Source organism: Myotis nattereri (genome assembly GCF_964212035.1).
Source record: "Myotis nattereri genome assembly, chromosome: 4".
In the NCBI taxonomy this organism is placed as follows: Eukaryota; Metazoa; Chordata; class Mammalia; order Chiroptera; family Vespertilionidae; genus Myotis; species Myotis nattereri.
This window is the reverse complement of record NC_138079.1, coordinates 101,058,755-101,191,738: the sequence shown is the minus strand read 5'-3', so window position 1 is coordinate 101,191,738 and position 132,984 is coordinate 101,058,755. Positions and strand designations below refer to the sequence as shown.

At 46.6% G+C, this 132,984-nt stretch overlaps 1 protein-coding gene across 3 annotated transcripts; it reads right to left on the bottom strand.

Moving 5' to 3' along the window:
* Positions 1 to 38,586: 38,586 nt before the first annotated feature.
* Positions 38,587 to 128,691, bottom strand: PDPK1 (3-phosphoinositide dependent protein kinase 1). Of its 3 annotated transcripts, none has more exons than XM_081089259.1 (14): positions 128,526 to 128,691; positions 91,138 to 91,404; positions 86,844 to 86,886; positions 86,437 to 86,574; positions 81,461 to 81,605; positions 80,507 to 80,604; positions 70,642 to 70,717; positions 65,947 to 66,015; positions 65,598 to 65,694; positions 52,844 to 53,017; positions 49,029 to 49,246; positions 44,059 to 44,116; positions 42,341 to 42,493; positions 38,587 to 41,680 (listed from the first exon to the last, which is right to left on the bottom strand). In XM_081089259.1, the coding sequence occupies exons 1-14, from the start codon at positions 128,547 to 128,549 to the stop codon at positions 41,564 to 41,566; spliced, it is 1,677 nt and encodes a 558-aa protein (XP_080945385.1). In that variant the 5' UTR covers positions 128,550 to 128,691; the 3' UTR covers positions 38,587 to 41,563. The 3 variants fall into 3 exon arrangements, with proteins under 3 accessions (XP_080945385.1, XP_080945386.1, XP_080945387.1); XM_081089260.1 differs by having other exon boundaries at positions 91,138 to 91,383; positions 128,526 to 128,681; XM_081089261.1 differs by lacking the exon at positions 91,138 to 91,404 and having other exon boundaries at positions 128,526 to 128,687.
* Between the last annotated feature and the right edge of the window lie 4,293 nt (positions 128,692 to 132,984).

The window sequence follows — 132,984 nt, the reverse complement described above, 5'->3', positions numbered from 1 at the left end:
AATCACCATTTTTAAAAATATATATATTTTAATTGATTTCAGAGAGGAAGGGAGGTGGGGGGAGAGAGAGAAAGAGAGAGACATCAGTGATGAGAGAATCATTGATCGGCTGCCTTCTGCATGCCCCCTACTGGGGACTGAGCCTGCAACCGAGATATGTGCCCTTGACTGGAATCGCACCCGGGACCCTTCAGTCCACAGGCCAACGCTCTATCCACTGAGACAAATCAGCTAGGGCATTTTTTTTTTTTTTTTTTACCATTTTTAAGTATACAGGTTGTTGGCATTAAATACATTCACATTGTTGTGCAATCATCACCACCATCTCCAGAACATTTTCATCACCCCAAACGGAAATTGCACCCATTAAACACTAACCCAAATTCCCCCTCCCCCAGCCCTGGCATCTGCCTGTCCACTTCGTTTCTAAGTCTGAGGCTGCCATTTAAGTTTGCCTTTGAGTTGCTGGGGGGTTTGGTGCTGGGGGTGGTACGGAGACCCTGAGGGGCTGGCTGTGGGTGGCAGTGGGATGAGATGAGACAGGCTTGCCCTACTCTGGGTGTGGAGTGGGAGGCAGGGGAGGCGATGCTAGGTGTGTGCCTGACTCACTGGAGTGGGGGTGACTCACTGAGATGCAGAGGCTGAGGTAGGATCCCTGGGGAGGGACCTGGTGTACTTTCAGGATCTCCCTGGCCTGTTGAGTGTGTGTGAATGGGAAGCTCGGCCCAGTGTGGGTCAGAGCCTGGCCCAGGGACTGGTTTGGCCCAGGCTGCCACCACGTCTTTTTTTTTTAATCATATGTGAGTGTTTATTCCAATACTGCTGGCAGTATGGGAGAGCAGCAGGTCATCCACAAAAATCTGCTCTGCAGCCTCCCATAAGCCAGCTGCTTGTACAGGATTGGACAAGGATTACATGGGGAAGCAGGGACTGCAGGCATGAGGAAGTAGGAGGCTGGGGTGGGACTCCACTGTTTGGGCAACAAGGCTGTTAATCTTTCCATGCTAATAGGCAGTTCAGTTCCCGAATGAGAATGGTTCCAAGGTTGACTCCCAGGTCCCGGGGGCGTAGAACTCCCAGCCAGGTCAGAATGTCCTTTCTTTAACCAACACAAGACAATCATGGTGAACAGAGCATGATTAATATTTCCCATAACCATAGCTAGTCCCAATATTCTATTCTTGCCCCTACCATCTCCCCACTGCTATTCTATCATCTCGTATCTATGAGGTTAGTTTTAGATGAAAAGTCTCATCCTGCTGGACTGCATCTGCTTCTGCCCTGAAAGCCGTTCCCAGGGATGGAACACACCACATGCAGGGTCTGGAGTATATGTTTTATCAACTGAGAATTGTCAGAAAGATTAAAACAGCACATTCCTTTAAATTCCTCACAACCATGGTTATGCTGCCACGGCAAGTAACCTGTCGCTGCCCGATTCTCTAGAACTGCCTCCCTGACCTGGCTCAGCTCTTGCTTTATCCCAGGGATAGCCCTGGAGGTGGCGTTCAGGGCTTGTACCCTGCTACAAGCCAGCCGGTCACTTCTGCATTAAGGGAGCCTGCCATTAGCCGCCTAACAAAAATGGAGCCAGCAGCTCAGTATGGCCACTACTATAAAGGAAGGTGAAATTATCAGAACACTCATATTGTAGTTATTAGCTACTGAAAGGCAATAACTAGAACAGACATTGCCAGAGGGAACTACGCTAATCTTTAGAGGAAACATCCGTACATCCTTTTCCCAGACAGTGGGTCCCAACATATGAAAGTCCTTGTATATGACTTCCCGAAGTGAATGGCCTAATTCTATATATCAATAGGTGTCCCAACTCCTACTCAGCAAAATGTAAAGGTCAGTTCTCCGTGGGTTCCTCCACTGCCAGCTTCAGAGCAGCTGGAGTGGTGGGTTCCAGCCATTTCTCTGGTTGGCCGCCGTCACATCTGAATACTCCCAGTTGGGAAGAGGGCCTCCCGACTGCCAACTGGGAGACTGCGCCAACCACACACGGGCCTCAGCACGGATGCGGCTCCTTCTGAAGCCTCAGGCTTCACGTCAGGATGACAAGGACACTGCGGGGAAGACGCACTCGGCAGGACTCCGATATGCAGGAAGGTTTTGAGTGGTCCAGGTCCGAGAAGGCGGTTTGGGAGTGGGGGCTGGACTGTACCAACCACCGGGAGAGTTTGACGGTGGCCATGCCCCCAAATAGGGGCTGAGCCTGAGCAGCAGGAATTTCACAGTGAATCTGTAGTGGGCAGTTAGGTGTGAGCGGAATAGGAAGACAAGCCACATGCAGAGGGTCGCCATCACAAAGGGCACCAGGTGCCTAGCAATGGGCAAAGCTACAAGCCCCTGCACAACCACTGCTTCAAGCATTAACCCTTGTAGATGACTTCCAGCCTCAGCGGGGTTTCAGCTCCTAAGAAGCAGCCAGGCCAGGCAGGGCAATGACATGGCTGACATCAGAACCAGCTGCCATGACTAATGCCCCTCTGGGCTGGTGCTGACCAATTAGCGGAGATCTTGACCTTGAGGAGACACACTTGGGAACCAGGTGAATATTCTATTGAGATTTTCCCCCGAGACTTCCATATAAAAGCCCTCAGGACTGAAGCCCCAGAGCAGCTGCCGGAACTTTTCCTCACCCCCTTCTCCCAGACGTGTTTTCCTTGCCTCTTTTTTCTCCCTCACCCACGGATACTTTTCCATTGATTTTTAGTGGAAGAGAGAGGGAAAGACAGAGCAAAATATCAATGTGAGAGAAACACATGAATTGGTTGCCTCCTGCATGTGCCCCTGCCAGGGCCCAGGCCAGGGAGGTTTGTGCCCTTGATCAGAATCGAACCTGGGACCTTTTGATCCACAGGCTGATGCTCTAGCCCAGGGGTCCTCAAACTACGGCCCGCGGGCCACATGCAAATACAAATATTGTATTTGTTCCCGTTTTGTTTTTTTACTTCAAAATAAGATATGTGCAGTGTGCACAGGAATTTGTTCATAGTTTTTCTTAAAACTGTAGTCCGGCCCTCCAACGGTCTGAGGGACAGTGAACTGGCCCCCTGTTTAAAAAGTTTGAGGACCCCTGCTGTAGCCCCCGAGCCAAATTGGCTAGGGCTGCCTCTTTCTCCTAAGCTCCAAGGGCTTTTCTTTTGCCCTTGTAACTGGTTTCCTGAACCCATTTCTTCATTGGCTCACTTCTACCTCTGAGACTTTCTAAATAAACTTTATCTTACGGTTTTCGTCTTGGCTCTGAATTCTTTCTTAGGCAGAACTCAAGGTTCCTGAACCCAAGTCCAGTCTGACTCACCAGGTCTAATGGCTGGTGCCCTTTCTCCACCAAACTCCAGTCCAGCCTGCTCCACTGCACCCTGGGCTGAGAGTACCTTCTTAATACTCCCAGGTATCTACAGGGACCACAGGCCCAAGATGGGGTGCAGCGCATCGGAACTCACCGTAGGAGGGGCTTCTTCGTGAGGGTGAGTTCTAGAGAGTGAAAATGGAGTGGGCCTCTGTAGAGCCAATCAGGAATCCCAAAGGGCGGCCTGCGCCATGGCAAAGCTGTAGGGGCAAAGTAGTCCTCTGAACCAGCAAAGGGGCGGGCGGACCGGAAGCCAGGAGCCAGCAAGGCAGAGTAGCCCAATGCCCCTCGTGGCGCCTGTAGGCCAGGCCAACCTGCTGGGCTCTGCCTCTGCACATCTTCCTGCCCCACAGTGCCCCCCCCCCCCCCCCGCAGCTCTTATGACCCCTGCAGACCTCCCTGCCTCCTCATCCCACTGCATCTCTGTAGACATCAATTGTACCCCTAACCCCCCTAGTACCTCAACCCTCCCCCCTCTGCCTGCCTTGGAACTTCCCTGTCACAGCCTGGTGCTGTTCCTTCCAGTGTGGCCCTGCACTGTTCTCCACGTTGGTGTCTGGGTTTGTTTTATAAACGGACATTGCATTCTTGGTAGAGCTCTGCCATTCACCATTTTTTTAGTTGAACATGAAGTAGAGGCCTTCCCTGTTGGGGACACATGAATCTGTTTCACTACTTTAACGAGGCGTCCAGTGTTCCCTAAGATGGATATTCCCTAACTTAATAAACATATCCTGCTCTGCACAATTTCATTCCTGCTTACCCTGACCCCAGCTGCTCCAGATTCCTACCCCTCAGAAACTCTCTCTATATAAACGCCTAAGCAACCGAACGACCAGTCAGCTGGTCACTATGACGCACACTGACGCTCAACGCACAGGCTCAGGCTCCCTCCTGTCTGCATTGGGCCTGCAGGAGTCAGGCTTCCTCCTGTCAGTATCGGGTCGAAACCGGCTATCCGACATCCCCAAGGGGTCCCAGATTGCGAGAGGGCGCAGGCCAGGCCGAGGGACCCCACCAGTACACAAATCTGTGCGCCGGGCCTCTAGTGAAATAATAAAGTTTGTTGTTTTATGCCTTTAAGTTTTAGGGAAGGGTTACACGATGCTAGATAACTAATGCACTAGCTGTGTGAAGTTAGGCAAGTTCCATTGCCAGGGAACCCCATTTCCTCCCTTGTGCCAAGTGAGAAATACCTGAACTAGCGCAGGCCAGGTGCAAGCACAAAGCCTGGTTTGCCATCAGTACTTCACACGAATGGTCCATGTACATACGGCAGCCTTTCAGCCACCTCCCAGGTGGGTATGGTCATCCTCCTGCCCCTTCCTTGGCGGAACTTGACCTCACAATGTCAGACCAAGTCATTGCATTCTGTCCTGAGGTCACCCTTCTGCCAGGGGCAGAGGCTCTGGGCACAGAAGGGACAGAAAAGCTGGGAGCTGTCCTCATTCCTCCAGCCAGGATGCCCTTGAATGCTGCTGGGACAGGTGAGTGCACCTCCCCTCAAGCTCACTGTCCAGGGAGGGGCAGCCAGAGCTAACACATGGAGGGGGTACCCTGCCTCTCGCCAGGATTGAGGAGCAGCCTGGCCTGGCCTGGGCTTTACACACTGGCTGCCACGGAGGCCCCGCAAGAGCTGAGAACTGTCCTACCACCCTCTCTCAGCTGCCACTCCCTGCCCTGCTGCTGCTGCCTGCTCAGCTGCCTCCTTCAGGGCCACCACCACCCCGCTCTCCTCACCCCTTCCCTGAGGCTGGCTGCAATAGGGTTGGCTCCACCTGCTGCTCCACTGGGCTCTAGGGCTCAACCTGTTCTTCCTCCCTGTTCTCTGAGTTACTCAAGAACTACATGGCCATGTTTTGGTGTGAGAGGCTCTACGTTTTTAAAAAAGTTAAAGACCCCGGTTCAGAGTCTGCAATGTGCTGCTTTGCCTTCACTCTCCTTCTGTGCAGAGCTTTGCCTGGTTCTTTTCAGTAGCTGCATAGAATTCTCCGGCAATAACTTACCGTTCTCTTGTTGACAAATATTTTGGTTCTTTTTATTATTTATTTATTTATTGTGTGTGTGTGTGTGTGTGTGTGTGTGTGTGTGTCACATTCAGGCCACGCTGTCACAAAGATCCTTGCACAGCTTTACATTCCCACAGGAGAGCGTCTTAGCATTTCCACAAAGAAGATATACCCGTTTCGTTAATGTTTTTTTGCATCAGTGTTGAAGAGGCCAAAGAATTCTAAAACGGCTTGTAAAGAGAAAGCAGCCCCTGCCTCATGTCTCCCTCCGCGTCTTCCACTCACTGCTGGCTGCGGGGTTCTTCCTGTGATTTATGTCCGTCTTTCCAAACACTTTCTCTGTACTTGGTCTTCATTATCTCCTGCCTTTCTGTTAAAAGGGGCGAGAAGTCAGCTCACTCATTCCTTCTCCGACTCCGGTTTCTACCAGGGTGGAGTGTGCTAATTACCAGTTGAATCCGTGCATCTGTATTATGACTGTAGACATCACCCACAGCTGAGATGAGTGAGATGCCTAGAAAACTGTGTTTGCCTTTCTTTTCTGGTCTGGCTGTTTATTTCTGGAGTTTTCCTCCTCTCTGCCAGCTTCTTCTTCTTTTTTAAATGTATTTTATTGATTTTTTTTTTACAGAGAGGAGGGGAGAGGGATAGAGAGTTAGAAATATCGATGAGAAACATCAATCAGCTGCCTCTTGCACGCCCCCTACTGGGGATGTGCCCGCAACCAAGATATATGCCCTTGACCGGAATCGAACCTGGGACTCTTGAGTCCGCAAGCCGACGCTTTGGTCCGCTGAGCCAAACCGGTTAGGGCTCTGCCAGCTTCTTAATTCAGTTTTTTATGTGGTGAATCCCACTAAAGAACCTATCATTTTAAGTATTTTTCTGGAGCTGTTGAGTCTGTGTGTTCCCCATTCTTATAGTGGGATTTCTCATTATTCATTCAAAATTGCACCTTATCAAAAACAAAAAATAAGATAAAATTGCACCTTCTCTCTGAGCACTCCTGAGTCCTCCATACCTAATTTTCTCTCTCCCACAGCATTTATTATCTTCTAACACCACATAAGACGTGTTTATTATGTTTGCTGTCTCCACCCCCAGCCCCAACCACAAGCCAGTGGTATCAGAGTTCCACAAGGGCAGAGATTTTTGTTGTCTCAGCAATGAACTGACACTGTGCTTGGTGTGGTGGGAACACTCACTACATATTTGTGGAATGGACGAATCCTGGGACTCCCCTTCATCCCCTCCCTGCGTGCTCTCTTTCTTCCTACTTCCTGGGAATTGTGCCTTTTTTCTTGGTTTAGTGGAGCACATCCCTCAGTAACTTTCTGTGAAAAGGTGCTTATGAGATTTTATATATATATATATATATATATATATATATATATATTTATATATATATGTATTTTTTTTAAGACTCCATAGCTATGTATATATTTACACTCACATTTAGTGTACACTCCGGTAGATTTCTTCACATGCAAGATGGTAATGAATATTGAGCATCCCATAAGGTTGTGATGAGAATTAAGGTAAATTATAAAATGGTTAACATTCTCAAATGGTTAACATTAGTGGAGGACTAAAATAAATATAAAATAAGGTTTGTTGGGCCCTAGCTGGTTTCATTCAGTGGATAGAGCATCAGCCTGCGAACTGAAGGGTCCCAGGTTCGATTCCGGCCAAGGGCACATGCCAGGGGTTGTGGCCTACATCCCTAGTAGGGGGCGTGCAGGAGGCAGCCGATCAATGATTCTGTCTCATCATTGATGTTTCTATCTCTCTGTCCCTCTCCCTTCCTCTCTGAAATCAATAAAGATATATTTTTTTAAAAAAAGGTTTCTTTGGCAGGCAGTTGAGTACAGTGGCTGTGGTCAGGGTGTCATGGTTGATCAGGGCAAGTTTTGAGCCCTGTGATCTAGTTACTCTATAACAGAGAGTAGGCAAGTCACTGAAACCTCAGTTTCTTCATGTAAAAAATGAAAATGGCCTGAGAACCTACGTTTTGTTGTTAATCTTCACCTGAGGATATTTTTTTCATTGATTTTTAGAGAGTGGAAGGGAGCGAGAGACACATCGATTGGTTGCCTCCCGAATGCGCTGGGACTGGGGGCCTGGTATCAAACCTGCAACCCAGGCATGTGCCCCCTTGACCAGGAATCAAAACCAAGACCTTTCGGTGCACAAGCCAACACTCTAATAACCACTGAATGACACCGGCGAGGACCAGAGTACCTACTCTTTTTTTTTTTAAATATATTTTATTGATTTTTTTATTGATTTTTTTACAGAGAGGAAGGGAGAGAGATAGAGAGTTAGAAACATCAATGAGAGAGAAACATCGATCAGCTGCCTCCTGCACGCCCCCCATGGGGGATGTGCCCGCAACCCAGGTACATGCCCTTGACCGGAATAGGACCTGGGACCCTTCAGTCCGCAGGCCGACGCTCTATCCACTGAGCCAAACCGGTTTCGGCCAGAGTACCTACTCTTAATACACAGTAGGAGTTATTGATGTAGGTTAATGTGCCCAATGTTCCCAAATGTTGGGTGTGGTTTGGTTCGGTGGCAAGAGCTGCCATCTACCTTGAGCTTGTCTTTGCATCCACTGAGGGTGAGAATGTCTGGAGGAGGGTCGGCAATGGGCAATTGGCAGCATGATGCATCAAGTCCTGAGAGGAACACCTGCAATTTGACCCAGCAGTTCTATCTGCTGACAATTTATGTTAAGGAACAAATATGGGTGTGCCTGGATTTAAGTGTGGGGTCTTGTTCATGGGGGAGGAGCCAGGGATCCACTTCAGTGTAAGTTAGGAGGGAACTTTATCAATACATGGATCTATAAGCCATACACTTCCTCCAGTAGAGTCCTCCTGGGCAGTGCATTGTTAAGTGGAAAAGGTGAGTATCAAAGCAGCAGGAGCCCTTCTGGGGACAGAGGTTCCACTTGCCTTTTTATTGTTTCTAAAGATCAGTACATGTGCCGAGGACTGGAAGTCTGGGCAGTCGAACACAGGCTCTATAGCTTAATGGTCCAAGGACAGCCTCTGGCATGTGGGTATCAAGACCCTGTCTGGCACTACAAGACCTAGGTTAGGGCAGGGTACAGAGCTGTGTGCTACGCCTCTGCCCCTCACCTGAAAAGTTGGGCAACAATAGCTGGATGTTTGTTTAGAGTAAATGCGATTAGACATGAAAATTCCTTACTAAGAATAAGTGTTAGCAGGGCGATTATTGCTACGCAACAATTAAGTCTGGCCGGTGTGAATTAAGGGTTCGGTGCTGTTATTGTTACTTCTGTATTGTCTAAAGTGTTATTTAAAAATATAAACGACTATGTCTTTTGGAAATAGGGGGAAAAAAGGTTATTTTAAAACATGCAGACCTTCAGGTATCAAGATGACCCTAGTTTTGTTTAAAACATCATCATCGTGCCCTGGTCAGTGGTTGAGCGTCGACCTATGAACCAGGAGGTCATGGTTCCTGGCCTGGATGTTTCTGTTTCTCGCTACCTCTCCCTTCCTCTCAGAAGTCGATAAAAAAATAAATTAAAAAAGAACTATTATTTAGAAAGACATCACCATCACACAACAATGTGAATGTACTTTATGACAGAGTGTACACTAAAATGGCTAATGTGGTAAATTTTATATCTATTTTACCACAATTTAAAAAAACAATAACATCATTATCAACAACAGCTTCCAAAAAATTAACATCAGCAGCAGCAGCAGCAACTACAAAGAAAATTATAAGCAAAGAAGTTCTGAAAGCGTTCCTGGGACCATTAGCGGAGATGAGATGGGATTGCTCTTTGCCGTATAAACATGACAAATGTCCCCCGTGAGCAATTCCTAGTTTTGTCACTAGTCAAGTTTCCTCTCTCCGCGTTTACACAGAGCGGCGGGTGGGAGCAGCCTCGCCTCTTGTTGGGTGTGACCTTGGCGGGCCCTGCCCTGCGAGCGCATTTTCCCAGCCGGGGAGCCCGAGATGACAGTTCGCGCCCCGCCCCGCCCCGCCCCGCCGCCCCTGGATTGGCTCCCATTGGCTCGTGCCTCCATCCCTCAAGACAGGGTCGCGCCAACCCGGAAATGCGGCTCCAGGGGCGCCGCGTTACGACGGCGAGCACAGCCAATGAGTGCGGGCGGCGGCCGCGGTTTGGAGGAAGTCCCGCCCAGCGTCGCGCGGGGGCGGGGCGGCGAGCGGCGGGACGGGACGAAGGGTGGCTGCGGTCGTGGCTGGAGCTCGGCTGCGGAGAGGTGCCCGCGCCGCCGCGGGGTCCATGGCAGGACCACCAGCCAGCTGGTGAGTGCGCTCGCGGCAGCCAGGGCACCGCGGCCAGTCACCTCCCCGAGCGCGGCGGCGGCCCCGGACTCCGAGGGCCGGCCGGCTGGACGGAGGGCCGTGGGCGCCGTGGGGACGCCGCTCTGCCGCCGACGGGAGCGCAGTGCCGAGGTCGTAGCCCGCAGCAGGTGCACGGGCTAGAATCCCGGACCGGGGAGGGTGCAGACTGGCGCGCAGAGGGCGGGGAAGCCGGGGAAGCCGGGGGGGTGTCACCAGCCGGTCGGGGTGGAAGTGATTGGAAAGTTCGTTTTCGGCGCGGCCGGGAGCCCAGCCTCCGGGGTTACTTTTCCTTCCGTCGGCGGAGGAGCCGCGCGCCACTTCTCCTGAACGGGGTCCCGGTGCCTCTGCCCGCAGCAGACCCAGAGAGTGCGAGCTGGTGCCCAGGGAAAGGGAGAAGGGATTTTAGGAGGAAAGAAAAAGAAAAGCAGTTGTTAGGTTAAATGTTTTGCTAAAAACATCGCTAGTGTTTCTATATTTTTCTGTCTTTTGCTAAAAGTATCCCTAGTGTTCTTATGTTTATTTCTCTGCTACATTCTGGACTCTGGGGAAGATGGTTGAAGGTTTTTTTTTTTTTTTTAATATATTTTATTGATTTTTTACAGAGAGGAAGGGAGAGAGATAGTTAGAAACATCGATGAGAGAGAAACATCGACCAGCTGCCTCCTGCACACCCCCCACTGGGGATGTGCCCGCAACCCAGGTACATGCCCTTGACCGGAATCGAACCTGGGACCTTTCAGTCCGCAGGCCGACGCTCTATCCACTGAGCCAAACCGGTTTCGGCGTGAAGGTTTTATACCTTGTGTGCGAATGTGAAGTGAGTGATGGAAGAAGGTCTAAACAGCTTTCAAAGTTTCGTTGAAAGGGCAAATCCCTTAAATGAAGGAAGATCCATGAAATGTACTTGACCCTTATGGTTTGGGGGGCAGGTCGTGGGTCCCTTTGAGAATCTGGTGGAAAGCCTGCGTCCTCCTGAGAAAAACGCACGGCTCCGTTGAATTTTGTAATTACTTCCGGAAGCTCTTGAACCTTCTGCAGCTCACCCATGGACTCGGGGTTAAGAACACTGAGCTTTGTAGAGATGGGCGACAACCCGAGGTCTCTGAGCAGAACCTGTTCTGTTGAGGAAAATGGTGAAGGGCAAAGGGGTGTCTTTGGTTGTTGCCACATGTGGTGCCTGGTGAACACACAGAAACACAGCTTAGGAGGTTTGGTGAAGCTCAGTCGAGGCTGAGGCTGACGGTAATCCTGGATGTTTGTAAAATAAACTCTCACCCCGGGGTGCTGTTGCAGTGCGAGGTGTGTACGTCGATGGTGTCCATTGGAGGAGAAAAAGTGCATTTTCTCGTAGTCTGGGTAGTTCCAGTGATGGTATTTGACACCTGGCGTTTTCTTGGCATGAGGCAGCTTTTTAGTGCAAAACGCTGGAATCCAATGAGAAGGAATGAATGACAGAATAGAGACTAGACCTCCCAGCAGAAAGTGAGGGACAAGGATTTTGTGTCTGGAGCTAGGTTCCTTCACATGTATGTGAGACTGTGCCACGTTTCCCATCAGTAATGGCAGAGAAGCCCCCAAAATAGGATTTTCTTTCTTTCTTTCTTTTTTACAGGAGGACCAGTTGATTTCCATGTTTCAAATGAGTGTGCTGTCAAGTTTGTAATTTTAAGGTGGCACTGTACTAGTATGAGAATCCCCTGTCCAATGATTAATTTTCCTATTTCTTGAAGTGTGTGCAGCCAACGGGGGGAGCAGTAGGAGTTGTGAAGTCTGAAAATGGCCTAGCCCAGTGGTGGGCAAACTGCGGCTCGCGAGCCATATGTGGCTCTTTGGCCCCTTGAGTGTGGCTCTTCCACAAAATACCACACGCGGGCGCGCATGTACAGTGCGATTGAAACTTTGTGGCCCATGGGCAGAAGTCGGTATTTTGTGGAAGAGCCACACTCAAGGAGCTTCATGTGGCTCGCGAGCCGCAGGTGGCCGACCACTGGCTAGCCCAGCTTGATAGTCAGGTGGGCCCTGTGCAGTAGTACCACTGATGGAGCAATCCCTTTAAGGCAGGCACTTGGCTAGATAGTTCACAGTGTTGCTTGGCTTCTGTCAACAGTTTCCAGGTAGGTGTCATTCCCATTTGACAGGAGTGGGAATGGGTGCAGAAAACGTTAGTACCTGTCTGGTAAAGAGCGTCTGTCTGAATGGTAGCAGAGACCAGGTGCTATCCTCCCTTCACGTGAGGGTCTGCTGGGCAGCTCAGTGCAGCACTCAGTCTAAGGAAGTCCTCCGTGCCACTGTCCAGGAGGTCTTTCCCCGGGGGTTGTGCCTGAACGTCTTAACTGTGCTGGAGGCTGGAGGTACATTGTTCCATGGAAGGACAGCACACTGACTTCTTGGGGCAGGTAGCTGAACTCTGTGACCCCCGGAGCCTGTTGCAGCCTCACACTGTGAGAAAGCAGCTGTTTGGAAAGAGGCTCTGATATTCTGAATGGGCGAGGCTGGCATCCTCCCTTTAGAAAAAAGAACTGTGCAACGATTTTGTTAAATGAAAAATTGGTGATTAGCCAGAGTGGCTCCCTGCATCTGTAGGGTGGCGGTGTGTTTGCAACAGTGGCTGTATCTGTGTGGGCCGGTGGTGGGGAAAGCAGAGAACATGGCAAGAAGTGGGTTCTGACTTCCACTCTCCCTTCTGGCAGGGAGCTCCTCCTGTAGTGTGATGTGTTTCTCTTCCATGACATCCCTTCAGCAGTCACTGAGCTGAGTCCAGCACTGGCGAGGTGAAGCCCCATGCTAATGAGGTGGACGTGTAGGTTTGTTCTACTCTTGGGACATGTGTTTCATAAGAGGTGTCACAGCACCTGCGTGTAGAGATGTGGGGCTTGGAAAGAGGCTTGCGCAGCTAGTTAAAGCAGGTCTGGGCCTCTAGGCTGCCTCTGGCACAGCTTGGGCAGGAGGAAAAGGTATCTCCTGGGTGTGTGTCCCTTGATTCTGTGCCCTTATCTCTGGAGACTCCCGATGGGAGGTTTGGGTGCACGTAGGGCAAGTGCATGATGACCTAGGAAGCACTGCAAAAATGGTGGGGGCAGGAAGGTGCATTCCTCCTGAGATGATGATGTGTGGAGAGCCTTCACTGGCCCTTTACTAAAGGGGTGTCTTGTGTGGAAATTGACTTTGACTAGAGCAAGGAGCTGATGCTGCGGACGCTTGATGCAGAAATGACTCCCTCAGCAGGTGCAAGGGCCGCTAGACTCACGTGTGCCAGCTCTGTATGCCTGCCCTTGTGATGACAGCTGGCTGTAGGGGTGTGGAGCACAGTTGTTTTGAAGGCAGGTTCAAAGGGCAGATCACCAGGGAGGAAGTGCTGGTGTGGAAACTGTAAGTTTGAGACAAGTATCATTTAGGACTTGTCAGTAGTGCCTTCTTCTGTAACCAGATAGCGCTCTTGTTCAGTGTGACATGAGGCCCCCAGAAAAACATTATTTGAATAATGAGAACTGATCGTGTATCCACTAGCCGAGTCAACACCACAGGCAGAGTGTTTTCTCAAGGGTCGTGGGGAATGTGTTCTGATGCTAGTGTCTGAGAGAAGAAAGGCCTGCTGGGTTCATGATGGTTCTTGGAGTCTGTTTAAGTGCTTGATGCTCTTTGCATTTATATGGTTGCACAAGGTCTGTTTCCATTCACTTAGTCTAGGAAAAATTTCAGATTTAAATTTTTACTCCAAGAAATTTCAGGTTGTTTTGACTGTTAGGAAGATAGTTCATGCCAAAGGATTTAGGTTTGAGGGCAATTAAATCCCTTATCAGAGCAACTGAGCCAGGTTTCAGTTTAAGTAGTTGGATTATAACAAACAAGAATAGTTGGGTCAGCCCTAGCATTTTGCTCAGTGGATAGAGCATTGGTCTGGGGACTGAAGGGTCCTGGGTTCGATTCCGGTCAAGGGCACATGCCTGGGTTGCGGGCTCGATCCCCAGTTGGGGGCATGCAGGAGGCAGCCAATCAGTGATTCTCTCTCATCATTGATGTTTCAATCTCTCCCTTTCCCTTCCTCTCTGAAAGCAATAAAAACATATTAAAAAAAAAAAAGAATAGTTGGATCAGACACAGCCCCACAGAAGGGAAGTGACAGCATTGCAAACTGTGTGAAAAAGATGGCCAAGTCTGACATTAGCAGCCCATGACCAGGCGCATGGTCCACAGAAGGACAAACAAGTGTGATTTCCACCTGGAGTGTTTCTGAGGGGCCTGAGGAAGGCAGGCACGTAGTTCCTGATGGCGCAGTGACCTCCTCTATCCACTGACAAGATCGCACGCCCTCTGTAGCAGCCACTGGACTTTATGTTTTTGTTTTTTAATACATTCTTTATTGATTTCAGAGAGGAAGGTAGAGGGAGAGAGAGAGAAACATCAGTGATGAGAGGGAATCATTGATGGGCTGCCTCCTGCACGCCCCCTACTGGAGATCGAACCCACAATTCGGGCATGTGTCCTGACAAGAAATCGAACCTTGACCTCCTGGTTCATAGGCTGACGTTCAACCACTGAGCCACGCCGGCCAGGCCCCAGCCACTGGGCTTCAAATCAGCTTGCAGCCTGCAGGGAATAGAAATATTGGCAGGTATGGTTTGAAGGAATGCCTGGATGCCAAGAATTTCTTTCTGGAAGTCATTTTCCTTCTGTTTGTGGAGCTGGTGGCAGGCCTGCCCACGTTGGAGAGGGCTGATGAGAGGCTGCGTGTGTGTGCCTCTGCATATTATAGTTAGAATTCATCAGGCCAAAAGCTTAGCTTTCACAATGAATTTCATTGTTTGTGCCGCGCCAGCTCAGCCGGGTTCGGTGAGCCTGAGTGAGGGCGGTGAAGGGTTGGGAAAGGACAGACAGAGGAGAAAGCTGGGTCTGGGTGGGACGCTGTTCTCTCTGATGGAGAGGGACAGCGCCAGGGCCTGTAAGCCATCTCTTTATTTCATAGCCAGATTCCGCGAGGCAAAGTAAGGGCGTGGTCAAGATGTCACAACAGTCTCGTGGGTTTCGAGCCTACTCATTGACGTGCACCTGACCTCTCTCAAGCCCAACCACTCAGGCACGTGGGGCCACGTGTTCGGACCATAGGTTCAAGCTGACAACCATAGCTGTTGGCTATAATTGTGCTGGGAGGGCTTTGCCCTCCAAGCTGGGACTTGCACGTGGCCATGAGAGGACTGTGCCCTCTCATTAGTCCGAGGCTTGAACCCGTCCAAACACTGTAGCCGCTCTCCACAGTTGTTCATATCTCATTCTCCAACCTGTTTTTCTCTTTTGGAATTAATTTTACAAAGTTGCCCCTCCAGTCTCCTTTCTGCACAGCTACAGAAAAAGCGAGGCAATTATTATGGTAGGAACGGGGGCACTGAAACAGCGGGAAAGCACTGTGAAGGAGAGGGTGGTGATGGCTGGCAGCGGGCACATAGGCCTCGGTGTTGGAGGCTCACCTGGCCAGTCTGTAGGCCTATGACAGGTGCTCGGGGTTGGCTAACACAAGGTGAGATACAGACTGGCCTGGCTGCCCGCCCTGCTTTTCCTCCTCCTCCTTTCCTTGTTTCTGGTAAGTGAACTCCAAACTGATGAGTGGTGGAGGTGTGGCTGAATGTCATGCTCGGCACAGTAGATCTTTCTCCACACGCGGATGATGTTGGGAAGTTACACTGTGGGAGCTGGCCGGTCAAGTTGCAACAGAGTCTCTCTGGATCTCATTGGCCATTATTTCTCCCTCAAACAAACTCTTTATTCAAAATTTGCAGATACGGAGCCTAGGAAGGGAGAGCATCTGTTTATGGTGCCTTTTCAGGTGTCAGGATAGGCATTCTGGGTTAGGAATAAGCTGGGGCTCTCCTGTGTTGCAAACCACAGAGTTTACAATGCTGGAGGGGTGTTCCTGCCAGATGATATTTATTTATATGGCCAGTGGCATTCTGGGGGGTGCCTTACTTGGCTGGAGCATTATCCCATATACCATAATGTCACGGGTTTGAGTCCTGGTCAGGGCACATACATAGGTGGCGGGCCTGTGTAGAAGGCAACCGATCGATGTTTCTCACATCAATGTTTCTCTCTCTCTCTCCTCTCTCTCTCTCGTTCCCTGGCCCCCTCTCTCTAAAAATCAATAAAAACGTATCCTCGGTGAGGATTTTTATTTTATAAAGGGCGGCAAGTGATTGCCAATGTTGTTTTCTGATCAACAAGTAGATTTTACTGAGTAAAGCTTTTAACACGTATGGAATCTTAAGTGCATGGATTGAGTTATCTTTGAAGTGCTGCTGTTTTTTCTGATGCAGCTCCAGGATGACAGGCCTGAAAAGCAGTAGCAGGATTTCCATGCCAGGCCCCACTGATGCTTCATGGTTTCTGCACCTCACATGGGATCTGTGTCTAAAATACTAGTGTATTCATCTGCCCACCAGCAAATACTCCTTATACATTGGAGTCCTTCCTGAATATAGGAACTGATGAACTTGGAAGTGAGTTCAGAAGGTCTGTGGGCCCCATATGGTGTCCCCAGTGAGTAGGCAGGTGGGCAAGGATACAGTCCCTCAGGGATGTTTGTCTACAGGGAGCTCCCCTGCTGTTTCTGCTGATCCTGCCCATGTCACATTTTGTCCTTTGTAGCTATCAAGGTTAATAGTTACAGGGGATCAACTGGGTGATCTGTCCCTCCTTTACCCAGAGGTCATCATTGTTTCCTTTCAGTCTTCTTTTAACCAGATTGGGACCTCTGTTGTATACCTGACTGTTTTGTCTCCTGCTGTTTTCACTTTTAAAAATATATACTGTTTTTATTGATCTCAGAGAGTAAGGGAGAGGCAGAGAGAGAGATAGAAACATCAGTGATGACAGAGAATCATTTATTGGCTGCCTCCTGCACGCCCCACACACATTGGTGATTGAGCCTGCAACCCTGACCGGGAAATGAACTGTGACCTCCTGGTTCATAGATCGCCTTTCAACCACTGAGCCACGCTGCCTGGGCTCACTTCACTTTTTTTTTCCACTTCACATTTTTGAACACTGCCTAGTACTCCTCTCTAAGTCAGCGGTTCTCAACCTGTAGGTCACGACCCCTTTAGGGGTCGAACGACCCTTTCACAGGGGTCGCCTAAGACCATCGGAAAACACCTATATCATTACATATTGTTTTTGTGATAATCACTATGCTTTAATTATGTTCAATTTGTAACAGTGAAATTGGGGGTCACCACAACCTGAGGAACTGTATTAAAAGGGTCGCGGCATTAGGAAGTTTGAGAACCACTGCTCTAAGTGAACCAGAGTAGCCATTGTTCTACTGGTGGGCATTTACATAAGCCATTTCCAGTTGTTAGGAGTCATTTTTTAATGAATGTTTCCTTAATTTAAGTCTTATTCTCAATTTCTGACTGTTTCAGCTGGATTCTGTGTAGACGAGTGTGCCAGGTCCAAAGGGCAAGAGCCCAAGGAATGATATTGGTGGTGATTCCTAAATGCTTCCCAGGAAGGCCCTGCCAGTTAAGGCCCCCCTTCCTCGGTCCCTGCTGACACAGTATCAGCATCACCCAGACTCTCTACTAACTGGAAGGGGTTGAGAGCAAGGAGTTTGAATATGGGTGAGCATGTGACTATGGACAAGGACCTGCTCTGTGCCTCAGTGTCCCCACCTGTGAAAAGAATGCCTGTGGTTTTCACACCAAGAGTTGTTTTGAAGAGTAACTGTAATAATATATATATGCAAAATGCTCAAAAGAGTCTGGGTATGGGAGAGGCAGCCATGGTCACTGTCCCTACCATTGACTGGTGTTCTGTGCTGGGCCTCGCTTTGTGAAATTCTTGGGGTGAAGGGAAGTTCTTAGCAGAAAGTTCTTTGTCAGTGAGCACAGCCGACCTGAGAGCAGAGTCCCTTGAGGGATGAGCTGGTTGGATTTGATGGCAGCCTCCCACCCCTTTTCCACAGGGTCCTAGAGGAAGGTACCTGTCCTGGTGCGGTCACACCTCCAGAGCACACTCCACCCAGGCAGCACTTAAAGGCAGCTTAACTTTCCTGAATTTGGGCACGTTCCTCTTGCTGGCTGGAGCCCTAAGCTTTGTGACAGTATCTTGACCATACAAGGCCCTGATTTTGATGTTGATTCCTCTGCTGGTGTGTTAGGGGAGCTCAGCCTTCCTATATGGTTTTCTCTGACTCACAGTTAGAATTGGGCCTCGTAATACAGTATATTACAGTAATTAACTCGGTTTTAGTTACAGATGAATAAACAACACTTGGAAAGGGCCTGCGGGGCTTATTTTATGATTTGATGGTCCCTGGTTGGAGAAAGTTTGTGTCTGTGTCTTCTGTGCTATTTAATGTTCAAAGTGCTCCTAGCACGCTCCCTTCCAGTCAGCTTGAGTACTTTTCATTCGTTCACTCGTTAAATCCTCAGAGCAAGCCTGGGAGTTCCCGTTCTCCTTATCCCTGACTATGAGGTAAAGGGTCTGAGGCACAGAGAGATGACATAACTTGTTCAAGGTGAGGCAGCTAGTGAGGATCAGTGCTCAGCTGGGCAGAGTGCATGTTCTAACAGTTCAGCAATAACCCTTCTCTACTTGTACCTGTAACTGTGATCGTCTGTCCGAGACCCATGACTGCCGGGAGCCAGTCCATGCTTGCTGTTTCAAGGGACCTGGCATATATGGCATACTATTCTTAATATGTTTGCTCACCTTCTTGGCACTATGTGTTTTAACCAAGGTCTCTGAGAAAGGTTGTTTCCCCAGGTAGGGATTTTCCCCTGAAGTTAGGGAGGGAATAAAACCTCTTAACTAAGTGCCAGGTGGGTAATTAATCACTTTAACTACGAACAATCATGCTTAAGCTACATAATCTTTACTCCCTGGAATGGAGATAAGAAACGCCCTAACCTTTGAAATAGAGATTGATAGGATTGGAATCAACTGGTATAAATACAGATGTAAGGAGACAGAAAGAAGACAGAACCTACACAGAACCTACATACAGAAGAACTTCGCTGGAGAGAACATGGCAAAAGATTCTGGACTGAACCTGACTACAGAAATTGGCAAGAGAACCTGACAAGAACCTGGTGACTGAACCTGGCTGGAGAACCTGGACAGAACCTGGCTGGAGAACCTGGAGAACCTAGCAAGAGAACATGGACACAGAACTTGGCTGGAGAACCTAGCGAGGGAACATGGCTACAGAGACTGGCTGGAGAACCTGGAGAACCTAGCAAGAGAACATGGACACAGATCCTCTCTGGAGATCCAAAGCAGAACCTCTCTGGAGGTCGAGACCAGAACTTGGCTGGAGATCCTGGCTAGGCTGCTGATCAACTGAATGCTGTCACTGTGTCCTTCCTTCTTCGCCGACTCCGTCCACACCTTTGGGGACCCCTGGACCTGCTGGGGTTGGACCCCGGCACATGACTAGTTCATATGCAGGTTTACACAGTTTAGTAACTGGTGATTAAGCTTTTGGAGCTCCACGCGTGTGATATCCTACAATTAGATTCTTCCTCAGCAGGTCTGTAGAAACTTAAAAGAACTCTTAAGAGCCAGGACACACTTAAAGAATCCAGTTGTAGCTGCCGAACTCTCTGAGGTATATAGGCCTCTAGGTTTGAATCGTTGGTCCCTGTGCAGATCTAAAGGCTTCCTCAGAATGAAAGACTGTTCACTGCACTGACCCTGAGTCTAGCTTCAACATCCCCAAGCTCAGTCTTCATATGAAGTCCTTGCTGAATTTGCATTTTATCCTTCCTAAAGAGAGAAAGGTACAGAGACAGATAAAGATGCAGGGGGATCTGAGAAACCAGTCAACCTTCTACTCCCAAATTCAAGTCCTTGGCCTCCTGGCGCTGACTCGGGGCTCACTTCCTCATCTGCCCAGTGCAACACAGCCCTCTCTCCTCTCTCTTACCCCCTTTGTGCTCTGAGGACAAGCTTCTGTAACCTCATCGCCACTGGGAATTAGGGGAGGTGTGCCATTTAAAAAACATGGTTCTGTATTGTAAAATCAGCTTCCATCTGCCTGGCAGTTAATCTTTTAAGGGTGATGGAAGCTGTTGTCTGCAGCTATGAAGGGGGCGAGGTGTCTACTGTGAGACTTGATTGCATGGGGGAAAAGAAATCCAAAAATATCCTTGGGTCATTTGTTTCCTTGCCCCAAATTCATTTGCATTTCAATCTATTTGTCAGCCAAAATGTTTGCTACCTTTACCAGATTTGAATATTGGATACTGGATATTTTGATGCTGGTATTTTCCTAAACTCTCTTAGTGGCTAAGCAAGGTATTCCATAATTAAATTGCGCCTTGAAATGTTTTCGGTGGCTATGAAAATGTAATTTGATCTCAAAGTAATTTTCCCTTGAGAGTTTCTACTTCTAAGAGGAGACTGCTGAACCCAGCCAGTACTCAAAAAGTCAAAGAAGTTAAAACTCTTAAGTTCTTATTTACAAATTGTGTGAAATAAATTGAAGTCTACAGAAAATGCCCAGTTTACATATGACTCTACTTCAAGTTCATTTGGAAGTCAGTGGTTTGAAACTTGTCTTTGTCTTCCTGTCGGAGATGCCCTTGCGAAGGGGTGGTTGTCATGGTCTCCAAACCCCCCTGTGCCTGCTCTGAAAAGGTGGAGTGAGCACAGCAGGTGGCAGTCCTACTTACAGGTTCACCATGACACACTCGGAGGGTGTAGAAGGTTTACCTTGAGTGGAGTTGTGGGACATGGTGAGGCCCACTTTTCCAGAGACTCCAAAGGTGCCGATGTCGATGGCTGATGCTTCCTAACAAGGTCATTGAAAACGGGCGTCCTTCGTTGTTCTTGATAGCACTGTGCCATTGGCCCACCTCCCCCAATTCTCAGCGGCAGTGAAGTGACAGAAGCTTGTCCTGAGAGCACATAGTAAGAGAGAGAAGCACAGCAGGGGTCCGATCTGAGGGGAAGTAGGGAGATGGATGTGGTGCTGTTAGTGGGGAGCAGGGGAGAAGAGTGGGGCTGGGGCACAGCCTGTGGGAGACTCCTGGTGGGAAAGACGTGGCATTGATGTAGGGCTGTGGCCATGGAGAGCCACGGATGGCCCAGAAGGGCTTGCATTTGGGGTGGGATGCATGCACGTCTGTGTGTAAGAAAGGCCAGTGATCATAGCTCTCATGGTAACTCGGTGCCTGCAGGACCAGGCAGAGGGCCGTGTAGTTGAGAATGTCTCTGTGACCAGCTCCATTTTATTAGGGAGGACAGGGATAAATGAATGGCACACTTAGGGTTTTGTTGCTTTAAGTTTTTCCAGAGAGCTCTGGTCAGGTGGTTCAGTTGGTGAAGCGTCGTTTTGTACACCAAAAGGTTGCAGGTTCGATCCCCCATCAGCGTGCATATGGGAAGGCACCTATCCAAGTGTGTATATGTCTGTCTGTCTGTCTGTCTGTCTCTCCCTCCCTCCCTCCCTCTCCCTCTCTCCCTCTGAACATATCCCTGGATGAGGGTTACATTTTTTTTTTCTCTCCCGAGATTGAAATTTCAGAAGCTATTGAGGAACCAGAAGTACAATAGAGGTGTGCTGGGAGGGAATGACTCACCCACAGGACCTGTGGGCTGGCAGGCTGGATGGGGATGCCTCAAGGAGCCCTCACTGCCACCCATGACCACTGGTCAGCAAGTGTATTCCAGATCCTGGAGGTGTCAGATGCTGTTTGTGCAGCTCAATTCCTTCTCAAGATGCTTTTTAAAATTAGCCTTTTAGAATAACACCTATAGTATAAATAAACATTTGGAGTTTTCATACTGGAAGAGGGCTTTTTTCTTTTTCTTTTCATTTCACAATTGATGCTTACATGCTTTACAAGGTAATATTGCAACCACCCGTTTCTTTAATTGCAGAAGTAAAACTATTAAACATACCCATGCTAGTGAGTTATGCCTGTGGGAAGAGATAGCACGAAGCACTGAGTCTACCCTGTAAACATCTCCATCTGGGAGAGTCCCTGAGACTGGTCTTGCGCTGAGGTGCTTGGCTGGCTCATGTGGCCGAGGCAGGAAGGAATCCCACGAAGGAGGAAGGCTGTTTGTGACTTGTTCCTGTGTCATCGTGCCCATAGTGTGGAGTGCAGGGGATACTGCTGCGTGCTTTGGCAACGGTGGTTGTCTGGTGACTAGCATCTCAGCCTTGGACTGATGCTGGACAGTACAGCCTTGGTTAGGCTGTCATCAGACAGGAGGTGCCTGGGTCTTCACGGGCAGCCCTGTTTCTCAGGCTCCCACTCCTGTGGGTAGAGGTGCCCAGAAGGGGTGTTTCAGGGGTGCGAGGTCCCTGCCTGGCACCCAGGGGTTTGTCTGGAGGTATAGGCCTGCTGTGAGTCTAGAGCTGCTCCAGCCTTGGGACCTTGGCACTGGCTAGTCCTCTGTGGAGGAAGCTCTCCCCAGGTGTCCTTAGGGCTTTCCCCACATCCTCAGATGTCACCTTCCCAGTGAGTGCTTCTCTGTTTACGAACATTTACACCAACCCCATCCAAATTCTCCCCTCTCCCTTCCCTGCTGTATTTTTCTCACAGTGATTATCACCATATGACACACTAACTTTTATCTGGTTTCTATTTTTGGGGGAGTCTTTCTACTCCACTGAAATGTGGGCTTCTTGAGGGCATGGGCTCAGTTTTGCTCTGTTGTTTCTCCAGTGCCCAGGAGAAATGTGTGGCACACAGTAGGTGTTCGGTTAACCTTTGTTGATGAAGCGGATAAGCAGTGTAATCTCCAGAGCACTGCATTTCCTTAAATCATCAAAGCTGCCGTGAGGTGCTGGCGGAGGCTGCCATTTCACATAAAGCATGTGACGGAGAAGCAGTGGTGTGTGTGTGTGTGTGTGTGTGTGTGTGTATGTGTATGTGTGTGTGTGTGATCATCTGTTGTTGCCATTTCCAAACTCCAAAGTTCTTTCTATCCTCCCTTGGATGTTGATTTCAAAATGACTGGTTTTTCCTTCTGGCTCATGAAGGCTGCTGCGTTGAATCTGAAACATAGAGGAAAGCAAAACTTTAAAAAATGCTTTAAAGTTTTGCGTGATTAGCTCTTACTACATTTCACTTTTGAACTTTAGTATCCCTTTCCTGGCCACTGCAGCACCATCTGAGCCCCCATCACCCTCCTCTGAACAGTACTACAGCCCTTCATCGCTCCCTCCAAGCCCCTCACCAACCCATGCTGTGGACCACAGCAGCCAGGGGGCTGCTCCGTTCCCCCAGCACTTGTCCAGCTCTGCCATAGCCACCCTCACAACTTTACCCAGCTAGTTCTGTAAATGACGTCGGGCTTGTCACCCCATTTAGATGTAGCTCATAGGGGCAGGGACCATGTTTGCCTAAGGCTGTGTTGTGGGACCATGGCTGGCACAGTGGCCATGTTTGTTGAATATTTGGGTTAATAGCATAGTTGATTTACCTCTTTTAAGGAACTCTGATGAATAAAATGAGTGCATGTATTGTTTTAATGAAATACCCAGAAAACCGTGGCTTTGAAGGGTCAGGTGTTCTTAGAGAAGTCACTCCACAGCCTGAGTTGTCTGCACTGGGCAAGTTAATGTCTCAGAGCTCCCGCTGAACTCCCCAGGGCTGAGGATATGGAATTGTGGGACATGTTGTAACTGTGGCAAAAACAAGATATGCCTGCTGAGCTGGGTGGAGCAGGCGGGGTGGCTAGAGGGGTTCCTGGGGTGACTCTTGGAGTCCTGGGAATTCGAGGTGGAGAGGAATGGTGCTTGTGGACCATGGTGCTGCCAGCATCCTCTCCTTGCCTCTTCTCCTGGCCAGAGGGCCACCTTCCTCATCTTCCTGCATCTCTGCACGCTCCCTGTTCTCTCCTCGCACTGCGGTCCCCCCAACCAATGCAGGCACGACTCCACTCAGGCCCCAGAGCATTCTGCACTCGCAGAGCATGCTGATGGTGTCAGCCAGCTGCCAACAACAAAGGTGAGGTGACTGACTAGTGTATGTTAACGTGTAGTAAGGTGGCATGTGTCCCTAAAAGGAGAGGCTTAGGAACACCTTTCAACCTCATCGGAATTGTGCTTTGGGCTGAGTGAACTTGCCAGGCATCTTGTAAAGGTAAACTTAGCATCAAGTGCATTTGTGTTTACAGGTGGGAAAAACCTTGGCTCATACCTTTATCTTGTGACAGACTCTGTAAAGTATGAAGAACACACAAGATCTCGATCCTAGAACCACCCACAGGGTACAATGCTAAGAATATAGACACAGGTTTAAATCTTAATACCCTTTACCTGCTGTCGGGGGACGGGGAGGGCGGTTCTTCCAAGAGAGGTGAGTCCCCATGGGAGCAGCTGTTCCAGGCCAGGCTGTATGTGTCCAGATGCTTTTCCTCACGTCCAGTTTCCTGGCTGGATACATTCTCATTCTGCAGTGGCTTGTTTTATTGTGGGATAATCAGGGCATTCTTCGTGGCAAACAAAAAGCTCCTAGCTGTGCTTTTCAAATCCCTGCTCTGCGTTGAGTTTGCTTCGTTAGTTTAAAAAAAAAAATCCATAGGAATGTAAATCAGAAATTATTGGGTGTAATCTTATGGGAAGTGAAATGTCATAGGCTGGCGTTTGGAAACAGCAATGTCGAGCAGAGTGGCAGCCCCGACTTGCATGTGTTGAGCCAGGAGTCCAGGCAGAACTGAAAAAGAAATCAAGTGCTTGCGCCTGGCAGTGTGTCCTTGGGCTTCAACTCTGTGGCTGCTGGAGTGACGGAGTCACTTTCCCAGGGGCAAGGGGTTGTGCTGAGACATTGAGATGAGTGCATCTTTGCCAGGTTGGTGTTTTACCCTCTTGGGAGTGGAATGTGCATGTGGCTGCTGAGGGAGTTGGGTCATCTCGCCCTCATTAGGGGTGTGCCCACTCCCACCGCAGCCTCCTCCAGGGCTCTTGGCCACTTTCTCTCCCTCCTCGAGCTTCCCGAATGCCCATTCTGCTCAGTCTGGTATTTCTCAATGTAAAGTCGCAGCCCTGCTTGGCGTTCTTACTGCGAAGCCTCATTAATACTGTTTTATTCTGTTTAGGTCATGGGTGTAAGTTTCTTATTTCCCAAACACAGCCTTATGCCACACTAAGCCCAGAGCCACTTCTGTTCTCTTTGCTCCCCTGGCCTGGGGACTCAGCCCAGCCTCCTGCCACCCCTGGTCCGACATCTTGACCCCAGGGCATTGCCCCAACTGCACAGACTTCCCAGATTCCTCATTGGATCCCACCCCTATATCTAAGGAAGCACTGGTCACACACTCCCACGGGCCTGCCCCTTCCTCCTAACCCTCTGGACCCCCATTGTTCTTTAGGTAAAGCCAAAGGACCCCACAGATCAGCTTTAGCTGCCTCCCTACTGGTGAAAATAATCACCATTTTCTTTAAAGGGGCCGTGGCCTGGAACAATGGCCGGAACTTCTGTGACATGGAATCGAGGCTTTGCCTCAACCATTGGATGAAAAGAGCTGAACCATGACGTTTGCACTCACCAGGCTCAGGAGTTATTCATCAGCTCACTGCTACCTCAGAGACAGCTGTCAGGTCAAGTAGGAAAGATCAGAGGGGGCGGGGCTCATCTCCACCTTCAGAGCCCCCTGGGTGAGGGCTGAGGCCTCAGCGCCTGCCTCAGTCAGATAGGACCCTGGGCTCAGGGGGAACCAGTCTAGCAGGGAAGGAAGTTTATTGGACGCCAACAGAGCTCAGCAGCAGGACACACACAAAGGTGACCCAGGCCTGAAAGGGTTGGAGGGACACTGGATGGGACAGAGTCGGGAGCAGGTGAGCCAGATGGGACTGCAGTGCTCGGTGCAGAGGACACCCCTGGGGAGCCCAAGGAGAGGAGCGGGAGATGGGCTTGTGCTGAGCCTCTAACTGTGAGGATGATCTGGCGAAGGGCACGTGTAGGGAAGGCCTCAAAGGACATACTACATGCCTCTTTTTGAGGCTCAGCAACTCTGAGTCATTTAAAACAGAGCTCTGTATGGCTTACCTTAAAAATCCATGTGAATTTCACACTTGAATCCTTGTTCCATTTTTTTTTTCTTAATCCTCACCTGAGGATATTTTTTCCATTGATTTTTAGAGAGAGTGGATCGGAGGGAAGAGAGGAGAAAAAGAGACAGAGAAACATTGATGTGAGAGACATTGATTGGGTGCCTCCCACACACACCTCGGGCAGGCCTGGGAATTGAACCTGCAACCCAGGTACATGCCCTTGACTGGGAATTGATCCTGAGACCCTTCCATGCGTGGGCTGACGCTCTAATCATTGAACAACACTGGCCAGGGCTCCTTGTTCTATTTCGAATACAAAAGTGTTTTCTCAAAATCCCCACAGAGGCCACCCTTACATACTGGATCAAACACACTGATTTAGAAAGTTCGGGCCGAGAGCACTCTAGAGAGAGGTGCCCAGGGGCCAGGTGTTCATACGCACAACAGAACCCTGACATCCGAGTCAGATACCCTTCCAGACTCCCGGAAGACACGCCAGCTCTCTGGGTACCCAGAACCTGCCGTTCACCCCAGATGTACCTGCTGCTGGGCTGACCTCCAGGACACGCAACGCCAGTGTGGGCTTTAGAAGGGACCCTCATCATGCTGTGTTTCTCCCCCGTGGCATGACTCTGAGCTCCAGGTCTGCCCAGGCATCACTGGGCGCTGAGGGCAGGACACTCAGCCCAGCGGCTGCCTTCACACTGCCCCACAATGGTCCTAGCACGTGGCCCCACACATCCTCCCAGGAGGGAAGTCATAGAGCCCATGACCCAGACTTGCCTCCAGGCCCACCCACCAGAGCCCAGAACTGCGGGTTCACCAGGGAAACCCTGAGACGTTGAAAAGCAAGCGGCTTTCAGGACAGGCTACACCAGTGGTCGGCAAACCGCGGCTCGCGAGCCACATGCGGCTCTTTGGCCCCTTGACTGTGGCTCTTGCACAAAATACCATGTGCGGGTGCACACGTACAGTGCGATTGAAACTTCGTGGCCCATGCACAGAAGTTGGTTTTTGGCCTGAGCGAGTCTATTTTTTTTTTTTTTTAACAAATGTAAAGTTATTTTTTTTTTAAATATATTTTATTGATTTTTTACAGAGAGGAAGGGAGAGAGATAGAGAGCTAGAAACATCGATGAGAGAGAAACATCGATCAGCTGCCTCCTGCACATCTCCTACTGGGGATGTGCCCGCAAACCGGAATCGAACCTGGGACCTTTCAGTCCGCAGGCCGACGCTCTATCCACTGAGCCAAACCGGTTTCGGCGAGCGAGTCTATTTTGAAGAAGTGGCGTTAGAAGAAGTGGGGGTACGTTCGCTGAGGTTGACCCCTCAGATTGAGGGCGTTTTTAGCAAAGGCCAGCTTAGGAGTACCCTAATTAAGTTACTAACAATGTACCTACCTATATAGTTTAAGTTTAAAAAATTTGGCTCTCAAAAGAAATTTCAATCGTTGTACTGTTCATATTTGGCTCTGTTGACTAATGAGTTTGCCGACCACTGGGCGACACCATCCACCAGTTACAAGCGAGCCTGTCCAGCTTTGCCACTGATGAGCAGCACGTAAGGAAATTCAAAAGCAGTCTCCATCGTGGAGTCACGTCAGTACTCTGGCAAATTTCTTCTTGTGGACTCCTGTCCCAGGTGCCAGGGCTAGGACAGGACAGGCAGCACCGTATGAGAGCTGTGTTCTCACAACTGCACTCCACACTAGGTGGCTCATTGATCCAGGATGGCTGAACCCCTGAATCCCACTCCCAGGGGGCCCAAGGGAGTGTTGATGGCAAATGTTTGTGCACAGAAAATCCCATGCTTTTGTATGTAGATTTCAATGGGAGAAATTTGACAGAAAGACTATGCCCGCATTTAGGTCAGGACACTGAACCCTCTTAGTTTCCAGTGGCCATCGCTTTTCCACTCCAACAAAGTAGTGGTGGGTCCAATTCCTGGTGTGTCTGTGGAAATCCAGAGGTGATCCAGCCACGCTGCTGGTCTCCAGGGGAGGTCTGAAGCCGCCATCCATGAGCCTGCGCCATGGGACCCTGGGCCTGAGCACGGGGGCTGCCAGGACACAGAGATGAGGCCCTGGCCAAAGCCTAGAGCACGGTGCCTGCTGTCATTTCTCAAGAGAATAGGGAGGGCAAAGGCAGGGCAGAGCCCAAGTCACATGCTGTCCCAGGAGACCCCTGACCTAGGGTTCCTCAACTGAGGGAGGCAGTGAAGACAACCCTGACTGGGAACCCGCGCCACCACTCCTCTCAGCCGCCCAGCAGTGTTCTCAGGACCAGGAAGGCATCCCAGCCTCTCAAACAGCCCACCCACAGACACAGCGAGGTGCTCCGGCCCATGCTGCAGGCCCAGCGGGAAATCTCAGCCCTTAACTGCAGAATTGAATGCACTGCCCAGCCACGCATCGTGGATAAATTGGATGCTGCTTGTCCCTAAGGGCTGCCACTCCCTGACACCAGGTCTTGAAAATGGCGAGGAACAAATGTAGAAAATGACAGGCTCTCACACAAGATTCTAAACAGAAAATATCTCTGTTGACATGTCACACTCCAGCTCCTTCAGTTTCCTTTATAGAGCTGTTGCACTTGGCTCCTTTCGATCACTTCCGGATTTCCACAAACACATTTCCACAAACGGACACGATCACTACTTTGTTGCAACAGAAAAGGGATGGCCACTGGAGACCTGAAAGTCAGAGGCCTGAGTGTCCTGAGTTAAATGCAAGATATATTCTCTCTGTCAAATTTCTCCCACTGAAATCTAAATGCAAAAGCATAGGATTTTCTGTGCACAAACATTTGCAACCGACCTAATTAGAAGCACAGTTTTTATCTATTTTGAATTTGCACATAAAACCTTCACCTATGCCCTCTTCTGCTTTGTTTTCTAGTTTCTCACATCCGTGACCAGGAAGAAGCGGCAGACATCACCAACGACAAATGCGGAAACGGAGGCCCAGAGACCAGACGCTTGTCCCAGGCACCAGATGCACGCAGCAGGGATGGGGCCTCACACAGCCAACAGGCCGCACACGTGCACGAGTGTCAGCTGGTTCTGGCTTCGTTTTCCCTACAGGAGACCCCACAGTGCCCTGTGTGCACCGAGATCGGAAACCCTCCGGCACACTCGGGGAATAAAGGAAAAACAGGGCTCCACGTAGAGACGAGGGTGCATATGTCAGGGCTCCAGGTCATTCCGACCTCAGTACTGCCCCTGGACACCTACCCTGGAAACAAAACCCTCAGACATCAGGACCCTGCCCCCCAGGTTGCCTCCCCAGCTGCAGGCAGACACTGTTCAGTGTAGCTTTGAATTTAGGATGGCACACACGACTCAAATGAGGCTCCCCAGAAGCAAAGACCCCTACCAGTGAGCCTCCTGAGGAGGCTCCTGGAACAACTGTGCCTCAGATTATCTGAGGGAGTGCCACCAAGCTCCAGGAATATGGAGATGGTTCACAGGGCCCCATTCAGTTCAGCAGGACCCGACCCATTTAGAGACCATCACCCGAGGGGGGAGGACAGTCGTGAGCAGAAAGCCATGGTGGACCTGCCACCTGCCCAGGTCACAGCTGCTATGAACATTTACGTCACAAGGCAAGGGGACATCCATCTGTCCGGTTTTATCAGGTACTTCCCTCCCGAGAGACATCTCAGGTACAAAGCTCCTGCATGTAAATCCCCTGCAAATATCATGTGACTGTGAGTGTGGGTGTTTAACATATAACTGCTGGCATTAGGAAATCAACTAGAGCCCTAGCTGGTTTGGCTCAGTGGATAGAGCGTCGGCCTGCGGACTGAAGGGTCCCAGGTTGATTCCAGTCAAGGGCACATGCCCAGGTTGTAGGCTGGATACCTAGTAGTGGGTATGCAGGAGGCAACCGATCAATGATTCTCTCTCATCACTGATGTTTCTCTCTCTCTCCTCCCCTCCTCCATGAAATCAATTAAAAATGTATTTTAAAAACAAAATCATGCCCTAGCTGGTTTGGCTCAGTGAACAGAGGGTCGGCCTGAGGAATAAAGGGTCCCAGGTTCAATTCTGATTAAGGGCACATGCCTGGGTTTTGGGCTTAATCTCCAGTAGGGGGCATGCAGGAGGCAGCGAATCAATGATTCTCTCTCATCATTGATGTTTCTAGCTCTCTCTCCCTCTTCCTTCCTCTCTGAAATCAATAAAAACATATTTTAAAAAATCAACTAGAGACGGAAAAGGTGGGAATCATGACCCCCGGGGGCAGGCACCAGTTATAAGAACCCAGGGGCCCTGGCTGTAAACACTCTGTGGGGGCTCTGCCAGCCTGGGAATGGGCTCCTCAGGGTTAGAGTCTCCAGTCCCCTGGGCACCAGCCACTCGGAGGTAGGAGGCAGGACACTGCAGACAGGACACCAGCCAGGGGTTCATACCTGGCCCACTGCTCTCTCGAGGCACCTGAGCCCTCACCACCAGCTGACCCCACGGCCACCGCCCTGCGGGCTCCCAGGTGGCCTCTGCTCTCTTCCTGCGCTCGGCCCTGCTGGCGGATCCAGTGCAGAGTCCACCCTTCCTTCGCTCTGGGGCTGACGGGCAGGCCTGTGGCTCCTCTGCTCCCTAACGCCCTCCTAAACTTTTGTATAGAAAATTGTGCATAAAAATTATGTGTTCTATTTAATTCTTATACTTTTGGGCTTGTGGCTTTTGGTACTCTCACAATAAAAATATTTTTTGGCCCAGACCGGTTTGGCTCAGTGGCTAGAGCAACGGCCTACAGACTGAAAGGTCCCAGGTTCGATTCCGGTCAAGGGCATGTACCTTGGTTGCGGGCACATCCCCAGTGGGAGGTGTGCAGGAGGCAGCTGATCGATGTTTCTCTCTCATCGATGTTTCTAACTCTCTATCCCTCGCCCTTCCTCTCTGTAAAAAATCAATAAAATATATTTTAAAAAAAATTTTGGGGGGAAGATTTTTTTAAACTAACTAGGACTGCCTGGGACTCAGCGCCCCTTATCTGTTTTGAGATACCTCAGCCTATCTATCGGCAATGAGTGGCTGGCCCAGCTCATCCTTCCAGAACCATCCCCGCACACCTGAACTCACTTACCAAGCAGGCCAAGATCCTGGAGGCCCAATGCTGAGGAAACCAGAGCCCACCAGAACACAACTGTGGGAGAGACAGTGGGTGCACCCCCACTTAGATGCCGCCCGGATGCCTTGAGCCTCTCCCAACACACGCCACCAGGGCAGGTGAACTCGGGAGCACGTTCTCCAGTTTCTTGCAAGAAACCTCAGTGACTGCCCAGGAACCGGTGCCCCTCCCCAGGCATAGGCTCCTGTGCCCGCAGCAGGGACTGGCCTTCCAGGACCTGTCCTAAAACCAGCCAGGGGCTCTGAGTGGACAGCACGAAGAGGAGCCAGGAAGCAGGGGAGGCCGGGTGTGTGTGGCTGAGGTGGGAGCTGGCACCACGGGGTTTGGGTAAGCCAGTGAGGCTGTGTAAGGGACATTAACAAAAGACATCATGAGGGGGAGACGAAAGCACTTTGGAACATTCTTTCTAAAAGAACAGAAGATAAAGACTATTAAGAGCCGACTCTACGGACTGCAGTAACCCAGCTCCAAGCACTGGCAGGGCAGGTGTTCCAGTCATCGTCTTCCTTAATGCTCACAAGGCCGCCATGACAGAGAGGCACATTCACCTGCCCGGAGCCACACAGCCAATTAAGTCGTGGGCGGAGTCGGTCAGGGCCAGAGGACCAGCCGGGTTGCTCCATCCCACCCAATGCCCACATCCCACCAGTTCTAGACTGGAATGTTCTGGGTGCTCTGTAGTGTGGGGACAGATGGCAATTAGGACCCGGTGAGAGCACGGGTGCTCAGAGGTCTGCTGGCACCCAGGCCACACAGACCCCCCTGGTGCCAAGCAACCAGCTCCTGTAGAGGACTTGGACGACTGCTGGCCAGTGAGTGCTGACCTGGAGAGTCCCTGGAAAGGAGCCGGGCGCACGCTCACAGGTGGAAGCAGCCACTGACAACCTGGCCACAGGGAGGCACCTCTGTTCCCCTACAAGTCTATTGGCAAAGTCAGTGTTCTGCCCGCTGCTTAAACACACACCAGTCACTGCTGCTGGAGGAGAGGAACTGAAGGGTCCGTGTTCACGGGGCAGAAAGAGGAACTGCTGTGCGGCGACACCACTTCCTCCCGCTCCCCCCAGGTGACTGCGGGTGGGACAGCTGATGGCCTGGGGGCCGGTGCCCTGAAGCAAGCTCTTCTCACTCCTTTTTAGGACTTTCCAGCACTGACTCTAGGGCTGGCTCAGGCCAGAGGAGCCTTCCGGTTGGGCACCTTGTGAAGAGGTGACCACTCGTCTGGGAGCAAGCACCTGCTGTACTAGGGGAGGAGGACCGCTCCCAGGACACGGGGGCCCATTCCCTCAGGTCCTGAGCCGACCTCGAGGCGTGGTCAGGGCTAAGAACAGGCCCAGAGCCCCATCCTCCAGCGAAGTGTGAACTGACACGCACCAGTGTCTCAGGACACCCACTCGTGGCCTCAGACAGGCCGGCGCACAGCTCTCATCAGGACGGGAGACACGCTTAAGAATTCGGCCAGTTCGCCCTTCACCTCTGATCTAGTTACACTAAACAATCTACCATTTCCACTCAGAATAATCCCCACTTCTCTTGCCAAGTGGCTTAAAATATCGTATTTCCACCCACAGCCCCATCACTTAGCCCCGTCTTTAAAATTCCTTTCACTATCTTTCCAATCCTGACTCTTGCCAACACCAAGTACACCTGGACTGAGCCCAAGCAAAGAACTGAAAAGGGCAAGTCATCAGAAGCACCGTGATGGCCCCTCCCCTCAAAGACCCATCTGCCGCCACAGAATCGCAGCCCCAAAGCCAGGACAACGGCCCTGTCAGGACCAAAGCAAATGGGCAACCCACAGCTTTCTCCCGACGGCTCAGCCGCAGAGACCAAATCCCTCAAATCTTCCTTCATCTGAGTGGTTTACCCACCAACAAGTAGTCGTATTTCCTGTTGCCCTCAAACTCCTAAAGTATCTCCACACTGAAACGGCTGATTCAGCTCCAAACAAGGCCTAACCTGTTCATTAGTACCTATGGGCCAGGTATCTGGAATACAGAGACACAGCCAAAGTGAATCACAGCAAGTATTTACGAAGCACTTCCGGGAAGGAGTCTTACACCTGGCCAGCCCCCAAGGGAACCTGGAAGAGAACAGTGACCCAGGACAGACTCAGCCCCATGGAGGAAGCCCCAGGAGGAAGAGAATTCACACTTACACTGTCCATAAAGAGAACCCATGGTGGCAATGGGCCCAGAGTCAGAACTTGAAACAAGAAGGTAGGGGATGGTGGGCACTGGGTCCCACTCAAGCTCAGTCCTGAGAGAGGGAATGTGAAGTCTTAGGGGAAGGGGGACCAGTCGTAGCCCAGCTCCCCACCTCCCCTAGCAACCCGCCTGCCCACTCCTAAAAAAGCACTCTGAAAATGTCCTGTAACTCCAACTCTCCCACATGGCTTCACTGACTGAGCTCCCCACCAGACATTCTTCCTTTAACAGCAGGCCACAGGCACTCTCCCAGGGACCTCCAAACCCTTGGAACTCCTCCCCTAGATCTCCCCACCCAGCCCCTATCCAAGCACCACCTCTGCAAGCCCGGTGCTCACTAAACACTAGTCCAGTGCCCAACTCCGTAATCCTCCCCTCCTCCCGAATCCTCAGATTCCTCTCTCAGGGTTTAGTGACTCTCTGGGACATTTTTGTTGTTGATGTAATTTAAAAAAATCCTTACCCTAGGATATGTTTTATTGACTTTAGAAAGAGAGAGAGAGAAACATCTATCAGGGTACATACCCATCACAACTAGTATGTGTCTTGACCAGGAATCAAACCCGAGACCTTTCAGTGTACAGGATGACACTCTACCCAACTGAACCACCCCTGGCCAGGGCTCTGGGACATTCTTTCTTCAAAACCAAGGAGAAAGAAACAAAGAGACCAAGGATCTTACACATTTTCTCATTTGAATTAAAAAAATTCCACTACTATGACTAATGTGAATTAGCATTACTGTTTCTGACAAATTCACATTATCTGTGACTAAAATTAACCCTTATTTACTATCAACTATTTTATTTTATGAGACAGAAACTGTAACTGCTACATTACCTTCAGGTTATAAATTTGTTTTACATTTTAGCAAACCAATATGGCTAAGTGGATGATAACTGGAAAAGCAACACAGACATATTCTGATAGATTAATTACCCTCCCTCAGAGAACTATTACAGTAAAGCATGAATTTTTAAAGTAGTCTTGAAACAGTCAAATAAAGGGACGAATGGACTTAACTGTGCAAGCTATAGTTAACTGGCTTAGTATCAGTTGTTTCAGTGTTGAATAGACATCCGTTGCCTCAAAACAACCCGAAGGACAAGAGCAATTTAAAATCTGACTCAATATTCAAAACAGGAATGCTGGAGTAGAGATGCTGAATGACCACTAAGACCCACTGTTTAAAAATAAAAACAAAACAGTAAAACATACACCCACACTATAAAAGGAAAATCATAGCTCACGAAAGCCTGTTTCTATCCTGCAGATGACTGTCATTTTCTGGGAGGTCAGTTCTCTCAGAGAACTTGCTCAAATGAGCAAAGGAAATATGAGGAGTGGGGGCGCGGGGTGGAAGGTGGGGAGGGAGAGGACCAGAGGACTGGCATCTCAAACTCTGATTTCACCCACGAGTGGTGGTTTTGCAGTAACTCAAGAGTTCTGGTTTCCTGATCACAGGTCATGCCACCCTGAGGATGGTCTCTGGCATGCCTCTCAAACTTGAAGGACGTGAAGTTTTGGGAAGCCTTATGCCTGGCAAGTGCTGGGCTGGCAAGGAAGGAAGCCACGTGCTATTGCACAGGCCCACCCGAAAGACCCAGGAAAGCAAGAGGAAGGCTTGTGAATTCCCGAGGATGAATATAGGTAATAACTATTTTCCAACAGCCTTTTCTGAGTTTCAATCCTATGCAGCTTGCACAGTTCCGAGATACTCTGCCTTAACCACAGCCTTGTAAAGGTCATCAACAAGATAACTTCCTTTCTATTCCCATCTGGAACAACAGTGTGAACACTATATTATACAAAAGACAAGCTGCAAACCAGCCTGGAAATTCCTATCCTTTTGCTAGGGCACTGGGAGAACTAGGATAGTTAGAAGGCAGTCTGAGAAAGACTTCCCACCTGACCCTTCCATGAACCCCTAACCCACCCCTTAGGATGAACAACATTCCCTCCGAAATAGCACTCTATGGACATCACCGTCTTAGAATGCTCAATGGGGTGCGTGTTGTGGCTGGACACAATAAAGCACCAACTCTCTAAATGCAAGTCACTGGGAAGGGAAGACGAGTGACCGTGTCACCTGCCCCTGGCCAGCATCAAGTCAAACGTCTGGAATGTGAAAAGCGAAGGACGCCAGGGTTCTCCGATTCCAAACCCAGGAAGTGCACTGGGACGGAGAAGAGAAGGTGCTGACACATCAGGGGCCACAGAATCTAGCGAGGAAACCTCCTCCCCTGTAGAACAGTGAGGGCTCGAAAGAGATGTGAGGGGGAGCAGCTGAGGATCCTGGAAAGCAGTAGGCGCCAGAGTGTCAACCTCTTTCCCAGGCCCAGGGCAGGGAGTCTGGGGTATTGAGTGGGGCTGGGGACAAGGGGAGTTCGGGCCATGCTCACCTCTCCGGAGTCCAGGTTGAGGTTGGCCTGGCACAAAAGGTACAGGTAAGACTTTGGATCCTGGGACAGCATATGCCAGATGCTGAGGAAGTAAATGCTGAGCAGGTTGAGTTAGACGCTGGGCCAGGCACCCCGTCCTGGGATACAGCAGGGGAAGCAGCTCGCTAACATTCTTTGCCGTGATTCCATCAAGCCTTGCTACCTTGCACCAGAAGCATTGGCCTTTACTAAGGTCGTCCGAGCTGTCCAGCACATTCAGTGCCAGCCCCCGCCTCACTTGAGGTGCAAGTCCGGAAAAGTGGAAGGCTGTGCCTCTCCCCATGCCCACCCCCAGCCATGTGCATGCAGCCTGCGATCCATCGGCTTGGGGCTCAAGATGAGCTCACCGGCCTCAGTCCAGCGTGTGCTGTGCACTGACAACTGCTCTGGCCCAAATCCAGTTCACGCCCACTCCAGATCCCCGACCAAAGGAAAAGCTATGCAGCGAGTGTCTACACTCTTCATGCTTTTTTATTACAAGACTACCTCGCATATGTGTAAAATTCATCATCCAGCAACTACATCTAAAGCACAAATATTTGGGGGGAAAAAAGGATTCATTAAATTATGATATGATTAAATCATTGACCAAATAGAAAATTTATATAATAAAGCCAGAGAAAAAGTTGTAAAATATAGTTTACAATAATTATTCACATTCAAGGCTGTACATCAATACATATAACAACCTGGCCCCAAACATGAATTCAATCCAAATAATTCATATATTAGATTTTAAATAACACAGACTGAATTAGAGGCCAACAGTAGCCAGCAAATAACCTTATATAAGAATAAAAATACGAAAGTGTATATCCTAATATCATTGCATTATTTGTTTTTCATAAGTTTGTTTTGTTTTTTAATTTTTGCTTTGCCTGTACATCACAGTTACAGCTACGGACCAGGCAGAGAATATCACACATGTTCTGAGTGACTGCCACCAACCTGAAAGACAGCTAACAGACTATTGCCTCGTCCGATTTTGTGCCAAGGAACAGGTACAGCAGCTCTAAATGCCACGGAAGTAAATTATGCCGACGTCCAATCAAACCTATGATGGTGACAGAGGCTTGTCCCCTGCAAAATGAACCCTACCCACGGTCCTTCAGCTAGACAGGTTAGACTAGGGTGGATTACACAGCTTAGAAAGGTTTGCCTTTTGTACGTAGGTCTCTGTACATAATGTTTGGCGTTTCCTCGTATTGAACAAATGACTGACGGGGAAAGTTCAGGGGTACGAAGGCTTGTTCAGTGGCACACCACAGCTGTCTGAGCCGGAGAGAAAACTGCTCTTTGCTGGAACAGCTTCCTCCCCAGACCAGTTCTCCACAGGCAGCCGGATTACAACCCTGCCAGCAGCCTGTGCCCCTGAGGCTCAGGCAGTGACTCCTGCCCTGGCTTACCGCCCTTGCCCGGTGGGCTGCCCAAGAGGCAGGGCCACACCCACTTGAGTCACCATCCATTCAGGTTAGGTTTGGATATGAAAAGAAAGAATAGGGAAAAGCATGTATGGCAACATCTCCACGAACAATACCATCTCCAAACTCCTGGCGACTGCATCCTCAGTCTAGACTGGCCAAGGGAGGGGGGTTTGAAGATTCAGAGGAGGGCGGGAGACCTAATTCTGTGCAATTCAGCCACAGTCTTTGGCGGAGTCATGTGGCACTGAGCATGGTACCTAGAAAAATTTCTCATGCCTGTTTCCCTTCAGAACCAATGGACCCCAAAGTAAAGTGGAGAAATTAAGAATGAAACCGAATTTGGGTGGTCTGGCCGTGAAGACAACTAGACAACCTGCAACACTGTGGGTGAGGAGAGGGAAGGCCTTAGCCAGGATACTCACTTTCTACCATGAAAAAGCCTGGCCATGTGCTACTGAACCAAGACCCTCTGACAGAGTCCCAGGATTTGAAGAGCTGGAGGTGGGAGATGGGAGGGGGGCACACACTTCTGTAAAACCCAACTGTGTCTGTGGTTTTTTTCCAAGTAGAGCTTTCGCTTTTTCACTGATTCCAAACGGCCCAGCATACTCCAAGTCTATAAACTTAATTACAAATGACCCACTAAGCATGTGGCAAGATCAGGTCAGCACTTTATCTCCCGACTGTGCAGATGCAAGTTCAGTACCATTGTGGACACAAAGTACAAGACTCTGAAAAGATCACCAAGCACGTGAAAGCCATGGCAGCAGGGGGGGAAGTAACTAACATGCCAGCACACCAGGTTCTTTCAATGAAGATGAGGAAACTGACTTTTGGAAAAATCTGTCACAAAAATACTGCAGTAATGACATCATTTTTAGCATTAAAAAAGAAAAAGAGCAATCTTATTCAAACACTGTTTGAATAAGAGTTTCAATACAGTTTACCAGAAATTCATTCATTTCTTCAAAATCTGCAGGAAACAACTAAGCAGGTCCTGTTCTAGAACTCTGAGCATCTAAGCAACAGATCAGACAGAGAAATAAATTAATACCACCTCTGAAACAAACTTTTACTCAAAAATACTACTTGTGGGAATGGGGGTAGAAGGGATCAGAGTAGAAAATCAAAGATTTAGAAAGACAGTCATCACAGCATTATTTAAATAGTGAAAAACTAGAAACCACCTAAATGTTTTATAACAGGGAAATAAATTATAAGATTTATAGCCATTCAACTGTACAATCATTAAAAACAATGCTTCGGAATCATTATTCATGACATGGGGAAATGCTTAAGATAAAATAAAAGTGAAAAAAGCTCGATGCACAACAGTATATATTGGCCGTGGCCAGTGTGGCTCAGTTGGTTGGAGCATCGTCCTGTGAACCAAAGGGTCGAGGGTTCAATTCTTGGTCAGGGCACATATAAAGGTTTCAGAATTCAATCCCCAGTTGGGGGGTGTACAGGAGGCAACTGATGTATGTTTCTTTCTCACCTGAAGTTTCTCTCCCTTCCTCTCACACTAAAAACCAATAATAAAGAGCATGTCTTTTATGTTCCCAGTTTAGATGAAAAAAGCAAACAAATCGGGCGGAGGGAGGACAGGTTATACACCAAAATGTTTACAGTGGTCTTTTCTGCCTTTTTTTTTTTTTTTAAGAAAACAAATGTTTTAAGAAAATTTGGAGTCACCCAGGGCCCCCTGCCCTGGGTTGGGGTTGGTATGTGTGTGCGCCATGGGGCCATCTCCTGCAATCCCTTCAGGCTGGGCCAAGAGGGCTGGAGTAGGTGTAGTTCTCGCCAGCTTTGGCATGACCACAAGAGCCATTTTGTCAAAAGCAAGTCTGTCACGAGCTGTTAGTTAGGTTCAGAATAGCAGGCAGTCAATGGTGCCAATCACTGGCGGGGCTTTGCACTCCACAGGGGGCTGCCCACTGCCCATGGCCCTGGTCAGGTCCACAGAAAGAGGGGAGGAAACCTCCTGTGCAAACCCAGTCTCCTCCAGTTCCCAGAGACCAACAAGGCACAGTGGAGAGCACAGACCTCCTAGCTGCCCTCCCCTCCGTGCGAGAGGCTGCATGGGAGGGACTGTCTGCAGTTGGTGGTACTTGGTTTGACTTGTCTTTGCTGACTCTAAGACACATGGCTCCTGGATCTATTAAACAACAGGGCATTTTCTTTCTCACTTTGGATAAATCCACATTCATATTTCCAGGTATGTCTGTGTATGTACACAGACCCTTGTCCACATCTCAGAATGTAAGGCACCTGATGCCAAGACGATCGCTGTAAGGATAAATTAGATAAAATTAAAGCTGGCGGAAGTATGGGTAAGAGAAGATTACAAATGGGCCTTAAAAAAAAAAAGAGGCCTCTGAGTGAACAGAGAAAGTTGGCTTACAGAGAAGGGCTCAGCTTACACTGGCTCGGCCGAGGGCAGTCACTGCAGCTCTGTCAACTTCGAGCTCAACCCTGAACCCCTCATTTCCTGGTTTCAGAGGTTAAGATGGAGCTTGTTGGTTAAGCCCAGGAGGTAGTGGCGCTATCCAGAAGGCAGAATGCATGGGAGGCCTTGTCTCGTGAGCAGCCGGCTGAGTGCCCTTATTAAACACAAATACCAGCCGCGCTCGGTTCCCTGTAACCAGACCCCTGAGGTGATGCTGCACAGAAACTGGTTCCTCACCCTTCTACCCGCACACACACAGGCAGGGTTTCTGAGAAGAGTAAAATGTCAATATGGGAGGAAGCCTGGAGTGAAATTCTTGGAAGGGGCAAGTCAGACTCACTTTTTGAAAAGCAGATGAACACAGGCCTTTCAAACGTGAGGAAAGAGGAGCATAGAGGGAGTCTGCGCTAAGGGCACCCCCGCCCCGCCCCTCCCCGAGACAGATGTGAGCTGTCCGTCTTTTTCTCAGATTTCACAGAGCAGAGGATAGGCCCGAACAGAAACCACCAGCAAACCTGGCTACGACCTCTGCTCAGCCCTCTCCCTGCCCAGCACAGTGAACCCCCACATCCACGCTCCTGCCCAGTTTAAGAACAGCCACTCCTATCACTCACTGTGAGAAAGGCGGCTCCTCTCCATCGGGACCACTGGTCACAGAGGGGGATGAATGGTGTGTTTGAGACAGGAGACAGGGCAGTGGTGAGGGGCTTTCCTGTGTGAGCCTTTGGCTAGTGCCGTGGTGAAAGTCTAAAGGAAAAGGAAAGGTGTCCATCCCCTGGGAGCAGCCTGCAGGGCCTGCTCCTCCCCGCCTGGAACAGAGGACTGCCCTCCAGGGACACCTGGGTAGGGAGAGGAACAGCCAAGACCCACTGTCTGGGGAGCAGCAGCAAAGAAAATCAAAGAACTAGCAGGATCTGGACCATGTGTAGGTCACAGTAGAGTAGGAGCTGCCTCTAAGCATTGAAAGGAGGGAACCTGAAATGGAAGGAGAGCAGGCTGGGCGCTTGGGTTCAAGTGCCAGGCGAGTTAACTCTTTTTTTCCCAGGCAAAGTCCACTTGATGGAGACCAGAGGACCTGGCACCACGAGAAGGCATTAGATTCTCACTGTTGGGATGTAAGAATTTTAGGCTGTGAGCATATTCAATCACAACATGAAAAGGGTGCGTGCGCTGGCCAGGAGCCCGCACTCCTCCCACCACCCAGATGACTGAGTACCGTCCAATTTGTGAGGAGTCTCCTGGCTCCTAAGTAACTGGTCTGGGGGAGTCCTGCACACTTCAACCTTTAACACTCTCAGAAAGGCTCATCAGATCTCACTCCTCCACGTGGAGACCACCAGGCCCTGTCTGCCTTGCTGCCCTGGTCTCATGAGGCCGGCAGAGCCGTCTGCTGGTGCAGCTGGGGCTAACCGGGCCCACTGCTGACTGCTCCCTGCAGCCGTGTGCATGGGTTCCAGCCCCGGAGGGCAACACCGTTCCACGAGATGATGGATTGGAACCTTGCAGGCAGTGGCTTGTATTTCACCCAACAGCCTGTTCCACTTCTCACCACTGGGAGCCTACCTGGCAGTCACAACATGTGGAGCACTTGCAGACAGAAATCCTGTAGCCAGAGCTACTCCAGGAGGAAAGCAAGGGCCCGCAGCACAGGAGATGGGCCATGATCTAGGGACATGAGGAAAAGAGCACACAGACAAAAGCCAAGAACCCTCCCACCCCATGGAGATCAGAGGCCGTCCCCTGCAGAGCACACACAACTCCCTGGTGAAGAGTTCCACAATAATCTAGGGGGCAGAAAGAGCCCAGAGATACACCCTGTCCCCTAGGCCACAGCAAGACCAGCAGGTGACCGGGGTGCACGGTGGAGAGCTGGTGACACTGGTCCACTGGTCCAGGTGGGAATCAGGTAGACGTGCACAGCACTGGGTGCTGGCAACAAGGACAGCTCGGGGAGGCCTCCATAGAGCACAGAGAGCAAGCAAAGCGACCCTGAATTCCTGTTCATTATTGGTTTTGTTCTTTGTGTTGTTGGGTATTTTTTTCTTCTTTTCTTTTAAATAAAAAAGCTGCAAGGTTCCACTGTCTACATTCCCCTTGAGATGGCTGGGAGGTGGTCTGGAAGCGTCCCGGATAGCCATGAGCTGCGCTGGGGCGCGTGTCCTGGCAGCGAGGGCAGGGCTGCGGGCTGTCACTGCACGGTGGTGTCTGGGTGACTCTGGTATCTGTGCCTCCACACCTCCTGAATCTTTCTGCACCATTTGTGAGCATTCCCGCTCGGGTCCATCAGGTAATACGTCCTGTTTGGCTGCAGAGAAAGAAACCATTTAATGTTCTCAAAGAACTGAGTCTCCCCAAGACCAGCACCTCAACTTGTTGGGGAGAAATCAAAGAAAGAAACCATCACCTGGCCAGTGTGGCTTAGTGTTTGAGCGCCCGCCTATGAACCAGGAGGTCACAGTTCAATTCCCAGTCAGGGCACATGCCCAGGTTGTGGGCTTGATCCCCCGACTGGGGGTGTGCAGGTAGGCAGCCAATTGATGATTCTCTCTCATCACTGATGTTTCTATCTCTCTCCCCCTCTCCCTTCCTCTCGGAAATAAAAATATATTAAAAGGAAGGAAGGGAGGGAGGGAGGGAGACCGTCGTCCTACTGCAGCCACTGCAGGTACCTCTGGAAGCACATGAACATGTGGATTTCTTCCTTCCACATACGTGCAGATATTAAATATGCAGGTGATGACTTACAGATCCCTCAGGTCACCCCCAAAGTAAAAAAACAAGCACAGGTGTCTCCCAGCTCAGCTCAGGACTGAGCCAGGAACGTGGGGCCCTGAGACGTGGGGAAGGGGGAGACAAGTGCCTGGACTCCAGCTCCTTCCTTGGGCTACAGTATTTGGATGCTTCAAATGGAAGTACAAAGGCCTCCAATTGCCTTGCAGAGGAGAATCTATAGAGACAAACTTACTGTGTGGACAAAGAAGGTTTTAAAATTCTTGGCCTCTGGTCGGAGTTCTTGTGACCATGGAATTTCACCTTTCAGGACTTTGTTGACAGGATCCACATAATATAAGTGTGGCCCTTCTGTAAGTAATAACTGTCGTCGTCGTGCAAATAAACCCTGACAAAAAAAAAAGGACCCCGCTTGTTAAGGCTCAGAAGTGAGTGATGACAGTGCTTCCTGCTGCCTCAGAGGCTGAACTGTCAGAGTAGCTCAGTGCACAAAAACCACTGCCAGCCACCTATCCACTCACCTGGGACAAAGGGAGCGTGCACACCTCATCCCCCATGTGGACCCACCCTTGGATTAGAGCAGTGATGGCAAACCTTTTGAGCTTGGAGTGTCAGCATTTTGAAAAACCCTAACTTAACTCTGGTGCCTGTCACATATAGAAATTTTTTGATATCTGCAACCATAGTAAAACAAAGACTTATATTTTTGATATTTATTTTATATATTTAAATGCCATTTAACAAAGAAAAATCAATCAAAAAAATGAGTTCACGTGTCACTTCTGACACGCGTGTCATAGGTTCGCCATCACTGGAAGCGCTTACTGCTTGGTTTTGGCGATCTGGATGTCTTCACCCCCATTTTAGGTGCCCTGACTTTGGCTGCCACGTGTAGGCCAGCCCACCAGCTCAGGTCCCCGTGGCTGAGCAAACTTGGACGCCCCACAATCAATGGTCAGCCCCGCTGCTTCTTGTGCCTTCTGTTCCATTCTGAGGCACAGAGCTCTGCCCGAGAACCCGCCTTCATGGAGGTTCTCATCCACTGAGGATGCCCCAGGGCGGGTCAGAAATGGGTTTCACAAGCCCAAGCTTAGAAGGGCTTGGGTCAGCAGATTTATGGAGTCTGATATGTTTTGATAAAATTAATCCATAATAAAATAAAATAAATAACAATTTTCCAAAACAATTCTAGGCCCGGCCGCTGTGGGTCAGTGGTTGAGCATTGACCTATGAACCAGGAGGTTACAGTTCGATTCCTGGTCAGGGCACATGCCTGGATTGTAGGCTCAATCCCCAGTAGGAAATGTACAGGAGGCAGCCAATCAATGATTCCCTCTCATCATTGATATTTCTCTCTTCTTTCAAATCAATAAAAAAAAATTCTTTTTAAAGTTAAAAAAAACAAAATTCTAATTAAGTATTAGACTGTGGTGATGTCAAGCAGAACCTCCTCAATGGGACAGAAACTTTATCAGTGAACCTAGCCTTGTGGAGACACCAGAACCCTGGCTTCTGAGAAGAAATGAGAGAGGCTCTACTTCTGTTTTGCTACAGCTGAATAGCTGAAATCTCCCTCAGCTATCAAATCTAAAGATGATCTCTAAGAAGGAAAGATGTTACGTGCGACAAGTTACCGCAGGGACCTGAGAGGAAGGCATGCTCCTGAGCAAGAACCAGGAGGGAGTCCTGGCTGGTGTTGCTCTGTGGTTAGCAAGTTGGCCCTCACCCTGAAGGTCACGGGTTCAATCCCCAGCCCTGGTCAGGGTGCATGCGGGAGGCAGACAATTGATGTGTCTCTCTCACATCGTTCTCTCTCCCATTGTTTTCCTTCCCTTCCACTCAGAAAAAAAAAAAATCAATGGGAAAAATATCCTTAGGTGAGAATTAACAACAACAAAAGAACCAGGAGGGAGACACAGATGCACAGGAAGGAGCAGTGGGGGTCTGACTTACCTTTCGCTTATCTACTGGACCCATTTTTAGTATTAAATTATTTTCTACAAACTGGTGCCTACAAAAGAAGAAAACAAGAATGAGCACTCACATGAGTCAGAGACAGAAATTCTCCCAACTCCTCCCTTCAAAACAAACCTCCCAATGGCATTTGTGAACTTGGCTTTAACCAAGCCTCTCCCTTCACAGATCCAAACTCAGTAACATGAGGAAACTCCAAACGCAACTGAGCACACAAGCACTGTTGCTTTATAGAACTTAGATCTGCGTTTGGACCAGAGGCCAGAAATATCACCTGCTGTCCCCTCTCACTTGGAAGCCTTCATACAACCAAGGAGAGGTAGAGGGAGACAGGGCTGCAGAGCTGAGCCCATCACACAAATCCTCGTTACTTTAAACAAAGCAGGACCAAGACACAAAACCCCTCCAAAAGGGCAGAGCCTGCTGGGAGTCAACCTGAGGATGAAGCCTGGTGTTAATATGTTACCTCCATAAGCTGGGACCCCAAGTCAGTGATCAGAATCCACTGACCCACTTAGGACCATAAATCTCTAAAGACTCAAGTTGGACTTGGTTTAAGAATATCTCATCTTAACTGGTGGCACAGTTGGCTAGAGTGCTATCCCCATACCCAAGGCTGCTGGTTCAATCCCTACTCAGGGCACATACAAGAATCAAGCAATGAATGCATAAATAAGTGAAATAACAAATCCATGTTTCTTTCTAAAACTCAATAAATAAAAATTTTAAAAAAATCTCAACTGGTGTTTCTACCATAGTAATAAAGCACTTTTATTCAAACGTGGCAGGAATTTAGAAGAGAAAGCTTCAAATACAGGTGTGTGTTTAAAAAAAAAATAAAATAAAATAAAAAAAATATATATATATATTTCAGAGGGAGGGAGAGGGAGAGAGAGATATAAACATCAATGAACAGAGAGAATCACTGATCGGCTGCCTCCTGCACACCCCCTACTGGGGATCGAGCCTGCAACCCGGGCATGTGCCCTTGACTGGAATCAAACCTGGGACCCTTTGGTCCGCAGGCCAATGCTCTATCCACTGAGCCAAACCAGCTAGTGCAAATGCAGGTTTTGATTTAATACACATAATTAGCAAAATATAGTTCTCTTTGATTTCTAAGAGTTTAACAGAGGTTGTTTTAATGTCTGCAGGCTATCTCTTCTGGTTAAAGCTAACAGTTACTGCTTGATGTTCTGATTTTACTAAAATTCCTGATCCAAGGTTCTACTGTAGAAACAAAATATTTTATATTTGAAAACATGTCAGACAACTGTTATATAAAACAGTGACAATGTTAGCACGTAAGTGAGCGCATACACATGCTTTCTCGGCTCCTTGGGACCTAGAGCACGTTCAAGCAGCGGCCAAGCTGCTGGACCCACGTTCTCCCACTGAGTGTTCCTGGCCTAGCCTGACCAACCAGACCAACGCCCACACCCCAGCGCCCACTGGGCTTGCCTTGCTGAGACCCCATCACCAAGGAATGAGCCCCAAGCAAACTGATACAGCATCATGTGGATTTTGAAAACAACTAAGATGAATATTAACAACAAAAAAGGGCTGTGTCCTCTACAAGGAAAAGAACTACTTCACTCTCAGAGGCACTTAAAAATAAACAAACAAGCCCTAGCCGGTTTGGCTCAGTGGATAGAGCGTCGGCCTATGAACTGAAAGGTCCCAGGTTCAATTCCGGTCAAGGGCACATGCCCGAGTTGTGGGCTCGATCCCCAGTGGGGGACTTGCAGGAGGCAGCCGATCCATGACTCTCTCTCATCATGGATGTTTCTCTCTCTCTCTCCCTCTCCTTTCCTCTCTGAAATCAATAAAAATATATTTTTAAAAAATGTTTAAAAAAATAAAATATTAAATCAAACGAAAGAAGAACTGGAAGGAAAAAAGAAGGGGATATTGCTTAAGCTTACATGAGAAGGGCCACTATGTATTTACTATTATTATCATTAAAAAAAATTATTTTTATTGATTTCAGAGAGGAAGAGAAAGGGAGAGAGAGCTAGAAACATCAATGATGAGAGAGAATCATTGATCGGCTGCCTCCTGCATGCCCCCTACTGGGATTCAAGTCTGAAACCCTGGCATATGCTCAGACCAGAATCCGAACCGTGACTTCCTGGTTCACAGGTCCATGCTCAACCACTGAGCCACACTGGCGGGCTGGGGAGCGGTTCCTTTTTAAAGCTGGAACCAAAACGAGCTCCTTCATACAGAGTAATAGACATGACTGCATGAGAACAAAGAGAACCTTTAACTACAAAAATAACCAAAATTAACAAGCAAACACACTGGAGAACATTCAGCAAATACAACCATCTGTACTTTACTGAGCATCTACAAAGGGACTGACATAAAAGGCTTAACACCTCAATGACTAAGGATACAAATTGGAAATTCCCAAAGGAGGAATTAAGTGACCCCCAAAATTCTCAATAAAGAAACTGCCCTGGCCAGTTTCCCTGTGGTTAGAGCATATTCCCCATCAAGGGCACGTACCTGGGTTGCAGGTTCAATCCTGGCCCTGGTCGGAGCATGTGGGAGGCAACCAATTGATGTGTCTCTCTTGCATTGATGTTTCTGTCTCTCTCTCCCCTTCCCTTTACTTCCTCTCTCTCTCTTAAAAAAAAAAAAAAAGGAAAAAATATCCTCAGGTGGGGATCAAAAAAAAAAAAAAAAAAAAAAAGAAAAACCAAAAAAATTTTTTTTAATTAAAAAAAGAAAAGGAAAAAAGAAACATGGCACTTGCCTGCACCCCAGTGCGTCTCCATAGAAACTTTCACGTGTTCTACGGAGACGCACTGGGGTGCAGGCAAGTGCCATGTGGATGCTGTGGAAGCATGGTCTCACTCAGCACTGGCACAAACAGCCTGAAGTGAGGAGGACCTGCTGAAAAGGTAATTTGGAAATAACGTCTATCCTAAGGAACAAAAGACAAGCAAAGACCAGAAGCACCCACCTTCACCACTGTCATTCACACTGTGAATCGGAAGCCACGAGATGGTTCAGCAACAGAACATTTTGGCGCCACACAGAAACATGCGAGCTCCTTCCTTGTCCCTGCAGAGTGAGGACCCCCACTGACAGGCACAAGCCCCTCCAACACACATGGATACCCATTCTCTCTCCCTCTCACACATGCCTGCCAGCACACAGCCACCCATCTTGGCTTCTCTAATGACAGGGCACAGGAGAGCCACTGGTGCTCCAGATGGTGAAGAGCTGATGCTGGGGTAGATCGCTGGTATATCCAGGAGGCAGGACTCAAGGGAGTAGACAGAGATGGTCAGAAGCTCCCTTATTAGCGTCAATACCACAGCCTATTCGTTCGGTTAATTAACCAATTAGGTTAAACAAGCTACTAGTTACCCACTTTGACAAGTTTACTTAAAAGAATCCTTTTGATTTTTTATTTCAAAAGGTCAATTCCTACTCTCCTGAAAAAAACACTCCTACCCCCACACTAGGCACCTTTTTCTCTCTGGCAGTTGGCAGGTCCAGTCTGCAGATTCAAAGATGAAAGCAGACCTAAGTTAAAGATATATCTAACTCTTGGCATATAGTTAGCATGCACAAGAGGCTTTACCATAGCCCTGAGATCATACACAGCCTGTCACCCAACCCTCTACAATAGGCCACATTTATCATCACCTCATTACAGATGTCAATGCAGGGGCTGAGGATCTCAAGTTGGTCACAGGCATTTCACAAGGGGTGACAGTGTAAAATCCCCCTTGAAGGATTTCCTGATTCCAAAGCCAGGGTCCTCTCCTCATCACCCTATCCCACCCCACCCAGTCTCCAAGAACACCTGTTTCAAGGATGCAAGCCACCAGCAAGCTAGGGCCATTTCAGGACACAGCCACCCCAGGAGAGCCCAGTAAGCCTGCTAGAGGCCCGATGTGACCACCTCAGGAGGGAATTCCATACTTGGCTTCTACGCAGGTGGAGGAGGAACAAGTGGCCAGTTTGCTCTAAAACACCAGTTCTCAAACCTTCAGAACTCAGAACCCCTTTAATACTCTTAAACCTTATGGAAGCCCAGGACTGGTATGGCTCAGGGTCAGCCCATGCACCAAAGGGTCGCCATTTCAATTCCTGGTCAAGGGCATGTACCTGGGTTGCAGGTTTGATCCCTGGCCCTGGTTGGAACACATGTGGGACATGTCTCTCCCACATCGATGTTTCTCTCCCCCTACCCTCCCATCCTTTCCACCCTCTCTAAAAATCAATGGAAAAAATATCCTCAGGTGAGGATTAACAAAAAAATAAAGTCAATTTAAAAAAAATGCAAAAAAAAAAAAAAAAAAAGTCAAAGGACTCAAAGTACCTTGACAAGTAAATACAAATGGCCAATGTATCTCGATGTTTGCTTTGATAAGAAATCAAATGCAAATTCACATGACCCTGTTTTTAGAGCATCAAAATGCTCAAGGGTCGGCATGACCGTGAGGAAGATGGGGGTTGTTCACAAGTACTGCAGATACAAAGCACTGCCTTCTTAAATGTGCACTTTCACTCCACCTGCCACCCAGGACTCCACCTTTAAAGAAATATTCAGACAAGTGAGAAAAACTACGTGCAGAGGATGAGTTACAACAGCAAAACTCCTGGAACACCCCAAACATCTCACCAAGGAGCAGCAGTTATTAAATCACGGTGAATCATGCCCAATCACAGATGCCTGGCCTGCTGAGTCCCAAACGCACTCACTCCCTGCCCAACGATTCTTAATACCCACTTCCAGTTGGACTCTTTGAGGGGCCTCACCCCAGAGTGTTATTGGCAGTTTTGGGAGGAGTGAGCTGGTGCGGAGCCTCACAGGCAGCGGTAATGAAGACTAGGATGCCTGCTTTCTCTGTTTACCGTGTCTCGCATTCCCTGTATTCTGCTCTGCATTTTTAAAGGGAGTACTACTTATGCCTATAAATTCTTACCAAGGGTTTCCACTGGCCTGCTTCTCCAATAATAACCTCTTCTCATCTTCGGAAAACTGTAAGTCCAGTTCAAAAGAATTAGTGTCCAGGTCATGGATATACTGCTCGATGTTGCTGCCCGCCCTCTGTGGCAGACCCGTGTCTGAGGCAGACAGGGAGTGGGAGGATGACGACGATGACACTTGCATGCAGCCAAACTGGCTCAGGAGATTGTCGTACTGCACAGAGAAGAGGGAAAAGTGAGAACAGCGCCTAATGTTCCCTAAGGTCCACAGACGCAGACAACGCTCTGACCTACGCTGTACCAGCGAGCTCCCGGCCTGAGGGCCTCAAAGCCCAGGTGGGAGATGAGCCGCAGAGCTGCAGCCCAGTTCTGCCTCTCCTGTTAAGTGTGGGCTGCTCTTCCTCCTCCACTGGGTGGCTGGCCACTGAATCAAGGCAGGCCTGGATCCTGCCTGTCTAGATCCCTCTTTCCGAGGTGAACATGAGAAGATGCTCACCCCAGAGAGCAGCTAACCCCCAGCCTCCATCTCCAGGAAGGGAAACTTCTATAAGCCCCCATGCTGCCCCCCCGAGGGGGTTAGGATGCCTTCTGGGAAGAGGAGGGAGGGCACCTGTGGCCCCAGAGAACCCACCCTCCGGCGTACAGAGAGAGGCTCAGTGGCAGGAGTTCAGAGCCCTCCTCCTTTAGCCCCGTGGGCCTATGTCTCTGAGTCTATGGCTGTCATTACATATTCCAATGTGACTGAGTTCAATTAAAAATAAAAATATACTCCTTTTCATCTCAGCAAAGATTAATTAAGCTTGATATAGACAGAGCTGCCTGCTATTCTGGAGAAAACTACAAACACTGGTGACACAGAAAATGGAATGACTCACAAATGTACCAAAAGGCAGGGCTGTGTACTCGCACCCTCCGAGGCTGCTGAGCGGGCCAGAGCCCCAGCAAAGACCTGGAGAGAAGGGGGCACCCAGCCTCTCCATGGCTAACAGAGGAAAAGGAAAGACGTCACCAGAAACAGGTGAGATGAGAATGCAGTGCATCCTTCCAAGTTCCTTGTCTCTAGAGCAGTGGTTCTCAACCTTCTGGCCCTTTAAATACAGTTCCTCATGTTGTGACCCAACCATAAAATTATTTTTGTTGCTACTTCATAACTGTAATGTTGCTACTGTTATGAATCATAATGTAAGTATCTGATATGCAGGAAGGTCTTAGGCGACCCCTGGGAAAGGGTCGTTCGACCACCAAAGGGGTCACAACCCACAGGTTGAGAACCGCTGCTGTAGAGGGACGACTCCCTCCTGCAGACCCAGAGCGCACCCTCCTCAAGTGCTGCCCAAGCAGCCTTCACCCATGTGCTCACACAGCTTCAACAGCAGCCTCAGCCCTGCCCACTGGCTCCCAGGTAGGAGTGACCCTAGTGACTGACACTCCTGGGGCCCCTCCTGGAGCATTCTCCACTTCCTCTCTAAAACTGCCCCAAGGCCACCTCTGGGCAGTGTCTCTCAGCTTACAGAGGCTTCCATAAGCTTCTGTGGGTGTCTCAACAAATCTGAGAAGCCAGTGAGATGACTGTTACCACCATCTCCATTTCTGCAACAGGGAAATAAGGCTCAGAATGGGCCCAAGGTCACAACCTGAGGGCCAGTGTAGAATTCAGAACCAGACCCCTGCGTGTTTCCAATGCAGGGACTGCCTCGCTCCCATGGTGGAACTGCTAGCTGACCACCATGACCACTGCTTGCTGGGTGAGTCCTATCTTGGGGGCTCCACTGTACTGTCCCAGGGAAAGCTCCAGGTGCTCTATCTCTGCACTCCATTCTTCTCCCCTCAGCAGCACCTAGTACAGACGAGCAGCACAAACCCCAAACCTAGAAAGGACAGGTGACAAGGAGTGACAGTGGCTAGAGTGGAGATGCTCACCAACGCAGAGTGAGGAAACCCCAGACTGTGCTGAACACTCAACGTTTCTCCAGGGGCCACCTGGAGTCCAGACATGAGCATCACCATCAGCCACCAGCATGGGGTTAGGAACACAGATGAGAACAGGGTGCCTGCTCTCTTCACTCCCTGAATAAAGATAGTTTCTGCTCCTCTCATTCACAGGGCAGTCCCCTTCCTGCTGAAAAGGACACTAGACTCTCCTGGAGCCTCATGGGTGGTGAGATTGTCTCCTGTGACACATGTCTACCTCTGCAGTGAGGGAGGATCTCCTTGAGCAGGTTTTCTCTGTATCTGATTACCTTTCCAGGTCAAAGTCTTTTTCAAGGTTCACTAAACTGTCCAATTGTGAAGGGTGGTATAGGGAGCTCAGGCCGAATACTTTCGAAGGCTTTCAAACCACACAGCCTTCAAAGCCGAGGATGAGCCACCTAACAATAAGTTGTTAACCTGTAGAGCCAGTTTGAGATGGAAACATTTGAGTACCAAGAAGTCAGAGCTCTTGACATGGCGAAGGCAATAAAACAGCAGAGGGCCTAAAAAAGACACTCAAGTGTGTGTACATGCATACACAAACACGCACATGTACATACACACACAGGCTACATGAAGCTGAGCTCCCCAGACACTGAGATCCGAGACAGCTGCACCCTCCATCAGAGCTCAGTCAGCCAAACATGCTGCTTCCCCGGACACCCCTGCCAAAGGCACTGGACTGGAGACACTAACATACTCCTACTGTCTGTGCCTTAGGAATAACAAGGCCGGGGGAGGAAGTCCTGGGGATGAGCCTTCTGCAGTCTGCAAACACGGAGGCCGCAGCTACTGCAAGGGGAAGCAGGTCAGGCTTCCTTCAAGTCTGGGCACAAAGGATATTTCAGGATAAGCAAAGGGGGATGTGTTGCTTACAACAATAAGCGGGAGACATAAGGAGCTCTTGATCTTGGAGAGGTGATACCAGTAATAATTTTAATTTGGCTCTGGATGACTCTCTTAAAGTCTAGAATTCCCACATCAACTAAAGTGGAACTCTACACATAACTGGTTAGAATAAGCCACAGTGACAGAACTCAAGCCAGAAAAATGGGCTACCAATGACGATAAGAAAACACTTGAAGGTGGGTGGTGGATGCACTGCAGCTCCTTGTACTCCTCTGTCCAATTCCACATGCTTCCATAAGAAAAATTTAAAGAACAAAGTGTACTTACACCTACATCTGAGTTCAAGCTGTGACTACAACTTCCCACACATGCCAGGTGCTACACCCCTTGGGCTTGTACCACAGTTCCTGCTTTTACCAGGAACTAAAAGCTGACATTGACCAATGTCCATCCTCAATGCCATGTCCCAAAAAGTTCAAAGCAAGAGCACCCTAGGCTTCTCTTGGAAAGATCAGAAGCATTCCAGAATGTTTTTAGACATATGATTATAAAAACACCAGCCAAGAGCATAAGAAAGATGCCCACCAGGAGAGACAGCACCAGGAGCCCCGGGGAAAAAGTGAAGGGTGCTGCTCCCACTAGCTCCAGACTCCCTCACCCACTATCTGCCTCTGGTTCAATCCCTGTGGGTAAAAATTATCTAGAAAAAATGAGAAAAAGGGACTCGACCACCCCAGGGCCTGATGACCTGTACTCGGGGCAGACTCACGGACAAAAGCCACTTAGGGCTCAGTCTCGGTAAGAGACTCAGATTTGGGTTGCAAAGTGTCCAGATCTATGCCGGCTTCCCCTTGAGCCCTTCATCCCATGAATCAGAGTCCTGTGGTCGATGGGCACAAACTTCCTAAGCACAGAGGAACCATTTTCACAAAATATGACAAGCAGAATCCATCTCTGCCTGGGTTGTTCTGACACACATGAGCCAGCTTACGTTTCCATAGCAGTCTTCATCATCTTCCGACATGGCTGGTAAGTAAGCGGTGAGTTTCGGAGGTGTCTGATGATGCAGATTCTCCCATGTGATGGATTCAAAAAATGAATGAGCTTTCAGAGGACCATATCCTTCCATTTCTTCACAGCCTAATCGCTTTGTGGCATCTAAAACCTTAAATAAATGTCACGACATGTCAGTGTTAGGGTTAAAAAGTAACTCTGACAAAAGTTCTTTTTGAGCCCTGGGCTGTTTGGCTCAGTGCATAGAGAGTGAGCCTGCGGACTGAATGGTCCCAGGTTCGATTCTGGTCAGGAGCACATGCCCAGGTTGCGGGCTCGAGCCCCAGTAGGGGGTGTGCAGGAGGCAGCCAATCAATGATTCTCTCTCATCATTGATGTTTCTATCTCTCTCCCTCTCCCTTCCTCTCTGAAATCAATAAAAGTATATTAAAAAAAAAAGTTCTTTTTGAGTAGTTCCTTTAACTTCCCAGTACCTCCTAGAAATAGAAAGTTCCTGCATCCCATCCCACCTGGTCCCACCATGGGCCAGGGACAGACTGTCACCTTCTGGGGTTCCTTTTACTTGTCTCAAGTTTCTGTCCCTTTCCCTCTCATAGGTGAAAAGGAATCACAACTCAAAATTAATAGCAAGCAAGCATTATTTTAAAATATACAGTTGAAAATTCTAAAATGAGGGGGGAAAAATGAACTTACTGGCTTTAATAACAAAGAGAACAAGGAATCTATCTGATGGTAAGCTATCAGATGGGGGACAAAGAGCCTGTGTCTCCCACCAGCATTGATATCACAGGGCCCCAGAGCTGTCTCTTCAGGATTTGGCTGTGTTCCTCCACCCTCAGACCCACAGAGGACCAAGCATACCCTCCCAGTGAGGGGACGGACACAGGAGGGACAGGCAAGAAGAGGCAGACTATAGCCTTCTTAAACTGACCAGGCAGGCCTGACCCTGCTTCCCCAAGATCAAGTTAAGGGACAGTCTAGAGCAGTGGTTCCCAACCTTCCTAATGCTGCGACCCTTTAATACAGTTCCTCATGTTGTGGTGACCCCCAACTATAAAATTATTTTCGTTGCTACTTCATAACTGTAATTTTGCTACTGTTATGAATCGTAATGTAAATATCTGATATGCAGGATGTATTTTCATTGTTACAAACTGAACATAATTAAAGCATAGTGATTAATCACAAAAACAATATGTAATTATATATGTGTTTTCCGATGGTCTTAGGCGAACGACCCCTGTGAAAGGGCTGTTCGACCCCCAAAGGGGTCACGACCCACAGGTTGGCGACCTACAGGTTGAGAACCGCTGGTCTAGAGCCAAAGTACTCCAGGGGCAGGGACAGTGTAATTTCTAGAAGCTAGATTATAAGATGGTTGCAGAGCAGGTAGAAGCTATACTCACCTGCTCCCAGCCCCAAACCAGATTCCTAGCTATATTACTAGTATAGAACAATCAACTTGGATAACCAACTGAAGGCTAGCTGAACTGACATATAACCATGGGTTTACAGAAGAAGCCACATAGAGACTGGTAAGGAGGGCAGAGATGTGGAAAGGGCTGGCCCCAGCACCCAGGTGCATGGCAACTGAGAAGCTAGAGGGGTATCACTATGACAAAACTTCCTCCTTCCAGTAGCGTGGGGTCTCAACCCCACTCAGGGATCCCCAACTCAGAGCAATAGAGATGGGAACATAGCATCTGGTGGTGAAAATCACTGTGGTTTCCATCTGCCTGGGAGACCCAGGTGCCACCTTCCCAGGGACAAGCACTCCTATCGTTACAGCACTAGGCCGGGAGTGCACTGCCCAGTTTCCAACTGCTGGCGAGGCCACTCTGTTGTACTCAGGTCTGGTGGCGGGCTCTGCTAGTTGCATCCATCATGACATTGGGGGCCCTATTTTTCTGGGGAGGTTTTGGCAGAGACTCAGACAGTGACTAAACTGTGTGGCTTTGGAAAGAAGGCTGGTCTCCCCCGCCTTGAGCCTACAGCCCGTGCCCCTACCCCCCACCTGTTGACTCACTTGGCAGGCCCTGTCCTGCTGAGTTCAGCTGTGCAGGGATATCAGAGTGTCTTGCAGAGCTGGGACTTTCAGACCATGTCTCCCCAAAAAACTTTTGTCCAGGAATCAGACAGGCAGATGCTGGGGTATGTGTGGCTACACTGCAGGGTGGGGGAGGGGGACACTCCCATCTCTCCAGCAAGTTCAGCCACTGCTAACCCAGGAAGAAGTACCCACCCACCTCCCACAGGCTTGAAGGAACCACCTCCAACAGGAGACTGTTTGGATCAGCCTTGACAAGTCCTGGATACTCTGCCCCGCTGGCTCAGTTCCATGGGAGGAAGGGAGAGTGGCTTAGATCTGAGACATTCAAAGTGTGAGTCCCTTGGAGACTATTATCTGGGACCAAGACAAAGTGCTTAGTCCCCTCCTTAGGGGTGGGCTGGCATCACCCCCATGGGAGGCTCTTTTGATCTGTCCCCCTGAGCCCAGGGCAGCTGAGCTTGCTCCTGCAGAGGGGATGACTGGCTACACCGAACCTGAACCTACAGCAAGCCCTTCCACGGGGAGCTAGAATTGGAGACCCTGGCAGAGACTGACTGGTTTGGCTCTGGAGGAGGGTCCACTTTCCCCTCAGTGAGTGCCTGACTGTGTGATCCCCAACTAGGGGACCCATTAGCCCTATCCTCCTGATCCCAGCTGCCCTACCCTACTGAGCTCGAAATGTATAGAAGAGGCTGTGATTCATGGCCAGCCTGGGCCCACTCTACAGTCTTTCTTTGGAAGGCTTTGGAGGAAGACCAAGCAACCTTAGGGAGCCTCAGTCCTTTTACAGATCTGCCCCCAGCTCTAAGGTGGAGGAAGCGGACCCTTATACACAGATTGGTCCCTCCCACATATACCCAGGCCCAGTAGATGCTAGCCACAAACAGTGAATAGCATGGTAGTTCCAGACAGGTAGCCAAGGCTGGTTACACAGAACGTCTGACATTGCCCAGTACCTAAACCCAGCCCAAGTAGAACTGAAATCAATACAACCAGTGGTGGGCTTCAGATCACACCAGAGCTCAACCCAACTGGCCACATAGCTGTACACCCAAAAAAGGGATGCCAGCAGGCACCAGACCCTGCTGGGAACAACTCCGCCTTGGGGGCAACCCTTGCACAGCATCTCATATGCGGTGATCAAGGTTTACCCTTATAGTCAGCCAGCCTGAAGAGTTAACTCCACTCACGAAAGAGCCAACAGCACTCAAGATTCAACTACAACAGGAGGGTGCATATAACTCACAAGAAACATTCCTGGAGCAGAGAGCTCAGGTGATCTGGAAGATTGTGCCATTGATCCCAACAAGGCCCTTCACCATAAAGCCATCATAACAAGTTTGGGAGTTATAGCAGACCTACCTAATATTCAGAGACAAAATGGGGAGGCAGAGAAAAATACTCCAAACAAAAGAACAAGAGAAATCCCCAAGGAAAGGATTAAATGAAATGGAAGCAACCAAAATACCAGATTCAGAGTTTAAAACAATGGTTATAAGGATGCTCAAGGACTTTAGGGGAAGGATGGATGATCTCAGTGAGAACTTAACAGCTATAAGGCCCTGACTTGGTAGCTCAGTTGGTTAGAGCATTGTCCCTATACACCAAGGATGTGGGGGTTCAATCCCCGGTCTGAGCATATACAAGAATCAACCAATGAATGTATAAACAAGTGGAACAATAAATTGAGGCTTTCTCTCTTTTTCTCTGTCTCTATGCTTTCTCTTTCTCTCCCATCCTTAAAAAATAAGTAAAAGAAAATATTTAAAAACAAAACCCCCAGAGATACTAAGCATTAAAAAGGACATAGAAAAAAAAAATCAGAAATGAAAACAATCAAATTTTGGTTCTCAAACATCTCCTATCTCAAAAAAAAGTCTAGGTTGTTGAACAACCCTTTCATACTGACATATCATCATGACAAAAAATTGTCTCTCAGGCCACAAACATAGGAGAGAATTCAAGTCAGTTTACTGCTAAACTTTGTGTTGTCAACATCTCAGGAAATTGTGCTGTGAAAACATTTTTTTTTTGCTTTTGTTGCTGGTGAAATGGACAATTAGCACAAATTTAAAATACAAAGAGGCCCTCAAGAGTGCTAATGTTGCCAAGAGTGTGTAAGAAACAATGATCACAGGCAACTGAAGAGGTAGAAAAACTGTCGTTGATTTGGATAATCGAAAAGCAGTTAGCCAGTGACAACATTTTGGAGACAATGACATGCAAAAAAGCAAAAATGCCTCATGCTGACTTCCTGAAAGACACCCCTCGAACTAGTGCTGAAAGTGATTCCTTTAAGGCTAGAAAAAATGGTTGATAAATTTAAGAAAAGAAATGTGTGTTTATAGATTAAATAGTACATTAGACATGTACTGTATATATAAAAGGTTAAAACAGGGAATCATTGGGGATCTGGAATGAATTAATTCAATTTATATTATTTCTACTGGGGAAAAAATTCAGTTTTCAAACAAATTGCTACTCAAAGAGCCTTCTGGAATGAATTAAGTTTGATAATCAAAGTTCTACTGTACACTAGAAGGAACCATAGCAGGTTAGATGAAGCAGAGGATCAAACCAGCGATTAGAGGAATTTAGAGGACAAGAAAACATAGTAATAAGCACCCAAGCAGAGCATCTAAAAGAAAAGACAATTCTAAAAACTGAGGAAAGTCTAAGGGACCTCTGGGACACCATCAAGCAGAACAACATCCACATCATAGGGACACTAAAAGGAGAAGAGAGTGAAAAAGGATTAGAAAATATGTTTGAAGAAATAATGGCTGAAAACTTCCCCAAGCAAGGTGAACCCAAAGAGATCCACACCAAGACACATAATTAAAATGGCAAAGAATAAAGACAAAGAGATAATTTTTTGTTGTTGTTAATTCATACCTGAGGATATTTTTCCGTCGACTTTATTATTAATTTATTTATGTTTTAAATATATTTTTATTGATTTCAGAGAGAAAGGGAAAGGGAGAGATACAAACATCAGTGATGAGAATCACTGATTGGCTGCCTGCTGAACGCCCCCTATTGGGGATCAAGCCCACAACCCAGGCACCTGCCCTCAATCAGAATCAAACCTGGGACCCTTCACTCTGCAGGCCGATGTTCTATCCATTGAGCCAAACTGGCTAGGGCTAGAGATAATCTTAAAGGCAGCAAGAGAGAGACAGTTACCTATAAGGGAGTTCCTATAGGATGTCAGCTGATTTCTTAAACACTTCAAGCCAGAATTGACTGGTACAAAGTATTCAACATGATGAAAAAGCAAGGACCTGAATCCAAGACTACTCTATCTGGCAAGGCTATCATTTAAAATTGAAGGCAAAATAAAGAGCTTCCCATACAAAAAAAAGCTAAAGGAGTTCATTACCACCAAACCAGTATTGCAAGAAATGTTTTAAGAAGAAAAAATGGCTAAAAATGAAAAGAACACAGGTATAAAGAATAAAATGGCAATAAATAAGTACCTATCAATAATAAACTTACATGTAAACTGATTGCTCCAATCAAAAGCCATAGGGTAGCTGAATGGATAAGAAAACATGATCCATATATATGGTGACTATAAGAGACCCACTTCAGAACAAGAGATACAAACAGGCCCGGGTAGTTCATTTGGGTAGAGCATCATCCTGATAATGCCAAAGTTGTGGGTTTGATCCCTAGTCAGGGCACATACAAGAGCCAACCAATGAGTGCATAAATAAGTGGAACAACAAATCAATGTTTCTCTTTCTCTTAAAAAAATTTAAAAAATTAAAAAAAAAGCCCTAGCTGGTTTGGCTCAGTGGATAGAGCGTTGGCCTGCAGACTGGAGGGTCCCAGGTTCAATTCCAGTCAAGGGCACATGCTCAGGTTGTGGGCTCGATCCCCAGTAGGGGGTGTGTAGGAGGCAACCAATCAATGATTCTCTCTCATCATTGATGTTTCTATCTCTATCTCCCTCTCCCTTCCTCTCTGAAATCAATAAAAACAAAAATTAAAAAAAAAAAGACTGAAAGTGAAGGGATGGAAAAAAATATTCCATGCAAATGGAAATGAAAAAAGCTGGGGCACCAATACTTATATCTGACAAAATAGACTTCAAAATAAAGGCCATAACAAGAGACGAAGAAGGTCACTACATAATACTAAAGGAATCAACCCAACAAAGGGATAAAACCCTTTCAAACATACATGCACCCAACATAGGAATACCTAAATATATAAAGAAAATCTCAGCCCTGACCGGTTTGGCCCAGTGGATAGAGCATCAGCCTGCGGACTGAAGGGTCCCGGGTTCAATTCCAGTCAAGGGCATGTACCTTGGTTGCGGGCACATCCCCAGTAGGGGGCATGTAGGAGGCAGCTGATTGGTGTTTTTCTCTCTCATCAATGTTTCTGACTATCCCTCTCCCTTCCTCTCTGTAAAAATCAATAAAATATATTTTTAAAAAAAGAAAAAGAAAATCTCAGTGGACATTAAAGGGGACTGACTAATATGGTCATAGTAGGAGATTTCAATACCCTACTGTCATCAATGGATCTTCCAGACAAAAAAATCAACAAGGCAACAACAAACCTAAACGACACAATGAATTAGTTGGACTTAATTGATATTTATAGACTATTTCATCCCAAAACAGCAGAATATACATTATTTTCCAGTTCACATGGAACATCCTCAAAGACAGATCACTTGTAAGACACAAAATAAGCCTTAATAAATTCAAGATTAAAATCCTATCAAGCATCGTCTCTGACCAAAATAATGAAACTAGAAATCAACTACAATAAAAAAACTGAAAAACATTCAAACACATGGAGGCTAAAATAGCATGTTAGTAAATAACGACTGGGTTAGTACTCAGATTAAGGGGAAATAAAAACACTACCTGGAAACAAATGAAAATGAACACACAACAACCCAAAATCTATGGGACAAAGCGAAAATAGTTCTATGAGGGAAGTTCATAGCATTACAGGCCTACCTCAAGAAAAATCTCAATCAATCTAACCCTTCCCCTAAAAACATTAGAAAAAGGAAAACAAAACCCAGAATAAGTAGAAGGAAATAATAAAGATCAGAACATAAATAAGTGACATAGAAATTAAAAAAAAAAACAACAACAATGAAACTGGTTCTTTGAAAATATAAACAAGGCTGATGAACCTTTAATCAGACTCATCAAGAAAAAGAGAGGACCCAAATAAGTCAAATCAGAAATAAAGAGATGAAGTAATGACTGACACCACAGAAATACAAAGGATTGTAAGAAAAGACTATGAACAACTATATGCCAACAAATTGGGCAACCTGGGCAAAACAGATGAATTCCTAGAAACATACTATCTTCCAAAACTGATTCAAGAAGAATCAGAAAACCTAGAATAGACAGATTACAACTAATGAAATTGAAGCAGTAATTTAAAAACTCCTAGCAAAGTTCTGGACCAGATGGCTTCACAGGCAAATTTTACCAGTCAGAAGAATGCACACTACACTCCTCAAACTACAAAAAAAAATTCAAGAGGAAGGAAGACTTATAAACTCTTTTTATGAGGCCAGCATTATCCTAATTCCAAAATCAGACAAAGACACTACACAAAGAAAGAGAAGTATAGGCCAATATCCCTGATGAACATAGATGCAAAGATCCTCAACAAAATATTAACAAACCGCCTGGCTGGTGGCTCAGTGGTTGAGCAATGACCTATGAACCAGGAAGTTATGGTTCAATTCTTGGTCAGGGCAGGGCATATGCCCAGGTAGTGGGCTTGATTCCCAGTTCGGGGCATGCAAGAGGCAGCTGATCTCTCTCACTGATGTTTCTATTTTTCTCTCTCCCTCTCCCTTCCTCTTTGAAATCAATAAAAAACAATATATTTTTTAAATTAGCAAACCGATCCAGGAATACATTAAAAAGATCACACATCATGGCCAAGTGGGTTTTTTTCTGGGGATGCAAGGTTGGTACAATATTCTCAAATCAATAAATGTGATACACTACATAAACAAAATGAAGGATAAAAATCACATGATCATATGAATAGATGCAGAAAAAGCATTTGATAAAATCCAGCACCCTAAAAAAAGGGCAAAAACAAAAAACCAACCTCCCACATACACACAAACATCCCACACACACAATGAAACACCAAAAAATAAAATCCAGCACACATTTATGATAGCAACCATCTGTGATGTCAGTAATATAGGAATAGAAGGATCATATCACAACATGATAAAGGTCATATATAACAAACCTACAGCCAACATCATACTCAGTGGGCAAAAACTGAAAGCATTTCCCCTAGATCAGGAACAAGACAAGGATGTCTGCTTTCACCACTCTTATTCAACACAGTACTGGAAGTCCTAGCCACAGCAATTAGATAAGAGGAAGAAATCAAAGGCATCCAAATTGGAAAGGAGTAAGTACAACTGTCATTATCCTTAGATGGCATGATACTGTACATAGAAAACCCTAATGATGCCACCAAAAATTACTAGATCTAATAAATGAATTTAGCAAAGTAGCGGGATACAAAATTAATATTCAGAATATTGGCATTTTTATATACCAATAATGAACTATCAGTAAGAGAAATTAAGACAACAATCCCATTTACTATTGCAACAAAAAAATAAGGTTACTAGGAACAAATTTAACCAAGAAGGTAAAAGACCTGTACTCAAGAAAATTATAGGACATTGACGAAAGAAACTGAGGAAGATACAAATAATTGGAAGCATTAACATCATTAAAATGTCCATACTACCAAAGCAATCTATAGATTCAACGTAGTTCCTATTAAAATAGTAATGGAATAACCCTGGCCAGTGTGGCTTATTTGTTAGAGAGTGGGACGGGCACCGAAGGGTCTTGAGTTTGATTCCCGGTCAAGAGCATGTTACTTGGATTGCAGGTTTGATTCCTGGCCCTGGCCAGGGTACATGCAGGAGACAACCAATTAATGTGTCTTCCTCACATAGATGTTTCTCTCTCTCTCCCCCTCCCTCCCACACTCTCAAAAAAAAAAAATTCAATGAAAAAATTATCAAGTGAGGATTAACAACAGCAGCAAAAAAATATCAACAGCATGTTTCACAGATCCAGAACAAATATTTCAAAAAATTTATATGGAACCAAAAAGGACTTTGAATAAACTCAACAATATTGAGAAAGAAGATCCAAAGCTGGAGTTATCACAATACCTGATATCAAACTATAACAAGGCCTGTTAATCGAAACAGCCCGGTACTAGCATAAGCACAGGCATATAGATCAATAGAACAGAACAAAGAGCACAGAAATACACCCACACCTTTATGGTCTATTAATATTTGACAAAGGTGGTAAGAACACATAATGGAGTAAAGACAGTTTCTTCAATAAATGGTGCTGGGAAAACAGAACAGGTACATGCAAAAAGAAAAGAAACTAGACCACCAACTTACACCATATATAAGAATAAACTCAAAATGGATAAAAGACTTAACTGTATATAGCAAAACCATAAAAACTCTAGAAGAAAATATAGCCAGTAAAATCTCAGACATCTTTTGTAGCAATACTTTTTCCAATATATCTCCCAGGGCAAGGGAAACAAAAGATAAATAAACAAATGGGATTATATCAAACTAAAAAGCTTTTTTGCACAGCAAAAGAAACCATCAACAAAATGAAAAGGGAATCCAATGTATGGGAGAACATATTTGCCAATGATATATCTGGTAAGGAAATAATTTCCAAAATATATAAAGAATGTACACAATCAATACCAGGAGGACAAAAAATCCAATTAAAGCACTGGCTGGTTTGGCTCAGTAGATAGAGCATTGGCCTGCAGACTGGTGGGTCCCAGGTTTGGTTCCAGTCAAGGGCACAACATGCCTGAGTTGTGGGCTCAATCCCCAACAGGAGGTGTGCGGGAGGCAGCCGATCAATGATTCTCTCCCAGCATTGATGTTTCTATCTCTCCCTCTCCCTTCCTCTCTGAAATCAATAAAAATAAAAAAAAAAATAAAAATGGGCAAAGGACTTAATAGACACTTTTCCAAAGAGGACATGCAGATAGCTAATAGACATGAGAAAAATTATCAGTGTCATTAATCATCAGAGAAATGCAAATTAAAACCACAATGAGATATCACCTCCCTCCTGCCAGAATGGCTATCATCAATAAATCAACAAACAACAAATGACGGCGAGGTTGTGGAGAAAAGGGAACCCTTGTGCACTGTTGGTGGGAACGCAGACTGGTGCAGCCATTGTGAAAAACAGTATGGAGTTCCTAAAAAAGTAAAAAAATGCTATATATATGGCCTTAACTGGTTTTTCTCAGTGGATAGAGCATCGGCCTGCGGACCAAAGGGTCCCAGGTTCGATTCTAATCAAGGGGACATGCCCCGCTACAGGCTCGATCCCCAGAAGGGGGCGTGCAGAGGCAGCCAATCAGTGAATCTCACTCATCATTGATGTTCTATCTCTCTCCCTCTCCCTTCTCTCTGAAATCAACAAAAATATATTAAAAAATAAAATAAAATGCTATATATGTGGATGAGAAATGCTAAATGGTACAGTAATTTCCTGCCTGATTAAGGTCAAGAATTAGGCATTTGGAAATTGGAAAGGGCTTATGATGAGACAAGGTAACAGATACAAACCTATCTATAATCACTATCAACCCATAAATAGCTTTTTATTAAATACTAGTGGTCCAGTACACGAATTTGTGCACACTGAAAGGAAATTAATTAGAAGAAATATTTTAATATCGCTATTCACCCTTTCTCTGTAATAAAAGTGTCAACCAAATTTACACTTTGATTGACAATGACAGATGGAAACACATGCATGTGATTGGCGGCAGCGAGAGCTTTATATGTACTGTGTATGCACAAATCAACTTAGAGATAGATAGATAGATAGATAGATAGATAATTTGATTAATTAGACCTGCTTTCTGATTTTAGCTAAACTTTTTCCAGCCCAGTGAAGCACCCCAACTTCTCGTTCAGGTCAAATTGTCAGCAACACAGCAGTAAATATCATGAACCAGATTATTACTGTAGATCACTCAAGGAGAACAAAGGGTAAAATATTTAACTGCAGCAGTGTTTGACTATATTCTGAGCAGTGAGAAAACCTGAAGTCATTTTCAAGGTCCACCATTTCTTATTTCTTTTCAGTCGGGTCAAGTTTCTAAATCTCTGTTTTCCAGCTAATGTAAAGAAAATAGGATTCATCAGGCTATCAATCCCCAGAAGGAAAGTAGGGGAGGGCGGGGGTAAGGGGAAGAGATCAACCGAAGGACTTGTATACATGTATATAAGCCAAACCAATGGACATGGACAACGGGGGGATGGGAGCATGAGTTTGTGTGTGGGGGGGGAGGTTGGGGGTTAATGGGGGGGATGAGGACACATTTGTAATACCTTAACTAATAATAATAAAAAAAAAAAAAAAAAAAGAAAATAGGATTCCACCGAGTCTCCTATTTACCTACTCCAGGACTTCTATGAGGATTAAATGAGATGAAGCACAAGAAAATGCTTCACAGACATTTGGTTAAAGCAGCCGTGGGCAAACTACGGCCCGCGGGCCGGATCCGGCCTGTTTGAAATGAAAACTAAAAAAAAAAAAAAAAAAAAAAAAAAAGACCGTACCCTTTTATGTAATGATGTTTACTTTGAATTTATATTAGTTCACACAAACACTCCATCCATGCTTTTGTTCCGGCCCTCCGGTCCAGTTTAAGAACCCATTGTGGCCCTCGAGTCAAAAAGTTTGCCCACCCCTGGGTTAAAGTGTGAAATGTTTGCACCTGGCTATAAAGCAAGTTGTGTTCCTGGGCTGAAGAAACTGCAAGGAGGCTAGCTGTCACTAGGGAGAGGAAGCCAGGCATTGCTACGTGATGTCATTACCCGGCGCCCACAGTGACCATTTCAGGGCTGGGCTGGGCTGAGCTGTGGGCCGCATTTTGCGCCATGGGGTCTTGACAGCATCGTCTGCGATCTGGTGGGCTGAAACTCGGGGGTGGTGGCGGGGCCTGTGTCCCACTTGGGGGAAGCCGAGTGTTGCTTTGCGGGCACCAGGTCCAAGGTGCCGTTTCCCTGTAAATGGCCAGTGTGCATTACGGCAGCTTTTGCACTGAGCGTCTGTCCCCTGGTGGTCAGTGTGCGTCACAGCGACCGGTCAGATAGTCGGACACTTAGCACATTAGCCTTTTATATATATAGTAGAGGCCCAGTGCACGAAATTTGTGCACGAAGAGGGGGATGTCCCTCAGCCCAGCCTGCAACCTCTCCAATCCAGGACCCCTCGGGGGATGTCCGATTGCCGGTTCAGGCCCGATCCCCGTGGGACCGTTGGCTCCTAACTGCTCACCTGCCTGCCTGCCTGACCGCCCCTAACCACTCTGTCTGCCTGCTGGCCTGATCACCCCTAACCACACTCTCTTGCTGGCCTTATCACCCCTAATTGCTTCCCTAACCGCCTCTGTCCCGGCCCCCGCCACTATGGCTTTGTACAGAAGGAGGACTGGATAACCGGAAGATGTCCAGTCCACCCAGTCTAATTAGCATATTACCCTTTTATTAGTATAGATAGATAGGTGCCTCCAGGTTCAGAGGAACTGGTTGGCTACCAGATCATCTTACAAGAAGAAAATGCAAAATATTTACCAAAAGTTTTTCCACAAGGTCTCTTGCCTTAGGAAAGAATTTTTCAGGAAAATCATATTCCAACTTAATGATCTTCTGAAATATAAGATATTCGTTTCTGTAAAAATAAGAGAAACCATCATTCTGGGTAGGGTCACACAAATCTCCCAGAAGCGAGCTGTACCTTTCCTGGGACAGTATCTCCTCTCCCCACAGAGCCACTGCATTCATTAAAGCAACATTGTAAAAGTCCTCCCACCTTGGCTCAGCTCCCTCCCACTTCTCTGACTGCTTCAATGGGCAGAGGTATGTGGGTGCGGGGTGGGTAGAAGGTGGAGGGTAGAGAGAAGGACCAGGGAATGTCTCTTACCCGGCTCGGAACGGTGGGAGTCCTGCCACAAGCTGGTATATTATACATCCAAGAGCCCAAAGGTCTGAACTTTGAGGGGAAAAACAAAGAATGACATTTGTAAAATTTCAGTGACATGCAGAGGTCTTTTCCGTTCCCTCTGTTCATACCACTCCATTTCAGCTTCCTATTTACCGCACTCCTTTAAAACCAGGTCAGTGTGAAGGTGGGAACCTACCTCCCTGGGAACTTGGGCCCAGAGTATCCTACACACACCTTTTCCAGTGCCAGCGGTGAGCGGGGTGCTGAGGAGGCTGCTAAGAGAGTCTCTCATTAACTCATGTTTACCCTGACAGAGACGCAAGCTCACAGATAATAGGAAACCAAAGCAGACAGTCTATAGGATGTGTACAAAGCAAGCTTTCTCTTCCCCTTCTTGGACTCACAGTGCAAAGCCCTGCTCCTTCTTTATAAACATTTTAATTATATGTTTTAAAAGAAACACCCTACAGTTCTAAGTTGCCCTGTCATTTCCAGAACCAGCTGGCAGGGACTCGGGGAGGAGGGGCGGGGGCAACACTGCTCTCCTTGCCCTGGATGCCACCCCCTCTCCCACCTACTCTGGTCCGCTCTCTGTTCTCTCAGTGCCACCTCAGAGCTCACAGCTGACGTCTACTTTGCATATTTAATTTCCTCTGTAAGTGTTGCGTTCTATTCCCAGCTCAGCCCTAAGAAATCATCAAGATGCTCCTCAACCTGCACTGCCAGCTGCTTCTCCATACTCCCATCTCCATCCCTGCCCTGTCTGTCTATAGGGCTCAGAGGTGACTGGATGTAGTCAGTGTCTGGAAGCGGCCACAGCCTGATATCTGGAAAATGAATTCCAAGGGCATGGGTGGAGACAACAGGCCAACTGCAGTGCCTGGGCCTTGGATGAGGGCTCTGTATCACCAGCACCAGGAGAGAGGAGGAAGCTCTTGATTTGGAATAGAAATGCAACAGGTCAGAAATCTGAGTCACAACACAAACAGGGAGTGAAGGGCATTTAAAAAATGAAATCTACATCCTAGCCGGTTTGGCTCAGTGGACAGAGCGTCGGACTGAAAGGTCCCGGGTTTGATACCTGGGTTGTAAGCTCAATCCCCAGCCCTGGTTGGGGAACATGCAGGAGGCAATAAATCAATGTGTCTTTCCCCTCCCTTCCACTTTCTCTAAAAATCAATGGAAAAATATCCGCGGGTGAGGATTAACAATAAATAAATAAATAAATAAATAAATAAATAAATACCTACATTCTACCCAGTAACTAGTTTTTATACTTGCTTTTCTCTATTGTTTAGTCTAGTTAAAATAGGAAGCTACATAAGAAAAACACCTACAGCAAAGCATGCCCTTTATATGTGGACAGAGAGAGGATGGAAAGAGAAGGGACAGGGGTGGGGGGGCAGAGGGAAGGAAGGAGACAGGGAGGGAGGGAGGGAGGGAAAAAGGAGGAGGGAGAGAGAAAGGGAGGGGGGGAGAGGAATACGGATGTGAGAGAGACACATTGATCAGCTGCCTCCCGCATGGGCCTGACCATGGCAGGGTTCTTGCAACCCAGGTATGTGCCCTTGACTGGGAATTGAACCCATGACCTCTTGGTCGGTGGGCCAACACTCTAACCACTGAGCACCCAGCCAGGGGCATTGGTTGATTCTTATATGTGGGATCGAACCCACAACCTTGGCATATCGAGATGACACTCTAACCAACTGAGCTACCCAGTGAGGGCTCTAAAATGTTTTAAAATACAATAAAAACTAAAGGGGGAGTCAGTTTAGTATTTCTAGCAAGTACAAAAGATTTTAAAAATGTTCAGGTAGGGCAAGTCATTCTACTTTTTGAAATTCAACACAGGAACTTAGGGTAGCCTTGGGGCAGCCCAGCAGATATCCCATCTCTTCCTCTGGACAAGTAGGAGTGCCTTCTGCCCCACAGCACAGAATATGCAGCACACAGTAAGCATGCCAGATTGTGCCAAATAAACAAAACCACTTCAACATCCAATGATAAAGGAAGAGTTTGACAAACAACAGTAAATCATATGCTAAAACACCCCACAGCTGTTAAAGATGACTGCAAATAATTTTAGTGACATAGGGAAATGTTCATCATATAATCACAATAATTATATAATGAACCATCATATATTTAATAATTAGATAATAGCCATTAAATATTTAATGGTTGCCGAAACCGGTTTGGCTCAGTGGATGGAGCGTCGGCCTGCGGACTGAGAGGTCCCGGGTTCGATTCCGGTCAAGGGCATGTACCTGGGTTGCGGGCACATCCCCAGTGGGGGATGTGCAGGAGGCGGCTGGTCGATGTTTCTCTCTCATCGATGTTTCTGACTCTCTATCTCTCTCCCTTCCTCTCTGTAAAAAATCAATAAAATATATTTTTTAAAAAAATAAATAAATAAATAAATAAATAAATATTTAATGGTTATTTAATAACTATTCAAAATTGGTTATTCAGTATGACTCCAAGTTGCATAAAAATTACATAACCATATATAATACCCCTAGAAAAAAATAACTGGGAAGATACACCAACTCATTATTTGAGACTTTAAGTGGGCTGGAGACTGAATGTTTTTGTATTTTTATTCTCCATATTTTCTAAGAATTCTTTCCAATGAATATGTATCACTTTTTAAATTAAAAAATCTGAACTATTTTTGAATATCACGTACTAAAAATTTGAAAAGCATAAAAAGATATATATTGATATCTCCCTCACAACCCTGTTCCCTCAACATTACAGTGTTATTTTCCAATTCTTGTAGACTCTTCTAGTGTTATAAAATGCATGAACAAACAGATCTGGGTAGACATTCTCCCTCCTTTTTTCACAAAAGGTGTCTTCCTTATCTCATTCAGTAGAGTGGAGATCTTCCCCATCATGCTAATAAGCTGCCTCATCCTACAAGTAAACCCAAAATTGATGAAAAGCTAGTACTTAGTCAGCAGTGACACACACACTTCAAGAATTTGGCCAACAGCACCAACCACCCTCAGGAGCGTGTCTCAGCCTCAGCACTGTAGACATCGGGGGGGCCAATCATTCTTGCTGTGAGTATGGCTCTGCACTGCAGGATGCTGAGCAGCCATCCACTGTACGCCAACAGCACTCTCTCCCAACTCTCACCAAGTTGTGACACTAAAACTGTGCCCTTACACAGCCAAATGTCCCCTGGGGAGAATATTGGTTAAAAGGCTCCATGTAGGAATCCCTGACCTATAATAATAGCATTTGGCCCTCGGCAAGAGCTCAAAAATAAAGAGCCTGGAGATCCAAGTTTAATCCTGAAGAGAGCATCCTTCTATCCTTCATCATGTTTCTGCCCCACAGCTCCACCCCTTAAAGGGTTTTTTAAAAGCTGTTATGCTCACAAACACAGAGCTGCTGTCCCCAGAATCACTCAGTCCTCTGAAGGCTTGGGCACCATTACTTTGTCATTTTAGGAAGGCAGCCCCTTGCAGCCTGCCAATCTAGGTCACTGACCCGAAGACCCTCTGTCAACTCAAGGGAAGGTGCCAGCAGACCATGTGCTTGGCTGGCCCTGGGGAGGAAGAATCCAAAGAAAAGCTTTAACTACAGAATCTTGTCACCACCTGGAACCACTCCCCAAACTCTGAAACCCCAGATTCTACTGCCACCTCAGTCTTCCACCTCCCTCATACCTCCCTGACAGCTCCCCAGACTTTCCCCCACTCCTAGCCATCAACACCCCTCCACACACCTTCTTTTCTTCCACTATCCAGCTGCCCTGATGCCGACCCTTCTTCACTCTTCAGACTACTGCCCTTGTGAACAGAACCCCAGCTCCTGTGTCCTCTATAATTTACTCTATACCCACCAAGGCCCTCAACCCTGCAGCCACTGCCAGGCCTGTCCCAGTCTGAGCCCTGAGCAGAGTTGGCTAGTGCTGCCTGGGCCCTTGCCAAGAAGCTGGCTCTGTCCCCTCCCACACATGCTGCCTTCTGGGCCTCTTCCCATAGTCTGCAGAGTCCATAACACTAAACAGCTGACCTGTGGCTGCCAGTAATGCCAGGCTCCCAGAGCAGGAGGCAACACAAGGATCCCTGGGCTTTGAAACAAGCAAGAAGCCTTGTTAAATAATAAAGACCTGTCTGCCACACTTCTTTTCACCAAAGTTATTCCAAGGGAACAAGATCTGATCTCAAAGTATAAAGCAACAACCACCCCAGGAAGTATAAAATGTAACAATAAAGTAACACATTGGTTATTAAAAGAAAGATATTGGTTAAAAGGCAAAATGCTAACTTCTTCCAAAGTAGGCTTAGCTATATAAAGGCCATGAAAGGCATTCTCTTAAAAAAAAAACAAAAAAACAAAAATAAAAATAAAAAATTTTCAAGGAGAAATATATCAATGATGAGAGAGATTCATCAATCAGTCAACTACTGCACACCTCCCACCTGGAATTGAGCCCCCAAAACGGGCATGTACCCTGACCAGGAATCAAACCATGACCTCCTGGTTCATAGACAGACACTCAACCACTGAGCTACACCAGCTGGGTGAAAGGCACTCTCTTAACTATTAATTTCACATGAAAAACTGTATTAGCTACTTTAGAGAAAAAGATTATTATGTATCAGGAAAAAAATATATATATATATGGATAAGAACAAGAAAAAATCAGGTTACCTTTTACAGGCCGATTTCTCTGTGAGCAGCTCTGGAGAAACATACTGGGCTGTTCCTACAAACGAGTTGGCCCTGGCTGATGAGAAGAGGAAAATGGTCATGCTGATATACAAAACACAACTGTGGACAGTCATATCAGGACATCATGGCTGACATGGGCATAAACTGGAGCTTTTTGCCAGCACAGCACTCGTCACTTGGAACCAGACTATACTGTACAATCCTGAAAGCCTTACTTGTCCGGGGCCCATCCCTCACACCCCATTTTGAGACCCTCTCCTCCCAGGGCTGGCTCAAAGGCCACCTGCTCAGTGACATTTTCCCTGACCACCAGGGAAGCTCCTTCCAGCCACCTCCCTGCCTCATGTTCTCCTAGTGCAGTGGTTCTCAACCTGTGGGTCTCGACCCCTTTGGGGGTCGAATGACCCTTTCACAGGGGTTGCCTAAGACCATCGGGAAACACATATATAATTACATATTGTTTTTGTGATTAATCACTATGCTTTAATTATGTTCAATTTGTAACAATGAAAATACATATCAGATATTTACATTACGATTCATAACAGTAGCAAAATTACAGTTATGAAGTAGCAACGAAAATAATTTTATGGTTGGGGGTCACCACAACATGAGGAACTGTATTAAAGGGTCGTGGCATTAGGAAGGTTGAGAACCACTGTCCTAGTGCCTCTCACCAACACTAGAGCAGCCCTCACCCAGCATTCTCTCAGCTGGAGCATCTCAAGGAGCCTGTGGTGCTTAAAAACAGTTCCGGACATGCAGCAAGCACACAATGAAAATGCACAAAATGCAGGAAAGGACTGGATCCCCTGCAGGGCAGGAATACCTTCTTTTAATAAACTGCTCAGGGACATAAAGGGAATAAGACTCATGTGTCCCAGCTGGGGAACCCCCACAGCATACTGCTGTCTCTAGTACTGGACTGTGTGATGCACAATTCACAAAGATCAAATGCAGACCTGGGTTGGGTGGCAGCAGGACCCTCTGGACCTGCCTATCACCACAGAGAGGAGGCACTGACACCCATTCACCCCAGTGGCCCCAAGGATCTTAGGGACCTCAGCAATGGCCATGCATCCCTAATAAAGAACCACAGGCATAAGCTGCATGCCCCACCACACTGCTCCTGAGGCATCCTCCATGGAGCATCTCTGGCACTGGGGACCACAGAGCTGCTCTCAGCCTTTCCTATGACTCTCAGAGGATGAAGGATCAGAGATGCCGGTATGAGAGCCACCTATCATCCGAAAGCAAATTGGTTCTCCAAGGAGAGGAGCCACATATTTCACTCATAGCAACCTTCCAGGCTGGTACTGTGTAACCAGCAGACATTTGTTGTCTACTTTTATGATTGAAGGAAATGTTCGATTTCAACTGAAAGGTTAGTGAAAATCAGTGACTTTTCTCCTCTCCAGTGTCATGGCTGCTGGCTGGCTTCTATCTGTGACACCAGGGTAAAAACTCCAAAGAGAGCATTAGAAAACCACAGAGGTAATCTAGTCACCTCCCCCTGGAAGTTCAGAGATAAGCTAAAGGTCAAACTTCTCCAGCTACTGGAAAACCAGACCTAGAACCAATCATTGGTAAACACAGCATCCTCTATGCCACTGACCCCCTCACATGTAGGACACAGTTAGGAGAAAGGAGAAAGGTACTGGGCTGGGTTGCTGTTTCCATCCTCAAAGTGGTTCAAAGAAAGTGATCAGCATCCTGGGCTATACACCGCTCTAGTCACCACAAATCTGTAAGTCAAACTCTGAGGTGCCAGTGGGGAAGGAGGGACCTAAAGAAGTGTTCCTGAGGTCTGGGGACCCTCACACTCTGTTCAAGCCATAAGTGCAGACTGCTAGTGTCATACCCATAAACCCACATATGAAGCACAGCAAACGTTCACAAAATATGGTCACCTCTTGGACAGAAGATGAGAAAACACTACTGCAGCACATAAAAAGGAGTCTGGCCCTGCCCAGTGTGCTTCAGTTGGTTGAGCATCGTCCTCTGCACTGAAAGGTTGCCAGTTTGATTCCCGGTCAGGGCACATGCCTGGGTTGTGGGCTCGATCCCCAGTAGAGGGCATGCAGGCGGCAGCTGATCTATGTTTTCCTCTCGCATCAATATTTCTCTTTCTCTCCCCATCCGCTCCTCTCTCTCTAAAAATCAATTTAAGCCCTAACTGGTTTGGCTCAGTGGATAGAGCGTCGGCCTGCGGACTGAAGGGTCCCAGGTTTGATTCCAGTTAAGGGCATGTGCCTTGGTTTCAGGCATATCCCCAGTAGGGGGTGTGCAGGAGGCAGCTGATCGATGTTTCTCATCAATGTTTCTAACTCTCTATCCCTCTCCCTTCCTCTCTGTAAAAAGATCAATAAAATATATTTAAAAAAAGGGGGGGGGGGGGAGCCTGCAAGTGAAATTTATCCCAGGAATGCAAAGGTGATTAAATATATATATAAATCAATCAATGTAATACATTATATTATTAAAATTAAGGACAAAACCACATGATCACCTCAATAGATGTATAAAAAGCATCTAACAAAAATTCCTTCATTATAAAAATGCATAAAATGAGAACAGAAAGAAACCTCCTCAACCTAATAAAGGCATCTATGAAAAAGTCAAAATTAACTTGTTATTCATAGTGAAAGACTAAGAGCTTTTCCTAGGATTAGGAACAAGACAAGGATGTCACTCTTGTCATCTCTATTCAACATAGTGGAAGTTCTACAGGCCAATTAGACAAGAAAATGAAATAAAAGGAATCCAGATTAGAAAGGAAAAAGTAAACTACCTCTAATCATAGATGACATGACCTTGTACACAAATATCAACTGTATTTCTTTCTTTCTTTTAAACCCTCACCTGAGGACATGGTGGGAGGGAGGGAGGGAGGGAAACATCAATTGGCTGCCTTCTATATGTGCCACAACCCAGACATGTGCCTTGACTTGAAATGGAACCAGCAACCTTTTGGTGCACAGGATGACGCTCAACCAACTGAGCCAGTCTGGCCAAGCTCAACTGTATTTCTATACACTTGCAATGAACAATCTGAAAATTAAAGTAAGAAAACAATTCCATTTATAATACCTTCAAAAATAAAATACTTAGGAATAAATTTAACAAAAGTGCCAAGTTTATACACTGAAAACTACACAAGATTTTTGAAATTACAAAAAATCTAAATTAAAAAATTTAAAAATCTAAAGATTTCCCATGTTGAAGGATCAGGCTTAATATTATTCAGATGGCAATACAGTCCCTACTTACGATGGTTTGACTTACAATATTTTGACTTTACAATGGTACAAAACCGTACTTTGAATTTAGATCGTTTTCCAGGCAAGCAATATGTGGGACATCAGATAGTGAGCCATAGTTCTGTCGGGCACGCAATCACAAAGGTAAACAACTGACTCTACAGTGTACTGTGTTGCCAGCATTTCTGGATATTGTGTTCTGAGCACATTTAAGGTAGGCTAGGCTAAGCTATGATGTTTGGTAAGTTAGATGTCTTAAATGTGTTTTTGACTTCCAATATTTTCAACTTATGATGGGTTTATCGGGACATAACCCCATCATAACTTGAGGGGCACCTGCACTCCCCAAACTGATCTACACATTCAACACAGTAATAACCCAAATCCCAGCTAGCTTTCACTGAGAACAATGTTTTCAAGGTTCATCCAGATCATAGCATGTATCAGAACTTCATTCCTTTTCATGGCTGACTAATATTCAATTGTATGGATAGAACACACTTCATCCACTCATCAGTTGATGGATACTTGAGTTGTTTCCACTTTTTGAATAACGCTGCTATGAATATCCCTGCACAACTTTTTATGTGAACATGTTTTCAGTTCTCCTGGATATATACCTATATGTAAAACTGCTGAGTTATAAGGTAACTATGTTAAACCTTTGAGGAACTGCCACACTGTTTTCCAAAGTGATTGCACTATTTAACATTCCCACCTGCAGAGTCTGAGGGTTTCAATTCTCCACATCCTTGCTAATACTTATCATTTTTATCAAAGCCATCCTAGTGGGTAATGAAGTGGTACCTCATAGTGGTTTTGATTTGCATTTTCCTAATGACACTGAGTACCTTTCCATGTGTTTACTGGGCATTTGTATATCTTCTTTGGAGAAATGTCTAATTAGACCTTCCGTCCATTTTCAATATTTTTTATGGTTTTAAATAAACTTTATTAAGGTGCAGTTCGCATAAAACAATGGAAATATTTCAAGTAGTCAGTTAGATGGATTTTGACAAATGTATACACCATGTAACCACCATTCCAATCAATATATAGAACACTCTTGTCGTCCCCAAAAGTTTCCTCTTTCCCTTTTTCAGTCAGTCCTCCTACCCCAGCCGTGGGCAAACTACGGCCCGCGGGCCGGATCCGGCCCCTTTGAAATGAATAAAACTATTGAAAAAAAAGACCGTACCCTTTTATGTAACGATGTTTACTTTGAATTTATATTAGTTCACACAAACAATCCATCCATGCTTTTGTTCCGGCCCTCCGGTCCAGTTTAAGAACGCATTGTGGCCCTCGAGTCAAAAAGTTTGCCCACCCCTGTCCTACCCTTTGCATTCCCCACTCTCTAGTCACTAATTTGATTTCCATCACTGTAAATTGGGAATCTAGAATGTCATATAAGTGGAATGATTAGTATGGATGTATGTATCTAGCTTTTCTGGCTCAGCATATTATAGAGACGTGTCCATGTTGTGTATGTCACTAATTTTTTCCTTGGGTCAATACTTAGAAATGGAATGGTTGGGTTATAAAGTATCTATTTAACTTTACAGTAAGTTACTGGAGTATTTTCCAAAGTGACTGTAGCTTTACATTCTCACAAGCAATGTGAGAGAGTTCTATATCCAATTTTATATCCTCACTAATACCTGGATTTTTTTTTTTTTTTTTTTTTTTTTTTTTTTTTACTCTTCTAAAACTTTAGTCATTTAATGTGTGGTTAGTAGTATCTTATTGTGTTTTTTAAAAAATTAAGGTATTATAAATGTGTGGTTATTCCCCCATTGCCACCCCCCTCAAAAATTTTTAAAATATATTTTTATTGATTTCAGAGAGGAAGGGAATGGGAGACAGAAACAGCAACAATAAAAGAAAACACCGACTGGCTGCCTTTTAGTGGAGATCAAGCCCACAACCCGGGCATGCGCCCTGACCGGGAATCGAACTGTGACCTGCTGGTTCATAAGCTGACGTTCAACCACTCAGCCATGCCTGCTGGGTTCAATTTTTTTTATTTTTCCAATGATGAGTTCTTAATATCTTCTGGATACAAGTCCCTTATCAGATATATGATTTGAAAATATTTTTATTTCCTATTCAGTGAGTTGTCTTTTTTACTTTCTTAATGGTATCATGGCACAAAAGTTTTTAAACTTAATGTGGCATGATTTATCTATTTTTTTTTTCTTCTGTTGCTGTGCCTTTGGTTGTTGTTGGTTTTTTTTTGTTGTTGTTGTTTTTGTGTGTGTGTGTGTGTGTGTGCCTTTGGTATTGTATCTAAGAAACCATTCCCTAACCCAAGGTCATGAAGATTTACTCCTATGCTTTCTTCCAAGAGTGTTAATAGTTTTAGGTCCTAGATTCAGATCTCCAATCTACCCAAGCAAACATCTTGAGTTACTTTTGTGTATGGTGTGAAGCAAGGGGTAATAATGTTGTTGTTGTTTTTTAATATATTTTATTGATTTTTTACAGAGGGGAAGGGAGAGGGATAGAGAGTTAAGAACATCGATCAGCTGCCTCCTGCACACATCCTACTGGGGATGTGCCCACAACCAAGGTACATGCCCTTAATCGGAACTGAACCTGGGACCTTTCAGTCTGCAGACCGACGCTCCATCCACTGAGCCAAACCAGTTAGGGCGGTAATAATGTTTTTGATAATTTGGTCATTACTGGAGGATGATGGTGAGCCAGTTCATGACTTTCAAAAGTGGCAAGTAAAGGGGAAAGAGCAAGCATTTATCCTGTTTTTCCTCCACAATCAATACTACTAGTTAAGGCAATAGTTGCTTTGGGGAAATTTCTCTTTAAAGAAGAATTCCATCTCAGGAATAAAAGAATTAGACTATAATCATTCTTTATTCTCTACTGAATTAATAGATCTAAGCCATTATGGCGTTAAAGGGCTGTTGACAACATAGAGAAATGGATGGATATCAAATGCTTCCTAATAAAGAAGGCACCACCACCAGACTTTGGTGTGAGAGAACTGAACCTGAATGTGATCAAAGTGGCCAGCACCAACTGCTCATTTACAGGATGTACAGAGAGGAGCATGCTACATGACTCCACAGAGATGTAATCGAGAAACGTTAGAAGACAAATGACCTGGTTTCTTCAACCGACTGCAAGTCACAGAATGATTTCGGCTCTGAAGCCTTTCCCTGGATCCCCCCTCCAGCTGTCCTCCAACCTACACTGGCAGACCCACCCCTCCTGTTTGGTGAGTGAAGCCTCCACATCTGGCTGTATACCAGAAAAGCCTACATAAATCAGGACACAGGTTTCCAGACACAAACCCCAAGTCTGAACCTCCAGGGTCTCCAAGAAACTCAAGCATTTTGCAAAGGGGGCAAAGGCCAGAGACAAAGCCACAGACAAGGGGCTTTCTCGACATGATTAGGCTGTCCTCACCCGGACATGTCTGGGGTACCCGTGTGCAAGGTTGGAAGTCACAAGTCCTCTGTGCCGGAAATTGTTCATCAATCCCGTATGACCTCAACAGTCCCTGCTGTACCCCACCCCTGCCCATTATAGACAGGGAGGCGACTCTGACCTAACAGGCAGCAGCAAGAGAGAGATGCAGGGCTTACCCCCTTTCAGGAGCAACCTACTGGGACAAAGGTCTGTGAAGATAGACAACCTGCCTCCTGCCAGGAGGAAGGGGAACATGCTTAGTGCACAGTTAAAGAATCTGAGCTCCCACCAACACTTTCCTTCTGGAAGTTTTAAGGTGTTTTTGGGAAATCATCTCTGCACAAAAGTTTTTGGTGTTTTTTTTTAAAAGCGAATACAGAAATATATTCTAAAGTACTTCAAACAGAAAATGAGAGTAATTCACTAAAATGAAACATTCACATAATTATATATGCTTTTCCCTTTTCTTTAGGAAGGAAAAAAAAAAGCCAACTCATCTATATATACAAGCAATTCTCCCTGGTTTGTAACATAAGGACTTTGAGCCTCCTGCTTCCAGAAAGAAAGAAAAGCATGCTTATTTATTGTACTATTTCACCAATGCATTTAAATTCTTGTATTTTTTCAATGACTACAGGGCAACAGGACTAGCCTGTATCAAATATCAGATTCTGAAGGAACTATACATGAAGGAAGGACAAAGCAGACCCCAAGGTGGGCAGCTCTCAAGAATGACTGGGAGGTCCCATGGCAGAAGTAACACAGACTGTGATAAGCAGCCTAACAAGAACATTTGGGGACACAGCAATTCCTGTTGGGTTCACCTCTGTCATGAACAATGCTATGGTTATGGGTTATACCATGTCCATAAAAACATGATTACTGGCCAATAAAATATTACTATGCAATATGCATAGGTCGAACAGATAAAGGTTTGGGGGCATCTCACAAGTGCCAGTAGGACTTCCCTGGCTTTGTGCATCTCCAGGTGGGAGACCACCCATCCTCTGATGCCCTCTATGGGAAGGAGGGAAAGGCAGCTACAAAAGGCAGGCAAGTGAGGCCAGGACTAAGACTTGCTGAGAAATAACAGCATATTCCATGATTCCAAGTTTTGTTTCAGTCCTGAAAGGGTGGTGCTTTAGGATTCTCAGAGAGGTTCCCAAATCAAAGACGCTGGTGACTCAATGAGTGTTTGCGCAGAGATCAAAGCACTAACTGAATCCTAACTAGAAAGTTCACAAGAACCCTCTGTTTGAGGACACTGTTCTGGAAAAACACGCAGGAAGGAAAGATAAGGCACCTTGCAGAAGGAAACCCATGGAGGCCCAGCCAGGCACACAGGTGCCTCCCAGCAGCACAGGTTTGTGTCTCTACCCACACTTGGCTGGGATGAGTGGACCCCAGGCATCAGCCCAGTGGATGGATGTCCAACACGGTGTTTGTTTATTTATTTATTTATTTATTTATTTATTTATTTAAAATATATTTTATTGATTTTTCACAGAAAGGAAGGGAGAGAGATAGAGAGCTAGAAACATCAATGAGAGAGAAACATCGATCAGCTGCCTCCTGCACACCTCCCACTGGGGATGTGCCCGCAACCCAGGTACATGCCCTTGACTGGAATCGAACCTGGGACCTTTCAGTCCGCAGGCCGATGCTCTATCCACTGAGCCAAACCGGTTTCGGCCAACACGGTGTTCAATCCAGCCACAATTCAAGCCCAAGATAGAGGGGGCCAGCCCAGCTGAGCTAGAGGACTTTCTAAAAAGCCAAGTTCCTCCCAACTGCTATGTAATACTCATAGTTTTCCTTTTCTACAAGAGAGTAGCTGTAGCAGAGTGGATGCTTTAGTCTGAATCTTTCTGCCAAAAAACCCTGTATTTATACCCAGCATATCCGTTAGCCCAAGCACTTTTTATGCTTTTTATCAAAGTCTTCCTCTCATGACAGAGAGATGTGCGCATTATATGGAGGTCTCCGTGACAGCCTCTTGGGTCAGGGTGGCTCTGACAGTCACAACTGTCCTAAGACCCAAAGTTCATTTTCAAGGTCACTTATTAACTTGCACAGTGGCCCTTAGCTTCCCCCAAACCTCACTATAAAGGGCTTTTATCTTCTCTCCACGCTAACACTTGACAATAATTTTCAGAAGTAAAATAGCCATTCATTATGCTTCCAGTTCAATTTCCATTCAACAAACACAGTAAGAGCCCCTGCCAAGATGTCCCCTGGCTAGCTAGGACATCCAGGACACTCTTCTGGCCCAAGTTAGCAACTCCTCCTAGGTGATAGAGCTGTCACAATACATAATCCAATGCTAAGAATCACCCTAGGGCAGTGGTCAGCAAACCGCGGCTCGCGAGCCACATGCGGCTCTTTGGCCCCTTGAGTGTGGCTCTTCCTAAGCCTTAGGAGTACCCTAATTAAGTTAATAACAATGTACCTACCTATATAGTTTAAGTTTAAAAAATTTGGCTTTCAAAAGAAATTTCAATCGTTGTACTGTTCATATATGGCTCTGTTGACTAATGAGTTTGCCGACCACTGCCCTAGGAGAACAATGATTAGGACGGTTTGCAATCAGAAATATGCATGTGACCAAGTAAAAATCAACCCCCGTTCTGTGATTCTGTAGAACCTCACTATAATGGGTGTGCCTGGGCCACCACTGCAGCTGCACACAGGAAGTGAGGAGAAAGAAAGCTGGCAGGCACTGGGATAGAGGAATAGTCCCCCCCTAACCCCCAGTTACAAACTGCAGTGCCAACAGCAAGAGCTGCAAGCTGACCATATTGACCCCATGTACTTGCATGGGAGACCAGGAACAAATGTGGCACCCCAGCACCTTCTAAAACTATGGAGGGTGAGCCACAGGGCACTCAAAAGTGCTCAAAGGGACCCATGACAACAACATGCAGAAAGCACCTGGTGGCCCAGCACCCCCACGTAAGACTGGGCAGACCAACCACAGGCAGCCTAGGAAGCCCCTCCCTCCCCACCCACTAGACCAGGCATACAGCTTTCCCTGAGAAAACTCAAGCATCTATTTTACAGTAACGAAGATATTACAAACATCTGTCACCACACGAACACAATGCAATTCACTGAATTTCGCAGGATCGGCTGGAAATAAAGCACTCACACACCTTGTTTACTCTCTGGGGATAATACTTTTGCTGTTCCAAAATCTGTGATCTGGATGTGCATATCTTCATTTAACAAAATGTTTTCTGGTTTCAGGTCCCTGTGAAAGCAGATTTTTTATATTTGACATAAGTATTTAAAACAGCAATGTTATTACATACTCTAAATTTTGCCAAAAAGAAAATAAACTGGTTAATGCTAATCTTTATAGACTAACAATCAAGAATATAAGTCTAAAGTTCACAATGAACAAATAGCAACTGCATATAATGAAGACATTCAAATTACATCACTTCAAAACTCCATCTATTATTTTTAATAAACTTTTTTGAAGTATAATTTATCATTTTAACCCATAAAATAGCTTTTATACCTATTATTGTAATCATTTCACAAAATATGGAAATCAAACTATCACACTGTACAACTTAATTTATACATAGTCCAGTTTTTAAAAGTCAGTAAAAAAAAGCCCTGGCCAGGTAGCTCAGTTGGTTAGAGCATTGTCCTGATATGCCAAGGTTGTGGGTGCAATCTCCAGTCAGAGCACATACAAGAAGCAACCAATGAATGCATAAATAAATGGAACAACAAATTGATGTCTTTCTCCCTTCCTCCCTCCCTCTCTCTCCCCCCCACCCAATAAAGTTTTAAAAAAGAGCTTATTTGAATACTTTCAATTTGACTTTATCAGAAAATCATGGAAAACAAGACCAGAAGAAAGTACACACAAAAGCCGTAAGTGACAAAATAAAAGCAGCAGTCAAGATGGGTAAGACAACTGTTAGCCTGGCAAAAAAAGACATAATTTCATCTAATAGTTGAAGGTCTGTGAGGCTCTCAAAGTCAGGGTGATGTGAACTCTTCTTAGTTTTCACGAGGCATCCCACCCCCCATTAAATAAACCACAGCTGCCCCCGACCTTGAGAGCAGAGCCCCAGTCCTCAGCTTGGTACCTGTGAATGATGCCCCTGCCATGCAAGTACTCTAGAGCAGACACCATCTCAGCTGTGTAAAATCGGGTGCACGTCTCATCGAATGAACCAATTTTGCGAATGTATTTAAGTAGTTCTCCGTTTTTGGCATAACTAAGGCCAAAATCTAAATATTGCATAGTTAAGGAAGAATGAAAAAATCATTTTTAAAAAACTAACCTTAGCCCAATAGAAATTTTTTAAATTAATGAAAACTGAAAGTACTTGTAGCCCAAGATTGCTGCCCCTCTTCGAGTCAGACTCTGCCATGTTCAGACTCATGGCCAATGAGAATCCCAGACCCCAGCTCCAGGGGCAGGCCCGAGGATAAGTTTCTCACCAAGAACACAATGACATGAGCCTTTCAGCCCAAATGATCCTTCTGGATCCCACAGGCCCAGATGGCACATGTGGCCCCAGTGAAGGGAAGCTGCTAGAGATTGCAGTCAAATGCCTCTTTGCAGGCTTCAGCCAAGGTGTGTGTATGGGAGTGGGGAGGGGGCATGTTTCCATCATAATCCAGTCTTCACACTTGCACAATGTGTATACATTTACTGAGCACCAGCTGCATTCCACATGCTGTGCTAAGAGCCAATTCATGTAAAGGTTTCTCAAATGAACACTCTGTTTCCAAGTAAAAAGTGACAAGTTTTGTAAGAGAAATGCCGTTTTATTAACTTCTTGCTTCAATTTATTTATTAGGCACCCACTGGGGAGAGACTGGAGGAACACTGTCATCTTTCCTCTGGACACCACTACAGTATGATATGTTTTATATCTATTTTCTATTTTCCAAAGAGGACTAATGGTTGCAAAAACAAATGAATCCCATATAACATCTTCCTCCCAGAAGCACCAAACATATGTCCTATTAATGGAAATCTACAGGTACTTCACCACTGGCAGCTAGGGACAGGAAAGGGTTGGCCTGTGCTCAAGGTATTCCATCTCGTTTCTGTTTGCCACGGTACTGCCATTCCCACCAAGAAGGAGCCTAAAGCTGCAGTACAGTGAGGGCAATCCAATCCAAGGCTGCCCAAACCTGCCCTGAATCCAGGCCCACCCGTGACCACTCAAACCCTTCTAACTAGGACATCTAACAGGAACCTGAGGCAAAAAACAAACCTTGCTTCTGAGAATTCAAAGGGTCTCAACCAGGCCCCCTTCCCTCCTTGTCCTGCTCTGCCCCCGCCACAGGGAAGGCTACAGACTCTGGCTTGCCCAAACCCAAGCAGGAGCTCAGCGCTGCCTGGGTAGGTGGCCTCACCTGGACTAGCCAAGGAGCTTCACCAGTTATGAACGCAGTATCCCAGGAGCCTACATCCCACAGGGGCTCAGCCACAGCCACAGTAATAGCACCTTTTCCTGCTTCACAGGTTCTGCTCCTTGCCTGACTATTCCTATTTCCTATGTAAGATATAGTTCTAGTTCTGTGCTCAGCTGTGAAGCTAAGGTGATTGACAGGTTTTGAATATGACAGATGTTGAAGATCATAGCTCCAAGCCCATAGTCCCTCCAATCACACACATTTCTCATCTCCAGAAATACTTTTTCAGATCTCATTGGTCCACTTCCATCCTACCTCCTTTAACAAAGCCAATGCCATAGGGCACTGAGGAAATCTGTTCTAGTGCACGGAGTGGGTACATTCCCAGAAGGATGAGCACAGATCAGGCCTTTTGCAGAGCCTGGTGAGCCCAAAGCTTGTACTTTGCAAAGGAACCTGGCTCAGAGAGGTTAAGCAACCCAACTGATCAAGGTCACAAAGCCAAGGAGCGACAGGACTGAAGCGCAGCCTCCTGAGGCCTAGGTGCACTGCTCCTGCTCCCAAGCTGCAAGAGAGGACACACAAAGATGAGCAGGTGCGGGATGGAGGAAAACGCATCACTGCAGCCTGGGAGGAAGGGTGGGCTTGAGCTCAGCAATGTCTTGGAGCTCGGCTCCCTGTCCAGAGCCCTGGTTTCCAGGCTGCCACAGGGGTGTCCCCAGGCTCTGCCTTACCTGTCCTGAGGGGAGTTTGCCCCTGTAGTCGCTCCAGTAACTCCTCAATGTGTAAATTATGGCTAAAGGGAATGTGGTGTGCATATTGGGGCTTTCTTCAGGCAGAGAGCTTCCTTTTCTTTCTCTCTTAATACAATGTATGCCACTAAGGATTTCAACTTGAGGCAGAAGTCCCTCTTTTCACTCCTGTCAGAGGGAAAGCATGCCCTCACAGCCTTCACAGGCATTGGAATTTGCCTTAAAATTTAAGAGCAACAATTACCACTGAACAAAGTCCCCTAGAGTCCTCTCCACCTGCATTGTTCTGGCCAATCCCATCTAAAATTAGACAGCAAGCTCACTCATCTAGACTCTGAACCACCTAATCCCACCTCACATGGCCTTTGGAGAACATAAAGCCAAGTGTGTGCAATCTGTTGGAGCCCCCAACCAATAAGACACATTGTCCAATGGACCTACAGAAAGCCCAGGCCTCCAGAAAATCTGGCAGCCAGAGATCCCCACAGGCTCCAGGAGCATAGTCACATGGGTCCCAGGGAGTATAAGGAGCAAAGGGTCAAGGTGGCCTCAGAGGTGAGAGAGACACAGAACAGACATGAACAGGACCCTTCAATGTCCTCAGGAAGCCATTAATGGCTGCTGCATGTTATGACAACAAAGAGATAGGGACAAGAATAGATGGAACCAGGTGTAGAGACAAAACACCAATGAGGAACCCCCTCCCCACCTCCCATAACTTTGGCTACTAGACCACTTTGTTGCCCCCCTTTACAGAGAATCCGTTAGGAAGAACCTGCCCTGTGCACTGACTTCCTCACTTCTCCCAAACCCTCCTCCTACTTCCAAACTGCCACTAACAATGACAACTTGCACTGGGGCCAATGCATAGGTCAGGCCCATGCCCCATGCACTTGACCACTTGGCAGCATCTGGCCTGGCTGCAGCACCCTTCTTCAGAAACCATTTGGTCCTGTGGCCCCTGGGTCTCTGTCCTCTCAACTCACTAGCAACACCCTCTCCCCGCTGCCTTCTAAGAGAGTCCCTTCCAAGTGCCAATCTCTGTGAATGTGAGTGGCCCAAGCTCAAGCCTCAGACCTTTTCCCCTGCTGAGTGCCCTTCAGTGGCTGGCCAGCCTGCTAAGCCAGTCCTGACTCCTCCCTGAGCTCTGCTGGCAGTCACCCAGCAGCCCACTTGGCCCTCTAGCAGCTAGCAACTACATGTATGTCAAATGCCAGTGCGACATCCACTCCTGGCCTGGCCTCTCTCCAGTCTCTTCTGGCTCAGTTACAGCACCATTGCGCATCCAGGTTCTGAGGTCCACCCCTGAGAGCCACCTTGACTCCATTCTCCCTCGCCCGTTTACTTAGAAGCCAGAGTGAACAGCTGCCTTGCTGGAGACCTTCCTGGGCTCCCTGCCACACTTAGAAGAAAATCCAAAATTCTTATCAGGCCTCTGGAGCTCAAAGAGCTGACCCCTGGCCCAGCCTTTTCACTCCACCCACACATACATGCTCCTGTCCTAACCCTGTGCAGGTCTCTGCCTGACATTGTCAAGTTGGACCACCAGCTAAAACAGTAGCATGCTCCAACACTCCCTTACCTGGCTTTACTACTCTTGGTCCCTTAGGTATTGATCATCTATTTTAGACCTAACTCCTGCATAGAAATTTAAGGTCCCTGAAGACAAAGCCCTCATCTCATTTACCAGCACATTGCCATCACCCAGCATTCACCAAAAACTTCTCAATAAACAAAAGAAGAAATTCAGCTGACAGCTGATGAAGACAGAAAATGGTGTTAAAAGAGGAACAGGACTGAGCAAAATTTTAACCCAGAAGAATCTATGTATAGAGAGGGAGGGGAAAGGAAGCCTGACCGGGGAGAATGGAAGATGGGGAAGGCACTGGACCAACTTTGGAAGTGGTGTGGTGAGGGGAAGAGGCTCTGGAGACCTTGAAGACAAGAGAAAATACAAAGACTGAGGTTTAAACCTGAACAAGCTCTTAACCAACTCCATGGCTGAGGAGAAACCAAGAGCATCTGCTGAGATTGAGAACAGTCACCAGGCAAACAGGGGCTGAGGGAAGTCTTGGTTTGGAAGAACTTCAGTGAAGGGACCGAGGAGTGAGGAAAAACTGGCCAGTCTGGCTACATGATGGGCAGGCCCAAGTATGACAGAGACGTGTGGTCCACCCTGACTGCCATGGCACCCTGCCTCCCTTATCCCTAAGCAAAGGTAAAAGAGTTAGAGAAGTCAGGGAACATAAGATGTCCTCAAATAAAGCAAAGAATCAGCAAGTATGTTATCTCTGATGGAGATGCAGCTGCAAAGCCATGAAGAGCCAGAAGCACTGGGTGATCAGAGATTAAAAAAAAAAAGGCACAGAGAGCAGACTCCATAGGGAGCAGGAGGAGGGAGGTTGGAGACCCCAGGGAGAGGACAGCATCTATGTATAGGGAGAAAGGGTTTGGGCTCCCATGGGTCACTCCCTGAACTTCTCACCTGGGGGCTGAGCCTGGTAAAAATGTCCCTTCCAACCAAACCTAGAAGTCAGATAGGTGCCCACCTTCTAGGAGCCCCAGGTGCCCAAGATCATTCTTCCTCTCTCACTTCCCTGCTTTGAGCACAGGACTTGACACCTGATAGATACTCCAAGAATGCTGGTAAGAGGAATGAGGGAAGCCTTTGAATAAATGTATAGCAACCACGGGGTTAAAATAATAAAAATCCTTTATATACAATGCTTATCAATAAAAAAAAATCTAAAAAATGTTTGTGATGGTCTCCCAAGAAGTTACCCCAGGGGGCCACAGCCATGCTATGAATTCCTTTGTATTTAGAATATACAGCCCTTTTCCTTTTCAGGAGAAGGGACCACTTGTAAAAACAACGTTGTCATGATGCCAAACTAATAGGGGTCACTGTGTGATTTCAGAACTCTTTGTTCAAAGGATACACAGCTTTTCATCATCCTGAAACGTGAAGTAAAGTTTAACAAAGAAGGGGTGATCCAGGCGCGACATCACGTCTCTCTCTCTGGTTACATACGGGACCTTGTTCTCTTTGATAATGTGACGTTTCTCTAGAATTTTAACTTAAGGTAAGAGAGAAGCAAGTTACTATTATTTGAAACGGTAAGAAAACACTAAAGACACAACTCATAAAGTTCAAATTTTTGGCATAAATTCAAATTTTTCACATAATGTGGCTACTGGCTTCATAGTCTCTAAGACAGACCAACAGTGTCCTCTCCTCTAAAATCAGCACAGAAACCCCCAAGCGCTGGGCAGTGCCGAGTGGCCATGTGCCCAGAAGTGTACTGTCTCTGCATCCCAGACAAAGATTGCTGGAATTAGTACTTACTAGCATATTCCCTTGAGGTTGCCAGTTCTCGGGCCAGGACAACCTGGTTTGGGGAAAAAGGGGGGAAAGAGAAAAAAACACCAAATGTAACCAGGGCATTGAGTCTCACAAGTTACCCTGCAACCAATCACACAGGCTACCCCACCCCCATTGTAAAATTACATTTAAATATTTTTAGTCCTGTGCTAACAAATATGGCTGAATGTCAATGACGAAGTTAACTCATTCCAAGAGTTAACAGCAAACACATAACTCTCTCAACTATTTCCAGAAGATTCTTCATCAGCTGCCAATAGTCCCCATTGTACAGTGAAGTGCATGCGCAGGAACATCTAGACCTGTGTCACCCTCCCCAAAAGTAGGAAGAAGCAACAAATAATACCTCCACAAGTGGGTATTAGGAATGTCTTAAAAAATAACTTTAAGAATATGTCCTCAGTATATGTTCATTGCAAAAAGTCATACTGTATTTAGGCTTTTTCAAATAATTGTTACCATACATCTCATTTGACACTGCTCTCAGACACCATAAATACCATCTCTGCTATCAAGGGCACAGGAAACAAAATCACCAGTGGCCTGCGGACAGTGCCTCCTGGGAGTCCTACACCCTCATCAGAGGTGCAGTCACACTCCAAGCTGTGTCCTCTCTGTGGTACACCGGAATCTGGTGCTCAAACTCTATTTGAGGGACAGAGTGTCAATGGGGCATCGCACAACATGGAAAAGGCCTTTCTACACAAGAAAACCCTAGGTGCAATCTAAGCACCAACTTCCAAATGCCTAATTAGCCCAGTTTGAAGATGTGCTGGGTGGCCCCCACCACTGCCAGCTGGTATAAACATCTCTTCAAAGATACCTGCAGGAGGAAGGCCCGAGGACCAGAAAATAGATGAAAACATGCCCAATTCCTGGGGTATCCCTGGGCCTTCTGGGAAAACCTCAGGAGGACACAGCCGGGGTTCATTTGGTCCCTGAGTGTGAGTTATATGCCAGTACAGAATTCTTCACCAGACTCAATCCTGGAAAAGTGCTGTGTGAAATGCCCTGCAGTCATTAAGGATGAGGTTGGATTGTACATACTCAAGTGGAAAGATCTCAAAGATCTTTCCAGAGGAATGTACCTACGTGGACTGTTCTCACACACTGGGGAGTAATGGGGGAGAGTTGGTTATGCATTTATGCAATATTAAATTTCTTCACAGGATTAGCATTAGCTATGTAAGTAAAAAGAACTGTTAAAGAGTTCTAATATTTAAATGGAAACCTTTCTGAAGGAGATAGTTATGGCATCCTTCTGTTGTGTGTAAATTCAGTATTTCACATGCAGGTTTCCTTATGGATACAGGGCAGAGAGTGCCCCTCTTCGACAGGACACGACTTGACACATACCCCCACACCACTCAGGCTGATTACAGAACTAATCTGGACATCAAGATCAGCCTCAGAAAGCCAGACATGGAGGAATTTCACAAATAAGTCCTCATTTTCCAGTAAAAATAAATGTCCAATGAAGTAAAAAGTTGAGAAAGGAGAAAACTCTTCTTTTACTGGACCGCTGTAAGAAACCATGCAGAATACCAAGGTTCTCTTCAAAACAGCTTCATCCTCCTAAAAGAATCTTTAAGTACCATAAGGACTGGGGATTATCCTCACAGTTGAAGTGTTTTTGTTTTGTTTTGTTTTTTAGTAGTCCTCACCCGAGGGTATTTTTCTATTGATTTTTAGGGAGAGTGGGAGAGAGAGGGAAAGACGGAGAGAAACATCAATGAGAGAAGCACATCGATTGGTTGCCTCCTGCCATGAGCCTTGACCAGGGCCCAGGCCAGGGAGGAGCCTGCAACCAAGGTACGTGCCTCTTGACCAGAATTGACCCTGGGATCCTTTGGTCTGCAGGCCAGTGCTCTATCCACTGAGCTAAACCAGCTAGGCCTGAAGGTTTTTATTCTAAGGACACAATTCTTTCATATTTTAAACAAAAGCTGCTAATTTTAAAAAATCCAAATTAAAAGTATAAAGAGAGTCTTGGCCGGTTTTGCTCAATGGTTACAGTGTCGGCCCCCAGACCAAAGGTTCGCGTCTCCATCAAGGACATGTACCTCGGTTTGCAGGTACCCCAGCCCCAGTAGGGGCAACCAATTGATGTGTGTCTCTAACATCGATGTTTTCCTCTCTGTCTTTTAAATATATATTTTTTGATTTTACAGAGAGAAAGGGGAAGAAATAAAGAGTTAGAAACATTAATGATGAGAAACATCAGCTGCCTCCTGCACTCCCTCTACTGGGGATCAAGCCCACAACCAAGGTACATGCCCTTGAGCGGAATCGAACCCAGGACCCTTCAGTTCTCGGGCCAACGCTCTATCCACTGAGCCAAAACAGTCAGGGCTCTCTCTTTTTCCACTATCTAGAAATCAATGGAAAAAAATAGCCTCAGGTGAGGATTAAAACAAAAAGTGTAAGGCAGCAAAAATTAACATTAATTAAAACAACATTGAAAGCATAAGTGAGCTAAAATATTTCATGTTCTTTGCATTTTGAAATATTTCATAAATGTAAAAAGAGAAAAGGAAAACAAATTTCACATAAGGTTTGTTCACAAAAGCCAGGCAAGGAAGACTCACTGTTCAGAAATCCTGCTGCATTAGGGGCCTCAAGCACTACCCTGCTGTGAGCACAATGCATGCTGAGCCGAGCTTGGAGACCATGGTCACATGGGAGCTACCTTTTGATGAATGCACAGATTTAGACTGTGCACCCCAGCTGGAGGAACAGGTACTCACTCAAGTAGCAAAAAAGAGTTACCTTGAGTGTGACTTGACAGAGCCATGATAACATCTATACTAATAAAAGGGTAATATGCTAATTAGACCTTCTGGATAAAGCCATGGTGGCAGAGCCGAGGCAGAGGCAGTTAGGGGCAATCAGGCCAGGAGGGGAGGGCAATTGGGGATGATCAGGCCGACAGTGGGGGGAGCTGGGGGCGAGCAGGCCGGCAGGGGGGCCAGTTGGGGGCGAGCAAGCTGGCAGTGGGGGGGTGATCAGGCCAGCAAGGGGGGGGCAGTTGGGGGTAAGTAGGCAGGTGGGGGGGGCAGTTGGAGGTGATCAGGCCAGCAGGGGGGGCATTTGGGGGCAAGAAGGCTGGGGGGGGCAGTTGGGGGTGAGCAGGTGAGCAGGCCAACAGGCAGAGTGGTTAGGGGCGAGCAGGTAGGCAGGTGAGTGGTTAGGAGCCAGCGGTCCCGGATTGCAAGAGGGATGTCCCCCAAGGGGTCCCAGATTGGAGAGGGTGCAGGCTGGGCTGAGGGACACCCCCCTCCCGTGCACAAATTTTGTGCACCTGGCCACTAGTTTATAAAACAGAACACAGAATCTAGAGACCAGCAGGTCTTGGTCTGTAACTCTAGCAAGCGTCATGAATGTAATGTTTTGTGTATTTTAAAATAAAGGTTTTTAAATGTTTCCCCCGAAACTCTGAGGAGATACTAATACCAATACTAACTTTTTAAAAATATATTTTTATGTTTTTCAGAGAGGAAGGGAAAGGGAGAGAGAGAGAGAAACATCCATGATGAGAGAGAATCATGGATTGGCTGCCTCCTGCAAGTCCCCCACTGGGGATCGAGCCCACAACCTGGGCAAGTGCCCTTGATCGGAATGGAACTTGGGACCTTTCAGTTCATAGGCCGATGCTCTATCCACTGAGCTGAATTGGCTGGGGCCCAATACTAACTTTTAAAAAAAATATATTTTTATTGATTTCAGAGAGGAAGGGAAAGAGAGAAACTTCAACTATGAGAGAGGGCCTCCTGACACCCTCTACTGGGGATTGAGCCTGAAACCTGGGCATGTGCCCTGACCGGGAATCGAACCATGACCTCCTGACTCATAAGTTGACATTCAACCATTGAGCAACACTGGCCAGGACCAATACTAACTTTTAATTTGAGGAACAGAAAAGCTTCCCAGTGTCTTGCCAATGTGACACAGGGACATGGAATGTTAGTCACCTGCTGATGCCTGGTTTGAATAAAATGAACTGCCATTTAATAAAAAATAAGATCAAATGATGCCTTTTAAAACTTGCAAATACAAAATCATAGCTTAGATATTTTAGTCACATGATCTACTTGATGGCCCCAAGTCACCTTCAGAATAGGAGAAGAACCCCTAGAGGCCTACAGCCCTCCTCCAGGGAAGACCACCACCCTCTTATCTAGGTCTCCCAGTTCTGAGCCTGGAAGGCCAGCCTATCCAAGGAAAACACACTCATTCAACAATAGCAGCATGTACTCACTGTTGAAAAAGATCCTTCACCAAGAATTTTCCCGAATTTGAAGTCTTCTGGCCGTTTCTTCCGAGGCTGTGGTGGTGGCTGTGCGGCATGTTGCAGTGAGTTGGCACTTGGTCGGGACTCGGCCGCAGTGCTGTCCATGGTGGGGCCCTGCCTGCTACCACCGCTTGGAACAACAGGGGCCGTGCCGGAATCAGTCTGGGTCCTCACCATTGATGGGGATGGGCAGGAACATAACACCACGCTGGACTGAATAGGAATGGTGTCATACTGGTGGACCCAGGAAAAAGAGATAAGACTCAAAGGAGCTCTTCTTAAACTGCATGAACTCAAGTGTTGACATTGTTGAAACACAAACACAAAGTACAGACAGGCTATCTGACATTCTGCCACATGGTTCATGCTGCCGTCCTCTCCCAAGTCCCTTCCCTGCTCAAATCCCAGTCCTCCTGTCTTGCTTTCCCAAGAACCCCACCACTCAGTATCAATCTGCCCTCATCCTACTCCCTTAGCACTGTATGAGTCTCCAACACACACCCCAGACCCCACTCAATGGCCAGTTAGCCTGCCCATCACTACCCAACTTAAATGCCATCTACAGCCAACCCTTGTCCAAAAAGGAAGTCAGTCTGAACCCTGTAACCACAGTATATACTGTTTCAGAACCCCTGGCCCTATTCACCCACCCACAGCTGATATAAGACTGGATACACGCAAAGGCACTCAATTAGGGCTTAAACAAACAGACTGGCTTGAGATTGCATCCCACAGCCAAATAGAATGGTAACCACGCAGTCCTGGAACACAGAAGTATAACTTAATGGAAAGAAGAGTCCAAGAATTGCCAACCACACGTAAAAGTTATAGTTGATAAAAAATAAGCTTAACAAAGCAAAACAGTAGTGGCGTAATCGGTTAACAGTAACTGATTTAGAGCCAAACTGCCCTCTACACACCAAACAAATTTAAAAACTTAATTTTAAAAATTATTCAATATGATCCCTATTAAAATTCCAACTGGCTTCTTTGTAGGAATTGACAAGCTGAATCTAAAATTCATACAGAAATTCAAGGGAGTCAAAATAGCCAAAACAATCTCAAAAAAACAAAACAAACAAAAAATCTGAAGTTGGAGGACTCACATGTCCAGATTTCAAAACTTACAAAAAACCTATAGTAATCAAGACAAGATGTTACTGGCAAAAGTATAGGCACACAGATGAATACAACAGAATCTAGAAATGAACCCTTACATCTACTACCACCAACTGATTTTTGACATGGATGCCAAAACCCTTCAATGGGGAAAAAACAGTCTTTTCAACAAATGGTGCTGGGACAACTGGATATCTACATGCAAAAGAATGAAACTGGATGCCTTTCCCACATTATACACCAAATTTAATTTAAGTAGATCAAAGATCTACCTATAAGAACTAAAACTATAAAACTCTTAGAGAAAAATATGAAAAAATTTTCATAACCTTGGCATGAACCTTGGTGTCTAAGATATGAAACCAAAAGCACAAGAAAAAGAAGAAAAAAAAAAAAACAGGTCAAAGGGACTTCATCAAAATTAAAAACTTCTATGCTTCAAAGGCACCATTAAGAAAGTGAAAAGACAACCCATAGAATGGGAGGAAATATTTGTAAGTCATATATCTGATAAAAGACTTGTAGCCAGACTATATAAGGAACTCTTACAACTCAATTAAAAAAAACCACACATTCAATTTAAAAATAGGCAGTGGATTCAAATAAACATTTTTCCAAAAAAGAAATATAAATGGCCAATAAGCACATGAAGATGCTCAATATCACCAGACATTATGGAAATGCAAATCAAAGCCACAAGGAGATTCCACTTGAACCCACTAGGATGGTTAGAACAAAAAAGACAGATGATAAGTTAATGAGAACGTAGAAAACTTGGATCCCTCATACATTGCAGCTGGGAATATAAAATGGTGCAGGCACTCTGGCAAATAGTATGACAGTTCCTCAAAAAGAAACAGGTACCATATAACCCAGCAATTCCACTACTTGGTATATACCCAAGAGAAATGAAAACGCATTTGTTCATAGCAACCTTACTCATAGCAGGCCAAAAGATGGACACAACCCAAATGTCCATCAACAGATAAATGGGTAAACAAAACATAGTGTAGGCATAAAATCAAATATTACACAGACATAAAAAGGTAGGAAATATGGACCTATGCTACAACATAGTTGAAAATGGAAAGCATGATGCTAAGTGAAAGAGACCAGGCATAAAAGGCTACCTATTGTATGATTCAAGTGACACAAAATGTCCAGAACAGGCAAACCTATAGAGACAGGAAGTAGATAAGTGGTTGTCAGGGGCTGGGGGAAGGGGAGAATGGGGAGTGACTGCTAATGGTTCTGGGGTTTCCTTCTGGAATGATGAAGATGTTTTGGAATTGGATGGTGGTGATGTTTTCGGTGAATATACTAAAAACTACTAAATTAGCATTAGCTGGTTTGGCTCAGTGGATAGAGCATCAGCCTATGGACCAAAGGGTCCCAGGTTTGATTTCGGTCAAGGGCACATGCCTGGGTTGCGGGCTTGGTCCAACGTGCAGAAGACAGCCAATCAATGATTCCCTCTCATCATTGATGTTTCTCTCTCTCTCTTCCTCTCCCTTCCTCTCTGAATAAACACACACACACACACACAAACCCCTACTAAATTGTATACTTTAAATGAGTGAACTGTATGGTATATAAATTATATCTCTATGAGCTATTATAAAAAACTAGAGGCCTGGTGCACGACATTCGTGCAGCACTGGGGGGTGGGGGAGGGAGAGTCCCCTCAGCCCAGCCTGTGCCCTCTTTCAGTCTGAGACCCTTCCAGGGATGTCCCCCAAGGGATCCTTAGCTCTGCCACAGAAGCGGGAGAGGATCCTGCCACTCCCACTGCACTTGCCAGTCACGAGCCCAGCTTCTGGCTGAGCAGCGCTCCCCCTGTGGGAGTACATTTATCTCTGGTGGTGAGTGCGCGTCATAGTGACCGGTTGTTCCGCAATTCGGTCCATTTGCATATTAGGGTTTTATTATATAGGATAACTGTATCACGTATGACTGCATTAAATTATAATAAGAACTCATTCAAATCTCTAAATCACCAAGACTTTTAAAGAAGAAATAGGCAAGGAACAGGCACCAAAATACTTCAAGTAACCAAGAGATGAAAACATACACAGTAGTCAAAAATAATTTTTTTAAATATATATTTTATTGATTTTTTACAGAGAGGAAGGGAGAGAGATAGAGAGTTAGAAACACTGATGAGAGAGAAACATCGATCAGCCACCTCCTGCACACCTCCCACTGGGGATGTGCCCGCAACTAAGGTACATGCCCTTGACTGGAATTGAACCTGGAACCTTTCAGTCCGCAGGCCGATGTTCTATCCACTAAGCCAAACCGGTTACGGCTCAAAGATAATTTAAAGCAACCAGAGCCCTGGCCAGATATTCAGTTGGTTAAAGCGTCATCCTGATATGCCAAGGTTGTGAGTTCAATCTCTGGTTAGGGCACATGTATGCAAGAAGCAACCAATAAATGTGTAAATAAGTGGAACAACAAATCAATGTTTCTCTCTCTTTCTCTCTCTTCCTTCCTCCTTCTCTAAAAATCAATAAATAAAAATTACCAAAAAAACCACACATTAAAGCAAAGAGGCAGCATGGTAAATTTTCAACTAGGGAGAATAAATAAATAGATAAGAATGATTAAATGTTTTCAATACACAGAAACACCCAATGCTGGCAAGACTAGAATAAAGCAAGTATATTCCTACAAGTACAGCTGGCACCATAAACCTGTGTTGCTGTTAAAATGTTTCTGGAAAGCAATTTGATAATTTGTCCATAACGTGATAACAGAACAGTTGTCAATGAGTTATAGAAATGCTGAACAAAAGTGGCTATAAATACAGTTAAAAATTTAGGTTGGAATTAAGAAAGGATGAGATAGCATCAAATCAGAAATACATAGAAGTTGTACCCACAACCATAAAAAATATTTTCTAGCTCTGACCCTGAAGTGTTTCAGCAGTGACATCATTAGCCTACTCATCATCAGATTGTTATAGAACAATATGAAGTGAACTCAGAGCATCCAGATCTGTTTCTAATAGTACTTCCCATTAAAAGAACCAGGAGAGCATTTGACTCTACATCTTGGAACAGAAGAAAGATAATCAATATGATCCAAGAATCCCTTGCTGGGACTGAAAACAAGGTGCTGTCACAAACTGTGGAAGCAGGGAAGCTGGCCTGTAGAGGCCACTACTGGCCAAGTTGTGCTGTAAACACTAAAAAGAGATCAGTTAAGTACAGATAATTAGAATAAGATGAAACAGGATAAAATCACGACTCTGTAACAATACACACAGGTACATCAAAACAACTGAATGCTTAATTTTATAAATCTGAATAGCTAAGAGAGTGGAGCCATACAAAGCTGTTCCTTGTATAGTGTATATATTTGTTCATAAAGGACAGACAAAAATATTCCTCTTTCCACTTAAATAGGGAAGGGAAAAACAGAAAACTATGAAAAAGTCAGAGTCCTATAGAAACTGCACCAAGAACAGGAAAGACAGGTAGGCACAAAGTAATCAACAGTGTGCAGCGGGTGACAGCTCAGCCACCACAAGAGATGATGTTCATCTTGAGATGTGTAAAACACATAACAAAGTCAAACCAAAGCTAAACAGTACATCCTGTAACCCAAACACGATGAGCATGAAAGTGGAGAGCGGAGGAAGCAGATGGCAAGAACAGGCAGGAACCTGGGCAGTCCCGCAGTGCCATATAAACCTCAGCTCCACGTGGCCCGCAAGCTCAAGCAGAGTCACCACAGAATACACATCACATTCCTCTTCCCAACCAAGAAGCCATCATCAAGAACTTTGGAGCTGCACCACAGCCAAGAGGAGTCAGGTTTCTTTTACTTAAAGGTCTGCTAAGATCATTGTAACTCCAGGCAAAGTATGAAATTATGAATGAATCAACCAAACACAGTATCAATGAACTATTAGGAGAATATAACTAATTGACTTTGTAAAAAACATCTAAGACAGTGGTCGGCAAACTCATTAGTAAACAGAGCCAAATATCAACAGTACAACAATTGAAATTTCTTTTGAGAGCCTAATTTTTTAAACTTAAACTATATAGGTAGGTACACTGTTATTAACTTAATTAGGGTGCTCCTAAGGCTTAGGAAGAGCCACACTCAAGGGGCCAAAAAGCCGCATGTGGCTCACGAGCTGCAGTTTGCCTACCACGGATTTAAGAGAATCTGATATTAAATGAGGCAGCCAGCCGTACATATCCTCTAGCTGGAATGGGAGCCCAAAGTGCCACATTTACTTATAGAAAACTGTTTGCTCCAACACCCTATGGCTCTGCAGTAAGTCAAGTGTGCCTTATACATTTTATAAATACTCCATCTCACAGGAGGTACCAAAGGTTGGACCACGCTCTGAGGTTCAGTCAGTACTTTAACCCTTTGCGGTCGTTTGTCTATTCTCAGCCACCAAAGCTTTTTTACCTTTCCGGTCATATGTCTGCTCTCAGCCACCACAGCAAGGAACCGTACGAATCTTAACTCTATTCATTCATGTATCAGTTCATAATTTCTCTGAAAGCTCTTAAGTGTCTAAGCGACCCTGTCACGAACCAAAACACTGCCCCGACAAATCGGAGATATCGAAACTCAACATAAACAAACGCAGTCGTCCCACACTCGCCATGCAAAACACCGTGGCGAGTCCGTCGCCTTTTGAGAGCGAAGAAATCAACAAGCTTCAGAGATACTTCGCAGAATTTCAAATAAAGCTTTACAAATGACGTTTAACTGTAATTAGGCATTCTTGCTTGTTAAGATATTTCAAAATAATACTCCAAAATGGCAAAAAGAAAGTTACCGAAAGAAGTGTACTGCGAATCTGAAAGTAACGATGAAGAGTTTTATTTTGGCACCTTGAATACTGACACTGACGTAGAAAGTGATAATGTTTGTAGTGATTCTACCAGTAGTGACGTAGTTCCAAAAAAGAATTAATAAATCTTGTTTATCCTTCATAATCTTGCATGTTATGTATCACTGCTCTTTCAATGGAAATTAATTCCGACCAGTACGACACCCATGTCCAAATTTAATACGACCGCAAAGGGTTAATAATTTGTCCCTATAAGCAAAGTATATAATCACAACAGAAGTACATTTAAAGTCAATTACTTACCTGGAGATCAGCAGAAACTATTTAAAATTTTTTATTGACTAAGGTATTACATATGTGTCCTTATCCCCCATTGCCCCTCCACCCCCATCCCCACTCATGCCCTCACCTCCCTGGTGTCTGTGTCCATTGGTTAGGCTTATTAGGTGTACCGGTTAATAATGTGGATTTTTGTAATCAAAGAAAACACGGTAATTTCAAGAGAAACATCAAGTGTTTTATTCAAAGTAATGTCCATCGCTAGCTACACATTTCCCCCATCTTTCAGGTAATTTGTGGATACCGTCCCAATAGAACTTTTGTTTTGAAGCAAACCATTCAGAGACCAAATTTTCCACTTCTTTGTACGTTTTGAAGTGCTGCTCAGAAAGTGTGTGTGTGCCATCTCTCGGAACAAGTGGTAATCTGAAGGAGCAAGACCTGGTGAATACAGTGGGTGGGTTAATATTTCCCAGGCAGTATCTTTTAACATGTCTTTAACTGGTTTTGAAGTGTGTGATGGTGCATTATCATGAAGCAAAATTGCTTTGCCGTGTCTTCTGGCACATTCTGGTCATGTCACGAATCAAAGCGTGGTTCGAACTGATCATTTGTTGTCGGTAGCCATCAGTATTAACGGTTTCACCTGGTTTTAGAAGCTCACAATACACCACACCTTCCTGATCCCACCAAACGCAGAGCATTGTCTTCTTTCCGAAGCGATTTGGCCTTGCAGTTGATGTTGATGGTTGACCTGGATCAACCCATGATTTTGTGCATTTGGGATTCTCAAAATAAGTCCACTTTTCATCGCCAGCCACAATTCGATGCAAAAAGACTTTCTTTCGTCCCATTGAAGCAACATTTTACTGATGACTTTTCGGTTTTCCATTTGTTTTTTGTTCAGTTGATGTGGCACCCATTTTCCTTCCTTTAAAATCTTTCCCACTGCTTCTAAACGATCGGAAATTGTTTGCTGAGCAACGGTTAATCTTTCTGCAAGTTGTTTTTGAGTTTGACACACATCTTCATCTAATAATGCTTGTAATTGTTGGTCTTCAAACTTTTTCGGTTGACCTGGACGTTCTTTGTCTATCACATCGAAATCATCACTTTTAAAGTGTTTAAACCAGCGTTCACAAGTATCTTGAGGTGGAGCATGTTCACCATAAGCTTCCCGAAGTATACGATAGCTTTCAGCAGCACTTTTCTTCAAAATAAATGAATTAAAACTTCCCGCAAATGCTCTTTTTTGGGGCACGAAATTCAACATTTTTAAGCGTAAAAATATCTATGGTGTTAACACCTTCAGAAAATTTGACATATGAAGTTTTGAAGCTTGTTGTCAATACAACAAAATAGCTTACATATCAAATCGCATATATATCAACATATGTGTAACTCCATCTTTTGAAAAAAATCTGCATTATTAACCAGTACACCTAGTCTATGCATGCATGCAAGTCCTGTGGTTGATCTCCCACCCTTACCTCCACCTTCCCCTACCTTCCCTCTGAGGTTCGACGGTCTGATCGATGCTTCTCTGTCTCTGGATCTGTTTTTGTTCATCAGTTTATGTTGCTCATTATATTCCACAAATGAGTAAGATCATGTGATATTTATCTTTCTCTGACTGGCTTATACGGTTTAGCACAGCCATGGGCAAACTACGGCCCACGGGCTGGATCCGGCCCGTTTGAAATGAATAAAACTATTGAAAAAAAGACTGTACCCTTTTATGTAATGATGTTTACTTTGAATTTATATTAGTTCACACAAACACTCCATCCATGCTTTTGTTCCGGCCCTCCGGTCCAGTTTAAGAACCCATTGTGGCCCTCGAGTCAAAAAGTTTGCCCACCCCTGGTTTAGCATAATGTTCTCCAGTTCCATCCATGCTGTTGCAAATGGTAAGAATTCCTTCTTTTTTACAGCAGCGTGCTGTTCCATTGTGTAGATGTACCACCGTTTTTTAAGACACTCATCTGCTGATGGGCACTTAGGCTGTTTCCAAATCTTAGCTTGGTAAATTGTGCTGCTATGAACATAGGGGTGCATATGTCCTTTCTGATTGGTGTTTTAGTTTTTTGGGATATATTCCTAGAAGTGGGATCACTGGGTCAAATGGGAATTCCATTTTTAGTTTTTTGAGGAAACTCCATACTGTTCTCTACAGTGGCTGCACCAGTCTGCATTCCCACCAGCAGTGCACTAGGGTTCCTTTTTCTCTGCATCCTCGCCAGCACTTGTCATTTGTTGATGATAGCCATTCTGACAGGTGTGAGATGGTACCACATTCAAAAAGTATCTATTTAGGTCCGTTGCCCATTTTTTGATTGGGTTGTTTATCTTCCTTTTGTTAAGTTCTATGAGTTCCCTGTAAATGTTGGAGATTAAACCCTTATCAGTGATATCATTGGCAAATATGTTCTCCCAGGCAGTGGGCTTTCTTGTTTTGTTGATGGTTTCTTTTGCTGTACAGAAGCTTTTTATTTTGATGTAGTCCCATTTGTTTATTTTCTCTTTAGTTTCCATTGCCCTAGGAGCTGTATCGGTGAAGATATTGCTTCAGCATATGTCTGAGATTTTTCTGCCTGTGGATTCCTCTAGAGCAGAAACTTTTTGTCCTCAGAGGCAGTGGTAAATGGGAAAGAGGTCAGTCACCAGGCTGAGGCCCATCACGATCCATGATAGGCCTGGACTGTCCTCACCAGCTAGGCCAGTTACACTATGCGTGAGAGCTGTACACACAGAGCACTGAGCACCTCACTGGGTTCTCATTACACACTCAAGGGGGAAATGCTCCTTGGGCTTCCAGGGTCATCCTTGAGTGCAAAGCCTCAGGCCCAGGACTGAAGAGAAGCAGGACTGTGTGACCTGAAGGCACACACGCAAGAGTAGGGAAGCAGAAGGAGTCAGCGCTTCACACAGAGTCCTGAGCACTATAGCACTGTTGCAATCTACCTGGCCATATGCCTGCTAGGTGGCCATCACTGCCCCCACAGGATGAAGGGAGAACACTACCTATGCCACGCCCCACAACACCTGTTCCCCCTCTTCCCCCAACAGTGTGTAAATCAGATTAACATGGGCCTGTTTACAGGCCTCATCTAAACCTGTGTGCCCAGCCGTATGTCAAGCAAGGCTCAAGGAAACAATGAAAGAGGCACACAGGACAGTGACAGATGTTTTTAATTCATAACTGACAAATGAACTACTGAATAAAATGTCAAACATGAAGTTTTTAAATAACAAAATGTGATGGATTGATTCATGGACCTGGAAAAATGTTATTATACATCACGTTTCTGGATGAAAGACGATCCAGCAAAGGCACCGACATATCTGTCACATAAAGGTCTTTGGCACAGTCCATTGCTTCTTTTCAGTAGGCAGAACCTCAATTCTGGGAGGTATCATAAGTGACATCCAAGAGCAGTGAGGAGTTTCCCAAAGGGTCAGCTTCAATGGCTGAGGGGACTGGGCACAGCAGGCAGGAGGTGTCTGCGAGTCCATAGGAAAAGGGGGCCCTGAAGACCTGGGTGTGACCACCATCAAACAGACAACTCTGTTCTCACTCTTGGAGGGCCTTAACACAATGACGATGGCCTCAGGAGCACTTGCCAAGACAAGTTATCTTCAGCTCAAGCTTCCTCACTGCTAACTGAACAAGTGCTCAGGCCATGGAGAGAAGTTCCCCAAAGACAATGAGAAGGTTAAGTTTAATGAGACTTGTTTATAAACATGTGTTTCTGAGAGCTTTCTTTTCTTTTTATCAAAGTGGTATCTTTGATTTAAAAAAAAAAAAGGTCTCCAGAACAGATCTTCAAAAGAGAGCACTGCCTCAGAAAATGAAGGTTTGCACCCAATCTGGGGTAGGCCAACCTTGAATGCAGGTGCCAACCAGGTGGGTGGCCCTTGGTACTCACCTCTGCCCATTCCCAGGTTCCATGGCTGGACCTGACCCAACAGACTCAGTGACTTGCAGCAGCAACTGGCCACCCACTAAGGAGGGACGAAGTAGAACATTGTGCTCACTTCCTTTCTGACACCTCTCCACACATGAGGATGGCAAGTGTCATGGACACTGGAGCAGGTGAGAGAGGAGACAGGTGGTGAGACAAACACTGAGATTTGAAAAGCAAAAAGTGTTTTATTGTTACTAATGGTGCTGGGGTGGCAGACAGTGAGACATGATTCAGGCAGAAAGAGCAAAAGAGATGGCATTGCAGAGCTGCCCTTCTCTCTGCAGAATTTAAGTGTCAGAAGTGCTGCTTCGTGTCCACATGTGTGGATGTAGAGGACTGCAAGCTTGATGCTGCAGTAGCCCAGCCCCCAAAACTGGTCAGACCAAATGTGCTACCAAAGCTGCTTATTGAGTGAGCCTGCATTCCAGTACATGAGTGTGAGCCTTAGAACAGGCAATAGGCTATGTCCTGTGGCTACTCCCAACCTAGGGTTCATCCTGGGAACTGCCGAGGCTATACCTCAATACAATCCATTAGGAGGGAGCCTCAGAAAGTCTGGAGCCCCTGATGCGAATTTTATCCCAGTGGTTCTCAACTGGGACAATTGTGCCTCCACGCTCCCCAAACTTTGGCAATGTCTGGTGACATTTTGATTGCCATAACTGGAGAAGGGAGAAAGTGTTACTGGCATTTAGTACATAGAGGAAAGGATACTATAGTATACAACAATAAACAGGGCAGTTCCCACTTGAGAGATCCTGATCTAGTCTGTAGACTGTACCCTCCCTCCCACAGGAAGAACCCCACCAAGTGTTCAGTGACGACCATCAAAGCACTCAACAGTCGGCCAGGTCCTTTGTGCAGTGAGAACCTGAACCACCCCTCAGAGCAGTAGAGAGAAAGAAACCTAAGCACAGGAAGCTGAGATCCAGAGGTAGCTGTGGCAGGTTGAAAAAGGCATGTTTAAATATCCTAAGGCTGTGAATGGGAAACAATAAGAAACTTATACCCATGACCTAATGGCAGTATTAATGAGGCTTTGCAGTAAGACTGCCAACCAGAGCTGCAACTTTACATTGAGAAATACCGTACTGAGCAGAAGAAGGCACTCACGGCTCTCCAGAGCCAAATGGGCATTCAGGAAGCTCAAGAGAGGTGCAAGCAAGAGGCCAAGAGAGCTGGAGGAAGCTGAGGTGGGAGTGGGCACACCTCTAATGAGGGTGAGAGGACTCAACTCCCTCAGCAGCCACATGCACATTCCACTCCCAAGAGGGTAAAACACCAACCTGGCAAAGATGCACTCATCTCAATGTCTCAGCACAACCCCTTGCCCCTGGGAAAGTGACTCCGTCACTCCAGCAGCCACAGAGTTGAAGCCCAAGGACACATTGCCAGGCGCAAGCACTTGATTTCTTTTTCAGTTCTGCCTGGACTCCTGGCTCAACACATGCAAGTCGGGGCTGCAACTCTGCTCGACATTGCTGTTTCCAAACGCCAGCCTATGACATTTCATTTCCCATAAGATTACACCCAATAATTTCTGATTTACATTCCTATGGATTTTTTTTTTTTAAACTAACGAAGCAAATTCAACGCAGAGCAGGGATTTGAAAAGCACAGCTAGGAGCTTTTTGTTTGCCACGAAGAATGCCCTGATTATCCCACAATAAAACAAGCCACTGCAGAATGAGAATGTATCCAGCCAGGAAACTGGACGTGAGGAAAAGCATCTGGACACATACAGCCTGGCCTGGAACAGCTGCTCCCATGGGGACTCACCTCTCTTGGAAGAACCGCCCTCCCCGTCCCCCGACAGCAGGTAAAAGGTATTAAGATTTAAACCTGTGCAGCAACATGGAATCAAAAACAAATTTATCAATCGATATTTTACGTGCAAACAACCCGAATCTTTTTTTATATAAATACTAGAGGCTCGGTGCACAAAAATGTGTGCACTCGGGGGGAAGGGTGTTCCCTCAGCCTGGCCTGTGCCCTCTCGCAGTCTGGGAACCCTCGGGAGATAACAACCTGCTGGCTGAGGCCTGCTCCCGGGTGGCAGAGGGCAGGCCCAATCCCTAGGTGCAGCCCCTGGTCGGGCTCAGAGCAGGGCTGATTGGGAAGTTGGGGCGCCGCCCCTGTCATGCACAGAGCAGGGCGGATCGGGAGGTTCTGATGCCACCCTCAGTCACGCTCAGGGTAGGGCTGATTTGGGGATTGGGGCACCGACCCCTGTCATACTCAAGGCAGGGTCGATGGGGAGGTTGCGGCGCCATCCCCTGTCACGCACAGAGCAGGGCCCATCAGGGGGTTGGGGAGCACCCCCTGTCACGCACAGAGCAGGGCCGATCAGGGGGTTGGGGAGCTCCCCCGTCACTCACAAAGTAGGGCCGATAGGGGAGTTGGGGCACCGCCCACTGTCACTCACAGAGCAGGGCCCATCAGGGGGGTTGGGGCTCTGTATGCTGTCACGCACAGAGCAGGGCTGATCAGGGGGTTGGGGCACTGCCCCCTGTCACTCACAGAGCAGGGCCCATCAGGGGGGTTGGGGCTCTGTATCCTGTCACGCACAGAGCAGGGCCGATCAGGGGATTGGGGCGCCGCCACTCTCACACTCAGGGCAGGGCCGATGGGGAGGTTATGGCTCTACCCCGTCACACACAGAGCAGGGCCCGTGGAGGGGGTGGGGGGAGGTTGGGGCGCCGCACCCTGTCACACACAGAGCAGGGCCGATCAGGGGGTTGGGGCGCCGCATCCTGTCACACACAGAGCCGCAGGGCGATCAGGGGGTTTGGGCGCTGCCACCTGTCACACTGATCCCGGTGCCGGGAGGCCTCACGGCTCCGCTGATCCCGGTGCTGGGAGGCATATTACCCTTTTACTATATAGGGTAGAGGCCTGGTGCACGGGTGGGTGCCGGCTGGTTTGCCCTGAAGGGTGTCCTAGATCAGGGTGGGGGTCCCCACTGGGGTGCCTGGCCAGCCTAGGTGAGGGGATGATGGCTGTTTGCAGCTGCTCACACCCCCTTCAGGGTGGGGGTCCCCACTGGGGTGCCTGGCTAGCCTGGGTGAGGGGCTGATGGCTGTTTGCAGGCTGGTCAAGCCCCGCCGCAGTGGGGACCCATCCTCCATGGAGGTTTGGCCTGCCTGGGTAAGGGGCTGATGGCTGTTTGCAGCCTGGCCACACCCCCTTTAGGATGGGGGGGCCCCACTGGGGTGCCTGGCCAGTCTGGATGAGGGGCTGAGGGCCGTATTCAGGCTGGCCAAGCCCCCCAGTGACGGAAGCTCCCAGCCTCTCTTTTTTCTTTTTTATTCTGGGATTTATTTACCTTCTATAATTGAAACTTTGTAGCCTTGAGAGGAGCTCAGAGCCAGCCAGGGCAGGCGGGAGGGAAGCTTCCTGCTCACTCCAGCTCCATGGCCACAGCCGGCTGAAAGCAGGTATCTGCGGTTTATTTACCTTCTATAATTGAAACTTCGTTGCTTTGAGTGGAGCTCAGAGCCGCCCATGGAGGGAAGCTTGGCTTCCTCCATCATTGGGGCAACCAAGCCTCCTACTTGCTCCAGCTCCGTGGCTGCCGGCTGCCATCTTGGCTGGGTTAATTTGCATATAGTCACTCTGACTGGCTGGTGGGCATGGCTTAAGGCATAGCAAAGGTACAGTCAATTTGCATGTTTGTCTTTTATTAGTGTAGATATATTTTTCTTTTCTTTTAAAAAAAAATCTTTATTGTTCAGATTATTACATTTGTTCCTCTTTTTTCCCTCCCATAACTCCCCTCCTCCCAGTTCCCACCCCACCCTCCGCCCTCACTCCCCACCCACTGTCCTCATCCATAGGTGCACGATTTTTGTCCAGTCTCTTCCCGCATCCCCCACACCCCTTTCCCCCACCCCTAAGAATAGGCAGTCCATTCCCTTTCTATGTCCCTGATTCTATTATAATCACCAGTTCATTCTGTTCATCAGATTATTTATTCACTTGATTCTTAGATTCACTTGTTGATAGATGCATATTTGTTGTTCATAATTTGTATCTTTACCTTTTTCTTCTTCTTCCTCTTCTTAAAGGATACCTTCGGGCATTTCATATAATACTGGTTTGGTGGTGATGAACTCCTTTAGCTTTTTCTTGTCTGTGAAGCTCTTTATCTGACCTTCAATTCTGAATGATAGCTTTGCTGGATAAAGTAATCTTGGTTGTAGGTTCTTGGCATTCATCACTTTCAATATTTCTTGCCACTCCCTTCTGGCCTGCAAAGTTTCTGTTGAGAAATCAGCTGACAGTCGTATGGGTATTCCCTTGTAGGTAACTGAGTTTCTTTCTCTTGCTGCTTTTAAGATTCTCTCTTTGTCTTTTGCTCTTGGCATTTTAATTATGATGTGTCTTGGTGTGGTCCTCTTTGGATTCCTTTTGTTTGGGGTTCTCTGTGCTTCCTGGACTTGTAAGTCTATTTCTTTCAGCAGGTAGGGGAAGTTTTCTGTCATTATTTCTTCAAATAGGTTTTCAATATCTTGCTCTCTCTCTTCTTCTGGCACCCCTATAATTCGGATGTTGGTACGCTTGAAGCTATCCCAGCGGCTCCTTACACTATCTTTGTATTTTCGGATTTTTTCATTTTGCTTTTCCGGTTGGGTGTTTTTTGCTTCTTCGCATTTCAAATCTTTAACTTGATCTTTGCGCTCCTCTGATCTGCTGTTGGGAGTCTGTATAATATTCTTTATTTCAGTCAGTGTATGCTTCATTTCTAGTTGGTCCTTTGTCACAACATCGAGGATCTCATTAGATTTCTTGAGGATCTCACTATATTTATCGGCGGTCTCACCAGTCTTTTCGAGGGCCTTACTAAATTTATCGGCGGCTTCTAGACAGTTCTTGAGAGACCTTAAAAGTGTGGTTTTGAGCTCTATATCCAGCATTTTGCCTTCCTCCATTTCTGTCCTGTGTCTTTGTCTCCGCATTTTTTATGCTTTCTTGGTGCACCTCCTAGTGGTCTTTGTGTGCCGTCTTGTTGTAGTTAAGCCTTGATTGTTGTAGGTAACACTGGGGGGTATTTGACCTCCAGGCCAACTGGCTGTGAGAATCAGCTGTGTCTGCAGTGGGAGAACTACTGTCTTCTAGGGAGGTGCTAATCTAGCCTTTGCCTGAGGCTAACCAGCAAATGCCTCTGTGCAGGGATTGGGCAGGGCGGGTCCCAGGGGATCAACAGGGCAGGCTGAGCGAGCAGTTATGGCTGCTCTCAGTCCCGTCCCCAGAGGCTCTGCCTCTCAGTGTCCCAGCGACCACTGCAAGTACCTCGGAGAGAAAGCTGCCCTCGAGTTCCGACCGATGCCAGACAGTCCTGCTTCTCCCATTTGAGTCTGGGTCCCCAGAGACTCGCCTGGAACTGGAGCCCAGAGCCTGAGACTCCCTCCCGATTGAAAACGACAACCGCGCCCTCAGCTGCCAGTCGGCTCCGCACGCACCTTCGCACCTTAGTATTTTACTTCCGTACTGCGCCTCCTCTGAGTGTCGGTATGCTTTTCTCTTTCCTTCTAGTTGTAGAATTTCCCCTCAGCCAGCTTTCCTGTGGTTCTGGGTAATGTCCGTTCCGTCTTTTAGTTGTATTTTTGAAGTGGTTGTGCGAGGCAGCATTCTCCGGTGTTTACATATGCCGCCATCTTGGTTTCTCCCTAGTGTAGATATATTTTTCAAATAGACTTTTGATTCAGCTCATCATGGAAAACATCCCAAACTTCAAATCCAAAATTTTTGGTTGGTGTGAAGAAAGCTAGACAAGTTCTGTTTCTTCTCTTGGTGAAATAATAAAATGCAAATGAATCATTGTTAAAAAAAAAAAAAAAAGATATAAACCTGTGTCTATATTCTTAGCATTGTACCCTGTGGGTGGTTCTAGGATCGAGATCTTGTGTGTTCTTCATACTTTACAGAGTCTGTCACAAGATAAAGGTATGAGCCAAGGTTTTTCCCACCTGTAAACACAAATGCACTTGATGCTAAGTTTACCTTTACAAGATGCCTGGCAAGTTCACTCAGCCCAAAGCACAATTCCGATGAGGTTGAAAGGTGTTCCTAAGCCTCTCCTTTTAGGGACACATGCCACCTTACTACACGTTAACATACACTAGTCAGTCACCTCACCTTTGTTGTTGGCAGCTGGCTGACACCATCAGCATGCTCTGCGAGTGCAGAATGCTCTGGGGCCTGAGTGGAGTCGTGCCTGCATTGGTTGGGGGGACCGCAGTGCGAGGAGAGAACAGGGAGCGTGCAGAGATGCAGGAAGATGAGGAAGGTGGCCCTCTGGCCAGGAGAAGAGGCAAGGAGAGGATGCTGGCAGCACCCATGGTCCACAAGCACCATTCCTCTCCACCTCGAATTCCCAGGACTCCAAGAGTCACCCCAGGAACCCCTCTAGCCACCCCGCCTGCTCCACCCAGCTCATCAGGCATATCTTGTTTTTGCCACAGTTACAACATGTCCCACAATTCCATATCCTCAGCCCTGGGGAGTTCAGCGGGAGCTCTGAGACATTAACTTGCCCAGTGCAGACAACTCAGGCTGTGGAGTGACTTCTCTAAGAACACCTGACCCTTCAAAGCCACGGTTTTCCGGGTATTTCATTAAAACAATACATGCACTCATTTTATTCATCAGAGTTCCTTAGAAGAGGTAAATCAACTATGCTATTAACCCAAATATTCAACAAACATGGCCACTGTGCCAGCCATGGTCCCACAACACAGCCTTAGGCAAACATGGTCCCTGCCCCTATGAGCTACATCTTAATGGGGTGACAAGCCCAACGTCATTTACAGAACTAGCTGGGTAAAGTTGTGAGGGTGGCTATGGCAGAGCTGGACAAGTGCTGGGGGAACAGAGCAGCTCCCTGGCTGCTGTGGTCCACAGCATGGGTTGGTGAGGGGCTTGGAGGGAGCGATGAAGGGCTGTAGTACTGTTCAGAGGAGGGTGACGGGGGCTCAGATGGTGCTGCAGTGGCCAGGAAAGGGATACTAAAGTTCAAAAAGTGAAATGTAGTAAGAGCTAATCACGCAAAACTTTAAAGCATTTTTTGAAGTTTTGCTTTCCTCTATGTTTCAGATTCAACACAGCAGCCTTCATGAGCCAGAAGGAAAAACCAGTCATTTTGAAATCAACATCCAAGGGAGGAAAGAAAGAACTTTGGAGTTTGGAAATGGCAACAACAGATGATCACACACACACACATACACATACACACACACACACACACACACACACACACCACTGCTTCTCCGTCACATGCTTTATGTGAAATGGCAGCCTCCGCCAGCACCTCACGGCAGCTTTGATGATTTAAGGAAATGCAGTGCTCTGGAGATCACACTGCTTATCCGCTTCATCAACAAAGGTTAACCGAACACCTACTGTGTGCCGCACATTTCTCCTGGGCACTGGAGAAACAACAAAGAGCAAAACTGAGCCCATGCCCTCAAGAAGCCCACATTTCAGTGGAGTAGAAAGACTCCCCCAAAAATAGAAACCAGATAAAAGTTACAGTGTGTCATATGGTGATAATCACTGTGAGAAAAATACAGCAGGAAAGGGAGGGGGGAGAATTTGGATGGGGTTGGTGTAAATGTTCGTAAACAGAGAAGCACTCACTGGGAAGGTGACATCTGAGGATGTGGGGAAAGCCCTAAGGACACCTGGGGAGAGCTTCCTCCACAGAGGACTAGCCAGTGCCAAGGTCCCAAGGCTGGAGCAGCTCTAGACTCACAGCAGGCCTATACCTCCAGACAAACCCCTGGGAGCCAGGCAGGGACCTCGCACCCCTGAAACACCCCTTCTGGGCACCTCTACCCACAGGAGTGGGAGCCTGAGAAACAGGGCTGCCCGTGAAGACCCAGGCACCTCCTGTCTGATGACAGCCTAACCAAGGCTGTACTGTCCAGCATCAGTCCAAGGCTGAGATGCTAGTCACCAGACAACCACCGTTGCCAAAGCACGCAGCAGTATCCCCTGCACTCCACACTATGGGCACGATGACACAGGAACAAGTCACGAGCAGCCTTCCTCCTTCGTGGGATTCCTTCCTGCCTCGGCCACATGAGCCAGCCAAGCACCTCAGCGCAAGACCAGTCTCAGGGACTCTCCCAGATGGAGATGTTTACAGGGTAGACTCAGTGCTTCGTGCTATCTCTTCCCACAGGCATAACTCACTAGCATGGGTATGTTTAATAAATAGTTTTACTTCTGCAATTAAAGAAACGGGTGGTTGCAATATTACCTTGTAAAGCATGTAAGCATCAATTGTGAAATGAAAAGAAAAAGAAAAAAGCCCTCTTCCAGTATGAAAACTCCAAATGTTTATTTATACTATAGGTGTTATTCTAAAAGGCTAGTTTTAAAAAGCATCTTGAGAAGGAATTGAGCTGCACAAACAGCATCTGACACCTCCAGGATCTGGAATACACTTGCTGACCAGTGGTCATGGGTGGCAGTGAGGGCTCCTTGAGGCATCCCCATCCAGCCTGCCAGCCCACAGGTCCTGTGGGTGAGTCATTCCCTCCCAGCACACCTCTATTGTACTTCTGGTTCCTCAATAGCTTCTGAAATTTCAATCTCGGGAGAGAAAAAAAAAATGTAACCCTCATCCAGGGATATGTTCAGAGGGAGAGAGGGAGAGAGAGGGAGAGAGAGGGAGAGAGATGGAGAGAGAGGGAGAGAGAGGGAGGGAGAGGGAGAGGGAGAGTGAGATGGAGAGGGAGGGAGGGAGAGAGAGAGAGAGAGACAGACAGACAGACAGACAGACAGACATATACACACTTGGATAGGTGCCTTCCCATATGCACGCCAAAGGGGGATCGAACCTGCAACCTTTTGGTGTACAAAACGACGCTTCACCAACTGAACCACCTGGCCAGAGCTCTCTGGAAAAACTTAAAGCAACAAAACCCTAAGTGTGCCATTCATTTATCCCTGTCCTCCCTAATAAAATGGAGCTGGTCACAGAGACATTCTCAACTACACGTCCCTCTGCCTGGTCCTGCAGGCACCGAGTTACCATGAGAGTTATGATCACTGGCCTTTCTTACACACAGCCATGCATGCATCCCACCCCAAATGCAAGCCCTTCTGGGCCATCCGTGGCTCTCCATGGCCACAGCCCTACATCAATGCCACGTCTTTCCCACCAGGAGTCTCCCACAGGCTGTGCCCCAGCCCCACTCTTCTCCCCTGCTCCCCACTAACAGCACCACATCCATCTCCCTACTTCCCCTCAGATCGGACCCCTGCTGTGCTTCTCTCTCTTACTATGTGCTCTCAGGACAAGCTTCTGTCACTTCACTGCCACTGAGAATTGGGGGAGGTGGGCCAATGGCACAGTGCTATCAAGAACAACGAAGGACGCCCGTTTTCAATGACCTTGTTAGGAAGCGTCAGCCATCGACATCGGCACCTTTGGAGTCTCTGGAAAAGTGGGCCTCACCATGTCCCACAACTCCACTCAAGGTAAACCTTCTACACCCTCCGAATGTGTCATGGTGAACCTGTAAGTAGGACTGCCACCTGCTGTGCTCACTCCACCTTTTCAGAGCAGGCACAGGGGGGTTTGGAGACCATGACAACCACCCCTTCGCAAGGGCATCTCTGACAGGAAGACAAAGACAAGTTTCAAACCACTGACTTCCAAATGAACTTGAAGTAGAGTCATATGTAAACTGGGCATTTTCTGTAGACTTCAATTTATTTCACACAATTTGTAAATAAGAACTTAAGAGTTTTAACTTCTTTGACTTTTTGAGTTCTGGGTTCAGCAGTCTCCTCTTAGAAGTAGAAACTCTCAAGGGAAAATTACTTTGAGATCAAATTACATTTTCATAGCCACCGAAAACATTTCAAGGCACAATTTAATTATGGAATACCTTGCTTAGCCACTAAGAGAGTTTAGGAAAATACCAGCATCAAAATATCCAGTATCCAATATTCAAATCTGGTAAAGGTAGCAAACATTTTGGCTGACAAATAGATTGAAATGCAAATGAATTTGGGGCAAGGAAACAAATGACCCAAGGATATTTTTGGATTTCTTTTCCCCCATGCAATCAAGTCTCACAGTAGACACCTCGCCCCCTTCATAGCTGCAGACAACAGCTTCCATCACCCTTAAAAGATTAACTGCCAGGCAGATGGAAGCTGATTTTACAATACAGAACCATGTTTTTTAAATGGCACACCTCCCCTAATTCTCAGTGGCGATGAAGTTACAGAAGCTTGTCCTCAGAGCACAAAGGGGGTAAGAGAGAGGAGAGAGGGCTGTGTTGCACTGGGCAGATGAGGAAGTGAGCCCCGAGTCAGCGCCAGGAGGCCAAGGACTTGAATTTGGGAGTAGAAGGTTGACTGGTTTCTCAGATCCCCCTGAATCTTTATCTGTCTCTGTATCTTTCTCTCTTTAGGAAGATAAAATGCAAATTCAGCAAGGACTTCATATGAAGACTGAGCTTGGGGATGTTGAAGCTAGACTCAGGGTCAGTGCAGTGAACAGTCTTTCATTCTGAGGAAGCCTTTAGATCTGCACAGGGACCAACGATTCAAAGCTAGAGGCCTATATACCTCAGAGAGTTCAGCAGCTACAACTGGATTCTTTAAGTGTGTCCTGGCTCTTAAGAGTTCTTTTAAGTTTCTACAGACCTGCTGAGGAAGAATCTAATTGTAGGATATCACACGAGTGGAGCTCCAAAAGCTTAATCACCAGTTACTAAACTGTGTAAACCTTCTGCATATGAACTAGTCATGGGTCTCGGACAGACGATCACAGTTACAGGTACAAGTAGAGAAGGGTTATTGCTGAACTGTTAGAACACGCACTCTGCCCAGCTGAGCACTGATCCTCACTAGCTGCCTCACCTTGAACAAGTTATGTCATCTCTCTGTGCCTCAGACCCTTTACCTCATAGTCAGGGATAAGGAGAACGGCAACTCCCAGGCTTGCTCTGAGGATTTAACAAGTGAACGTATGAAAAGTACTCAAGCTGACTGGAAGGGAGCGTGCTAGGAGCACTTTGAACATTAAATAGCACAGAAGACACAGACACAAACTTTCTCCAACCAGGGACCATCAAATCATAAAATAAGCCCCTCAGGCTCTTTCCAAGTGTTGTTTATTCATCTGTAACTAAAACCGAGTTAATTACTGTAATATACTGTATTACGAGGCCCAATTCTAACTGTGAGTCAGAGAAAACCATATAGGAAGGCTGAGCTCCCCTAACACACCAGCAGAGGAATCAACATCAAAATCAGGACCTTGTATGGTCAAGATACTGTCACAAAGCTTAGGGCTCCAGCCAGCAAGAGGAACGTGCCCAAATTCAGGAAAGTTAAGCTGCCTTTAAGTGCTGCCTGGGTGGAGTGTGCTCTGGAGGTGTGACCGCACCAGGACAGGTACCTTCCTCTAGGACCCTGTGGAAAAGGGGTGGGAGGCTGCCATCAAATCCAACCAGCTCATCCCTCAAGGGACTCTGCTCTCAGGTCGGCTGTGCTCACTGACAAAGAACTTTCTGCTAAGAACTTCCCTTCACCCCAAGAATTTCACAAAGCGAGGCCCAGCACAGAACACCAGTCAATGGTAGGGACAGTGACCATGGTTGCCTCTCCCATACCCAGACTCTTTTGAGCATTTTGCATATATATTATTACAGTTACTCTTCAAAACAACTCTTGGTGTGAAAACCACAGGCATTCTTTTCACAGGTGGGGACACTGAGGCACAGAGCAGGTCCTTGTCCATAGTCACATGCTCACCCATATTCAAACTCCTTGCTCTCAACCCCTTCCAGTTAGTAGAGAGTCTGGGTGATGCTGATACTGTGTCAGCAGGGACCGAGGAGGGGGGCCTTAACTGGCAGGGCCTTCCTGGGAAGCATTTAGGAATCACCACCAATATCATTCCTTGGGCTCTTGCCCTTTGGACCTGGCACACTCGTCTACACAGAATCCAGCTGAAACAGTCAAAAATTGAGAATAAGACTTAAATTAAGGAAACATTCGTTAAAAAATGACTCCTAACAACTGGAAATGGCTTATGTAAATGCCCACCAGTAGAACAATGGCTACTCTGGTTCACTTAGAGCAGTGGTTCTCAAACTTCCTAATGCCGCGACCCTTTTAATACAGTTCCTCAGGTTGTGGTGACCCCCAATTTCACTGTTACAAATTGAACATAATTAAAGCATAGTGATTACCACAAAAACAATATGTAATGATATAGGTGTTTTCCGATGGTCTTAGGCGACCCCTGTTGAAGGGTCGTTCGACCCCTAAAGGGGTCGTGACCTACAGGTTGAGAACCGCTGACTTAGAGAGGAGTACTAGGCAGTGTTCAAAAATGAGAAGTGAAAAAAAGAAGTGAAGTGAGCCCAGGCAGCGTGGCTCAGTGGTTGGATCTATGAACCAGGAGGTCACAGTTCATTTCCCGGTCAGGGTTGCAGGCTCAATCACCAGTGTGTGTGGGGCGTGCAGGAGGCAGCCAATAAATGATTCTCTGTCATCACTGATGTTTCTATCTCTCTCTGCCTCTCCCTTACTCTCTGAGATTAAGAAAAAAATATTATATATTTTTAAAAGTGAAAACAGCAGGAGACAAAACAGTCAGGTATACAACAGAGGTCCCAATCTGGTTAAAAGAAGACTGAAAGGAAACAATGATGACCTCTGGGTGAAGGTGCGAGAGACCACCCAGTTGATCCCCTGTAACTATTAACCTTGACAGCTACAAAGGACAAAGTGTGACATGGGCAGGATCAGCAGAAACAGCAGGGGAGCTCCCTGTAGACAAACATCCCTGAGGGACTATATCCTTGCCCACCTGCCTACTCACTGGGGACACCATATGGGGCCCACAGACCTTCTGAACTCACTTCCAAGTTCATCAGTTCCTATATTCAGGAAGGATTCCGATGTATAAGGAGTATTTGCTGGTGGGCAGATGAATAAACTAGTATTTTAGACACAGATCCCATGTGAGGTGCAGAAACCGTGAAGCATCAGTGGGGCCTGGCATGGAAATCCTGCTACTGCTTTTCAGGCCTGTCATCCCGGAGTTGCATCAGAAAAAACAGCAGCACTTCAAAGATAACTCAATCCATGCACTTAAGATTCCATACGTGTTAAAAGCTTTACTCAGTAAAATCTACTTGTTGGTCAGAAAACAACATTGGCAATCACTTGCCGCCCTTTATTTATTTTGAATTCTCATCCTAGGATATATTTTTATTGATTTGGAGAGAGAGGGAGACAGAGAGAGAGAAACTGATGTGAGAAACATTGATTGGGTGCCTCCCGCTCGGGCCCTGACCCAGGATGGAACCCACAACCTAGGTTTGTGCCTTGTCCAGGAATCGAAACCCTCGACCTTTTGATGTATAGGATAATCCTCCAAATAACTTAGCCACCTGGCCAGCGCAGTCACTTGCCTTCCATTTTGCTAAAATTAACAATGTAACATATTAAAATTTACAACTAAAAGAAAAGCTGAGTTTCTAATTTAAAGTCATGTTCATTAAGCACAGCTTGCATGGCTTAGAGGTTGAGCGTCTACTTATGAATCAGGAGGTCACAGCTTAATTCTCAGTCAGGGCACATGCCCAGGTTGCAGGCTCATTCCCAGTAGGTGGGTGAGGGGGTGGTGCAGGAGGCAGCCAAACAATGATTCTCTCTCATCACTGATTTTTCTATCTTTCTCTTCCTCTTTGAAATCAATAAAAATATATTAAAAAATAAATAAAAATAAAGTTATGTTAATATATATACCACTTCAATATAAACCTTTCCTTGGGAATTACATGCGTACAGCAAACTTTTCCCCCCATGATCTAGTTTGGGAATCTGAGGGACACATAACTTGACCAAAAATAGGTTATTTGGTTAAGTAAAGTGATGTGGTGAGGCCGGCAGGTGTTGAGCTGTTTCACTCTTTCCCATCCTTCAGCTTCCAACCCCAGCACCTGACAGGAAACGGGTCAAAGCTAAAATAGAACCTAAAGCATGTGGGCACTTCCAGTGAAATGAGAGCCTTTTTCTGGGGTTCCAGCCCTACTAATTCCTCCTCTATAGTATCCCCTCCCCTTCTGTGGTCCCCTCTGCTGGGCTGGGGACCCTCAGCACTTCTCACCCCTGATTTCTGCAGCTAAACCTAACCTTCCCCTTACTGGCGCTGATGCACTAGCTCTGCCCTGTCCTCCTGTGTCCTTCAACCTCAGTGTGGACTGAGCTGTACTCTGTCCTTGCTGACCCATGGCTTATGTACCCTGGAAGAAATAGCATCTCTCCAGGCAAGATACAAGACGGTTGAGAGCAGCACAGGGACCTGTGAGAACTTCCCACAGTCCTTAAAATGCCCTGGATTTCGTTCACCCTTCATCAGTGTTCCCCACACATAAACCTATACCCACAGTGATATGGATAAGTGTTCTAATAACACTAACAAGCTATCCTGCAAGGAAAATGCACAATTAATGTGGCTAGACTTTTGTTTTTTAAAAAATCAGAAGCTACTTTCTCTTTGAAATAGGTAAAAAACAAAAACCAGACTCCCAGAATGCCACTGGCCATAATAAATAAATATCATCTGGCAGGAACACCCCTCCAGCATTGTAAACTCTGTGGTTTGCAACACAGGAGAGCCCCAGCTTATTCCTAACCCAGAATGCCTATCCTGACACCTGAAAAGGCACCATAAACAGATGCTCTCCCTTCCTAGGCTCCTTATCTGCAAATTTTGAATAAAGAGTTTGTTTGAGGGAGAAATAATGGCCAATGAGATCCAGAGAGACTCTGTTGCAACTTGACCGGCCAGCTCCCACAGTGTAACTTCCCAACATCATCCGCATGTGGAGAAAGATCTACTGTGCCGAGCATGACATTCAGCCACACCTCCACCACTCATCAGTTTGGAGTTCACTTACCAGAAACAAGGAAAGGAGGAGGAGGAAAAGCAGGGCGGGCAGCCAGGCCAGTCTGTATCTCACCTTGTGTTAGCCAACCCCGAGCACCTGTCATAGGCTTACAGACTGGCCAGGTGAGCCTCCAACACCGAGGCCTATGTGCCCGCTGCCAGCCATCACCACCCTCTCCTTCACAGTGCTTTCCCGCTGTTTCAGTGCCCCCTCTTAAGATACCAATTCCTACCTTCATAACTGTCTTGCTTTTGCAAAACTGTGGCTGTGCAGAACCGAGATTGGAGGGGCAAATCTATAGATGGTTGGGTAAACAAACTAAATTCATGACTCCTGAACTGCCTATCTTCTCATCTTCTCAATTATGACTAGAACAAACTCCATACTCTGCTCTTGGTTCAATCTAAGGACCTCAAAGTAATGGCCCACAGCTTGATCTTTGGCTGGAGGCATAGACAACAAACAACACTGTAGCTTCACCTGAGAGAAAAGAGCTAGAGGAGAAATATATCAGAGTCAACCACCTACCTTCACAAAGACCTGCAACAAGCCCATCCTCCAACCTGCAGAAAGAATACCAAGAGACCCAGTACGTGAACCTCTGCTGCAGCTTGTACAAAAGCCAACAAGCTCACAAGCAGCAGACTCCAAATGTTCTGAAGGCATGCAGTCCGTCAGATTGGGGAACCAGTTCTATCAGTGAGTTCAGGTCCACTCTGCACCTAGAGACATTTCAGCTCCTGCAGAGTGTCCCAGGAGTGTCCATGTCTGCACAAAGTGGTCAGAGTGGGCAGGGGTCTGGACATCCATACTGGGTCTGACCTGGTACATGCTAAGTATGAAGCCCTCCAGGTCCCAAGTGTCTTCATCTGGAAACTGGAAGAATACAACAAGGTAATAAGCATGAAGGTTCTTCCAAAATAAAAATACCGTGATCATGCTATGACCACAAACAGCACATATCAGAGAGCAAGGCAGGGCCCTGGGACTAATTCCAGTCAACCAGCACTAACCTTATTTCATATCAACAGTGACAGACAGTGGGTGTCAGGCACCCCTGACAGGATGCACCAGGGGCACCCATCTCTGTAGGGTTCTTCCTGAGCCTATAACCCCAGCTTCATCACCAAAACACATGAGACACACCCAAACTAAGACACAGTCCACGAAATATCTGACCATTACTCTACCAAAGCATCATGTTCATGAAAAACAAGGAAGGCCTGAAACTGATGCAATCCCAAACAGGTCTGCAGTTTACTTAATAGTGGTGCCCATGTAAATGTCTTGGTTTTAACGGATGTGGCATGGTTGTGTAAAGTCAACACGAGGAAAAGTAGGGTGATGGATATTATGGAAAGGAATTCTGAGCTGTCTTTGCAACTCTCCTATATATCTGTAATTATTCCAAATCAAGCTTATTATAAAAATAAGTTTGTTTGGAGGCTATTTTGATAGCTTCAAGCAAATTTAAAGGATCTGAAAACATACTATGTCATTGAAAACCTGACTCAGAGTCACTGCTCAACAGTAATTTGAAAAACATAGGGCCACTGAAGGAAAATAGTACACTTGAAAAAAAGTGAAGATAACTAAACACAGAAAAAATTTAGTGTAATTTTTCTAACCCCACCACCTTCTTCAGCTTGCATTCGCCAAAGGCCTACATGTTCGAAGGAGAGCAGGTCTCCCAATTTGAGCTGTGGCCAAGTCGTTCCAGCATGCTACAAGGTGTACCAGTTAATAATGCGGATTTTTTCCAATAGATGGAGTTACACATATGTTGATATATATGCGATTTGATATGTAAGCTATTTTGTTGTATTGACAACAAGCTTCAAAACTTCATATGTCAAATTTTCTGAAGGTGTTAACACCATAGATATTTTTACGCTTAAAAATGTTGAATTTCGTGCCCCAAAAAAGAGCATTTGCGGGAAGTTTTAATTCATTTATTTTGAAGAAAAGTGCTGCTGAAAGCTATCGTATACTTCGGGAAGCTTATGGTGAACATGCTCCACCTCAAGATACTTGTGAACGCTGGTTTAAACACTTTAAAAGTGATGATTTCGATGTGATAGACAAAGAACGTCCAGGTCAACCGAAAAAGTTTGAAGACCAACAATTACAAGCATTATTAGATGAAGATGTGTGTCAAACTCAAAAACAACTTGCAGAAAGATTAACCGTTGCTCAGCAAACAATTTCCGATCGTTTAGAAGCAGTGGGAAAGATTTTAAAGGAAGGAAAATGGGTGCCACATCAACTGAACAAAAGACAAATGGAAAACCGAAAAGTCATCAGTAAAATGTTGCTTCAATGGGACGAAAGAAAGTCTTTTTGCATCGAATTGTGGCTGGCGATGAAAAGTGGACTTATTTTGAGAATCCCAAATGCACAAAATCATGGGTTGATCCAGGTCAACCATCAACATCAACTGCAAGGCCAAATCGCTTCGGAAAGAAGACAATGCTCTGCGTTTGGTGGGATCAGGAAGGTGTGGTGTATTGTGAGCTTCTAAAACCAGGTGAAACCGTTAATACTGATGGCTACCGACAACAAATGATCAGTTCGAACCACGCTTTGATTCGTGACATGACCAGAATGTGCCAGAAGACACGGCAAAGCAATTTTGCTTCATGATAATGCACCATCACACACTTCAAAACCAGTTAAAGACATGTTAAAAGATACTGCCTGGGAAATATTAACCCACCCACTGTATTCACCAGGTCTTGCTCCTTCAGATTACCACTTGTTCCGAGAGATGGCACACACACACTTTCTGAGCAGCACTTCAAAACGTACGAAGAAGTGGAAAATTGGGTCTCTGAATGGTTTGCTTCAAAACAAGAAAAGTTCTATTGGGACGGTATCCACAAATTACCTGAAAGATGGGGGAAATGTGTAGCTAGCGATGGACATTACTTTGAATAAAACACTTGATGTTTCTCTTGAAATTACCGTGTTTTCTTTGATTACAAAAATCCATATTATTAACCGGTACACCTGGTAAACTGCCTCCCTCCCTCCTTTCACTTCTGCTACACTTGGCCACTTCTTTGCTCACCTGCCTTCTGGGTGCCTCAGCCTTCTGGCCCTCATGCCAGGTGCACTCTGGGTCCAGGTTCTTATGACTCCACTCTGTAGCAGCCCCATAAAGGCCAACCACCCCTCACTCCACCATTTATAATGGCCCTGCTGTTGACTGCTTCCCTTCACCCCCAGGAGTAGAGCGGTGGTTGGCAGGGGTTCATAGAGGGGTAGAAACGCATGCAGGCTGTCCCCACACACTAAACTACAGATTCAGTCCTTTTCACTGAAGGATTCCTCAGGCCAAGAGCATGGAGCCCTGTTCTGTTGATGCCTCCTCTAAACCACCACCAGCCCATTCTCAGCCACTTCCACCCTAGAAACACAATGCTCAGTGATAGCAGCTTTAGGGATGGAAAGTTTTCTAAAATTAAAAAAATAAATAAGGAAAGAGAGGTAATTTAGATTATGAGTTTTTTGTGTGTTTTTTTGGAAGGAATGAGAATAAAATGCAATCAAAATAAATTTTGTATTTAGATGTACATATTTAATTTTAAAACTGTATATCTGATAAGAACCAGCTACATATTAGTACTTACAATCAGTAGAAGACAATAATTTTGACCAATGAAAAAACCCATGAAAGAAAATGCCAAAGAGCAGAAAGAAAAAAGGTAACAACGGGCAAAAAAAGGTAGTAAATGCTAAGCTTCTGAGATTGTGCACTGAGAAAACAGTGTATTCTCTCAGCCTCCTGTCTAGCCTAAATCACAGGCCACTGGGAGAGAAAATGGAAAATTGCTCACTCTCTCAAGGAAGGAAGTTGGTTAATAATGACAAAACCTCAGAAATTATCAGTTATCAAGCTTCTCAACCTGCTGAAGAAGTTAGCTTGCTAACTTACCTGCTTCCCCAGGGTCAGACTGCTGTGGTTTTCTAGAGCCTATGTTGGCTGAGCAGAGCCGGTATTTGGGCAGTTTTGCCAAACACTGGACTGTTTCCATTATTTTCCAAAAGAGAAGTGCATGCAGCACTGCTTGACAGCCAGTGTTGGCACACAATGGGTCTAAAGTTCCCATTCCACTCCTGCCCTCCTCCTAGGCTGGTGGCGCTCTGGCTCACAATGCTCCCTCCTGTATCCTTCCACAGGTGCATGGCAGGAAACCGGGAGAAAACGTGGGCTACCCAGAGAAAGAGTCCTGAGATCTCAGCTGCACAACCATTTCAGGAGAGTGGAGCCTTATAACACCTGGGGGCATAGTCGTGGTGCTGTATGTAGAGCACATACCCCTCCTGGGACCGGGCACTTAAAAATTAGAGCAAAGTTGAGGCCTGGGAAAAGCCCTCTCTGACCCTGCCCAAAAGGGCAAAGAGAGGTGTGCCAAAGACACTGAACATCATGGGGCCATTTCCCCCAAGGTCCTTCTGTCTCAAGGGAAAGCAGCTTCGTGTCTAGTCACAGGGACAGCTAGGGTGATCCTGATCCTGAGATCTTCAAGAAACAATCCTCCCGATGGGAAAACAATTGCCTCCTATGCAGGGTCCACATCACCAACACTGGCTCCTGTACAGGTTAAGTACTCAGGATCCAGCTATGTGAGGACAGTGGTCTAAGGCAGGCCTCACCTGGCATGGCAGAAGTGCCAACATGGAGAACTTCAGCCCAGAATACTGCATGCCTGACACTAACTATTGGTTAAACCAGATTTAACCCAACACTTGATCACCAAGACTTCCTGGGAAGGGCTGCAGTATAAAAAGGAACCAGCCCTAACTGGTTTGGCTCAGGGGATAGAGCATCGGCCTGCAGACTCAAGGGTCCCAGGTTCGATTCCAGTCAAGGGCATGTATCTTGGTTGCGAGCACATACCCAGTGGGGGAGGGGGGTGCAGGAGGCAGCTGATCGATGTTTCTCTCTCATCGATGTTTCTAACTCTCTATCCCTCTCCCTTCCTCTCTGTAAAAAACCAATAAAATATATTAAAAAAAAAAATAAAATAAAAAAAAATAAAAAGGAACCAATGGCTTTGAAATATAAGCTCTCAAGGGTCAGGTAATGTGCACACAGAAAAAAGACCTATCCCCCTTTTAAACTATATTGCTTTCCAATGGTTCTCAACCTTCCTAATGCTGCAACCCTTTAATACAGTTCCTCATGCTGTGGTGACCACCAACCATAAAATTATTTTCTTTCTTTTTTTCATATATATATATATATATATATATATATATATATATTATTGATTTTTTACAGAGAGGAAGGGAGAGGGAAAGTCAGAAACATCGATGAGAGAGAAACATTGACCATCTGCCTCCTGCACACCCCCCACTGGGGAAGTGCCCGCAACCAAGGTACATGCCCTTGACTGGAATCGAACCTGGGACCCTTCAGTCCGCAGGCCGACGCTCTATCCACTGAGCTAAACCGGTTAGGGCTACTTCATAACTGTAATTTTGCTACTGTTATGAATCGTAATGTAAAATATCTGATATGCAGGGTATATTTTCATTGTTCGCGACCCACGGGTTGAGAACCGCTGCATGAAGAAGTGAAAAAGATGTCCATGTTTTTAACCCTCTGACTTCTATCTACTTTCATATGCTTTCATACTGGGCATTAAACTGGCGACAAACAGTTTAAGATGAGGCTCTGCACCCCTCAAACGTACACAGTTCAGAATGCAGGGGAGTCAGAATGTACATGCAGGACGAGGGCACGGTTTTGTTAATAAGCAGCAAAAATAATGTGGGCAGGCATTTGAAAAATATACCACAGGAAGCCTGGGAATGAGAACCAGGAGGAGAAAGTGTGAAAAAGAGCAATAGAAGCCCAGTGGGCATGGCTCAGTGGTTGATCACTGACCTATCTGCCGGGAGGTCACCGTTTGATTCGGGTCAGGGTACATGCCTAGTTGCGGGATTGATCCCTAGTGTGGGGTGTGCAGGAGGCAGTCAATCAATAATTCTCTCTCATCATTAATGTTTCTATATCTCTCTCCCTCTCCTTTCCTTTCTGAAATCAACAAAAATATTTTTTCTTTCAAAAGAGTAAGAGAAGCCATCTAGAGACTCAGGGTTTAGAAACATAACGTAACAAGGTAAAGAACCTATTTTAAAGAAACAGAACACAATAGATAACAAAACCTGGTACAGACCAAGAGGGTGGAGGGTCATGAAAAAACTGATCGGTCCAAAAAGGCTTCACAGCCAGCTTGGGGTGGGGTCCACTAATCAGAACTACTTCAGGCAAATAGGAAGGGTCTAATGCAGCGGTTCTCAACTTGTAGGTCGCGACCCCTTTTGGCAGTCGAACGACCCTTTCACAGGGGTCGCCTAAGACCATCCTGCATATCAGATATTTACATTACGATTCATAACAGTAGCAACATTACAGTTATGAAGTAGCAACGAAAATAATTTTATGGTTGGGGCACAACATGAGGAATTGTATTTAAAGGGCCAGAAGGTTGAGAACCACTGGTCTAAAGAGAGCCTGGCAGCCGAGAACATCTTGGACACTGTCCTGGGCTGTGCAGGCTGAGAACAGAGGCCACACGGCAGGGGTGTCTGAGAAGGGACCCTCATCAAGGAGAATCAGTGACAAGCCAGGAGAGGGAGGGAGAAGTCACAGGAGCCATGGAACCTGGGGACCCACCAGCAAGTCCTAACCCTAACCCTAGTTCTTCCTTATTTAGGAAAGGGGAAACTAGGAAGAGAATGTGTCAATATTTTCAGCCCCACCAGGCCTGAGTGCATGTGGCCAACCCCCTCCAGATGTAACTACTTCCTTATGCAGAAGAGTTGCATTTAGATGCACATACACTAGTTGTATTTAGATAACACCTGGTCTCTGCTATCATTCAGACAGACTCTATTTACCAGACAGTGCCATGCTACAACCCAGCACATGCACTGCATTTCAGATGGGGTTCAAGAAGAGGATCTGTAAGGTACAACCTTCTTCTCCTAAGTGGGCAGATTTCCCAGGTCCACTGAAGGCACTGTCCGCCCAATCTCTCAGAAACAGGGACGGAGAACAGAAAAGTTAACTGCGAGCACCTTTTCCCACGGTGTCCACTACATTGCAGATCAAAGCATTTCATGAAATTTCAGTGAGGCTTCAAGCTTCCCTGCAAATCTTATCAGCCTTCCCTGTCAGCACCCAATACACAGCTGTCATTTTGAGATACAATTCCTGCTGCAGTTAAATTAATTCAAAAAGAAAAAAACAGGTTGGAGAATGATACGTTAACAATGAAATTCATTGTAAAAGTAAGCTTTTAGCTGGATGAATTCGTACTGTAATATAGCAGACACACACACACACACACACACACACAGCCCCCTGCATGCAGCCTCTCATCAGCCCTCTACAACGTGGGCAGCACTGCCTAGCAGCTCCACAAACATGAAAGGACAAGGACATCCAGAAAGAACTTCTTGGCATCCAGACACTGCTTCCAACCATGCCTGCAAATACTTCGATTCCCAGCAGGCAGAAAGCTGATTTAAAGCCCAGTGTCTGGTATAGAGAGCATGTGATCTTACCGGTGGATAGAGGAGGTCACTGGGCCACCAGGAACGATGTGCCTGCCTTCCTCAGGCCCCTCAGAAACACTCCAGGCCCCTCAGAAACACTCCAGGCCATGCGCCTGGTCATGGGCTGCTAATGTCAGACATGGCCATCTTTTCACACACAGTTTGCAATGCTGTCACTTCCCACTTCTGGAGGGCTGTGGGTGACCCAACTATTTAAACAGAAACCTGACTCAGTTGCTCTGATAAGGCATTTGGCGCCCTCAAACCTAATCATTTGGAATGAACTATCTCCCTAACACAGTCAAAACAACCTGAAAGCCCTACCGAGTTTGGCTCATTAGACAGAGAGCCAGCCTGCAGACCAAAGGGTCCCAGGTTCAATTCTGGTAAAGGACACGTACCAGGGTTGCAGTCTCCTATCTGGCCCAGGCCCTGGTCGGGGCACGTGCGGAAGGCAACCAATCGATGTGTTTTTCTCACATCGATGGGCTTTCCCTCTCTCTTCCATTCTCTCTAAAAATCAATGGGAAAATATCTTTGGAAGATGATTTTAAAATAGTAAAAAAATAAAGAGAAAAAAAAACAGACCTTGTGCAACCATATAAATGCAAAGAGCATCAAGCACTTAAACAGACTCCAAGAACCATCATGAACCCAGCAGGCCTTTCTTCTCTCAGACACTAGCATCAGAACACATTCCCCACGATCCTTGAGAAAACACTCTGCCTGTTGTGTTGACTCGGCTAGTGGATACACGATCAGTTCTCATTATTCAAATAATGTTTTTCTGGGGGCCTCGTGTCACACTGAACAAGAGCGCTATCTGGTTACAGAAGAAGGCACTACTGACAAGTCCTAAATGATACTTGTCTCAAACTTACAGTTTCCACACCAGCACTTCCTCCCTGGTGATCTGCCCTTTGAACCTGCCTTCAAAACAACTGTGCTCCACACCCCTACAGCCAGCTGTCATCACAAGGGCAGGCATACAGAGCTGGCACATGTGAGTTTAGCCCAGGGGTCCTCAAACTACGGCCGGCAGGCCACATGCAAATACAAATATTGTATTTGTTCCCGTTTTGTTTTTTTACTTCAAAATAAGGTATGTGCAGTATGCACAGGAATTTGTTCATAGTTTTTTTTTTAAACTATAGTCCGGCCCTCCAACGGTCTGAGGAACAGTGAACTGGCCCCTGTTTAAAAAGTTTGAGGACCCCTGGTCTAGCCTTTGCACCTGCTGAGCGTCCGCAGCATCAGCTCCTTGCTCTAGTCAAAGTCAATTTCCACACAAGATACCCCTTTAGGATGGGGCATAGTAAAGTGCCAGTAAAGGCTCTCCACACATCATCATCTCAGGAGGAATGCACATTCCTGCCCCCACCATTTTTGCAGTGCTTCCTAGGTCATCATGCACTTGCCCTACGTGCACCCAAACCTCCCATCAGGAGTCTCGGGAGATAAGGGCACAGAATCAAGGGACACACACCCAGGAGATACCTTTTCCTCCTGCCCAAGCTGTGCCAGAGGCAGCCTAGAGGCCCAGACCTGCTTTAACTAGCTGCCCAAGCCTCCTTCCAGGCCCCACATCTCTACACGCATGTGCTGTGACACCTCTTATGAAACGCATGTCCAAAGAGTAGAACAAACCTACAGGTCCACCTCGCCAGCGCTGGACTCAGCTCAGTGACTGCTGAAGGGATGCCATGGAAGAGAAATACATCACACTACAGGAGGAGCTCCCTGCCAGAAGGGAGAGTGGAAGTCAGAACCCACTTCTTGCCATGTTCTGTTTTCCCCACCACCGGCCCACACAGATACAGCCACCGTTGCAAACACACCGCCACCCTACAGATGCAGGGAGCCGCTCTGGCTGATCACCAATTTTTCATTTAACAAAATCGTTGCACGGTTCTTTTTTCTAAAGGGAGGATGTCAGCCTCGCCCATTCAGAATATCAGCCCTCAAATGAGGATGAACCAGAGCCTCTTTCCAAACAGCTGCTTTCTCACAGTGTGAGGCTGCAACAGGCTCCGGGGGTCACAGAGTTCAGCTACCTGCCCCAAGAAGTCAGTGTGCTGTCCTTCCATGGAACAATGTCCCTCCAGCCTCCAGCACAGTTAAGACGTTCAGGCACAACCCCCGGGGAAAGACCTCCTGGACAGTGGCACGGAGGACTTCCTTAGACTGAGTGCTGCACTGAGCTGCCCAGCAGACCCTCACGTGAAGGGAGGGTAGCACCTGGTCTCTGCTATCATTCAGACAGACGCTCTTTACCAGACAGGTACTAACATTTTCTGCACCCATTCCCACTCCTGTCAAATGGGAATGACACCTACCTGGAAACTGTTGACAGAAGCCAAGCAACACTGTGTGAACTATCTAGCCAAGTGCCTGCCTTAAAGGGATTGCTCCATCAGTGGTACTACAGCACAGGGCCCACCTGACTATCAAGCTGGGCTAGCCAGTGGTCGGCCACCTGCGGCTCGCGAGCCACATGAAGCTCTTTGGCCCCTTGAGTGTGGCTCTTCCACAAAATACCGACTTCTGCCCATGGGCCACAAAGTTTCAATTGCACTGTACATGAGGGCCCGCGTGTGGTATTTTGTGGAAGAGCCACACTCAAGGGGCCAAAGAGCCACATATGGCTCACGAGCCGCAGTTTGCCCACCACTGGGCTAGGCCATTTTCAGACTTCACAACTCCTACTGCTCCCCCTGTTGGCTGCACACACTTCAAGAAAAAGGAAAATTAATCATTGGACAGGGGATTCTCATACTAGTACAGTGCCACCTTAAAATTACAAACTTGACAGCACACTCATTTGAAACATGGAAATCAACTGGTCCTCCTGTAAAAAAGAAAGAAAGAAAGAAAATCCTATTTTGGGGGCTTCTCTGCCATTACTGATGGGAAACGTGGCACAGTCTCACATACATGTGAAGGAACCTAGCTCCAGACACAAAATCCTTGTCCCTCACTTTCTGATGGGAGGTCTAGTCTCTATTCTGTCATTCATTCCTTCTCATTGGATTCCAGCGTTTTGCACTAAAAAGCTGCCTCATGCCAAGAAAACGCCAGGTGTCAAATACCATCACTGGAACTACCCAGACTACGAGAAAATGCACTTTTTCTCCTCCAATGGACACCATCGACGTACACACCTCGCACTGCAACAGCACCCCGGGGTGAGAGTTTATTTTACAAACATCCAAGATTACCGTCAGCCTCAGCCTCGACTGAGCTTCACCAAACCTCCTAAGCTGTGTTTCTGTGTGTTCACCAGGCACCACATGTGGCAACAACCAAAGACACCCCTTTGCCCTTCACCATTTTCCTCAACAGAACAGGTTCTCCTGCTCTGAGACCTCAGGTTGTCGCCCATCTCTACAAAGCTCAGTGTTCTTAACCCCGAGTCCATGGGTGAGCTGCAGAAGGTTCAAGAGCTTCCGGAAGTAATTACAAAATTCAACGGAGCCGTGCGTTTTTCTCAGGAGGACGCAGGCTTTCCATCAGATTCTCAAAGGGACCCACGACCTGCCCCCCAAACCATAAGGGTCAAGTACATTTCACGGATCTTCCTTCATGCAGCGGTTCTCAACCTGTGGGTCGCGACCATCGGAAAACACATATAGCATATCATATATTTACATTACGATTCATAACAGTAGCAAAATTACAGTTATGAAGTAGCAACGAAAATAATTTTATGGTTGGGGGGGGGTCACCACAACATGAGGAACTGTATTAAAGGGTCGCGGCATTAGGAAGGCTGAGAACCAATTCTAAGGGATTTGCCCTTTCAACCAAACTTTGAAAGCTGTTTAGACCTTCTTCCATCACTCACTTCACATTCGCACACAAGGTATAAAACCTTCAACCATCTTCCCGAGAGTCCAGAATGTAGCAGAGAAATAAACATAAAAACACTAGGGATACTTTTAGCAACAGACAGAAAAAATATAGAAACACTAGCGATGCTTTTAGTAAAACATTTAACCTAACAAACGCTTTTCTTTTTCTTTCCCCCTAAAACCTCTCCTTCCCTGTCGTGCTCCCCTTTCCCTAGAGTCAGTAGGGTCCAGGCGAGCTTCCCAGGGGCTTTCCCCGACTCCGGTGCCTGTGCCGGAGCGCGGACTCAAGGCAGGAAAAGCACCCTCCGGGCCGGGAAAGGAGTCTCAGCCTCCATGCTCACCGGGAATCTGGGGGGCCCGGAGCATCGCCAGGTGCTCTGAGTAAGAGCTCGCACCTCCTGCGTCTGCTGCGGGCAGAGGCACCGGGACCTCTTTGCAGTGAAGGAAGGCCCAGGGCGGCTCCTCCGCCGAGAGAAGGAAAAGTAACCCCGAAGGCTCGGCTCCAGGCCGCGCCGAAAACAAACTTTCCAAACACTTCCACCCCGACCGGCTGGTGACACCTCCCCGGTTTCCCCCGTCCTCTGCGCTCCTGTCAGCACCGAGGCCCACCTCACGGATACCGGGCTCCCCTCGGTGGCTGAGTGGGGTGCCCGCAGCGCCCACGGCCCTCCGCCCTGGTGCCCGGCTCCAGGTGAGACGCCGCCCGGCCCTCGGAATCCTGGGCCGCCAAGCTTCGTCGGGCCCAGGCGGCCGCCGCGCTCGGGGAGGTGACAGGCCGCGGTGCCCTGGCTGCCGCGAGCGCACTCACCAGCTGGCTGGTGGTCCTGGCCATGGACCCCGCGGCGGCTCGGGCACCTCTCCGCAGCCCTGCGCGACTCTGCGCTTCTTCAGCGCCCTCCTCTCCGCAGCCGAGCTCCAGCAATGGCCGCCCTCATCCTGCGCCCGCCCCGCCGCTCGCCGCCCCGCCCCCGCGCGACGCTGGGCGGGACTTCCTCCAAACCGCGGCCGCCGCCCGCACTCATTGGCCGTGCTCGCTGTCGTCACGCGGCGGCCCTGGTCAGCTGCGTCGGCGCCCTCGAGCCGCATTTCCGGGTTGCGGCCCGGCGGGCTGGTGCCGCGCGACCCTGTCTTGGGAGATGGAGGCGCGACCGGGTGGGAGCCAATCCCGGGGCCGCCGGGCGGGGAAGGGGGCGAGCTGTCATCTCGGGCTCCCCGGCTGGGAAAATGCGGCTCGCAGGGCAGGGCCCGCCAAGGTCACACCCGAGCAAGAGGCGAGGCTGCTCCCACCGCCGCTCTGCGTAAACGCGGAGAGAGGAAACTTGAGTAGTGACAAAACTGAGAATTGCTCACGGGGGACATTTGGGCTATAAGTCATGTTTATACGGCAAAGAGCAATCCCATCTCATCTCCGCGATTGGTGCCAGGGACACTTTCAGAACTTCTTAGCATATATATATATATATATTTAGTTGAAGATGATGTTGAATTTTTTTTGAAGTTGTTTCTGTTGATAATGACGCTGTTGTTTTTGGTTTTTTTAAATTGTGGTAAAATAGCCGAAACCGGTTTGGCTCAGTGGATAGAGCGTCGGCCTGCGGACTGAAAGGTCCCAGGTTCGATTCTGGTCAAGGGCATGTACCTGGGTTGTGGGCACATCCCCAGTCGGAGATGTGCAGGAGGCAGCTGATCGATGTTTCTCTCTCATCGATGTTTCTAACTCTCTATCTCTCTCCCTCTCTGTAAAAAATCAATGAAATATATTTTAAAAAATTGTGGTAAAATAGACAAAATGTATTCCATTAACCATTTTAGTGTACACTTCAGTGGCATTAAGTATATTCACATTGTTGCGCGATGATGTTTTATTAAGTTTTATTTCTTAGTCTTCACCCACGGATATGCTTTTTTATTGAGTTTGTAGAGAGAGGGAGGAAGCGACGGAGAGAATCGTCGGTTCCTTATTAAAAATGGAACCCATGACCTTTCCGTGTACAGGAGGACATACCAACCAACCGGGCCACACACACTGTTTTTAAACAAAATTAGACTCCCCTTTGCTACCTGAATATTTGCGTATTTTTAAATAACCTTTTTTTTCTTCCTATTTCCAAAAGACACAGGCGTTTATATTTTTAAATAACACTTTAGAGTCTGTTACAGAAGTAACAATAACAGCACCGAACCCTTAATTCACACTGGCCAGACTTAATTGTTGGGTAGCAATCATCGCCCCGCTAGCATTTACTCAGCACTTATTCTTAGTAAGGAATTTTCATGTCTAATCTCATTTACTCTAAACAAACATCCAGCTATTGTTGCCCAACTTTTCAGATGAGGGGCTGAGGCGTAGCACACAGCTCTGTACCTTGCCCTAGCCTAGGTCTTGTAGTGCCAGATCAGGGTCTTGATACCCACATGCCAGAGGCTGTCCTTGGACCATGAGGCTATAGAGCAGTGGTTCCCAACCTTTTTTTGGCCATGCCCCACCTAAGCATCTCTAAAATCCTGATGCCCACTCCACCGTGACATATAGTTCTTATTATTCAAAAAGTGAATAATATTCATGTGGAGGAAGCCTAAAAGGCCATTAACATGGTCTAAACAGCCTTCCAAAGAACATGGCATCCATGGCAGAGAAAAGTAAAAGAACAAAAGGACATTTGAAGTCCTGAGGAAGAAATCACTAAGAAATGGTTGAAATAATAATACTAATATGACGTGATGTGAAAAAATAGCAAAGGTTTGAAACAACTGAAATGCATAAATATGTCACAATATATATTTGTATACTGTATATGAGGCCCCTAGAACCGTAAGAAATGCAAAAAATTTACTGTTAATAACTCACTCTTGAATTCCCTCCCCTTAAAAATCAAATTACCCCCCTGTGAGGTCTCACATTAGGAACCACTGCTATAGAGCCTGTGTTGGACTGCCCAGACTTCCAGTCCTTGGCACATGTACTGATCTTTAGAAACAATAAAAAGGCAAGTGGAACCTCTGTCCCCAGAAGGGCTCCTGCTGCTTTGATACTCACCTTTTCCACTTAACAATGTACTGCCCAGGAGGACTCTACTGGAGGAAGTGTATGGCTTATAGATCCATGTATTGATAAAGCTCCCTCCTAACTTACACTGAAGTGGATCCCGGCCTTTTCCCCCAAAATGGTAGGTACTCTGACCATTTCCATTTTTTACATGAAGAAACTGAGGCACCAGTGACTTTCGTACACATGAACAAGACCCTACACTTAAATCCAGACACACCCATATTTGTTCCTTAACATAAATTATCAGCAGATAGAACTGCTGGGTCAAATTGCAGGTGTTCCTCTCAGGACTTGATGCATCATGCTGCCAATTGCCCATTGCTGACCCTCCTCCAGACATTCTCACCCTCAGTGGATGCAAAGACAAGCTCAAGGTAGATGCCAGCTCTTGCCACGGTACCAAGCCACGCCCAACATTTGGGAACATTGGGTACATTAACCTACATTAACAACCCCTACTGTGTATTAAGAGTAGGTACTCTGTCTGGCCCAGCCGGAGTGGCTCAGTGTTGAGTGTTGAACCATGAACCAAGAGGTTGCTGGTTCGATTCCTAGTCGGGGCACACGCCCGGGTTGCAGGCTTCATCCCCAGTGGGGAGTGTGCAGGAAGCAGCCAATTGATGATGTTTCTCTCTTATCAATGTTTCTATCTATCACTCTCCCTCCCTCTCTCTCTCGCTAAAAATCAATAAAAACGTATTTTTTAAAAAAAAAGTAGGTACTCTGACCATTTCCATTTTTTACATGAAGACTCTGAGGCGCCAGTGACTTTCCTACTCCCTGTCACAGTTACTAGATCACAGAGCTCAGGACTCAAAACATGTCTGGCCAACCATGACACCCTGACCTCAGCCACTGTACTCAACTGCCTCCCAACAAACCTTGTTTTATTTTTTATTTTTTAAAAAATATATTTTATTGATTTTTTACAGAGAGGAAGGGAGAGAGATAGAGAATTAGAAACATCGATGAGAGAGAAACATCGATCAGCTGCCTCCTGCACATCTCCTACTGGGGATGTGCCCGCAACCCAGGTACATGCCCTTGACCGGAATCGAACCTGGGACCTTTCAGTCCTCAGGCTGACGCTCTATCCACTGAGCCAAACCGGTTTCGGCAAACCTTGTTTTAAATGTATTTTAGTCTTAACAAAAATAATAATAACTTGTCCTCAGAGAATGTTAACCATTTTATATGATTTAGCTTACTTCATTCTCATCACAACCTTATGAGATACTCAATATTTATTACCATCTTGCATGTGAAGAAATCTGCCAGAGTGTACACTAAATGTGAGTGTAAATATATACAAAGCTATAGAGTCTAAAAAATATATATCTCATAAGCACCTTTTCTCAGAAAGTTACTGAGGGATGTGCTCCACTAAACCAAGAAAAAAGGCATGAGATCCTGGAAGTAGGAAGAAAGAGAACACGCAGGGAGGGGATGAAGAGAGTCCCAAGATTCATCCATTCCACAAATATGTATTGACGTTTTCACCACGCCAAGCACTGTGCTAGATATTGTCCATTCATTGGTGAGAAAACACAAAAATCTCTGCCCTTGTGGAACTCTGATGCACTGGCTTGTAGTTGCGGGTGGGGATGCAGGCACCAAGCATTTATATAGATAAAAGCCTAAGCGACCAGAATGACAGGAACAACCGGTCACTATGATGCACACTGACCACCAGGGGGCAGACACTCAACACAGGAGCTGCCCCCTGGTGGTCAGTGTGCTCTCACAGCGGAACGCTGCTCAGCCAGAAGCCGGGCTCAGCCAGAAGCTGGGCTCACCCAGAAGCCGGGCTCACCGCTGGTGAATGCAGCTGCGGTGGCGGGAGCCTTTCCCACCTCCATGGCAGCAGCAGGCACAGTTGGGCTGGAATGAGCAGCAGCGGAGCTGCACCTGGCCCAGGCTGGGGCTCCTCCCCAGCCACCTGCTGCTTCGGCACTGCTACATCCCTCGGGGGATGTCAGACTGCCCTGTTTCAGCTGATCCCTGATCCCTGCAGGCCCTGGCAGTCCAACAGTCCCCCAAGGGATCCCAGATTGCAAGAGGATGCGGGCCAGGATGAGGCTCCCTCCCCCCTTACCCGCCCCCCCCCCCCCCCCGCCGTGCATAAATCCGCACACCTGGCCTCTAGTAATAAATAAACACATCTTATGGGATGTAAGAAGGTAATAAATGTTGTGGGAGAGAAAGAAAATCAGGTAAG

Coding starts and splice junctions, on each gene's coding strand:
- PDPK1 (XM_081089259.1), bottom strand. CDS start 128,549: ATGGCCAGGACCACCAGCCAGCTG. Junction 70,718..80,506: donor ATCCCCAGAGAGTAAACAAG/GTGTGTGAGTGC, acceptor TCTTCTCATCAG/CCAGGGCCAACTCGTTTGTA. Junction 44,117..49,028: donor CAGGCCAGTGGAAACCCTTG/GTAAGAATTTAT, acceptor CTTCTTTTGTAG/GCACCAGTTTGTAGAAAATA.